The 116257-nt window shown below is 44.7% G+C and overlaps 1 protein-coding gene and 1 non-coding gene across 3 annotated transcripts; one reads left to right on the top strand and one right to left on the bottom strand.

The window, feature by feature from the left end:
* Nucleotides 1–14865: 14865 nt before the first annotated feature.
* STUM (stum, mechanosensory transduction mediator homolog) lies at nt 14866–73718 on the bottom strand. Of its 2 annotated transcripts, none has more exons than XM_049776624.1 (3): nt 73523–73718; nt 21936–22129; nt 14866–15156 (listed from the first exon to the last, which is right to left on the bottom strand). In XM_049776624.1, exons 1-2 carry the CDS (start codon nt 73716–73718, stop codon nt 21942–21944), a joined length of 384 nt encoding a protein of 127 aa, XP_049632581.1. In that variant the 3' UTR covers nt 14866–15156; nt 21936–21941. The 2 variants fall into 2 exon arrangements, with proteins under 2 accessions (XP_049632581.1, XP_049632580.1); XM_049776623.1 differs by having other exon boundaries at nt 14866–15161; nt 21950–22129.
* On the top strand, nt 67935–68044 carry LOC126015290 (U6 spliceosomal RNA). Its single transcript, XR_007498169.1, has one exon. It is a non-coding gene; the product is annotated as a U6 spliceosomal RNA (small nuclear RNA).
* Nucleotides 73719–116257: the final 42539 nt, after the last annotated feature.

Below are 116257 nucleotides of genomic sequence, written 5' to 3'. Positions count from 1 at the left end.
ACTTATAGTTAGTTCCTTGAACCCAGCCAGAAGTTACCCTAAGCACAAAGTCAGGAGTAAGTCCCAAGCACTGCCAGGGATGCTCCAGCCCACACATTTTTAAAATTTAAAAAAGCCTAATGACAGGTGCTGGAGAGATAGCACAGCAGTAGGGCCTTTGCCTTGCACATGGCCAACCTGGAACAGACCCGGGTTTGATTCCTGGCATCCCATATGAACCCCTGAGCCTGCCAGGAGTGATTTCTGAGCTCAGAGCCAGGAGTAACCCCTAAGCATAGCTGGATATGGCCAAAAAAATAAAAAAAAAAACACCTAATGTCTAATATGACAGAATAACAACAGTTGAGGGCCAGACTACGACTATTACAACATCAAAATCATCGTGAAGATGGGGTCAGGCTTTAATATTTTTGGTTTTGTTTTCGTTTTGGGGTCATACCTGGTAATGCTCTGGAGTTGCTCCTGGCTCTGCACTCAGGAATCACTCCTGGCAGTGCTGGGGGTGGGGATCATTCATGACGTGCCAGGAATTGAACCTGGGTTGGCTGCATACAAGGCAAATGCCCTACCTACTATAATATCACTCTAGTTCCCAATGAGTTTTGACAGTTTTAAGTTTGTTCAGGGTTCCAGTATAGAACCAACTTTGAGCACCTGGGTGGGTCTGGTGGAATCTGGAATTGCTAAAATCCCTTAGAGAAAATGTGGCTGTGAGGAAGGCCTCACCTGCAGAGCCTACTTGGTTTCCATTCTGTCTAGATCTCTGTAGGCAGGAAGGGATGTGGCAAGGACAGGCAGCAGATACCCTGCTTTTTCCTAATGTCCAGTCACTGCTGTGGCAGTGCATTGTGACTTACAGTCAACTTCATGAGACACCCACCTCTACACCCCTATACACAAACACACACACACACACACAAACACACACACACACACACACACACACTGACAACCAGAATATAGGTGATCAGGAGAAATGCAGGGAAGGTGAAAAGCAGAGCTGGTGCACATATACCGGAGGAGCCAGCTCAGCAGCTAGCTAAAGGGCTGATGGGGTGTGGCCTTAATTCTGAGGAGAACAATGGACACATGCATGGAAGTTAAGGAAAGTTGACTATGACTAGATTTACATGTCTTTAACAATTCCTTCTATTCTGGGGTTAAAGTACTTGTCTGGAACAAGACTGACCCTGGTTCTATTCTCAGCACCATCTATAACAGGGGTCTTAAAACACTTTAAACAGGGGACCAGTTCACTCTCCCTCAAACTGTTGGAGGGCTGGACTATAATTATAAAAAAATCATGAACAATAGTGGCCCGAAGCCTGGTAGTTTGAGGTCCCCTGACCAAAACTAAGAGGAGGCATCAAGAGACAGAGAGAAGGAGGGGAGTCAGAGAATGTGGCACAAATTTCATACATATGCAACTGCAGGCCTCAGATGAATTGGCTGCTAAGTGATAGGTCTAATAAATGCTTTTGGCTGGCTGCATGTGGCCTTTGGGCTGTAGTTTGAGGATCCCTGATATATAGTTTTCCAATTACTGCCTGAGCACTGAGCTAGGAGTAAGCCCTGAGCACTGCCCAAACCAGTAAACAAACAATAACCAAATAAACCAAAAAAACCAAGTCCTTCTATTCCAGTGAGGAATAAAATAAGTATTTGTTGGTTATTGGCAAAATTTATACAGAAGCTTGGGACCACTTAGCTGGAGACTGGAAAAAGGAATCAAACGCGGGCCTTGCTATGCAATGCATACATGCCCTCAACTCCATCCATCGAGCTATCACTCTAGCAACTCTGATGGCAGTTTGGATGAATGTGGGTCATCAAATCCACTCAAACCCAATCCTCCTTGCACTCAACTCTGAGTTTATGGTTCCATTAAAGAACTACTTGGCATTTTAAAAGCAATTTTCAGTCAATTCAGATACTTTTAAAACAAATACTTTTAGGAGCTACGGTGTGTTAGAGTGATAGAGCACTTACCCTTTATATATGAGGCCTGAGGTTCAATCCCCAGCACTGCAAACAATAAACAAGTGAATAAAAGCCAGTTTAAAAGCTTAAGTTTATTGTATCAAAATCTGCAAAAGCAAATGGACTGCCTGTGTCTGCTTGACTACTGGCTGGAAGTGAAACTGAAAAGTTCTCTGGGAAGGTGAGTTTTGAGCTGAAATGTCTTGACCTTTTCCCCCACATTGATCCAGACAAGTTTTCTGTGACAATGAGAGCATGAGAGCTGGAGAGACAGGGAAGAAGTCTGCTTTGTGTATAGAGGCTTGGCTTGGATCCTGAGCACTAGTATTATTTGGTTCCCTAAGCATCACCAAGAATGACCCGCACAGGAAGCTGAAAATAGCCTTAGAGAATCCTTTTAATTAATTTAAAGGAGAACTTGATCTTGATGCCCGTTGCATGCTCAGGCCAGAACCCTTCCTGGGAGATGCCTGGGAAATCTTCCCCAGCCTCTACCTTGCACCCGAGCAGCAGTGACACCACCATCTGCATGTCCACTTGCCCACCGTGGCACCCAATACTTACAGGACTTCTTAGTTTGCAAAATGTGTCTCACACGTTTCCAAAATGGCCTCAATAATGCTAACCCAATGCCCACCCCCACCCTCAGCCCCTTCCCCACTCCAGAACTCTAGATGCCCTCTGGCCACACTGAACATTGCCTCTTTAGTTTCAGAACAGAGCAATGGCACTAAGTGTAATATTCTAAAATTCCTAGGCATTTTGGAAACGCTGTTCAGCTGCTCGTTCATACATGCCACCCCTTCTCGAGGCGTGGCACAGTACCTTGGCTTTGTCTCCTTCCCATATCTATTCTCTCTCTCTCTCTCTCTCTCTCTCTCTCTCTCTCTCTCTCTCTCTCTCTCTCTCTCTCTCTCTCTCTCTCTCTCATTTCTTCCCATTCCCCCGCAGCTGCAGACCTCAGGAGATGAAGCACAAAAATAAAACACAACAGTTGTGTCTACCCACCCCTCCTTCCTTCTAGTTTGAATGCTTTGAGCTCAGGGACTATTGGCTCACACTGGTTTGAATGGCTAAGTAAGCAGTGGATATAAAAGTAGCCCCTATGTTAGGACAGGGAGACTTTGCTACAGAGTCTCTGGTGTAAGAGGGCAGGTGACAGGCGTGCTTTATATCCATTAGCAGCTCCAAACCTATCTCTCTATGCACTGAAGTCTGCCTGGAACAGAGCCAAGGTTTGCAAGTGGCAAATAAAAATATTATAGGAGTTGATGCTGTTTTGGGAAAGCTGAAACTCATTCAGCTGGGAAGCGACTTGGTATGCCATAGACTCTGAGGAGAATTTTAGCAAGGATGAAGGGCAGGACTCTGATCCAAGTTGAAGAATCAGAGGTCTCTTGGGCACCAGAATGCTAACTTGAGTTCCATCTTCATGAGGGTCAGAAAGAGGCTTAGTTATTGTCATAGTGATCACTTCTCTGCCCTAACTGCACTCTGTCCCCTTCTATGTGGCAAGCTTCCTACATGGACTGGCCTTCCTGGCCCTTGTCTCTATTGTCTTTGGGAATTATTATCATAATATATATATATATATATATATAATATAGCCCACAAATAAGTGCGATCATTTTATGTCTATACCTCTCTCTTTGATTCATTTCACTCAGCACAAATACTCTCCATGTCCATGCATATATAAACAAATTCATTCCTTAATTTTTCTAACAACTGTGTTAGATGTATCACAGTTTCTTTATTCACTCATCTGTTCTTGGACACTTGAGGTGTTTCTAGATTCTGGCTATGTGAATAGTGCTGCAATAAACATAGGCATGTAGAGGACTTCTCTGTATTGTGTTTTCGGGCCTCTGGTTTATATTCCCAGGAGTGGAATTGCTGGATCATATGGGACAAGGTGCTGAAAGGAGGTAAAGTGATATGTGTGATATTCCTCCAGTAACAATATTGCAAATCACAGTGCCTAAAAAGTAAAAAAAATGGATGGAGAGAGAGAGAGAGAGAGAGAGAGAGAGAGAGAGAGAGAGAGAGAGAGAGAGAGAGAGAGATCTGCTATACAATGCTGGCTGGAATGAGGGGATAAAGGGACTCTCATTCACTGCTAGTAGGTATGTTCAGACTGGTCCAGCTTCTTTGGAAAACAATATGGATACTCCTCCAAAATCTAGAAATTGACCTCCCATATGGGTCTCTAGAGAATATACCCTGGAAGGGGAGGGAGAGAGAGAGGGAGGGAGGGGAAGTGGGAGGGAAGGAGAAGAAAAATGTCTGCCATAGAGGTGGGAGGGCAGGGGAGAGGGTGGGAAGGCAGGAGGGAAACTAGGGACATTGGATGTGGGAAATGTGCACTGGTGAAGGGAATGGGTGTTGGACCTTGTATCACTGAAACTCAATAATGAGCAACTTTGTAATTGTGTGTGACATGGTGATTCAACTAAAAATTTATTTTATTTTAAAAAGAAAGAAAAATCTGCCATAGAGGCAGACGGGACAGAGAGGGAGAGGGCAGGAAGGAAACTGGGAACATTGGTAGCAGGAAATGTGCACTGTTGAAAGGATGGGTATTGGGACATTGTATGACTGAAATTCAATCATGAACAGCTTTGTAACTGTGCATGTCATGGTGATCCAATTAAAAATTTCATTGATTTAAAGAAAAGGAAAAAAGGTTTAGGCCCAGGCCCTGGGTTGCAGCTTTGACCTTTGACTCGTTAACTGGCCTCTAATCAACCAGTTGCCACATTGGCATGCCCTAGGTGCCTCCCTGGTGCTCCAAAGGCCACCCCACCCTCCTGGGCTGTCCCTACAGCCAATCAGAAAATGTGTGTGCACTTGCAGGCATCTTTTCTAGAGCCATGGACATAATAGTTCAGTGTTAGAGTACTCTTGGTGTGAGTCCTTAAATTCGGTCCACAGCGCAAAAAAAATTTTTTAATTAAAATCATTGTGCTAAAATGACCCCTGGGAAATCTGTAAAGCAAATATTTGTGTAGAATTCCTTACCAGTTGGAAAAGAAGGAACAAAGGATGGAGAGGTCGGTATCTGACAGAAGGGGAAGAAGGAGGAGGGAGGGAAAAAGAGAGGGAAAGAAAAAATGAAGGGAGGGAGGGAGAGTACAAGGGAGGGAGGAAGGGAGAAAGGAAAGAAGGAAGGAGGATGGAAGGAAGGAAAAAATTAAAGAAGAGAGAGAGGGAGGAAGGAAGGATGGAAGAAAGGAAAGAAGAAAAGAAAGGGAGGGATAGAGGAAGAAGGGTAGGGAGGAAGACAAAGGGAGGAAGGAAAAAGGGAGAGAGGGAGGGAGAGAGGAAAAAGGAAAGGAGAGAAAAGTAGGGAAGGAGGAAGGGAGGAAGGAATGGAGAAAAGAAAAAAGAAAAGAAAGGAGGAAGGGAGGATGGAAGAGAGGGAGGAAAGAAGGGAGGGAGAAAAAAGATTGGGAGAAAGGAAAGGAGGAAGGGAGGGAGGAAAAAAGAAAAGAAAAGAGGGAGGATGGAGGGTAGGGATAAAGAGGGAGGAAGGAAGGATGGGAGAAAGAAAAGAAAAGAAAGGGAGATGAGGAGGAAGGAAGGAGGGAAGGATGGGAGAAAGGAAAGAAGGAAGGAGGTTAAAAGGAAGGAAGGGAGGGAGAAAGAGTGGGAAGAAGGGAGGAAGGGTGGGAGAAAGGAAAGAAGAAAAGAAGAGAGGGAGGGAGGGAGAAAGGAAGGAAGAAAGGTAAGAAGGAAAGAAAGAAAATAAGAAAGGAGGGAAGAAGGAAGGATGGAAAGAAGGGATGGAGGGAGGAGGGGTGGAAGGGAGGAAGGAAGCGTGGGAGGGAGGGAGAGGGAAGAAGGGTGGGAGAAAGGAAAGAAAAGAAGGGAGGGAGGGAGAAAGGGTAAGGAGGAAATAAGGAAGGAAAAGGGAGGAAGAAGGAAGGGAGAGAGGGAAAAGAAAGAAGGAAAGAGGAGGATGGAAGGTAGGGATGGAGGAAGGAAGGGAAAAGGAAGAAAGGAAGGGAAGGAAGAAAGCAAGGAAGGAAGAAAGGGAAGGAAGGAAGGAAGGCAGGAAGGAAGGAAGGAAAGAAGGAAGGAAGAAGGAAGGACTTCAAGCTTCCATAGGGCTGCTCATGGGGCTGGTGGGTCCCTCAGAATTCCTTGGCTGAGCTAGGAAGCAGCTGCCCCTGGGCAGAGGGTACAGCACAAGTAGGAACAGTCTTGTTTCAGTATGGTGGATATGGCTCCTAAACTGGGTCTGGGGAGCTAAGAAGGATTGGGGAATGTGGAAGTCAGTGCCAGAGTCCTGGGGACACCACCCTTATGAGACAGGTCTCTTGAAGCAGTAGCCTGGAGCTCTTGGTAGTAAAATCCATTCATCTGCCCCCATCTCTGCTTCTTGGAATGATTCTGGACCTGCTACATTCTCATCATCCCCACTCTGAGCTCTGGAACTCCAGAGGTGGCGTCTTAGAACGAGATTATTTCCTCCACAGATGGCATTTCTTGTTTAAAAAAAATTTTTTTTGCCTTCTAGTCTTTTTTTTTTTTAACAGAGCTATTTTTGATGAAAATATAAATACCCACCACTGACTGGGGAGGCAGCTGTGGGCTCCTGCTCTGATCATGACCCCTCCCTTTCTCTCCCCAAAGCCAGCACCTCTGGGACATGAACTCATGTGGGATAGAGGCACAAATCTCGGGGCACTTCTGGCTCCAGATGTCATGGGGATATTAAGATACACCCATCCGGGGCCGGAGAGATAGCATGGAGGTAAGGCGTTAGCCTTTCATGCAGAAGGTCATCGGTTCGAATCCCAGCGTCCCATATAGTCCCCTGAGCCTACCAGGAGCAATTTCTGAGCATGAAGCCAGGAGTAAGCCCTGAGCGCTGCCAGGTGTGACCCAAAAAAAAAAACCAAAAAAAAAAAAAAAAAAGATACACCCATCCCCAGTTACACTGTGATGCCCAGAAGTAATTCAACTCCATAAGAATCCGTAACACTGGGCCCTGTATATGCTGCTACCCTTTAATCCTGAGTGCTATCCCATCTATCCCATTCACAAGACCTGCTGTTGTCTATGCTCTTGTCTGGATGCTGAGGGATTCCAGCTTCTCCTCTTACTAACTGCCAAGTGACAGGATTGGTGTCTGTTGCTGAGAGACTTCTCTGGACAAGTTGGACCATCCCTATTTTGACAGCCCTGGGGGTAGATAGGCAGATCAATTATTCTGTCCATCTGGCTCAGCAAATACTCCCCCGTCCCGTCTTCCTTGCCGGACAGCTGATCCTGTTGAGTCACCCCCAACTAGCATAGCCAGGTATTTACAAGGTGACCCCTGAGCCTTGCTTTGGGCCCCAGTGGTGCTGAGGGCCACACACATCAGGGTTAATCCATAACCTGCCCTTCTTACTGAGATTGACCCTTCACCCTCCTCCCACAAGCAGAAACTTCTTTCTGAGTCTGGGAAGAGGGGAATTCTAGAAAGTCCTTTCTTTGTGTTTGTCACATCATGGAGCACTGTGACCTCTAGAGTCACAGGGGAGTAGTTTTGCCAACTCAACCATCCTCCTTTCATTTGGAGGATGAGGTCTATAAAAGGCCCTTTTCAGGACCTTTTCTTCCTTTCAGGATAGACTGCCAAGTTCATCTCTCATCAAGCCTGCCCAGAAGCCATACAGAGACTAGGCAGCTCTATAGAAAGAATTATCCAGCCCTGAGTACCGGAAGTATATGGAAGATGTGATTCAGAAATGTGGCCAGATCACCATTGGAGTTTGTTGTTGTTGTTGTTTTGGTTTTTGGGTCACACCCAGAGGTGCTCAGAAGCTACTCCTGGCTCTGCACTCAGAAATCACTACTAGCAGGTATGGGGACCATATGGGATGCCAGAAATGAAACCGGGTTCATCTAGGGTTGGCCACATGCAAGACAAATGTTCTACTGCTATGCTATTGCTCTGGCCTCCAGTCACCATTGTTATCCAGAAATGCTATTGGAGTATCTAAAGTTGGCTCTGATATTGCCCTGGATATTGAGTCTTGGTTTTAGCAATCACTCAAGTCCATCTTAGATATATGTAAACCGGGACAAGACAGACTCAGGATAGCCCTTACTATGTCCTTACTGCCTCACCCGGGGGTGGGCTCTGTACTCAATAAAAACAGTTTTGGCAGGCAGCTTGCTGGAGATATGATATAGAAAACTGCCAGACTACATGTATTTCACCCTCAGCCTGGTCTGGATTATTTCATGTGCAACCCTAATTCAGACTTGTTCATCTGAGGTTGGAGATACAGTGAATGGAGTGATTTCACTTAGACACAGATGCCATTCCCGGGACATTAACTGTAGTTTCACCAAAAGGTGGTACTGGATTTGTTTACATAATCATCACAAGCTGTTTTTCTTGTTGTAGTTTTCTTGTTTGTTTTGGGGTCATACCTGGCAGCACTCAGAGGCTATTCCTGGCTCTAAGATCAAAGATTGCTCCTGGAAGTTTCAGGGGACCATCTGGAATGCTGGGGATTAAACCTGGGTCAGCCATATGCAAGAAAAACATCCTGCTTGCTGTGCTATTGCTCCGGCCCCTCTTGCTTTTGTTTTTGTATTTTAGGTTCCCATCTCCCCATCTCTCATAATACAGAACACGATTGTTTTGTTGTGTTTTTTTTTTAACAAAGGTTCATGTAATGATCACATCCTACTTTTGGGTGGGGGAAAGAGGGACATAAATTCTAATAATTATGGAATAAAATGCACTACTTGGGAGTTTATTCTTTAGGGTCTGAGGCAGTACTCAGGGTATTGGGACTTTTATTTCATAGATGTAAGAGGGTCAGAATGGCAGGTCTTCATAGTCCTGCACCACGATGGTAGTCCTCAAGGTCTGGGGCTGCTGGATGGCAATGTCAGAGGTGTGAATAGAAGGCTCAATTCTGAAATGTGTCATGCCACACTGCAGATGGTACCTGGTTCTAGACCCCAGACTGCAGCTCCTTGAGCATCCAGTGATGTGCTCTAAGAACTACCTGGTGGGCCTTTTGCCTAGGAGTTACCTGGCAACCACCTAATCCTGAGACAACCTTTTCCCTGAATGATTCTCCATTCTATCTTGTTTGATTACCTCTGCTTGTCAGATGCTTTGGAGTTCTGATATATTCACCTGTTATATTTATTTTCCTTCTTCTACAATTTAATGAGCTCTCTAGGTCTGTCTTCAACTGATGGTTAAACCTTAAGATAGCTGTACCATGGACCAGGTGTTGTAGTTTCTTACAAGGTAGCGTCACTTTAGTGAGTTCCTTAGGTAGCCATGCAGTGAGTGATGCAGTCTCCTAAACTCTCTTACCCAGCTTCTCACTGGCCAAGAATTGCCAGACACAAAGAACATGAAAATTTTCCCCATCATTCAGCCTGAAAACGTAGAGAAGGAAGTGGGAGGCGAGGGGACTAGTGCAAGGGATAGTACAGCAGATAAGGTGCCAGTTGTTGCCTATGGCCAGTCCAGTTCAATTCTCAGCATTATTTATGGTTACCCAAGCTCAACCAGTGGATGATCACTGAGTGCTACTAGGTATGGGGGTGGTGGTGGGGGGAAAGACAGAGACAGAGACACAGAGAGAGAGTGAGTGAGTGAGTGAGTGAGTGAGTGAGTGAGTGAGTGAGAAGTGAATTGGATGCTGTATAAGCTGTCAATTTAGTGTGCAGCAGCAGAAGGGTCCAATGACTAAAGATGTGGCCTTTTGGAGAATAATTATGAAAATCTTCTGGAAAAGGGGAAAATAGGGAGGGAGGCCCTAGAAAAAGACCAGGCCTGCTCAGGGGAAGGCAGCCTTCAATCCACGTAAAGTCATCACAAACACACTTCAGGGAGCCGGGGAGCCTGGAGCCAGCCACAAACTGTCCCACTCTGAAAATAAGAAAACTTGAGAAGCCACAAGAAAGCTCACAATAATATTTATTACATAGAAAAGAGGGAATGGAGAAAAGGTTTCCAGAGCTATATTTCCAGGATTTAAAACAAAAAACACAAACTTGGAATGCCAGAGAGATGCCATGCCTGATATGTAGAATCAGAGCGCATGTGTGTAGATATGTACAGGGGCATATATGGTCATACATGGTATGTCAATACATGTAAAGAACCACTGCTGAGTGACAGATTAAAGCTGGCAGAAGGCTGCACCCCTGCACTGGGGAGGTGTGCTGTGAAGACTAGAGCCACAGGTGTCTTAGGGATTGCATCCTGGGGCCTCTGGGGTGCCAAGGAAGTCCTTCCCTAGGTCCTATATTAAAAGTTTCTTCTGCTCTTGAAACCATGGGAGGCATCCAGTCACTGGAACATGATAGAAACAAAGCCTGGCCTGGATTGGAACCTGAGGGGGCTCCTGGAGGTGGGGCTGGGATGTGGAATGGGTAGAAATAAGCTAAAAATCCCTGGGAGATTAGAGAGTAAAGAACGATAGAAATATGCAGCCATATGCCACTGAAAGGAGACACGACCAACAGCCAACACTGGGTGCCACCACATAAGGCCCCTCTATACACTCATTCAGCAATGAAGCACTGGCCCCCGTGCTTTCACTTACATTGCCTTAAAAAAATTAATGATTAGGGCATTAGCATGGGGTACAACAGCTTGGATGGATACTAGCCCATGAAGAGGGTCCCAAATTTGAAAACACCCCACAGTTCCTGCTCAGCATGTCTGATGTGACCTTTCCCCTCACTGGTTCCTATCCTGGGTTAGGTGAAAATGTTGGGGGACATGTAAGAAGCCTGTGACAGCCAAACAGACCACACTGTCCTCGTCTTTGGGCAGTCATACCTCACCCCTCCTGCAGGCAGCCAAGCGCAGCTGGGTGGGGTGATGGCTGCTGAAGCAAGGGACATGGGAAGAAGCGACCCAAGCCCTGGGGACCTGGACTGTGGAAACTGCATCTGGGCCCCAGCAGTGGAGTGAGGGGGTCGGGTCAGAGTGCAGGAGCTCCAGTCAGGGCCCCTACTGGAAGGAGCCAGTGCACAAACATACCCTCACCCAGTAGGCCAGGCAATGAACACTCGCAGAGAGTGGCATGCAGATGATGTAGGGATGAGGGCAACATACTAGTCCATTAAGGATGCTAGGCAGGGACAATGGACGGGGAGTGGGATCCTACCCAGGCAGTTGTATTTTGGCAAAATCACAGAGGAGTGTGGGGTGGGGCTAAAGATTCTACCTGAAATATAAGTCAAGATATACCCAATACTGAGGACTTGGGACATTGGGAATGGGGACCTGGTCATCAACCTGGAACCTGTGACAAGACTACATAAGGTCAGGGAAGAAAACAGAGTCCAGTGTTTCTTCTTTAGAAAGCAAACCAGGGCCACTGGCGCTGAGAGCTGGAACTGCACCAGAGAAGATTCACTTCCTGCATTCCACCATGGCCTTAGGCTTCCTCCATTTCCTCTGAAGGAGATGAGAAATAATGGGACTTGGGGGGGGGTATTACATCTTCACCTGTCACCGGTGGGTTTATCCGCTTTCCACTAAAACTTGGGCAGAGTCTGGGCCAGAAATGGCCCCTCTATTATCTCAGCATTCCAAAGCTCCAAAATTCTTTTGCAGAGAATGTTCTGTACCCGAAGGTCCTTGGAGACCCTCAGAGAACCATCCCCTCCCATCTCTGCTCACCTGATGCCCCATGTCTGCTGGGAGGTCCTGATCACAGGCAGGACAGTGTATTGGAAGACAATAGCTGATTTGTTTCTCCCAGCTCATACCAGAGACCTTGGCCACCTAGTGCCTCTGCATGCTGGCTGAGTTCCTGGGAGGTGAAGAGGAGAAAGCTTTTCTCCCATGAGCCTGACGCTGAAGTCCAGGAAGCCATGATCAGATGGTACAGTCATGGCCTCTGGGAAGTCTCAGGGTCTTGGGAGGTCTCTGCCTCCAGTCTCTGTTGAAAATGTCCAAACAAGCCAGCAAAAAATGTCTGCTGAAGATTTGGCATCTTCCTAAAGCTTTCCCTTCCAGGCAGCAACCCAATACAGGAGCTTTCTTTGCAAGATCACTATCCCCATGAAAACAGCCAGTGTCCTTAGATCCCAATGAAGACCTGGTGGGGGATTGGGGGATGTGTGTTTATGGAGGAGCCAGATCCAGCACCAATGAAGGGACCACACTAACTCACTGGGATGGAAGCACCACGCTCAGTTCCACCTTTGCTTTTCTCTGCTCAAAGACCTGGGCCTTAGCCCCACTGCCCGACTACTGCCAGCTCCATATTTGGAGTCCCTCCAGGGAATCCAATACCTGGCTTGGTTCTATGCTCTTTCTTTTTGCTCAGCCCTCACCCCAGTTTTAAATGAGACCAAAGTTTTGGCCATGCCTGGGATGCAGTTGGATCAGAAAGACAAGGGTGAGAGATCATAGAGACTAGGGCTGGCCTGTGGGGTGGGAACCCTTCAGTCTGCAGCAGTCAACAAGCTCTTAGCCTGCTCCATGGAGACCCTCATGTTGCTATCTACAGAGTTGGCCCATCTAACGTCGGTCCTTGATTTTCAACCCCAGAGCAAAGATTCAGGTGACTGTCTCCACCATCACAGGGACAGCAGGCAGCTCATTCTTGTTGCATGGCCATGCTCTGGCCCAGAGAATCACCATCTGTATCTAAGGGTGCCTAAAAGTTCCAAAAGTACCTCCCTGGCCAAAGTCCCTCTGTACCTGTGATACCCATGATACCTATCCCTGAACCCCCAAAGCCACAGAATGGCCAGCAAAAATGGCAGAGGGAAGGCTGAACCAACAGTGTGGCCCTGGCTCTCTGGACCCATGGCTCTGCTGTGCCATGAGGCAAGCTCCAGTTCCATCCCCAAAGGACTATTTGTCAGCCAAGCACTTGCAGGTAGGAGCACCCGGATCTCAGCTGGCTTGCGTTTATTTGACAAATCTAGAGGACTCGGGCCACTGGCCCTGAGCAGTGCTGCCATGGTGACTTCCCTGTTTTGGAGCCTCTTCTGAGTTAGCTCCCTTCAGCACATTTGTGATTCCTCTGGTATCTTCCACCCACACTTCCCTGGCTGGGTAAAAAGGGGTTCCCCTCAGGCTCCTTCCTTGCTTTGGAGGGAGGTAGAAAACGGGGGATTATGTAAAGGGGATATGTTCTTCCAGGCAAACAAGCCCACCCAGGAGATCCATGGTGTCATCTGTCATTCAGGAAACTCTCTAGATTGTGTCACTAAACACTTTCCACTCCATTGGAGCCATCTCCAGTCCAAGCCAGAATAAGAAGATCCCTTCTCTAGAGGTCTTGGGGGTTCAGTTCCTAGCTGAGACCTGTCAGGCTGTCAGGGGAGCTAGGGAGTTGTTTGGGACTCAGAATACGGGGAGGGAGAGCTCGGCCACCTTGTACCCAAAGGAGCCTTTCTGCTCTGAGCTATCAGCTCAGGACCGATAGCATCTCGCTTCCTGAAAAAACCAAATCTGCCCCAAGTCTCAAAAGTGCAGAGGCTTCCAGAGGAAAGACTTCATAGAGCCTGGGTTGGGATCTGCAGAAAGGAGGCTAACACTCCAGATGTTCCCCAAATACAGCCCAGGTTAGAGTAAGGGTGTGAAGGAAAAAGGCCAGGAACAGAGAGCTGGATCTCTTTTCCAGGGTCTGGGGAGTGGCCATACGGGTTCACCTTCTCTCTAGGTGTCAGGGCCTTCCTTTTAAATAGGGTGATGAGGAACCCAGGGGACGGGACAGGCACTGCCCCAGGGGCATGGGGTCAAGAATGGAAACTGTAGCAGTGGCCCCCAATAGATGGTCTATTTTGAGGGTCCTCAAACACTTTATCCAATTAGAGGAAATGACACACAGGTGGGTCCCTTCTCCAACTCTGGCTGAATTCTGTGTAAGTCCCTGATAGATTGGAAAAGCCCCTTGGGAGGGCCTCACCCAGGATACTGAGGTCAGTGTGGTAGGAAATCCACACAGGGGCCAACTCCACATGCCAGAGCTTGTGTGTCAGAAGGGACATGAGCACAGACGGGTCACCTGTCACGATCACTTTGCTTCTCCTTCCTCTAACTGCACATGGATTTCAGTGGCCAGATCAGCTTTGCTGGTTCCATACTCTGCTTGGCAGCAATGATGTGTGCAGTGGCACTTGGTGGCTGCTTGGCAGAATCAGGAGGCTCCTTCGGTGGGGACTATTGTGGCAGCTGGCCGGAAGGAGCTTCTCATTGAGGTGTACACATAGATTTGTTTTGGCAGCTCACAAAGCCCAGGATCTCTCACCTGGAAACTTTTCTCCTGTGACAGGTATGGGGGTTAAATCTGACAGTTCGTATCCAGTGCATCCACACACTTCACTGCCTAATCCCTAATGTGTTCCAGGCTCCACTGAACTGACAGGAAATTCCTGCCCAATGTCTCCTATTTCTGAATTCACAACTTCAGAATTCAGAGACTCATTGATCCTGGATGTCCGAGCAAAGAACCAGCAAGCAGAGTCATGCTAAGTGTCATATGAAGAGTTGCCAGGCTACTAGGATAGAGGGCAGGATCCCTCACTTGGATTCAGTGCTTCCCAGCTCCCTTCCTGGGGAATCAAAGTTGAGAATACACAGGCCCATAGTTTCAGGGGTGAGGGGCTAGTTACTGTGAGGGAAGGTGGGAGAAGCAGGAGACACTGGTGGGGGGATCCAGCCTCAGGAGCTGAGGGCCCAGTAGACTTTCACCTAGACTGTGGAGGGTCCTCCTGCCTCCTGCCCATTGCTGAGCCCAAGAGGTTACTCTGACAGGACTGAGGACTCAGAGGATGTGTCTGCCCATTCTTGCTCTAGGCAAGCCTCTGATCACCCAGCTGGCAGATCCCATGTACCCATGCCAGGTGGGGACAATGGAAGATAGGACAAGTCCCCTAGCCTCTGGCAACATCCCTATTTGTACCCACCCACTTCCTAATGTTCTGGGTGCCTTGTCTATCTATAGAACTTTCTGGAGCCAGGAGAGGCTGGTAGACCTCAGAGCCAGCAGAGATATGCCGGCATCTTCCAAGAAATCATCTTTTTGTGCACTGCCCCAGCACTCCAATCTCAGGAAACAGCAGAAGAGAACATGTAAAGGTCCGGGTGCCTGCCGCAGCCTCCTGGGCCCCTCCCCTCAGACTTGGGCAGCTCCCACCGGCTCACAGCTGCTGTGGGATGCCTTGCTCCTTGTATCCTGTGAAGGAGAAGCAAAGAAATGATCAGATAGCTGTTTTCTGGAGGTGTCTCCAGAATAAAAGTATGCCTCTGCCAATCTCATTCATAACAATGTGGTTCTTTGATGGACTCAAAGGCAGAATGGAGAATTGCGGAGGGTTTAGAAAGAATGTGTGATATTAGGGATGGAAGAATATCAATGGACCCCGAGTCTCCACCTCTGAAACCACAGCACAAAGGGCCCCACAATCCTGGCCTGGCATGATATTAAAGTCAGAGCCTTGGGAGAGGTGCCAGACAGGTGTCTCTGCCCTGAGCATCCAGCACATCTAAATGGAAAGGAGTAAAGAAGGATGGGAAGATGGCCTAGAGAGGACATAACGGCACACACATAGCATCAGGAGTGAAGCCTCTCTTCTAAATTGAGACCATTAGGGAAATTTGACTACTGTGATACTAAGGAATTATTGCTGACTTGTTTAGGATAAAAAGATATTATATAAAGAAAATGGGTTGGAGAGCTAGGCTATCATATCGTGCTAGATATTTCTCCCAGCCCTAATCTCATACATCCTTTCTAAACCCTCCATTATTCTTCATTCATTCTTTGAGTCCATCAAAGATTGGCAAGGGTTACAATACCTGTACCTGGCATGCAGCCCACCTCGCACTACATGGTTCCTGATTACCACTGGATGTGACCCTGGAGCAGCCCAGTACCCCTGGGTGTTCCTGATGGCAGGACTTGAACAGAACAGCATCTTGAAGCTCAATCATCGAACTGTTGTTATGCTCGGCAGAGAGTATCCAGGAGAGCCCCTGGGTCCCCTGGCACCACTTTGGAACTCCTACCCAGAAGAAATAAATCAATTTTTAAAAAATAACCACCAGCTGCAATATTTACGGATGAAATGAAGAATCTGACCTTGGCTAAGCAGTTACACCCTAGTAACCGATAATAGCTCTGGAGAAGAATTGGATTTTTTCTCCATCAAATGTGCCATCAGTTTTTGATGCTCACGGTACAGTGCCGGGGCTGGAGAAGGCAGGCAAGGGATCCAGATGGAAGAAATAGTATTGGAGGTGCTGTGAGCTGTTCATTGTTGATACCGAAATGGGCATGTAGAGAAGGATGGCCGGACCTGGTTGAGCTAGCCCCCACCCTTTGTCTCTGCTTTCAACATTTTCCAGAAGAAACAGTTACATGCAAAAGCCTGTTGACCAACTAGGACAGTGGATGTTTGTGGGGACCTTGCATTGTGAAGCAGACTTACCTTGAGAAACTTGGCAGCGACACAGGAAAGGTGAGCATGAGGAAGAGAAGAAAAAGGAAAGCATGAGAACAGAAGCCCGAGGGATGGCAGAAATATAAAGAGGAGGGAGAGGGTGGAACTGGTGCTCAGGTGGACAATATCCAGTGTCCACTGTGGCCAGGCTTACTGGTGAGGATTGGGCTGCTCATGTGTCCATCAAGTTTTCCCTGCCTGGGGATCCATGCCAGAAGCTCTCCTGAGTGTCTGCTGCCCTCCAAGTTCAGCCAAGCCAAAACTTTCCCTCTCCCTACTCTTCTTTCACTGCCCATCCCCATCCCACCCCATCCTCCAGGTGATTCCTGGTGAGCCTGAGTGAGACAAAATACAGGACAGCTATTGTAATGATGGGAGAACACTGAGTTAACTGATACAGATGGGCACAAGCCCAGTTCTGCCTGAGCCATGCAGTTCACCTTCACAGGGACAAGATCCACAAGATCAAACCTAATGCCCAAAGATATACACAAGCCCAGGGACAGGAGCAGAGTTTATCTAGCATACACCTGCATACTGACCTGAGTTCCATGCTGAGAATAAGTGAGATTGTTGAGTCAAAAATGTTGTGATTGATTAGTAATGCCTACATGGACATAACCCTAGAGAGAGGCCACCATATGTTCAAGTAAATACAGACGCATGACTAAAATGGTTACAGCTGACTGCCATCATTAATACAAACACAGTAGTGTGCTTTAAGTTCCTGGTTTGAACTTCTACTTTTATTTCTGTGATTCTCCTATTAGGAGTTTGGAATGCTTAATTGACTTGGGGCCTGAGAGGTGGCGCTAGAGGTAAGGCATCTGCCTTGCTTGAGCTAGCCTAGGATCGTATCCCATATGGTCCTCCCAAGCCAGGAGCGATTTCTGAGCGCTTAGCCAGGAGTAACCCCTGAGCGTCAAAAAAAATCAAATAAACAAAAAATTCTCCTGTATCATCACTACAGAAAAGTTCCTTTGTATAGGAAAGAATTGAAGTAACCTAAGAAAAAGCATCCCTTATGCCACTACCTACTCAATAGGACAAGTCACATGTGGTTATTTTCTTCAAAGTACTCTTCCTGGGGCAGACTCCCTGAATTGTTGCTTGTAGTGACCTCATATTGCTTTCACAAAAATGCATGTACCCATCCTTTGAAGGTGAAAGGGTACATGGGAGCAACATATGTGGTTGCTTTTCAGTGTAACCCTCACCCATGTTCACTCTGGCTCAAGCTAGGGAAAGATAAATAACAATTCACTCATATGTGGTTCAGAAAGAAATAAAAGGACACAATAAGGACCAAATTTTGTCCCTAAGACAGTGTGTCTGTGGGATGGAGGACAGATTTGGACTTTAACATGGTTCATGCAGTGAGCATTGCTTATCAAGCACACCCGAATCATGCATTGTCTAAGGCAGTACTAGTTCCACAAGATAAATACCGCCTGGCCTCAGACAGCAACCCCACAACCAATGTGCAGCCCTCCAAGGAGCAGAGCCAGAGAGAAAGCCTGAAATGGGGCTAGCAAGGGACTAAGGTAGGATCAGGAGTTCTCTCACTTGCTTACAGTCTCCATGAAGGAATATGCTGCTTTGGGGATCACTCCCTGATGCTCTCCCTCATTGGCAGCCCCTGCCCTGCCAACTTCTCCTCATGAGGGCTGCAACCCATCTGGTAGCTCTGGTCATACCTGGCTGTCCTACTCATTTCTCTCCATCCCTTATTTATTCCCCCAAGAGTCCCCTCAGTCACACTCTGAATGCCTTGAAGTCCAATTGATCCTTTTCCTCCATGACTTTTGCTGTGGGAGGAACTGCTTCCGGCACTGTTTGCTCTGAGAAGTCTTGGTTTCTCGACTGCCTGAGGCTTTATCTGGTCTTGTGATCGAAGTGTGCCCTGAATTTTGGACTTTCAGGGGATCCTGAAATCAGGTGACTATAGAGCTGCTGGAGCATTTTAGGGTCCCATGAACCTAGGCCCCACTCATGACTCTGATGTCCTTACCTGGCAGTGCTCTCACCTCTGGACCAGACAACTATGGCTGAGAGGTAGTGTAGGGTATTGGAGGTTTTGAGAAGTTTGGGGAGTGGACAGCAGGTCCCCATCTCCAGGAGGTCTGACCCCTGTTGGTGAGGAACTTGGCAATGTGGTAGAGGGAGTGGTCAGGCACAGAGAATGTTAGGATTCTGGATGCTGGCTGGGACAACCTGAAATAGGTGGTGTCTCTCTCAGGATCTTGCTAGGTTATTTTAAACAAGTTAAACAGTTTTTGGTAAACTTGATTGGGTAACGGGAAGCCCTTTTACGAAAGTTTTGTGTCTAAGGCAGATTTGTGTCAAATGATTGCAAGACCTAGTATACTTGGAATCACTCAGTACGAAGAATAAGGAGCCTTGCTGGAAAGGGGGCAGGGAAATTCAAAAATTCTTAGAAACATACACTTTACTAAGAGAATCGTGAAGAACTTAAAAACCTGAACTGGCTGATGAGTCAGTAGTAAAGGCATTCAAATGATACTCCACAATCACTCAACAGGAGCCAGAGCAGATTGGTTGTTTGTCTTACATACAGTCAACCCAGGTTCACTTGTTCAATCCCTGACACCCCATTAGTCCTCTGAGTCCTGCCAGGAGTAATCCCTAAGTACAAAGCCAAAAGTAAGCCCTTACTTGCCCTCGGAGTATTAAAAACAAACAAACAAACAAAAAACAAAAAACTACCCCCAAACAAAAATAACCGAACAAAGAAAAACCTTCACTACTAAATTTTATGAAATAATTAAATGAGCAAAATGAAAAACCAATCAATTGGGGCTGAAAAAAACAGTAAAAAGGTTAAGGCACAAGTGTTCAACTGCTTTTTGATGTTGGAACCACATGATCTTCCCAAGCATCACCCTTGCCCTATTAGGTGACCTCCAAGACTCCCAAACATTCCAAACATTGCAACCTCAGTTCAATGCCCTTGCATTGAACCACCAGTCAAGTTGACTGAGAATTGCTGGGAAGAATCCACAGGGGTCCCCTACTATGCCCCATATCCCATCTATGGAATGGGAAAATTTTAAGATTGTTCTAATTCAAGGTTAAGGTTCAAAATAAAGAAAGAACTCAAAGACAATTCAATTTAAAGTTTTGTTTTGTTTTGTTTTGGGGCCACACCCAATGATGTTCAGTGGTTACTCTTGGCTCTGTATTCAGGAATTACTCCTTTCAGGGATCAGGGAACCATATGAGATGCTGGGGATAAAACTCGGGTCTGCAACATGCAAGGTAAATTTATCCACTGTACTATCTCTCTGTCCCTAAAGAAAAATTTTAAATGACTTAAGTATTTTATCACACATTTCTCCAAAATTATATTAAAAGCAATGAATGAATACATCTTTACCTGTTTAGTATCACTGGTTATTAGGCAACTGCAAATCACAACTGCAGTGACCTTTCACCCCCCCAACCTGTAGTAATAACCATCTTCAAAGGGATAGGAGAAAAACAAGGCTGGAAGGTTGGGAGAAGGAAACCTTAAGAAGGGTTAGTAGGCGTTAGAATTGGTACTGCCACTGTGGAAAACAGGATGGAGGAGACTCAAAAAGTTAAAAATAGATCTATCACAGGATCCAGCCATTCCAAAGTGAAGGAAAACACTAACTTGTTTTTGTGGAGGGAGGTAATACCCACACTGGGCAGTTCTCAGGGCTAACTTCCTGGCTCTGCACTTAGGGATCACTCCTTGTAGAGCTCAGGGGGATCATGCAGGGTTCCAGGGATTGAACCCAGGTAAACTTCTTGCAAGCCAGTGCCCCCTACTCACTGTGTTATCTCAGGGGATCATACAGGGCTCCAGAGATTGCTCACTATGCTATCACTCTGGTTCCAGGAAACACTTAATTAAAAAAAACTTATTTGTACCCATCCAGTTCACAGCACTATTCACAATAGTTAAGCCTTGGAAACAACCTTAGTACCCAGCATTGGGTGAAGGGATAAATAAGTTACGAGATACAGTAAAGTCAGAAAACTAGAGGCAGAACTCCAGCGTGACCCATTTTAGGAACTGGGCAAAGATAATAAGTCATAAATCATATAGTGACGACAAAAACAGAACAAGACAGCAAATCTTACCAGGCTGAAGAGGAACAGGGTCACAGAAACAATTATTACATGTCTACATGGAAACTGCAGCAAATTATATTACAACTGATTGTAATGTAATAACTGTATATGTTATACAATGTATAATCATGTATAATGCATAATCATTGTATATATTAAATGAAAAATTATTCATACCCATCTCCAAAACAACATAGCCTTTAACTAGCATATAAAATAACTTTTGTCCGCTGTACACAATACTAGCTCAATCATTCTAACAATAATAGCCAGGTCAAGTCCACAAGCAAAAATGAACTAGGGGAATCCTCCCTTTTAATTCTCCAACTGTCAATCTATTTCTTGGTCAGATTTCTGTAAATATATAAAGATATATATGTACATACATATACATAAATCAGATAATAAATAAAATAAGTTTGTTTCTTGAAATAAATCAGAGAGAGACAAACACTGTGTCATCTCATTTATATGTAAAACCTAATAGCAATGGGAAAACTCCTAGAAAAAGAGTTCACACTTGAGGTTAACAGGAAAGTGGGGGGATGAGAGACTGTGATTGGGAGGAAGTGGTGAAAGGTCAAGTCCTCCAGCTGTGTGCTCAGAATCTGGATGTGAGGTACAAACCTCCATGTATGGTGGTTCAGTAAATACCTGGATGTGGGGCATTGAACTTAAGTGTGGGCTCAATAGGCACCAGGGCAGAGGTTCCACGTGGGGACTCTGCTAACATGCTGTGAGGGATCCAGGAAAATCCTGAGAGCAGAAGTCACTAGGCACTCTCAGCATGAGCATTTTTTTTCTGTAGCTTTTAAACATTTTATTGTATCTGTATGAGAGAGAAGAGGGTGTCATTTCATAAATATGTAAACCAACCCCCAGGCTGTCTGCCTTACACTTACATGCTAATGCATGTCAGTTATGTCTCAGTAAAATATGATGAGGGGAGATTCTGTTTTCTTTTTCTAATAAACACAGTTGGAGGGTTTCTGGCAGGCAAATACTGGAAGCTGCACTGTAGAGAGATAGAGGCTGAGCTGACTTAGGGTGCACAGCCTCTCTCCCCAGCGGCCAGTTGCTTTGTCTCTGTGACCAAAGTTATGCTGGTGATGTGGCGCAGCTGAATAGGGCCACCTTCTGTCCCTCTCTATTCATCTCTCTCTGGCCTGTCTGCACACACAGGAGTAAGGAGGCAAGGATAGGAAAAGATCTCTCTAGTAGGGACCCCAATGAACCCTGAGTGGAGGAGAGGTAGGCCCAGCCATGTGGGTCTCTGTGCCGAGGCCCAGGCAGACATTATATGAACTTTATTATCAGGCCCCCAACCTTCCTACAGCCCTGACTCACCAGTACCACCCAGCCCTAAGCCTGCATGAAGGAGGCAGCAGCGACTACTCACTGGCGAGGATGACCATGTCCATGCCCCAGAAGATGCTCATGATCCAGCCCACCATGACGATGGCTGTGAGGATCTGGATGAGGGCAGCAGCGATGTTCAGCCAGAAGACACAGCACACATGCCTGTCAGGAAGGTCAGTGCGGGCCCCGCATAGCACAGTGAAGGCCGAGATGAAGGTCCCTGAGAGAGGTCAGTGAGGACAGTTATGTGAGCACATGGGAGACATTTGCAAGTTTGCACGACGATGCCAGCCCGAGGTACACAGCCCAAATCAGCACCTTCCAGTCCAGCCCCTTCTTGTCCATGTCTTGGCAAGTCCAGTGCACCACCTCGAAACAGGGCATGGAGCTGCCAAGGACCCAGGACCATGCAAGAGCCTTTAGGGAACACAGATACTCAGGGCCCTGCCGTGAAGGGGTGAGGAAAGGGCACCAATCTGTGTGACAGACTTCAGAGCAGGAGCCCATGGTGCTAGGATGACACAGAAGTCGCCCCTGACCTAAATTCAGGATCTGACCTTCCAGAACACACTCTGGTGCTGGGAAGTGGGGGCAGGAAGGACCTGAGGTCCCAAGTAGCTTCAAAATGGAAAGAGTGCAGGCAGAGGCAGATGTCCTGGAACCTTGCCCTGGGAAAAGTCCCTCACCAGGGGAGGAGCTAGAAGCCTGAGATTTATGTTGCAGCCCCAAGGCCTTGAGCAAAGCAGCGGATGTGAAGGATCCCACAGCCCCATGGGTAAGTAACATTGCTCCATTCCCCAATTCCTAGAGCATGACTCTTTCTGAGACAAAGCATGGTGCCTCACATTAACCCCATGTGATATCCTGAGCTGCATCTGCTCAGAGCTTAAAGCAACACCAATGTAATGTAGCAATTCTAGTGATCCGAAGTCTGACATGAACCGTCAGACCAATCCTTTCTGGAGGTAGGGGGACATTTAGTTTCTATGTATTTTCCAGCTTCTGGAGGCTGCCTGCTGTCTTTGGCTCTGGGGTCCTTCTGTTAGCATCAAATTCTGCAGTACAGTATCTTTTTTCCTGCCTGCCTTCTGTTTCCTGCCTTCTCCCCTCTCTAATTCCGTTCTTCTTTCTTCCTTTGCAATCCCTTGCAAATTCATTGGTCTACTAGAACACCCCAGACAGTCGTCTCTTCTTGGATCCTTAATCCCATTTGCAAAATCCTGTCTCATGTAAGGGAAGAGTTACAGGCATTCGGGGGCTGAGCATGAATATGAGGTGGGGCATTCTCTGCCCATCTCATGCCACCATCGTCTTCTTCCTGGGAAAACCAGAACTTGCTTTTTTGTTTGTTTGTTTGTTTGTTTGGGGTTTTGTGTTGTTGTTGGTTTTGGTGGTAGTAATTGTTTTTTGGTTTGTTTTTTGGGTTTTTGGTTTTAGTTTTTGGGTCACACCCAGCAGTGCTCAGGGGTTAGTCCTGACTCTGTCCTCAGAAATTACTCCCGGTGGACTATGGGGGATACTGGGCCAGCTATGTGCAGGGAAAAATCCCATACCCACTGTACTATCTCTCCTGCCCTGGGAACTTGTTTTTATTAGACTGAACCACACAAAATTGCCATCTTGGGGGGGAGGGGTACACCCAGTGGTGCTCAGGGGATCTCCTGAATCTGTGCTCAGAAATCGATCCTGGGGGGCCGGAGAGATAGCATGGAAGTAAGGCGTTTGCCTTTCATGCAGAAGGACGGTGGTTCAAATCCCAGCATCCCATTAAAAAAAAAAAAAAAAAAGAAATCGATCCTGGAAGGCTCGGGGGACCATATGGGATGCCGGGAATTGAATCTAGTTCTGTCCCAGGTCAGTCGCATGCAAGGCAAATGCCTTACTGCTATTCTATTAATTCGGCTCCCAAAATTGCCACTTTTAAAGAACTGATTATCATTCAAGTCTCAGATCAATATGGGAAGGGAAGTACACATGACAATGCTCAGGGGACCTTGTAGTGTTGGGGATTAAACCTGGGGCCCCTACATGCAAAGTAAGTACTCCAGCCCTTAGAGCTAGTGCCCACTGGGGGTGGCTGAGAAAGAAACCAGGAGAAACGAGAACAACATGACTGGCCCACCCTATATTCAAAACAGAAAACCTTTGTGCATATGAGGAAGGGAGACTTCTGGTCACTGTCCTCTATGGTAGATATCCATATGATTATCTAGGAAGGAGGCTCCCAAACTCATTTAGCCTTCTTTTGCTAGGAAAAAAAAGCACTTAGTGCCTTGGAAACCAGTGCTGTGCTCTAGGACCTGATGCCAATAGAGCACTGCAGTGAAGGGACTTTTAGGACCACATTGAGGATACTCAGGCAGCTGTGGGGTACTGGAGCTTTAACCCTTGTACCTCCTGTACAATCTCCCCTGCCAGATTCTACCCTTTTTGTTGTTAAAATTGCTCAGGTTTTACTCCTGGCTCTGTGCTTAGGGATCACTCCAGGTTGGATTCAGATCAGATGAGATGCCAGGAGACCATAGGGGATTAAATTCTGGTCAGTTGTGTGTGAAGCAAGCACACTCCCCACTGCATTCTCCCCAACTGTACCTTTTTGAAGTTAATAAAAAGTGCTCCCAGTTGCACCCAAGGCTAACCCCCACTTGTTCCAGGACCCCCAATAGGAACCACAGTTCTAGCATGTGGGTAGAATTATAAGCACCTTGTATGAACAATGCCTTGTACAATATGTGCATTCATTACCTACCAAGGTGTGAATTTGCATAAATTAATTGCTTTAATTTACTTAATCACTGTCACTTAGGATGAATAATTTCACTAATAAGGAAACCTTGTTCCCTTTGACCATACAAGGGAGAATATGCCAAAGATGGCAAAGACTAAGTGAGTGGAGTTATAATATACAACTGTTCATTTTAATGTATTCAGCAGGAAATTGTAAAAATGACTTCAACACATTTTCATATGCAGAGGTGCTAATTATTTTAAATGAGTTCTACTTGCCAGGAAAGAGTGCTGCCCCCACCTCCTGCAACACTCAGGTTTGAATCTCTTGTGTTGAGTGTCAACCGCATGCCCACGCTGGGTCCTGGGAATGCAGAGTTCAGGCTGAGGATGCGGGGGCTTGGCCAGCCCACTCCAGAAACTTGCACTCTAGTGGGGACACTGAGTCACAAAGGACTCAGTGATGAATTCAGATGGGTTGTCTCAGGAAGGATGATGATAGGGATAAAGCTAAGGAGAGTCTGGAAAGCTGAGGGGCAAGAGGCCAGGGGAAGAAAGAACGTACCCAAGACAACTCAGAAGTGCACAGATCGAGGCAGGGCAGAGAGGAAAATGAGAGTGGCTCAGAATTTGATTGATGTTGTCAGTGAGGGTGAGGGATATGACTGAGCAACAGAGTGCTAGCTTTGTACATGTGTGAGGCCCTGAGTTCAACCCCCAGCTCTGCAATAAAAGAATAAATATCATGAATTAAAAGGATATATTGGAAGGAGTCAAGGGTTGGTTAGAGGGGGCCCAGGCGGCCTTGTCATAGAGTCCAACTTCTAGACAACAGCAGCCACTGGGAAGAATGAGTTGGTTCACACCCAAGAAGAATATAGGGCAGAAAGGATGAGGTAGAAGGCCTGGAGGAAAAGTAGGCTATGAGGAGACAGTGAGGCAACTTTTCTAGTTGCCTGCAACCTCAACCTTCAACAGTGAAGTTGACAGCGAGGCAACCTTTCTAACTACCTACTATCAACAGGGGCATAGGATAGGCCTGTGTATCTGGGATCCTCGTTAAGATAAAGAGGATTGGAGGGTTATTAAGGTGGGAGCAATTCCCAGACTCAAATCCTCAAATTGAGCTTTATAGAAACACAGGTTCCATGGGCCAGAGAGAGCGCTCAATGCTTTGCACACAGAAGGCCCAGGTTCTGTCCCTGTTACCTCATGGTCACTCAATCACTGCTAGGAGGAACTCCTCAGCATCAATCCAGGAGCAGTCCAGGGCACCACCAGGATGTAGCCCAAGTACTTTCCCCAAACGGTCTATGAATAGTCTTCAACATTCCAAACAGCAAAAGAGACCCTAATAAGGCTATGTCAGTCAGTGGAGGACTAGGTTCTGAGATATTACATAAAAGCATCATCTCAGAGCAATAACACGGGGTCCTCTCCCACCACAAGTATTTCCTAAGAATATTTCATCCACCTTATCACTTAGAGACAGTGAAGGAAACTAATGTATTATGTCTCAAATGTAATAAATAGCATTGCTTTATAGACGAAAATTAGTAAAAGTTGGAGAGGTGGGACAAGTGTGCCCAAATGACAGATACCCTCAGTTACAGATGTTACCCCCACACCCAAGAACTCTCCCCTCTCTCCTGGCCCCAGGCCCCAGGCCAGCTCAGATACACCCCCTTCAGATCTCACTGGACTGCCTGAGACTTAAAGGTTGAGCAAGGGAAGTGTAGTACAAGGTTTCATAGGGAGCAGGAGCCCAGGGGGGACTCACAGGTAAAGGAAGGCCCTGACTGACCCCCAATAAGTTTGCTGTCCTTCTGAGGACAGAGAAAATAAGACTAAGTCCCTTGCTGTCACTGCGAGTGTCTCCATGCTGCTATCAAATAAGTGGTCCTATTGGAGGCCAGGGTGACTGAAGCCCATAATTAATTTTAATGGCTCTAGTATTATTAGATCAGCCACCTGGGGCTTGTTAGCAAGTCTCCTCTGTGCTCTGTCTCCCCTCCTGGCCTCTTAGGCTGGCTCAACAGGGCCAAACAGTAGGGGGCTGGAGGCTGAGAGGCAGGCTTGTGTCAGGCCAGGAGGACACAGGGATGCTGGAAGTTCTCGCCAGGATATTGATTCCATCCAATCAATTACATCTGATTGTTTCCAATGGAACATGGAATCTTGGTTTCCTTGGCTCTGAGTCCTAGCAAGGTTCGTGGCTTCGATGCCAGAGGATGGGCAGAGACAGGAGGGTGTGTTGTAACCAGGGCAGAGGAGCCCGGATGGTGCAGAGACCTTTAAAATTTAAGCTGTGTCCTCCTACCTCCCAGCAGCTGCACATGATATCAAGGGCAGCCCAGGTAGAAAGAGGGGCCAGGGCAATGCAGCCACATCTACTGGAGGTGACAAGATGACATGCCCACTGATTAAACCAAGCGGCGTGCACTCAAGGTCACAAGGACTTTTCAATCAGCCAGTGAGAGCCATGTGAGTGAATGAAAGATAGCTCTTCAGTTGCTGCTGAAGGTTCTGCATTAACCCATGTCAGCAGGGGTCCTTCAGTCACAGGGTCCCTTTGAATCGTGGCTGACCCTCATCCAATCACCAGAATCACAAATAGTTTATGAGTACTCTGCAGACTCAGCTCAGAGCTTGCTGAAGCCCAGTTGCTTGTTTCCTCCTTAGGAAAGAAAGTCTTGGGTTGGCCCCAATACCCACTTTTGCTCAGGTGTAGCCCTAAGTACCTCTTAGGCCCTAAGCCCTAAGCCCTACCACGTGTGGCCCAAAACCAGTAACAACAATAAAAAGCAAAAGTGACTGCTGGGGCCAACCCAATTCTGCATCACCAATGAGCCCTGAGGCTTGGCAAGAGACAATTCTTCAGATCTCTGTTTCTCTGCTGGGGACTGTCAGCAGCATTCTCACTGGGTAGTTATTGGGTTAGGATAAACAAGTACAAAGTGCAAGCTCAGTAAGACAGTTATGGGAGTACGGGGGCAGGGGTGGAGTGATGAGGAAAGTCTTCCTTAGGAGGCTTTCATAGAAGCAGGAAGTTGACACCTGGGAGTTGTGCATGAGGAACATGAACTGGAAGATCAGTGGAGTCTGCTTGCAGCCAAGAAAGCTGCTCTTCATTCTGCCTTTTAAAAATGTTTAAAAGCTGCCAAGTTCACTATGTCAGCCTCATGAAGTCGCAAACTCCATACTCATCCATCTGCCATAGTATCATGCAGCCAGTAAAAAACCATAATTATGATCCCGACCTAGAAAGTTGAGCAAAACTACAAAAATGGTATGAATACTGTTGAAGGGCTTAAAAATATTTATGTATGTGAGCAAGACTTGACTGAATTATGCAAAATGAAGGTTGTCTTGGCATAGCTGGATTGTATTTTATTTTTCCACCTTTTATTTTCCCACCTTCTTTCCTTCATTCATCATCTTCTTTGCCTTCTTTCTCTTTTCCTTTCTGATTATCTTTGTCTCACAAACAGTACTGCAGAGACTCAGAAACTATGACCAATAACATTAGGCCATTGGACTTGAGGGTTCATTGTTCCAGCGCTGAGATATGGCACTGCTCATGCCCAGCTATATAGAAGGGACATGTAGTTTCAGGAGCCAACACGAATGTGCTCCAGCCTTCCTTTGAGTTAGCTCTCTGCTCTCTTTCTCCCTCCCTCTCTCTCTCTCTCTCTCTCTCTTCCTCTCCCTTCCTTCTTATCTTTCTCCCTTCCTCTTTCTATTTATTTTCTGTCATTCCATTCTTTTTCTTTCTTCTTTCCCTCTTTCCTCCCTCCAACCCTCCTTTTATTTCTTTTTCTTTTTATAAATTTCTTTCTATTTATCCCTCCCTCCTTTTCTCCCTTCCTTCTTTCCTCCCTTCCTTCCTCAAAATAAAATTCTCTTTTTAATTAAAAAGTCCCAGTTGGGACCTGAGTGTTAGTATGGCAGGTAGAGCATTTGCCTTGCATGCTGCCTACGAGAGTTTGATCCTTGGCATCCCATATGGTTCCCCAATCTTACTGGGAGTAATTCCTGAGCAGAGTCAGGAAGAACCCCTGGACACTATTGGGTGTGGCCCCCAAACAACACACACACACACACACAAGTTCTTGGTTGGGACCGGGGAGATAGTACTATGGGTAAAGTGTTTGCCTTGCAGATAGCTGACCTGGGTTCAATACCTGGCATTCCATATGGTCCCCCAGCCCTGTCAGGAATGATTTCCTGAGTGCAGAGCCAGAAGTGATCCCTGAGCACTGCTGGGTGTGGAACCAAAACTAAACAAACAAACAAACAAAGTTGCTGGCACTTATCAGAATCCAACGATGCCACACTGTCCCCCAAACAGCATCCCCTATTGCAGTCAAATAAACTGGGGCACAGGTCTGCAGACCTTTATGCATAAATAAAGGAGGCCTTCACTCTACCTGAGCTCCATCCAGATCCCCCTACACTTTCTGGAATGGCCCTGGCATGCAACCCAGCCTGAAAGCAGGTAAGTACATGAAGAGGAGACCTCAGCCCAAAGAGGGACAGGAGGAGGACACCAGAGGCCTTGTTTGGAAGCCAGGGAACAAGAACGATTCAGATCCTGAGAGACCTTGGGGTGTCACTGTGGATTTATTTAGCGGTCACAAGACAGCAGCAGAAAAGAAGGTGACTTGGCTGAGCTGGTGGTTCCCAGGCCTCCGGGAACCTGGGAGGAAGGCGGGAAGGCGGAAAGAGGCCTTTGTGGGCCAAGCTCAGGTGCCACCTATCTGGGACCATACCTGCTCCATCCTGGAGCCTCACCTAGCTTCCTCTCTCCTTCCGGGTCTAGGGACCAAAACTTTCCCCAAGGGGGACATGGAGGGCTGGTCCTTTATCTTTCCTTACAGGGAGGGTTGATCCATTATATCTTTATTTGAAAAGTAACAACTCAAACAGGTAAAGGAAATTAAGGGATCTGTTTGGTTTGTTCACATGACAATAACCCTGAAAGGCTGGGCAGGCAGCAGGCAGGAGTGAGCTCTAGGAATCTAGACTGCGATTCCTGGATTTGCTCCCCACAAGCAGAATGAATGTGGTCGAATCCTTCTGTTTCTGAACCATAAAGTAAAATCAAGGTCAAGGTACTTGCCTGCGCATAGCTGATCAGGTTTGATCTCCAAGAACACTTATAGCCCCTGCGTACCACCAGGAGTGAAGCTGAGCATAGAGCAAGGAGTAAGCCCTGAGCACCTTGGAGTGTGGCCCCAAAGACTCTTCTGCTTCGGGAGTCAGTCTCCTAATCAAATCAACATGTCTTAGTGTATTTCCTCAATTGGATGGTAATGGTTATAATAAAACCCAGATCTGTGTAAGGTTGAATATAAGTTATGCATTGACAGTACCTGAAACATCCTGAGTTCTTCAAGGCTGTTTTGTTTATTAATAATATCAACAGTTTGATTCCCTGGTTCATTGGGGACTCACTGTCTGTTTTTGTCCTGTTTTCCAAGTATCATTATTATCAGATCAGTTTCTCTCATGGTGACAAAAATGATGGCAGCAGCTTCCTGTTTTGCCTTTATGTACCACTTATCTCAAGAAGATAGAAAATTTCTGTTCCAACATTACAGGCAAGAATCCTGTGACCATTAGCCTACCCATGAACCTATAATTACACTAAAGAAATAAAACCTTATTGGTTTAAACAACTAGACTCATCCTTGGAGTTAGAAGTGAGGTGTATTCACCCTAAAATGCCTTGGTTGCATGAAAGAGATGAGTTCTCTGGTGAAGTATGTGGTTTGCAGGGAAAGAAGAAAATTAAACGACACTGAATAAGTAATCAACAGAATTTACTAACAGGAAGAACCATTAAAAAAGAGAAAAGAGAAACTGAAATTGCTTTAAAACATGGTCCCAAATTTATTGACATTTGCTTTAAGAGCTTAATGGCCCTTATCCCCACTATCAATTCTTCCAAATACTCTGAGAATGATGAACAGAATCAACAAAAAATGACACAGAGCTAGCTTTTGGGATCAGGCCTTAACAAATTAAACATGTGGCTTTCTCTTGGTATCTGCTTTCTCCAACCCAGAAGCCATGCTGGCTGAAAGCTGGAGGAAGCACTTAGCGACACTCACTCAGGCTCCAACTGACAGGTATTCTGGGTGAGATCCCAGCTGGTTGCACATAACAGGTGAGTCAAGGTCTCTCCAGACATTTCCAGTTCTTGAGCCACCTGGCCTACATCTTTCTAGCTGAAGTCATGGGCACCCAGGCAAAAAGAAGAAAACAATTATCCCTACCCACATGTCCTTCTGTCTAAACTCCTGGCCCACATTATCAACAAGCATAGCAAATGGTTTTACCCAGCATCAATTGCAGGGGCACTTTGTAGGTCAGTGGTCCATACCTAAGAGCCAGTGATTGGGGCAGGGGGGAAACACCAAGGAAGCCAGTCTCTTTGCTTTGACCTTATAGCAATCACTTAGTATCTGCCTACAACCCTCCAGGGTCTTCTGCCTGGTCTTAGGCCTGGATGTCTATCCTGTCTCCTTCACCAAGCCATACACACACATGCCAAGGAGACAGCTAGGAGGTGTCAGGTTCATTAGTAAAACAACAAATAGAACAACACTGCAGGAAAGAATCACGGTGATCACATGATGCTTAATATGTTCCCATTAATGATATAGAATGACATGTAAGGAGCTGGCTGTCCCAGGAGCATACCCCTGAAAACACAGATATAGCAGGTCTATGGCATTTGCACAACTTTGAAATTACTTGAGGACACATTCCTCAGTAAGGACCCCTGTTATTAGGCCAGGCAGATTGTATCAGCAGAAGAGGCTGTACATACAACAGTACAGCAAGTAATGAATTTGCCTTCCATATGGCCAATCCAGGTTTGATCCCTGGCATCCCATATGGTTCCCAAGCCAGGAATGATCCCTGAGTATAGAGCCATAAGTAAGCCCTAAGCACTACAGGTATCACTCCCCCTTCCCCTACCAAAAAAAATGAGGCTGAGGTCCAGATAGTAAGCAGGTAGGATGCTTGCCTTGCATGGAGCTCACGCTGTTTCAAAACCTTGACATAGCCAATGATCCCACCCCACCAGGAGTGATCCCTGAGCAGAGAACCACAAGTAAGCCCACAACCACTGGATATGCCCCTTCCCCCCCCCCCCCACACACACACTCCAACAAAAATGAGACTGGGCCCTGATATAGTTCAGCAGTAGTGTGGTAGAACTCTGGCCTTGTATGTGTGAGGCCTTGAATTTAGTCACATAAAAAAGAAAGATGGCGGGCCGAAACAATAGCACAAGCGGTAGAGTGTTTGCCTTGCACACAGCTAACCCAGAAAGGACCTAGGTTTGATCCCAGGCGTCCCATATGGTGCCCCAAGCCAGGAGTGATTTCTGAGCACATAGCCAGGAGTAACCCCTGAGTATCACCTGGTGTAGCTCAAAAACAAAACAAAAGAAAAAATAAAAAAGAAAGATAGGGTTGCCGGGTCATCTACTCTGACCTACTCTAGAATGAGAGATCATCAGAGGGTCATTAGAGTGTAGCTAGTGTCACGGATTTGATCCATGGAAGCACCTCTCTTTGCTCTCTTTACTGAGTCACTAAGGGCCAACAGATTGGCAAAAAAGACGGGAGAGCATGGATTCAGGCAGGAGGTCTAGGGAGAGTTAGAGGAAGTGGCCAGAAAGGAGGAGCTGAGAGCCTTCCTAGAATAACAGGGTGAGACCCTGAGCATGATTCTTCCAGAGAGAGCTGAGGAGGGCTCAAAGAGCCAGACAGTGGTCTCTGAGTTGCAGACTCTCCCCCATTGCATTTTCAGGCTCCCTCTTCTCCTTGTCCACACTCCGCTTGTCTTACCTGCCTCTGCACAAGCTCTCTCTCAGTGCTCTGCCATCAATGCCCCACCTTCAGAGCCCAGAATCCTGGATCCTTGCAGCTCACACTAGGCCTGAGGGAGGGGCTGAGTACGATGTGTCTAATGACTGAATTCAGGACACTCACTCCTGTACCGTAATTCTGACAGCCCCCATGAAGGGTGATCCTGAGAAGTCACCTTGCGGATAGAGCACTCCTCTGCTGAGCAAGCCAGCTCTGGGCTCATCCGGCCCATAGCAACCATGCTGATCCTATTGCCAGGTCCCTTGGGTGCTCCTTCTTGTACTCTGGATGCATGTGATCATAGGACCCACCTCTCCACAGGGTTGGGGACAGTTGGGAAGCACTCAAAGATGCTGAGTTCCTGTTACCCTAGCACTAGCTCTGCCTTCTCCCCCCTGTAGGCCCCAAGTGCTTGCCTGGCTTCCCTCTGGACTTGTTGGTAAGAAGATCCCCAGAGAGCTCCCTTAGTAGCCAAGGCCCAGCGTGCTGTGTGTCCACTGAACAAGACACCTAAGCAGGTCTTTCTGCTGCTGTCCTATCCTTGTACATCCCTGGTGTGTCCTGGAGGACATGCCCTGATGCAGGGACACTCTAAACTTTTCAGTCCCTCCTCACTCCATTCCTGTGGTCATCATGAGGCAGGCAACTCACAGGAACCCACTAGCCTGTGCTGAGATAGTTCTTCATACCAAGAAGGGGGGGGGGGCCCTTCCTGATCTCCACAGGGGAGGGCTTAGCAAGGTCCTGACAGGAAATAAGTGGCAGCTCATCATCTGAACCCTGGGCAATGGGAATAAAGCCATATGGTAAAAGAAGTGGCCTCTTGGGGTTCCCGCCCTTCTTGGGCCTGTTCCATGGTGGCCCATAGCCACTGCCTGCCCCTAAGTGCTGCCCCTCCCCTCCTCCCCCTGCTCCCGGAGGGATTCCTTGCTGACGTGATATAGCCAGCACTTAGCAGAATTCAGTCCCCAAGGCAATGAGGCTGGGTCTAACTAGGTCTTCAGAAAATGAGCGGCCAGAGTGATTCTAGGGTTCCTGGTCATCCCATATGGTCCACTGAACCCATTAAAAGTGATCCCTGAGTGCAGAGCCAAAAGTAACCCCTGGACACTGCTAGGTGTGGCCCAGAAACAAAGCAAACAAAAAAGCATCCCAGCTTCTTGGGTGCCATGCTGTCTAGGAAGGAGCTTTTCAGCCCTTTTCAAGGTTTGCAAAAGATGAGAAGAAGGAGAGTCTAGAAAGAGGCAAAGAAATAACAAAAACCCTCAGACAAAGAGGGAGGACATGTGGAGAAGAAACTATGAGCAGCTCCTAATGGAGTACAGACCGAACTGAGCAAAACTCAGGGAGAAGTTCCCCTAAAGTCCCATCCACCCAGTGAAGTGCCAGAGACTTTACCATGTGCAGAGATTTAGCTCACAGACCCTGCTCAAAACACATGCATATTTCCTAAAATGCTGTCACTGCTCCTGCTCTCCATCTCAGGGTGCACCTTGGGGCTCCTCCCCCAGCCTGAGGACCCAGGCTAGGACTCAGATTCCTGGAGTTTGGTCCCCTTGACATAGTAAACTTGATGGCCTGTGTCTGCCACCTCACTCTGGCTCATTGAAGATGTAAATTTGGCCTACTTTTGTGGGGTCCTGAGTTCTGAACAAGGAAGAACACCATTTTTTTGTTTGTTTGTTTTTTGGTTTTGTTTTTGGTTTTGGTTTTTGGGCCACACCCTGCAGTGCTCAGGGGTTACACCTGGCTGTCTGCTCAGAAATAGCTCCTGGCAGGCACTGGGGACCATATGGGACACCGGGATTCGAACCAACCACCTTTGGTCCTGGATCGGCTGCTTGCAAGGCAAACGCCCGCTGTGCTATCTCTCTGGGCCCCAAGAACACCATTTTGTAAAAGCCATATGGTGCAAGTCACATGCTAGGTTTCCTCACCATGACAGGGAAGGATACAAGGGAGCAGTAGGAAAGTACCCCTAGATAACAGCCAATAACTATTTTGTTTGTTTATTTTTGGGCCACACCCGGCTGTGCTCAGAGGTTACTCCTGGCTTTGTGCTCAGAAATTGCTCCTGACAGGTACCATATAGGATGCCAGAAATTGAACCTAGGTCCGTCCTGGGTCAGACGCATGCAAGGCAAACGCCCTACCACTGTGCTATCTCTCCAACCCCAGCCAATCATTTTAAAGATCATCAAAAAGCTCGAACCTCCCTATATTCCTTCCCTATATAATCCTACTCATGACCTTGGGTGGGCTTCATCTCCTTCTAGAGAAGATCCCAACTGGTTAGTTTTGTGACTATTGTTGGTAGATGGATTAAAGTCTTGTTTAGCTTTAATACAATTGTGTGGTATCGTCCTTCAATTTCAGACCCTAACACTTTGCTGGAATAGTGTAAAAGTTTCTAAAGGACATGCTTCGGTCTCTGGTAGTCGACTCTGGAGAGATGCTGGGCTTGTCCTGAGTCCTTTGGCCTAAGGCTCCTTCAACTCATCCCTCAGTTCACCTGGTTAATGCTGAACTTGGATTCAGAGTCGTCCTCTGGAGGGAACAGTTCAAAGGCAGAGCACACAGGTGTGGCTTTCAGAAGATGAGGGTTCCATGGTCCTTGCTTGTTTTGGATGCACCTCCCTTCCCCAACCCTTTCGCTCCTAGGGAGACTGTGGTTCCAGTCTGTAGATCTGGATGCAACTCCACACCATCTCATGGAGAACAAGGAGGACAGCTAGGCAGGGAAAAGCATCAGCATTCCTTCAAGACACCCCACCCCCATCCCTGCTGAATTGCTGGATACATACACCTACCAAGGTCCCCAAACAAGAGGGTGGACATACAGTGTAAGTGGGGACATCCCCACCACATTGGATATGTTACATTATATCTGTATTGACAACCACTCTAGGCTCCTGTTATTATTGAGGCTTGTTCGTTGTTCCCAGCTTATCCATTTGAAGTGTCAGGTAGAGGCATAAGTCACTCAGACAATGTACATTAACACATTTTGGGCTAGAAGCAACATCAAGTCAACTCTCAGTACCTTATAGGGTGTGAAGTATTTATCATTGCCAATAACAGAAGGTCTTGAGTTTAACAAGTCAAAAAGTTGACTAATTTGGCTAAATAAGACATGCAACTGTGTTACTCAGGCACAAATCATTTCATCCCTCTAAACAGCCACTCAAGAGTTGCCTTCAGGCTGGCACCCAGAGGATTTCAGCAGTTTCCTAAATCAGAGGTGTGATAATAGGGAGACTAAACGTAGCCTTTGCCCAGTGATCTCTTCTAGGCCAGAGGAAATGTGTCTGTCTGGCAAACTGTTCCTTGTCTATTTTGGAACAGTCCCCCACAAGCAGGTTAGAGCTACAGAACAAATTTGTGGCCCTGGAGGGAAGGGGGCAGGGAACCAACCTCATAGCCCACCTCCATTACCTTTAGTGGGGAAAATGCCCCCTCTGCTCTCCCTCTGCCTACACCCTCCCAAGCAGCAAACCTGGAAGTCACTGTAATAAGGGGAGTTAGAGAGAATCTATAGTGTTTCTCAGAATTGTCATGTCATCTTCCTTTTTTTTTTTTTTTTTTTTTTTTGGTTTTTGGGCCACACCCGGCGGTGCTCAGGGGTTACTCCTGGCTGTCTGCTCAGAAATAGCTCCTGGCAGGCACTGGGGACCATATGGGACACCAGGATTCAAACCAATCACCTTTGGTCCTGGATCGGCTGCTTGCAAGGCAAATGCCGCTGTGCTATCTCTCCGGGCCTGTCATGTCATCTTCCAAACGCCCAATAAACCAGCAAACCAGCAGAGGCAAAGGGAGGGAAATAAGGATAGGAGGATGAATGGACAGGTGGTTGGAGGGAAAGGGTAGGTCAATGCAGGGATAGTGAGATGGAAGGATGGGTGAATGGATAGAAGTATGAAAGGATAGATGGAGAGATGAATGGATGAATGGATGATGGGATGAGAAATGAATGAGTAGAGAGAGAAATGGATGAGCAGAGTGATGAAGTAAATAGAGGGGTGGTGTGGGGTTTTTTTTGGTATAATGGATGGAAGAATGGACACTTTGATGGATGAGTAGAATGAGTGGTAGAAGGATAAATAATGTTGGCATCTGTATTCTCATCTAGTTAGAGTATCATATAATTCACAGGAGGCAGAATGGTGGCTGCCAGAGGTTGAGGTCGTGGGGGGGGTGTGTGAATGGGGAACTAGTGTTTAATGGGTACAAAACTTCAGTTAGGGATAAGCAAGCTCTGGAGATGGAGTGCTCTGACAGTTGTGCACTGTAAAGGTCCCTAAGGCCACTGAGCTGTCCACTTAAGATTAATTATGAGAGGAAATCTAAGTTGGAAGGAGAACACCCCAGTGTAACAGCAAACTCTCCCAGAGCCTTTATCATAATCTTCAAATCTCAGCTGGATTTTTTTTTTTTGGTTTTTGGTTTTGGGGTCACACCTAGCGGTGCTCAGGGGTTATTCCTGGCTCTGTGCTCAGAAATCGCCCCAGGCATGAAAGACCATATGGGTGCCGGAATTCGAACCACCATTGGTCCTGGGTCGCTGCTAGCAAGGCAAACACCCTACCTGCTACGCTAACTCTCCGACCCCCTCAGCTAGATTTTATCCGAGTTTCTAGAGTATAGGAAGAGTCCCATAATTCTTCCTGACCTGGTACCTAAGGAGGTACAATCAATAATGAGGTAGTGTTGGGTTCAAAACAAAGAACTTCCCTGGCTTCTTGCTCCTCCCTTATATCCCTCCTTTTTTTTTTTTTTTATTTTGGTTTTTGGATCATAGGGAGGAACCCGGCAGCGCTCAGGGGTTCCTCCTGGTTCTATGCTCAGAAATAGCTCCTGGCAGGCTCGGGGGACCATATGGGATGCTGGGATTCAAACAACTGTCCTTCTGCATGCAAGGCATATGATCTACCTCCATGCTATCTCTCTGGCCTAATTTCCCTCCATTTTTACAGTAAAAGGCATACCTAGAGGAAAATAGCTCAAGGTAAGTCTTTTGTCTGTACTCTCTACTCTGCCCCATGCAAATTGAGATTCTTAATAAAAGTCCTTGGGTTTTGGACAGGCAGATCAAGCATCAGGTTCAAAGCTCCCAGACCTCTCTCTTTTTTCTTGTAAGTTTGGCCTAGTTTGTTTCCCGTGGTGACTCTGTTCCAGACCCTTTTACCAGAAGTTGGATTGAGGTGTGTGGAACCCCACAAAGTATACCCCAAATCAGGAGACTCAGAGCTGGGAACCCTAAATCCTAGCATGCCCTGTCCACTCTCAGCCCCCAATATCCCTTCCACTGACTCTATCCTGAACCTCCCCATTTGTCACCTTTTTAATGAACCGCTCCTGAGTCTTAGAGGCAGGATGTTTATCCTTCTGTCAGCTATGAAACTGGTGGAGTAGGACTCAGGGTCCTTTTGCTGATCCCCTGATTGTAGGGCCAGGAGGGATTCACAGGAAGTTTCCCAGAAATTTTTATATGGAGGCACAACTGAAGCAGAGTATTTTCTTTCTTTCTATCAGGGAAATATTGGGGCAGGGCTGAGAGCTGGCAAGGGCAGGACTCTTGGCCATATGCCAGGGTGACCCAGGGAGTACTTTCCACTAGACATTGCCTATTAGGGCAAGAAGCTGCCTGCAGGTCTGGGTTTATGCCTCAGTCAGTCCTGTTGATATTTCAGCAGGGAAAGGCACACAGTTTCTGTACCAATGAGAACTTATATTTTTGCTTTTATTTTGTTTTGCTTGAGAGGGGGGAGCAGGCACACCTGGCAATACTCAAGAACTACTCCTGGCTCTGTGCTGGGGGGGGGTTTCATTCCCAGTAGTGTCTGGGGGCTCATGCTGTACTGGGGTCTAAACCTAGGCCTCCCTCCCTCTCTCCTCTTTCCCCCTCTCTCTCCTCCTCCCCTGAACCCTGGGACTGGCTCCTAAACTGACTGTGTCTCTCTTGTCTTGCATGCAATGGGTATGTTTGAGACTCACATAATATGAGGCTCACACCACATATCTCATACCTTGCCACCTCATATCCTATCTCATGCACACACCTCACACACTTCACACATCTCACACCTCAAGCCAAACCTTGCCTCTCACCTCTCACCAAATACCTCACACACCTCATGTGACACCTCACACTTAACACACCTCACACACACACACACACACACACACACACACACACACATCTTCCACACACCTCAAGCCATATCTCATGTGTCCCACCTCACACCGCACACCTTACACATGCTCAGAACTTGGGTGAGGAAACTTGGATTCTACTCCTAGCTTGGCTGCTGACTTAAGACCTAGGAGAGTCTTCTGGCCTTTGAGCCTTGGCTTCTGTCAAATGAGACCCTTGGGCTGCATGTTCCTTAAGAATCCTCCCAGCTGCCTGTGACACTACTAGGCCTGTGAGCCAGAGGATGTCCTCCCTGAAATAGCACATATGCACACAGCTTCCAAGCTCAATGATAGAGCGTCTCAGCATTTGCCAAGAGGTGGGCTAAGTGGTTGCAGGGGGATAAAAACCTGCCATCATAAAATATGTCTTTGACAAACATGGATTTTATCGAAGTGGCTCTGAGGGTAGGTGGAGATCAGCTTTGTAAAACACATAGATGTAGCCCAGTGGCAGAGCTCTTCTCTCACAACAAGAAGACCTAAATCCCTTCTATCTTTCCCCAATAAAAGATGGATTGGAAATTTTCACACTCTGTGTGTATGAGTGTGTATATGTGTGTATACATGCGTGGGTGGGTGTGTACATGTGTATGTGTGTATATATACAGAGGCTCATTTCTTTAGTAACTACTATAACAGGTCTTCCCCTTTCTCCCCCAACCTGTGTCTTAGCTAAAAATTCTTAAGCCAATGTATGAAAACTATATGGGGGAGTTTTTCTGGCTCTCTCCCATAGCTACAGGAAGTATCCATGTAATTATATTTCTCCTTACAGTTTTTTTTTTAAGCTGAATACTTTAGGGGCTAGAGTAATAGCACAGCGGTAAGGTGTTTGCCTTGCACACGCCCAACACAGGACAGACCATGGTTCGAATTCCAGCATCCCATATAGTTCCCTGACCCTACAAGGAGCGACTTCTGAGCACAGAGCCAGGAGTAACCCCTTAGTACAGCTGAGTGTGACCCCAACCTAAAAAAAAAAAAGCTGAATACTTTCTGTCTGCCAACAGTCCTCACACTAGCTGCCCAGGGCCATCTCCAGGAGGAAATGAACCCAGCCCAAGGTCATGAAATGGGTTATATAAGGAAGGGAGACAGGGAGGATGTAGCTTTCTGATAATCTTTAAAATGATTGGCTATTGTCTATGGGTACCTTCCTACTGCTCCTTTGTGTCCTTCCCTAATTGGCTACCTGATATGGCCTTGTCCTTTCTACATTTCTTTTTTGTTGTTGTTTGTTTTTGTTTATTTTTTGGGGGGCCACACCTGGCAGCACTCAGGGGTTACTCCTGGCTCTATGCTCAGAAATTGCCCCTGGCAGGCTCGGGGGACCATATGGGATGCTGGGATTTGAACCACTGTCCTCCTGCATGCAAGGCAAACGTGCTACTCCATGCTATCTCTCCGGCCCCAGATTCTTTAATCAATCTGCCTCATGTGTGTTATTCATCCAACCTCTAAAAAGCCCTGAGTGGTACAGGAGAATTTCTGCTGTACCCTTGTATCCTGACACAATGACCATGAAACAAGAGAATCGTAAGTGAAAATGTGGGAAACAACAGACCTAAAAGGGGAAAGAATTAGAAAACTTTATTTCTCATGGGAAAACATTCCCTTGTGCAGATATTGCAAGACTTGATACAACCACAACATTGTTAGTCAAATTAATCTTTTAGTAAAATATCTTTGTGCACCTCCAAAGATGAGTAATTGCTGTTCCTGGCCTTTATTGTATAAATATCATACTTTCCTTTCCATCTATAATCAGTTCCCATTTTTACCAGTTTTTTCTTGCAAACCCTACACAAAGCCTAGAAGCCTGTTATGTTTTTTGCCAAAATTACAGATGCCAAAACCCACCAAAACGAAGAATAATGAGGCGCCAGGCTGACTGACTGCCAAGATCAGTTGGAGCCAAGGAAATTCAAGATGGAGGACCAAGTGACCATTGAATGAAATCCAGCTTCACATTTGGCTGGGAGGAGTGGGGCTACATCTGGTGGTGTTTAGGGCTTAGTCCTGGCTCTGCACTCTGGGATCACTTCTGGCAGTATTAAACCATGTGGTGCTGGGATTGAACCTGAGTTGGCTGTGTGCAAAGCAAGTTCCTTATCTGCTATACTATCTCTCCATTCCCATTATTACACTTATATAATAAAAATTGTATATTCTTAAATCATGACCATCAACATCGTAATCAACATGGCAGCCTTGGAAACTACCAAATATGGTTAGAATCTGATACTTTGACCCCAAGAAGCCACCATCCCAAAACCTCCATCTTTTTCGAAATATTCTAAATATTCCATCTCTTATGAAATTTTCCCATGTCCTATCTATGTTACCCTGCACTCTGATTCTTTGTGTTTATATTACTTTTAGTAAACTGTCTGTCTAGGAAACTGTGCTCTTAGCTTTCTGAGTACAGCATGTTTATTCTCAAGTGTATATTATTCCTAAATAAAACTATTTTCTGTGTTATATTTCTCTGACCCACAGTTGAATTCTTTCCTGTGCTGGTCAAACACCTCAGGGCCCAGTGACTTTAGCCCTGACCAGGCTCTTCCTATAACACCCCAGGAAAATTCAGAGCTTTTTAGGTCACGGGCATCCTGCCCAGGAGCTGACTCGAGAACTCTGAGATGTGGGGTGCTCTCTTTGCTCCTTTCACTCCTCACAGGCCTGCCCTCTGCAGCTGCCACCTAGCATCACACATTCTCCCCCCTAATGTCCTTGAAGATCTGTGAAGAGGCATCTGCTCCTATTGCTGCCTGTGCAGGGCTCCCCTTCTTCCCATGACACCTGGGACACAAGACTCTTGATCTCTTCCACTTTGGGGGCATCTTTGAGGTTCCCTATTTCTGCAGATCAGCTTCAATGAAATTTCACTATAGACCCAAGTGCCTACTACATTTTAGGCACTGAATCCATCCTTACTAAAAGTTGCTCAAGGAATGTGATAGATATTAGGAAAAACAGCCTTCAAAAAAAAATTAAAACTCCTGCAAATCTCATGTCAAGATCAAATTTCATCTTCCCAAGGCAAAATTACATTTCCATGAGCTTGAACCATGGACTTCTGTGTTGTGAAAGCTCCCTGATGGGAGGTGGCAGTGCTGCCTTTGAGGAAATGGTCACAGCTTCCCACTGCAATCATCACATGCTCATTATAGGTTCATTATTGACTGTGCCATTTTCATAACACTCATGTGCTGCTAACACAGCTAACACAGGAACAGCAGAAAACACAAGTTAGATTCCCAACAGGCTGCAGGTTTGGGATGTGGTTCAGGTGACAGAGCATATGCCTGGCATGTTTGAGGTTCTAGATATGATCTCCAACATCACAAGGAACCTCTCAGCCCAGCATGCCAGGTATGACCCCTATTAAAATACAATAAAATATTCCAAAATAAACCATCTGTGTTTTAGATGGTTTATTTAGATTTATTTTAATAAATAAGCTTATTCATTTAATATTTAAGGGTTTGTTTAGATTGATTTATTTAAATTTGTAAATGTATTTTATAAAATATAATATAATGTTGACATAAATGTATTTATATAAACTTATTTAAATAAGCAAATTTAATTATTTAAATATTTTAAAATAAATCATCTGTATGTTAGATGGTTTACCCTCTCCATTAGGCATCTAGTCCCAGGCCTAATATCTCTGGCCTGGGACTAAAGAATTCCTTTATTTTTCCCAACCTCTCACCTAATTTTAGTCATTATTATCTAATTATGGGTGTGCACAAACCCACACAACAAAAACACAAACAGGTCCCCACTACGAATAGAATCATGCTGCAGGTGAGATTTCTCAAAACATCCTTGGCATTCATCAGCAATTCAACATCATGGCACTCATTAGCCCCCCTTGAGCATAAGGTCTTTTATCATGTATTAGTACAGAAACATGGTGTCTCTAAGTACAGGTTGTTTTCAATTGCTTTGATACCATTTTCAGTATCACTTACTTTCTTTGGGAATGTATGCAATAAGTGTGTTTTAAAATGCTTTTATAAAGGGGGAAGCAGAGAGATAGTGCGGTGAGTAGGGCACAGCCTTGCACATGGCTGACCCCGTTTGTTTCCTGGAACTTTATACTGTCCCCAGAGCACTGCTAAGAGCACAGAACCAGCAGTCTTTCTGAAGCATAACCAGGTATAGCCCAAAAGACAACAAATTTTTTTCTTGTTTGCTATTTTTAAGCCACAACCAGTGATGCTAACAGCTGACTCCTGTCTCTGTGCTCTGGGATGACTCCTGGTGGGGATTAGGAACCAGATGGGATGAGAGGATCAAACCAGGTCAAACATGCAAAAGGAAAGTGCCTTACATACTGTACTACTACTCCAGCCCCAAATAAAGATTTTGTTAATTAAAAAAAAAAGACAAACACAGCTACCAAGTTCGAACCAGGCCAGCCCCATGGACTCACTTCACTCTTTTGTTGAAAGATAAGGAAATCAAACCTTGAAAGATCATTGGTACACAGGCCATCCAGCAGATAGCTGGTCATCTCAGGAGAAGAGGGTGGGCCAAGCCACCACCCTGCTGAAGCCACACCTTCTGCATCCATCACCCAGAATTACCATTTTGCCTGTAACCCCACCTCACCACCCGTCTACAATTCTTTCAGAGACACCAATTTGACCAACCTTCAGGTATGAGGCATGTGGGCTAATATCACCAGGGTTTTTTGGAGCAAGTGTGGGCACTCTCCCCCAATATCTTCCTTCTTCCAATAAGTCTTGCAGTTGAAAACATGCCCCTAAAACAGGGGTCTCAAACTCGCAGCCTACCAGCCGTTTGCGGCCCTCCGTACAACATTTTGTGGCCCGAGGTGAGCCTTCAAATATCGCAGTATTCGCGATTATTCGCTTACCGAATAATCGCAATAAAAATCGCATTAGTAAGAAAACAATTGCATTAAACATTCGCATGCCCCGAGCAGTTGCGTTCAGGGTATGCAAATGTTTAATGCGATTTTTTGTGATTTTTTTTTCTTACTAATGCTATTTTTTGGGCGGGCCACACCCAATGACGCTCAGGGGTTATCCTGGTTCTATGCTCAGAAATCTCCCCTGGCAGGCTCAGGGGACCATATTTGGGAATCCGGGATTTGAACCACCGACATTCTGCATGCAGGCAAACACCCCACCTCCACGCTATCTCTCCGGCCCCATTATCTTTCTTCTTTTTATTTTTACTTTTTCTTTCCATTTGGGGGATTGGGTCACACCCGGCAGCACTCAGGGGTTACTCCTGGCTCTGCACTCAGAAATCGCTCCTGGCAGGCTCGGGGGACCATATGGGATGCCGGGATCTGAACTACCATCCTTCTGCATGCAAGGCAAATGCCCTACTTCCATGCTCTCTCTCCAGCCCCTCCATTCTTTTTTTTCTTTTTTTTTTTTTTTTTTTGGTTTTTCGGGCCACACCCATTTGATGCTCAGGGGTTACTCCTGGCTAAGCGCTCAGAAATGGCCCCTGGCTTGGGGGGACCATATGGGACGCCGGGGGATCGAACCACGGTCCTTCCTTGGCTAGTGCTTGCAAGGCTTACCTTACCTCTAGCGCCACCTCACTGGCCCCTCTCCATTCTTTTTTTAATTAAAAACTTTTCTCTTAAAAAAAAAAAAACTTTTCTCTTACTCATCTGGAAACAAATATATTATGGTCAACTATGTGAACTATGTGATGCATTTTCTTTAATTAAAGTAAAAAATAACAACCTTATTCCAAGAAGGGATCTAAGATTTTACCAATCTGCTAATGAGTCCCAATGGGTCAGGCTTCAAAATCTCTGAATTTGGGATTCTAGGGTCTCCTCAGGGGCTCAAACCTTCTGTTCCCACCCCCCAAATAAGCACCAGAACACTATTAGATTCCACTCCAGGCTCAGGAAAACAGGAAGAAGGAAGAGGATGCTTATGGGAGAAAAGAGAAGTTTAGCCAAAGGTAAAGGCTTGCCCTGGTGGCCATCTCCCTGGTGATGCTTTCGAGTCTAATTAATGGGAGTGAAGGACATCTCTTTAGCAAAGATACACAGTTTAGATTCTGAGTTCCACTTGTGGGAGACCCCATCTCTTCCAGCAATATGAGTTTGGATTTTCACACAGTGCTTGTGGGCATCAGTGCCTGTTCTGACACTACCCGCATGCTTGGGATGAGCCCTGTTGCTAAGAAACAAACCCCACTGTATCTTGGAACACACAGGCTCCACAAAAGCACATTCCTCCTCACTCAACTATTGTGGCTTTTTTTGGTTAACTCAGGTTTAACTACAGCTGCTTCAGAATTTTTAGTCTTAAGAGAAATCTGATCAAGTATCCGAACATAAGAACCTTTTATAAAAATGATGCGATGGCTTTGAACACATGGAAACCCCATCCTTTCCAGACCTGCCCACTGAATCCAGGCTGGGGGGTCATGAAAGAGGCTTCCTATAAAGTACCAGTGCAAATTAAAGATACAGAGGGGGCCTCGAATGCAAAGACACCTCAAGGGTCTAGGAGCAGGTGTCCCTGTGCTGGGGATTCTTTTAGGTTTTCTAGGAACCACATATCTGGCCATTTTTTGCAGACTAGCTCCAAGTGACAGGGGTCCAAATCTAACCAACTTCAGAGTCTCTCCTTGAAAGGTTCCAGTCCTGCCTGTTGCTTCTGTCAGAAACTGCAGATCAAGTTGGCACCTCATTCAATACTTCCCTGGTACTGCGACTAGTAGCTGTCATTCCTGCTTTCCTTCTCCTCTTCCCACTGGTTAGAGGCTGCTGAGTACCAAGGTATTTCCCCAAGAATGTTGTCAATGGGGTTCATTTGTTAAGAAAATGTAAGTTCGGGGGCCGGAGAGATAGCATGGAGGTAAGGCATTTGCCTTTCATGCAGAAGGACGGTGGTTCTAATCCCGGCATCCCATATGGTCCCCTGTGCCTGCCAGGGGCGATTTCTGAGCATAGAGCCAGGAGTAACCCCTGAGAGCTGCCGGGTGTGACCAAAAACAACAACAACAACAACAAAAAAGAAAACGTAAGTTCCCTGGACCCCTCACCCAATCTCACTAACACTCTAAATCCTACACTCCAGGGTGGAAGTTGGGGGTTCCCATCTAAGATGTTTCCTAGGGAATCCAGAGCTGTAGTACAGAGGGTAGGTCACTTGTCCTGCATAAAACTGACCCAGGTTTGATTCTTGGCATCCCATATGGTCCCCCAATACTGCCAGGAGTAATTTCTGAGTGCAGAACCAGGAGTAACTCCTGGGCATCACTAGGTATGGCCAAAAAAGACAAACACAGGGGCCAGAACGGTCTGTCTTGCCTCCGCTAGCCTAGGATGAACCATAGTTTGATACCCCGGTTTCCCCTATGGTCCTCCAAGCCAGGAGCAATTTCTGAGCACAGAGCCAGGAATAACCCCTGAGCATCATCAGGTGTGCCCAATATATATCATATATATTTAAAAAAAAAAAGACAAAAACATAAAAACAGAAGCTTCCTAGCAGCTGAAACCCTGATTAAAGCTCCAGTCAGTCAGATCTTCACTGGGTATCTTGCTCCCCAAAACTGAGCTCCTGCTATGAGCCAGGCACTGTGCTGCTTGGGGGAGCTAAGCTCCCTCCATCCACCCACAGTCTAGCAGTTTGCTCAGAGTTGGAATGAAGGACTGGCTTCTTCCCAATACAAACCCAAAGGATACCAATGTTGAATATTTATTATGGTTTTGTTTTGTACTGCTCTGGGCCACCCCTGGCAATTCTCAGACTCACCAGAGCATACCTAGGGGTGCTGAATGGCTGTGTGGTGTCAGTGAGGGATGCAAAGCCTCATTCCTTGAAGCCATGTGTCCTATCCCATGAGCCACAATGCCAGTCCAATAATATTCAATCGCAATAAAATAAAATAAAAGATGATTTTAAGAAATGGATAAAGGGGCCTAAAAATATAAACCAGTAAGTAAATCACTTGCTTTGCATGCTGGTGACGTAGACTGGATCAATGGCACTCCATATAGACCCACCAGGAATGATCCCCATGTGCAGAGCCTATTTCTGATCACCACTGGGTGTAACCCAAAAACAAAATTAAAAATGGGTAAAGGACTTGAACAAACACGTGTTCCGAAGAAGACATAGAAATAACACACAAGTACATGAAAAGAAGCTCAGCCTCACTCACCATTAAGAAAATGCAAATCACATCTCTATGAGAGATCATCTCACTCCTATGAAGAAGGTTGTTAGAAGATGGTTTGAGAGACAGTACAGCAGGAGAGCACTTGCCTGGCACCTGGCCAGCCTGGGTTCAATCCTTGCACCCCATATGATCCCCCGCCCCCAAACCACATTAGTAGTGATCCCTGAGTACAGAACAGGAATAAGCCCTGACCACTATCAAGTATGCTTCCATCGCTCCCAGCCTCACAAAAAGAACATAAGAAGTGAGGAACATTGATGGAAGTGGGGAAAGTGGGCTCAAACGCTGTTGGGAAATTCCACTGAAGATAGTGCTGTAAAAAGTCAAACAGAGGTGCCTCAAAAAAAAAAAAATTAAAGCTAAGACAGAGAGGTAGTATGAGGGATAAAGTTAACCTGCACATGGCCTATCCAAATTTGATTCCAAGCACCACATATTGTTCCCCAAGCACTGCCAGGAAGGATGCCTGAGCACAGAGCCAGAAATAAATACTGAACATAGCTGGAGGAGGTGCCAAACCCCCCCCCCAAGTTAAAAGAAAATGAAACTAGAACTTCCCTAGGACACAGCCTAGGCATGTGCTGATATCCTAGGCATATATCCAAAAGCAATAAATCACTATCAAGAAGAGTTATCAATATTTCCATGTCCTTTAGCTCATCACTCAGAAAATCCAAGACAGGAAAACAACCTACATATCCAGTAAATGAACGAATAAAGAACATTCAGCCTTGGAACAGAACATACTTCACTTGTGGAAAGCCTGAGTTCCATCCCCTGCACCTCATAGTCCTCTCAACACCAAAGAGTGCAATTCAGTCATTAAAATGGTAGAAATGTGGCCAGAAGAGCTAGTTAGAGGTAAAATATATGCCTAGTTTATCATGGACCCTGAGTGCAATTCCCATAATACACATTCCAGCACAGTATGGCTCTGGGGGGGGGTGTATCTCACAGAAGAGCAGAAGAAGAGCACAGAAGAGCAGGCAAAGCATTATCCAGAATAGCCCATGTCACCACCTTAGCATTACTGGGTGTGAAACCTATGAAAAGATAGTAAGACAAAAGGATCTTAGCATTTACAACAATAAGTATAACTCTTGAAAGCATAATGCTTTCAAAACTAAGCCCAACACACAAACTTTTCATTATCTTAAACATAAAATAATAAATAAGGGCCCGGAGAGATAGCACAGTGGTGTTTGCCTTGCAAGCAGCTGATCCAGGACCTAAGATGGTTGGTTCGAATCCCAGTGTCCCATATGGTCCCCCATGCCTGCCAGGAGCTATTTCTGAGCAGACAGCCAGGAGTAACCCCTGAGCACCGCCGGGTGTGGCCCAAAAACCAAATAAATAAATAATTAAAAACATCTTGAATTAATAACAGCAGAACAGACCAGACTGAAAGTACAGTTGGTAGGGCTCTTGCCTTGCACAAGGCTGACCCAGGTTTGATCTTTGTCATCTCATATGATTCTCCGAGCACTGCCAGGAGTCATCCCTGACTGAGTGCAGAACCAGGAGTAAGCACTGAGCACCAGTGGGTGTGGCTCCAAAAGATAACTAAATAAATAAGATAAATAAGTAAATAAGGTAACTAGAGAGTGTAGAATGGTTGGTTGAGAGGCTGGCGTATGAGAGGGGGTTCCATTAGAACTAATGAGGCAGTGGTCAGGAAAGGGGAGAATTTATCCCTACAATGTTCCAAAAGCTATAACCTGAGTGTAATACTCTGTAATCTTCAGGCAATATAATCTTCAAAGGAGCCTTAGTATTGGGAACTATATTACACTAATCTGCAAATGAAGACACTGAGACATAGAGAAGCTAAGTGACGTGAATGAAGTCACACAGTGCCCTAGTAGAATGATACCGAGAGGCAGCCCTTCCACAGAACAACAGTCATATGCCCAGATAAATGTCCCCAGAACTTGGGGCTATGCACACACACAAATGGTACTCTGGAGCCCTGGCTCCCCATCTCCCAGTGCCCTTCTACTTAGGAAGTCAGGGGACCCTTTATTTGGCATCCCTCTTCAGGGCAGATGGCAGGGATCTCTGTCTTGACTTCTCCAGAACACAATCAAGTGCCTCCCCTATGTAGTCTCTGCAAGAGCCAGCCCCGTCTTCCTGAGGCCAGGCCAACTCAGCATCTCAGAAGGCTGAGCTCCCACCCATATATGTCATGCCTTGACCTTAGCTCAGAACCAAAGTCAAGGTTGCTGCCTGTTTCTCCCACAGCAGGGCAGAAGAGCACAAGAAGAAAGGCCCCTGCCTAGTTCTGCAGACTTCTTGCTGCTCAAAACCCAGTCAAACCAGGAAAAGGCTCACACAAACACACGTGGTCACATGCAGCTCACACAGGCACATATGGGCACCTGGTCAAGGCTCACATGAGTGGGCACAGGTGGGGCAAGGCACATGTCTCTTGTGCACACATTCTTTGGGGGCAGCAGTTTGTTTTTCACAGAAGTAAATCTGTGCACAGGGTGCCGGCACCCCTCCTGGGCCAGCCCTGCTTGCATTTCCAGCACATAAATAATAACAGTCGACACAATGGCTTTCTAGTAATTCATAATCCTTATGAATCATAACTCTGTGATTCAGACCTCTCGGCTGTGCCCAGGTGCTCAGTGAGGCAGCACCTGGCATCACAGAGTGCTCAGCTCTCACACAGGAGCCCTCAGTAAGTAATCCCTCAAACACGCCCCATCTTTCAATCCTTTCCAAAACGTTTTCAGCTATTAGAAAAATTCCCTCTCTCATTTGTACCACTCCTCCCTCCACATCTTTATTTCATTCTCTAGGAGATGAAGCCTAATGATGTGGTACCTCTTCTTTAAGCCAAATAGCATCCATCATTGAGCAAAAGCTTGGTGCCACTGGGACCATCAACCTCCTCATCTAATTAAATTTGCTTTTCCTCAACTACTAGCACTTGAGATAACTATGAAACCATTTCTTATTTAATGTTTCATTGTTTTATGTTATCATGTTTTTTACTTCCTATCATCTTCTTGTACAGTTGCAAATGTTTGGTCTGTTAGTAGCTCTGTTTCTTAAATGGAAATATTTTTTAAGCCTTTGTTTAAGAGGGGGAAAAAATTCCTTGAGATCTTCATCACTCCTTGGGCAGCCTCAGCATATCTGTCCTCAAACGTTTCTGTAAAGCTAAGCTTAGGGGAGGCATCACAATTATTCTGCCTTGAATTATTCTGCCTTGTATGGGCCCACAGAGTAGCAGAACAAACTCTGTGACCTACCACCTCCGAGCAACCTGACCTCCTCCCCTGCTCCACTTCCCTGAAGAATCTCATGTTAACAGTATTGTTTAGAGATCTGGGTCTCTACCATAACCTGGATTCTTGGAATATTTGCAGCATTTGAGGGAAGCAGAAATAGGGTAGCTGCCAATTCACCACCTACTCCCCCCAACACTGCAGATCAACCTCAGCCTTCAATGTGCAAAAATCCCCACCAAAAAATCATGTTTATGGAAATTTTATCACTATGGCAACTGTAAAGGTCTCACAAGTATTTTTAAAATAGCAAATTAACAAAACCCACTTATAAAGATCTAAAAATCTGTTCCTTTATGGGCATTAATGAACATACAGATTCTAACAAATATGAAATGCGTTTTATGACATGATGGTCCAAAGTCAATAGAAATGAATGATAGTCCAAAGTCAGTAGAAACGGATTCTAATCCTGGATTTTTTGGGGACAGAGGGTCAAATCCAGAGAGGCAACTTCTAATCCAAGGTCACACTTTGAATTTATTTTAGAAAAATTACACCAAGATCTCTGGTGCAGAAAAATGTGGCTAAGAGACTTGAATTACTGAAAAAATGAATGTCTTACCTGCTATTTTCATATCACCAATATTATTACCTTCCCCACTCTGCAAGACGATTCCATTTTTAACTCATAGGTTTTAACAGTTGCATAAGCTTCTGCTGCTGTGATTTAGCCTGACTGCACCTCTATTATGAAACCTGCTTCTCAGATGTCTGCACACAAAATCGCACAGGATGGGGGGAAACACACACACCGATTCAGAAGTACCAACCCTTTTGCTTTTGAACAATATAATTGGTATGGCTATCAAAGGGGATGCTTTTAAGTAATGCATTCATTTTTTGGTGTCTTTTGTAAAGACTTAAAACATAATAGGCGTATTTGATGACTCTTCTCAAAACAAGGAATCACAGGTTTTTAAACAATTGAAAGAGTGGAGAATTTTTTTTTTTTGAGAGTTGAGGAATCAGAAACTAAACTATACAATCATTCTTTAGCTGATCAAAATCTCCAAAGACAGGGCCAGAGCAGTGGCATGAGCCATAAGATATCTGCCTTGGGTGCGCTAGCCTAGGACGGACTGCGGTTTGATCCCCCCCATCCCATATGGTCTCCATGCCAGGAGTGATTTCTGAGCGCATAGCCAGGAGTAACCACTGAGCATCACTGGTGTGGCCCAAAAACCAAAATAAAAAATTAAAAAAAAATCTCCAAAGAGGAAGGGGGAGCACAGGAAGGAGTCCAAAAGCAAAATGTGGGTCCTAAGGCTGGAGAGGACCCAGGACTGAGTTTTCAAGTGGTTTGACTTATCGTTAGAAAATTAAGCATGGGGCTGCCTGTTCCAAGTTCCAACAGTTACTATGTTCAGAAATGCTGATAAAGATGGGAAGGAAAAGGCAGGAAAGAGTTGGCTGAGTGAAAGAGGATGGCATGGGACCCAAGGCAGGGAGGGGTGCAGCAAAGCTCTTGCCTTCTATGAGAGGACAGTCCTGAGAGCACTGAGATGGCTCAGGGATGACATAAAAGACTCCTGAGACCCGGTCTGACCTTGCACCACACTAATCTCCTTACCCTATATGGTTCCTGATCCTGCTAAGGGTGATCTGTGAGTGGAGAGCCAGGGGAAAGCCCAGAGCACAGCAGGATGTGGCCCCAAAATAAAATCAAACAACCCCACCTTCCACCCCAGAGGGACTCCCAGGAGGATGCCAGACTGGGAACTGGGCAGAAAACAGGCAGCCCCATCGCCATCAAGCCTCGCTCCGACCTCTTCTCTGCAGCAACTTGGCTTCTTCAAGCTCGAGGGCCATTTAAAGCTAGCACCCCCGCTTCTCACACTGCAGGAAGCAATGGCTCTGTGTACTGGCTGTTCCAGAGCTTCCAGGAGACAGACTGTTAAAAACCAAGTTTTTCAAGAAAACTGAGAACAGGAAGGCTGAGAGAGTGATGGGGCAATGGTAGTCCCATTCTGGGGTCCTTGAAGCAAACCCTCTTGGTGCTACCCCCAGGCGAGTGAAGAAGGAAGGAAGCTGAAGATTGAACCAGGCCCAGGAAAGAATCTTTGGAAACAGGTCTGATCTGCTGGCCTGCAGTCTAAAGCTCACAGCTAGGGTGCAGCCAGCCCAGGCCTCAAAGAACAGGAAGAGGGAGAAGGGTTTCAATTTGGAGGAGTCCCACTTTGGGTAGCAGGCTGCAGGAAGAAAGACATGACTACCCGACCTCCAACTTCTCAGATGCTCTCCTCCACTCCTGTCCTAATGGGCCCTAAAAGACCCTTTGAGGCCTGTAGAGCACCCGAGGAGTGTAAAGTGGGGTGCAGAGAGACAGAGCAGGGGGTGGAAGCCTCTGCCGGCAAACCCAGACTCTCCTGCCTATCTCTGCTTTGTCAAGACTCTTTCCTTCAGAATAGGACAGTGGAGGACAGACAGGAGCACAAATTTCTGGGAACAGAGCCCCACTTCTCTGCCTAACTTAAAGGGGTACACACAGCCCTGAGGTATTTCTTAATTGTGTCCAGACATGCAACCCTGCTTCAGAGGGAGCAAAGAAGGGTTTGGACAGGGAGAACTATTGGTCAGGAATGTGCTTTGGAGACTAAGAAGAGAGGAGGAATTTGGGGTCTCTGTCAGCTCTGCTAGTCAGCTGGTCTACCTGGGATCCTGCAGCAAGCTCTGCCCTGGACCACACATGGGAAGGCACTCAAAGGAGGGTGTCTAAGAGACAAGGCACACCCACAGAAAAAAAACCCAAGTGAGATGGGTGGGTACAGCAGATCATCCAAAGGAATCATTTCTGGGTTTCATGCATCATCCGACCCACTACCGACTACCCACTCCCCATCATCCTACAGACTCCCCCATTCAGCGTTCATTGTCTCCAAGCTTCTATCAAGAAGCCAGTGTGTTTCCCCTCTTCCTGGAGTCTGGGGGTGGTGGGCGGGGAACCCCACACAGAATATGAAGTGATAATATGTAAACAGCATGGAGGGGGCTGCACAGTCTCATCCTCCCTTCCTTGGTGCTGCCTTTGAGCTGTGCTTTGGGGGATCTGCAGGCAAATCCAAGGTGCCCCAACCTGATTCTGGGGAGAAGCAGCTCCCAACTCTTCCAGAAAACTCAAAGGGAGATCTTGAATATCTTGTGACCCCAGCTGCCTTGGGCATAGAGAAGTTGGCAGGAAAAAGAAAGCACAGTGCTGCCACCCAGGAAAGGTCCCAGCCAAGCAGCTGTGTCTTGGCAGAGCCGTGGCATCTCTGTTTTGCTTCGCTTTCCCCCAAAACAATCCTCTAACCCTCTTCTCAGAATGCAGCAGGTTCAGTGCAGGGTGCAGATGCAGGAGGCTCAGGACCACTCTCTGACGGTTCCAAACCTGAGACCTGAGAGCTTCCCCTGCACCCTTCCCCCCACCTAGCCTGAGTCTCAGAACTTCAGCGATTTGAGCCTAACATGGCACTGTTTATTTCTTTTTCTCCTCTGAGTCAAACCACAGAGCAAATACTGCAAACATTCCACTGCTGTGACCCTCCAAGTCTCCAAGGCTTGCAAGAGGCTCTGCCTTCCCAGACAGGGGTGGCAGCTCCTTGGACACTGAGTTCTTTGAGCTTTATTGGTGATTCTTTTTCTTTTTTCTTTCTTTCTTTTTTTTTTTTAATCTGGGCACAGCACCCTCCACAAGTCTCAGAAACAAGCTTCTTATCCTAGCAGACGTTTTCCTTGTGGGGCTTGAGTGGCAGTAAGCCTGCTTTCTAGGGACAACGGTCCTGATGGTGGAGGGACCTCAATCATCATTCATCCTGATGTTTAAGCAAGATGTGTCACCTTGGCAAAGAGCTGGTGGGGGCCCATAGAGACTGCAGTCTGCAGTTGCTATTCTATTTTTTTCTTTCATTTTTTATTAATATATTTATTTAAGCACCATGATTACAAACATGTTTATAGGTGGGTTTCAGTCATAAAAAGTACATCCCCCCTTTACCAGTGCAACCTTCTCACTACCAATGCCCCCCCCCATCTCCCTCTTCCTCCAACCCCTGCCTGTCTTTGAGACAGGCATTGTCTCACTCACTCACCAATCTCTGTGGTAAGTTTCATGTCATGGGCTGGTCCTTTTCTCTTTCTATGGTTTTCAGGACACACCTAGCAGTACTTGCTCAGGGCTTACTCCTGGATTTGTGCTTAGGGACCTCTCACGGTGGTGCTAAAAGGAAGGCACAGGTTTCTGAGGACCAAACTCAGGCCAACTACTGCATGCAAAGCAAGCATCCTACCTGCTGGAGTATTTCTCTGGCCCACCCATGAATGATTCTTGAACTCCACAGTGAGATGTGAAATCTGGGCTTGACCTGGACCATCTCTAAGGACTGGGAGCTGCTCTAGTGCTGGCTGAAGTGTTCAAGATCCTGAGGGCCCCTGCTGTACACGCACTGTAGTGAATTCCACAGGTGCACTGGCCCAGCCTCCTGGGGACTGCACTGTGCTTAGACCCAAGCCTATGAAGTCTAAGCAGAAGAAAAGGCTCCACTTTCAAATGGCTGCCTTAAAACTTGTGTTCCAGAGGAAGGGAATTCAAAAGAAAGTCTTTTGGGGATCTGGACCCCGCAAGTCAATACCCCCATGTTCCACATTTTCTTTTGTAGCTTCCAAAGGTACCTGGCTTACATAAGAGCTAATAGATATGTGTGTGCATTTGCACAGTGCATGCATGCTCATGCACACACAAGGAGTTGAATAGAGGAGGGAGTCAGCCACACCCAGCAATACTCAAGGTTTGCTCCTGGCTCTGTGCTCACCAGAAATGTCTGGAAGTGCTTAGGGGACTACTTGTGATGTAGGGCATCAAATTGGGTTTGGCCAAATTCCCTATATCTCTAGCCCCTGTGTTATTTTATTTTATATTTAATTGTGGGCTATACCTGACTCAGGAATTACTCTTGGTGGTGCTCAAGGAACCATGTGGAATGCCAGAGATAGAACCTGGGTCAGTCAGGTATAAGGCACTTATCTACTGTACTACCACTCTGGCCCCATTGGGGGGTTATTTGTTTTGTTTTGGGGACATGCTTGGCAATTGTCAGGGATTACTCCTGACTGTACTCAGGAAATACTCCTGGCAATGTGGAATGCTGGTGATCAAACTACGGTCAGCTCTGTGCAAGGCAAGTGTCCTACCTGGTGTACTATCACTCCAGCCCTTTTTTTGTTTGTTTGTTCTTTAAGCCACACTGTTATGTTACTCCTAGCTCTGTGCTCAGAGATTATTCCTAGGGGACCATGGAATGATAGGGATCTAACCTGGATCAGCCACACGCAAGGCAAGAGTCCTCTCGACATAGTATGTCTCCAGCCCCTCTGGTCCCTATTTTAAAGTGATAAGAAAAAGCTGGTTTACTGAAGTACAGTAGTTTATATTCAGGTGCCACTGTTCTGAGTGTTTAAATTTTAGCTAAACAATCTTTACATTTTAACCTGCATTCCATAAGGTTGAAAGTTCCAAGAATAATAACAGAGAACTATTTATTCTTTCCCCAGATAACTAGGTTTAACACTTGTGCCTTGTTTTGGTCTCTTTCATTCTTCTGTTATTTTTTTCTGACCTGCTTGTGAAGAAAGCGCATCCCTGTAGCCTTCAACACTGCTGTGTGTCTTCAGAGAACAAAGTCGTGTGCTCTCAGTCACAGGACAGTCATCGTGACAGGCAATAATAGACTATGGAGACTGTATTTGATCTGTTCTGCTTTGCGTTTTGTTGATGGCTTCCTTCGCTGAACAAAAGCTTTGGAAGAAAGACATTGTCTCAAATCCACAGTTCATTTACCAGTTTTGTCTGTTGTCATAAGAATGTCCTTACTGGCATTCTCTTTTCCTCCTGCCCATGATCCAAGCCAAGATCATTCTGTGTTGGCTTCTAATCTCCTTTCATCTTTCTTGACTGAGACTTCTGAAGCTTGAGGACCAGGGGGTTGGAATCTGTCCTTCATTAGTACTTTCTGTTTCCTCATGAATAGCTCCAAGCTCTGCATCCTCCTCAGCTGGAATACCAAAAAAGGGACACTGTGTCCCTCTCGGGCTGTCACATCAGGAGGTCTCTCTGTCCCTCAGTGCGAAAGCTAATTTTGACAGCTGACTTGAGTTGCAACTCACATATCCTAGCATTTGCCTATTTAAGAATTCAGCAACATTTAGCATCTCAGAGCTGTGCACCCACCACCATCACCATTTCTCTCAGCCCTGAAGAAGCCCTTCGCATGAGCAACCACACACATGTCCTCAATGGCTACTGTCCTGCCTGCTCCACTCTGAACCATCCACACCACATCTGCGACCTGCTGCTTTCTGTCCCATGGTTTCCCTGTGCTGTACACGTCACGTAGATACCAGCTGTTCCCTCCTAGCATGACAGTTCAATGCCTGGGTGATGTTTGTGTTGATCATCTAGAGATGTCTTCTTTCTTCACTGTACAGTTTTTTTCTCTCATCACAAGTTCTATGCCGATGGAGAAACATTTTAAGTTCATATAAATATCCTGCTTTGCTTTTAGATCCTCACTAATTATGCCCAAAGTCATCGTTCTTCTTTTTCTAATTAATAATTTCTTAAATTGAATCATCATGAAATACATAGTTACATCATAGTTGTTCAATTGGGCCAGAGTGATAGCACAGCGGTTAAGGCACTTGTCTTGCATGCAGCCGACCAGGGTTCAATCCTTGACATCCTGTATGGTTCCCTGAGTCCTGAGCAAGAGCCAGGAGTAACTCCCGAGTACCATCAGGTGTGGCCCAAATACAAAATAAAGTTAATCTTGAGTTTCAGACATACAATGTTCAATACCCACCCTTTCACCAGTGCACATTTCCCTCCATATATGTCCCAGATTTCTCTCCTACCCTACCCACTGCCTGCCTCTTTGGCAGGCATCCCCCCCCTCTCTCTATATATCCTCTTTCTTGTCCTTTTTCTTTTTTTTTTTTTTTTTTTTGGTTTTTGGGCCACACCCGGCAGTGCTCAGGGGTTACTCCTGGCTATCTGCTCAGAAATAGCTCCTGGCAGGCACGGGGGACCATATGGGACACCGGGATTTGAACCAACCACCTTTGGTCCTGGATCGGCTGCTTGCAAGGCAAACACCGCTGTGCTATCTCTCCGGGCCCCTTGTCCTTTTTCTTGGGGGGGGGTCACAGGGGTTATTCCTGGCTCTGTGCTCAAAAGTCGCTCCTGGCAGGCTCGGGGGACCAAATGGGATGCCAGTATTTGAACCGGTCCATTCTATGTTGGCTGAATACAAGGCAAACACCTTACCTCTGTGCTATCACTCCGGCCTCCTTTCTTGTCCTTTTTATACCAGTTTAGACACTGTGGTTTGCAATATGGTTACTGAAGGGGTGTCATGTCATTTCATTTTACTTCTTTTCAGTATCTAGTTCTTGTTCAGAATGATAATTTTCGACTATTATTGTCATGGTGGTCTCTTCTCTGCTCTGCACTCCCTGAATCTTTGTGACAAAGTTTTCTACCCCACTACTCTTTTTTAAAACGAGTTTATTTTAATTCATTATTAAACTTGGGACCACACTCAGCAATGTTTAAGGCTTACTGCTAGCTCTGAGCACAGGGATCACTCCTGGCAGTGCTCAGAAGACCATATGTGATATCAGAGATTGAACCAAAGTCAGCTACATGCAAGGCAAACACCTTAGTCCTTGCACTATCTCTCTGGTCTCAGACTCATCATTCTTTAAAAGGTATTAGAAGATGCATCTTCTCACCTGCTTCCAGAGCTGCTGGTCAGTTATTAGCTGGCCAGCCTGCAAGGATGTGGAGAGGCCCAGTACTTCAGAGTAACATCCTGATGCTAACTGTCCCAATTAATCCACACAGAGCAAGCCCTCTCCAGCAAGGGGGAGCCAATTGCCCTTCTGTGCCCCATTTCATTCCCTGAGTGACCGCAACACCCAGTTCACCCTGATCCTTCCTGGGGCCCTGACAGCTCTTCCCTTGAATCCTTTTTGCACTGCCAGGTGACCTGTGCAAGGTTAGAGGAAAAAGGATCTACTCTGGATGTACTCTAAATTAGAAGTTCCTACACATATGCATATGGTTCTGTCTGTGCTGATTTTCAGTATCGGTGATTATCAGGGTCTCCTCTACTCAGCATTGCCTTCCCACTGAACTACATTCCTGGCCCAGTATTACTGTTGATTTGGGGTGAGGGGTGAGTAACCTGAAAATTCACTGCCAACTAGGTGGGCAAATCAACATCAGGGCCCAGGGATACCATGCTGCTAGAGCCCTGTGGTTCTGGGGATACTTGGGTCACTCCAGCAGTGGTGGGGTTTTTTCAGGGTTGGGCCTGGAAATACACAGAGAACCATGCAGTGCTAGGGATCACACTCGGATTGGCCACAAGAAAACAAGCACATTAACCCCTGTACTATCTTCCCAGGATCTCTGTGCTGACAGATGCTGAAATGGTGCCAAGTTCTGTGAGGGGCTGAAGCAACCACAGCAGAGCACCAACCTTCAAGGAGCTGTTTCTCATAAGAGATTGCAAGAGCCAGAATTAAAGGAGAGCAAGAAGGCAGAGAGATAGTACAGCTGGTAAGGCAGGTGCTTGCCTTGCATGTGGCCAACCTGGGTTAGATTTCTAACACAGCATATGGTCCTGAGTTTTCACCAGGAGTGATCTCTGAACACAGAGCCAGGAATAAACCCTGAGCACAACCAAGTGTGGCAAACAAAAAGAAAGGAGGGGGGAGAGAAAGAGTGGAGAGAGAGAGAGAGAGAGAGAGAGAGAGAGAGAGAGAGAGAGAGAGAAAATAAGAGAGAGAGAGAGTCGAGAGTCCATAGTTGCTTAGCCAGTTCTTGTAAGAGGTGCCTCCAGGGGCAGTCCCCTCAGACTTAAGAGGAGCAAAGTAAAAGGCCTAATAGGATCTTGAGAGAGAGAGAGAGAGAGAGAGAGAGAGAGAGAGAGAGAGAGAGAGAGAGAGAGAGAGAGAGGAGTTGAGAGTCCATAGTTGCATAGCCAGTTCTTGTAAGAGGTGCCTCCAGGGGCAATCACCTCAGACTTAAGAGGAGCAAAGTAAAAGGCTTAATAGGATCTTCTTTGGGGGGGGGGGCTCCCCAGTGGTTCTGTGAATCACTAACTATCCCTGGTAGAGGTCAGGAGGTCAAACATGGTGCCCAGAACATGTGCTCCAGCCCTTTGAGCAATCATCAACCAATCATCAACCCCTTTAGGAACTGCTCTGGTGGTAAAGAGGGGCTCCAGCAGAAGGAGGGCAGAAGGGTAACCAGCAGTTCAGCAACATCTCAGTTTGACTAAGGGAAAGAGCAGTGACGTCCCTCGATGCAAATTGCTCCATTTATGCAGAGAACTGTTGTAGTAGGAATAGGGAATGATCAGAGCTAAAAAGTACAGGCCGAATGTGCTTCCACTGTGAAAACAACCCTCGTGGGCTGGGAAGAGCTCAACAGTTCAAACCCATGGTGTGGCACAGGGTCTGGTGCAGGGTCTGGCACAGGAAGCCCAGCTTCAGTTCCCGAACCATAGGGTCCTCTATGCCACAGAGCACAGAGGCAGAAGTAGCTGTCAAGCACTACTGGGTGTGGTTCTCAAACCCGGAATCCTGCAGCCTGGGAACTCCTTTCTGCTGCATGGCCCGATACGACACTTCTCTCAACCAGTCTGAGCTCAGATGTGCCTGAGGGTGGGATGGCACCACCCCAGAACTGTCCTGTTTCCAACACTACCTCTGGCACCATACAGCTCTCTTTTCATTAAGAATATTTTTCTCCTTGGATAGAGGCTCTTTTTGGAAATAAAACAGAACATAAAATGTGACAGCCTGCCAAGCGCTGTTTATTCCAGATGCTTTCATCCTGCTGTGTCTCGTCCATCTGTAGCCACAATGCAAGCCTCACCTTCAAGATGTGCATTTCTGCAGGAGCACAGAAGCCTGGTGAGACTGCAGATAGGACAGGCCCCACACACTCTTCCATTGCATTAAGGATTGTGTGTAGGGCAAGGCTTCAAATGCCTAAGCAAGTGGTCATAGAGTGAGATGGGAACATGGGGCAGGAGGGGCAAAAAGGCTATGAGTGCACTAAAACCGCAAAAATAAAAGCTTCTGAGAGATTTCTGGGAGGATTTCTTTGGGGGGCAGGTGCACACCCTGCAGTGCTCGGGGCTCCTCTTGGATCATTGCTCAGCTCTTGCACTGCTTAAACATTTTTGTGGTGGTGGTGGTTTGTTTCTGTTTTGGGGTCATTCTCTGAAGTTCAGTGGCTACGCTCAATGCTGTGCTGGGATATGAAGTGGCAGGATCAAACCCAAGAAAGCATATGCTAAGCCTTTGAGCTCTCTAAACTTAGTTGCAGTTTGTTTTGAGGGCTCCACTTCCCACCTGCTTGGGATCAATGGAGTGCTGGGGTCAATCCCAAATATCCTACAATGTGAAATCCACACTTCAGCCCTTGGAGTAATCTCACCATTAAAAATAAATTTTATGGTATATAAACAATCTCATTAAAACCACAGAGGGGAGGGGCCAGAGAGGTGGCGCTAGAGGTAAGGTGTCTGCCTTGCAAGGAAGGACCGCGGTTCGATAACCCCCGGCGTCCCATACGGTCCCCCCACGCCAGGGGCAATATCTGAGTGCTTAGCCAGGAGTAACCCCTGAGCATCAAACAGGTGTGGCCCGAAAAACAAAAACAAAAACAAACCACAGAGGGGAAACAAAAGGCTGGATGGTGGAAAGCAGGTCCCAATGTGGGGTATCTGTTGGGTGACTAAGGGTCACGTGTTGTCCTGCTGCCTTTTCCCTATGATCCAGCTTGGTGCCCTTATGAACCGGATCACAGTAAGTCACCTACAAACTAGGCCCTGTGGCAATAGGACAGTTTCGGCTGCAGGTAAGAGCTATGGAGATGCCAAGCCCGGGAGACTTGGGCCACTGGCCTTGTAGAGGTTCTCCACTAACATAGTATTCTGGGCCTGGTTCACCTTCCCAAGCAAAAGATATCAAAGCCTATGGAATGTCACCTCCACCTGGGGATCCTGCCAATACCCACCTGCATTCCTGATCTGAGCATATGCTCAAGGGGCTGCCATGCTCACACTCACTTCTGGTGTGTTGATCACACATCTTGTGGCTATGGTGACCTCCAGGGCTACTACGCTCAGTGGTTTGGAGATCACACATTTGTTGTGGTGCCCAACCAGGGATCCCAAACATCAGCACCACTGGGAGCCTGTTCAGTGCATGTCGGTATTTCTGGGGATTGAGCTCCCTTTTCCCCCCATTTTTGGTTTTTGAGTCACACTTGGTGGTATTCAAGGTTACTCCTGGCTCTGTGCTCAAGGATCATTCTTAGTGGTGTTCGTATGTGGTGTGGGGGATGAAAACAGATTGGCAGCATGCAAGGCAAGCACCTTCCTCAATCTGCTTTCATGTCCTAGGGATCGAACTCTTGATCTCATATTTGCGAGGCTTTTAGCCACTGAACCAGCCCCACTCCTCTTGTTTTCTTTCTTTCAAGAAAAGTGACTACGCTTACCCCAGTTTATTTATTTTCTCTTTTTCAGGCAAAACCACGCAACTTGAACTAGCTAGTCCTGCCTCCAGTTAGAGGCGGAAATAAGGGAGGCATCAAGACCAAACAGGTGCAAGACTACTAAGTAGTAGGTTAGATACAGAGGGGACCACATATTCTAGCCGCCCTGGGGGTGAGGGAAGAGGAAATGGGAGGAAGGACAAAAACGGAGGTGTAGGGAGGACAATTTGGTGATGGGAATTCTCCCTGATTTTATGTAAATATGTACCTAAAATATTATTGTCAACAATATGTAAGCCACTATGATCAAAATAAAAATTATATTAAAAAAAAACTGGGAATATAAAAAAAAAAGAAAAGTGACTACGTTAGTGTAAAGTAAGATCTTTCTGAAGGTCTGAACCCCTCTGTTCTGCTGATTAGGAAAATATTTCTAATTATCTATTATCTCATCATTGCCTTAGGATTGCCCTAAGTAGTCTCAATAACAGGAGTTGGAGAAAACGTATCAAGCCTGGGCCACTGAGAACCAGCCCCTGATTTTCATTAAGCTCCCATATTTTAAGTAAAATAAAGATGTTTAAAAGAGAAAAAGATGTTCCCATACGAAAGATACACCTGTCCCCACAAACAGCTCCTCAGGCCATACCATATCCAGGTGATAGCAATGACCGCCTGAAGGAAAAAAGGGGAAGTTATCTACATCCTGTGAGATGGTACATTCAAACAGACCTGCGCCCCCAACCTCTAATGTTTATAGTAAAAGAGCCAGAGGTAAAGTTCATGGATCATGATATGTATGATCCCTATCCCCCCCCACACACACTAAGCACACACTTATATTCACCTATTGATGCTCCCAAGGCCTCTTTCCAAACAATAAGTCAACCTCTGAGATGAATCCCATGAGCAGGACCTGTATTTTTCTTAATATATTTATTTAAACACCATAATTACAAAATTGTTCATGGTTGAGTTTCAGTCATAGAATGTACACACACACCCCTTCATCAGTGCACTTTTCCCACCACTGATGTCCCCAGTTCCCCCTCACCACAACCTTCCCCTGACTACATTTAAGGTAGGTATTTTACCCTGCCCTCTTCTTTGTTGTCACTGGTTTACACTATTGCTGATGAAGAAGTTCAATGCATATCACTTTATTCCCTTTCAGCACTCAGTTCTTGTCCAGAGTGATCAGTTCCAACTATCATAGTCACAATGGATCAACCATTCACTATCCTAACTGCATTCACCACTCCTGTGTCAAGCTTCCTACCATGGACTGGTCCTCCTAATCCTCATCTCTATTATCTTTAGATATTAATACCATAATATTTTTCTTCTATCTCACAAATGAGATTATTCTATGTTTATCCCCTCCTCTGGCCGATTTCACTCAGCATGAATATATATATGTATATATATATATATATATAAAATATATAATATATATATATATATATATATATAATATACACACACACACACATACATACAGGGTCAGAGTGATAGCACAGCGGTAGAGCATTTGCCTTGCAAACAGCTGACCCAGGATGGACCTGGGTTCGATTCCCAGTGTCCCATATGGTCCCCCAAACCAGGAGCTGCTTCTAAGCACATAGCCAGGAGTAATCCTGAGCATCACCATGTGTGGCCAAAACCCCTCAAAAAATTCTCTATATACATCCATGTATAAGCAAATTTCATGATTTCATTTTTTAACAGTTATGTAGTATCTCCATAGATGTACCACAGTTTCTTTAGCCACTCATCTGTTCTCAGGCACTTGGGTTGTCTCCAGATCTGAGCAGGGCTTGTATTTGGGGGAGCATAACCACAACATCTCCGGGTATGGCAGATTATTCCCTGGAATAGCCAGTGTTCACCACCACCCAACTAACCCTTAGGTTGGTGCCCAGAGGAATCCCCAGCCCGAGAGTCACCAGGAACAGGAAGATTCTGCCCATGACTCTGCAGCAGATTCTCTTTGACTTTGTTATGTACAGAAAGGCCACTGATAATGGTCAAACAGGAATTATTATTTCCATTTTACAGAGAGGGAAACTGAGGCTCAGAGCAGTTCAGTCACCTGCTCTGGGTTCCCTGGGGCTGCAGAGGCAGAGGCAGCTGTGAAAACTCGGGACTTTTAGTCAACTGCAACCTTCTGCCCCTCCCCTTCCTGGAGGTTTTATGATTTCATAAATCTGACACAAAACTGAAAATATTTATGGCCCACCCTACTCTTTATTTAACTAGGTATTCATCTCTCCAGAGGTCAAGTTTGCCAGGAAAGCATCACTTTCAGCAGAGAGCTAGTTGGAGGACTCTGGCTGCCTTGGTTCCTTTTCCCATCCAAGCTCATACTATGCACATTTCTTCCAACTGGTTCCCCTTCCACTAGGCTGAGGAGCTGAGTCTTTTTTGACTTTATACTCAACTTAGCACAGATCTGGCCCCAGGAGGAAGAATAGCATGTCAGGGACAAGCTGCAGAGGCCCTTGGAGGTCAACAAGTGTGGTTCTAGTCAAGGCACATACTCCCTTGGAAGTGCCAGCTGCCTGAAATTCTCTGCCTCCTACACACATTGGGCTCCTTGAAAGAACTCAGAAAAATGCTCAGTACATCTTTGAATCTGATGCAGATACAATTCAATCACCTGCTTTCTAAGGGATACCATACAACATTCATTGAGTTGGTATTATTTGGTATTATAGGTGGCAATGGGGCCTCTGACCAATGATAACAGTAGGCACAGTGACATTTACACATGAGACACATGAGATATAACACATGGGGAATGTCAGGTCAGTGAGGTGTAGACACCCAGTTTTCAACATTGTCAAAACACTATCATGAAAAAAATCACTACCATGACTGCATCAGAGCACTGTAGTACTGTAAGAAGCTATATAAATACATACATATATACACCCTCCTGATTATAAAAACAATACATTTTCCTGTCTCATTTTAAAAAAAAATCTGAAAAGTACGAGAGAAATATAAAGAACAAAATCACCCATTAAGATTGGAATATACCTGTCTCCTTCCAGTGTTATCTATCCAGCCAGCCAACCATTTGTCTAGCTTGTATTTCTTTTTCTTTTAGTTTTTGGGTCACACCCGGTAACATTTAAGGGTTATTTCTGGCTCTGCACTCAAAATTACTCCTGGCAGGATCAGGGAACTATGTGGGATACCAAGGATCAAACCTTGGTCTTCCACACCTGGGTCTGAGTGTGCAAAGCAAATACCCTACCCGCTGTGCTATTGCTACAGCCTCTAGCTTGTATTTTTGTCATTGTTAAAGAGTTTTTGGTTCACCCCTGGGGGTAGTAAGGGGTTGCTTCCATCTCAGTGTCTCAGGGACCATGTAGTACTAGGGATCAAAATCTGTATCTCTGCATGTGCTTCTCAGCACATTATTTTAAGATACTATTCGTCATAAACGTAACACTAATTTAACCAAAAATAAAATATTAAAATGAGATGAGTACAAAAAATAATTTCTTCCAATCTCAATGCTAAATTACATTTCAAGTTCAGAATTGTGGGGAAAGGAGATGCATTAGAATCCAGTGAACAAAAAAATTAACTTGAGATCACAGTAACAGCACAATTTTCAACCAATTTCTTTTCTTTTACCCATAGAAATTCTGCCACCCACCAAACTATCTAGATTTATTTAAGGGTGTATAATAATCTAACAAAAGAATTTGGGGGGCTCTTTGAGGCCACACCCAGTGACAATCAGGGGCATCTGCCAACCTGGTGCTGGCAGAGCATGTGGTGCCAGGGACCAAATCCAAGGATCTTCCCCAGATCTCCTGAGTGCAAGGCATTTTCTCCAACCTATTGTGCTCTGGACAAGGAGAGCCATTGTTTATTTAATATTCTTCCCTTATTAACTTTTGGATTTATTTATAATTCCAATATTGTTAAGAATGCTTCATTTCACTATGCATCTAACTCCCTCAGGATGGAGTTTTTCCCTTTCCATTTCTTTGCCACTGGTATTGCTATGAAGATGAGGGGTTTTGAATATATGTAACTCTGATGCCCCAACACTTGTTTAGGGTGCTTGACAGGGATGATACACTTCCATTACAAGGGCTTTCATACATGTAATCCAGGGCTCTATGCTCATTTCATTGTGCATTTGTGCACATTCTGACTCGGTACAATTCTTTGGGATGCCTGTGACCCTCACATATGTGTTCAGCAGGGATCACATGCCTAGCCATGGTGCTGAAACATCTTTCACTGCAATGTTCACCAGAGGCTACACACTTGTGTTATGGTATTCCCACACACTTATGTGGCAGAAATCTATTTCTTTGGCCACCTGGAGAATCCAGACAGCAGAGCAACTGAAACTGCTCGAGCATGAGGGCAGCACTTGGGATAAAAACTCATGACATATGGGGGAGAGAGTGGTTGGCGCACATAGTAGGGCATCTGCCTTGCACACGCTAACTAGGTTGGACCGTGGTTCGATCCCCCGGTGTCCCATATGGTCCCCCAAGCCAGGAGCTATTTCTGAGCGCATAGCCAGGGGTAACCCCTGAGCATCACCAGGTATGGCCCAAAAAAACAAAAACATAAACAAAATAACTCATGACACCTTACACTTACAAGACAGTCCTTTTACCACTGAGCCATTCCCAGACCTCTCACTGTGTTCTAAAAGAAGTACTTTTGTTGCCACATATTATTTTGGTGGGGTACGTGGGGTGGAGGTGTTGGTTTTTGTTTTTTTTAATGGTTGCCACATTGAAGATGCCTCTAAGGGGCATCAACAGAGTGGAACAGACAACTTGAGAGTTCTTTGCCATCTCAGCAGATGGCGATGAAGACTTGAACCAGTGAGGCAGAGACTTGTGGGAAGTGGTGGTCAGAGACTGGACAGATTGAAAAGCAGAGCCAAGAATTTTTGTTGACAGATTGGGCGTAGGGCGTGACAAGAGGAGAAGTGAAGGATGAGTCCCAGTTTGCTAATGGAACGTGAGCTACTGGAACAAGGCCATTTGATCTGATCCATAAAGAGGAGAGAGAAGCTGGCTTAAGGAAATAGATCAGAAATTTGATTTTGGAGAAGTCTAAGATGTTTTAAAGTTTCTAAGGAGAAAATTTAGCACTGTGGAAAGAGCTTAAAGGGCTGGAACACAATTTTGCATGCAGAAAGCTCTGGTTCAATCTCCAGCACTACATGGTCCCTTAGTACTGTTACTAGAGAGCCCAAGAATGAAGGAATATCACTAGTTAGATCCAAAAACAAAACCAAGGCGAGAAATAGTTGGATATAAGACTATGGAGTTGAGGGGGGAAAAGTCTGATTGGAGATATCATTGGAAGGGAGTCATTTAAAAGAAAAATAAAATCACTTAAAGGTAGGGAGACTGCAGGAACTGAGTGTAGGTGGGAAAGAGATGGAGATGAAAGAGAGGATCAAGAGGAAGAATCAAGTGCCCTGGGAAACTTCCAAGCTTCAAGATCGGTGAGATGATCAAAGGAAATAGAGTGGGAAGGGTCTGTGAGGAGTGTGGGTGTTTCAGAGCCAGAGTTAGTCCATCAAACAAAAAAAGCTGAGCAATTGGGGTGATGCTCCTACGAAGTCAGAAAGAGAAAGAAGAGAGTGGACACTTGGATTCATCCACCTGATGGGTGAGTGGCAATCCCTGAAGTACAGCTCAAGTGGGAGGGAGAGGGACAAAATGATAGCTAGAGCTGGAGAAACAGTATAGCAAGTATGGCATTTGCCTTGAATGTGGCCAATCCAGGGTCAATTCCTAGTACCCATAAGGTCCCTTGAGACCCTCTAGAAGTGATCCCTGAGCAGAGTCCAAGACTAAGCCTGAGCACTGCAGTGTGCCTTCTTCCCAGCCCCCCAAAAAAAACAAAAAAAAAAACAAAAAAATACCAAGAGATAGTTCAAAGTGGTGAAGCACATGTATGAGATTCAGTTTTATCCCAGTATCACACAGACCCCTGAGCGGTGCTAGGTGTAGCACTGGATCCCAGCATTGCTAACACAAGCATCTGGACACCACCAATGGAATACTGAACCTTCAGGTCTGTACTACTGGCCAAAGTAATAACCATGCCTCCTTCCTGACCTCCCAGTCCCTGAGGGAAGGCTTCCATAAAAATATGCTGCACCTTCGGCATCACATATACTAAAATTGGAACAATACAGAGAAGATTAGCATGGCCCCCTGCGCAAGAATGACACGCAAATTCGTGAAGCATTCCATATTAAAAAATATATGCTGTACTTATAGGGTAGTGCTGTGCTCAAGAGAGAAGGAAAAGGCTGACAGTCTCTCCCAAGGCCTCCCTGAAGTGTCTGCTTAGACAAAGTAAAGGCCGCTCCATTCATATGGCTGACATTGAGCTTAGTGGGCAAGGAAGGAAACGTCCCTTCCCTTCTTAAACCAGGGCACAGCCACTGGGGATTGGGTGCCAGATATGATTTTCTCTTTCAAGGAAAACAGTGAGTGACTGGGACTGGTTTAATCTACCTCAGTATATTACTGGCCCATTTCTGAAGCTATGTTCTGTATTTTATACTGTCAAGGTAGACATCTCCAAATCCTCTGTTACAGCTGCTATTAAATAGTCTCCAGTGCTTTGCCTGTGGTTGATTTTAGAAGCTGAAAAGCTCTGAGCACGATCTATACTATATGACTAAGCGATATTCTTGGCTACAGAGTCAAAGAGCATCTAAGAATGCATATTGAACACTACTGATCCTATGGACACAAATATAACCTTCCACCACCTACAATCCAAATCAGGCCCCCACCATTTTTTTTTTTGGTGTTTTGGGCCACATTTGGTGACGCTCAGAGGTGTTCCTCCTGACTATGCACTCAGAAATCGCTTCTGGCCTTGGGGGACCACATATGGATGCCAGGGGATTGAACCTCGATCCGTCATAGGCTAGCGCTGGCAAGGCAGATACCTTACCACTCCGTGTTACCGCTCCATGTCACCGCTCCAGCCCCATGTACCACACAGACCTGAGAGCATTTTCATTGTGTCTCAGATTTGAGCTCTACCTTGCAGGTTGGAAAATATTACATTTTTCTTAAGTATATATCACTTCTCTTTGTTAAAAGAAACTTGTACCCTCTTGAGGGTCAGAGCGGTGGCACAAGTGGTAGGATGTTTGCTTTGCATGCGCTAACCTAGGACGGACCGTGGTTCTATCTCCCAGCATCCCATATGGTCCCCCAAGCCAGTAGCAATTTCTAAGCGCATAGCCAGGAGTAACTCCTGAGAGGCACCGGGTGTGCTCACCCAAAAAAAGAACACAAGAAACTTGTATCCTCTAAACCATATTGTCCATAAGTTGCTTGGAATCTTTTCATTATTCTTCTTAAAGACCTGATCTAATTAGATGGGTGGGGTTTTTTTCTTTTCTTTTTGATATTAAAATTTCTGCACAGGGGCCAGTGATAGCACAGCACGCAGGGTGTTTGCCTTACATGCAGGTGACCAGGGTTTGATCCCTGGCATTCTAGGAGTAATTGCTGAGTACAGGGCCAGGAGTAACCTGAGTGCCGATGGGTGTGGCTCCAAAACTTAACTCCCCCAAAATATATTTCTACAGTGTTTTGTCTTTAATGCAGTTACAAAAACAGTTACTACTGTTTATGCTTGCTTCATTTTTATTTTTTAATAACGAGTTTAATTTATTGCAATGACTCAGTATTACTCTTTACTATGTGAACTATCACCTCACACAAACATTTTTCCTGGAATCTCCCAGTCTCCCATTATTATAAGGTTATTCTTAGACTTGATAACTGATTTTATGTTGAATTATGCTGATGTTGCTTTTCCACCTATCCTAAATTAGATCTTTGTTTCCTGCATCTTCTTTTCTAGTTTACCCTCTTGTTTTGATGAACTACATCTTCCAATACCCTCCTTAAAAAAGAGAGTGTAGGGGGGCTAGAGTGACAGTATAGCAGCATTGGCAAGAGGAGGAGAAGGGGGTATAGGAAGGAGAGGAGGAGGAGGAGGTGGTGGAGGAGGAAGAGGAGAAGGAGAAGAAGAAGAGGAGGAGGAGGTGGAGGAGGAGGTAGAGGAGAAGGAGAAGAAGAGGAGGAGGAGGTGGAGGAGGAGGAAGAAGAGGAGAAGAGGAGGAGGAAGAGGAGAGGAGGAGGAAGAGGAGAGGAGGAGGAGGAGGAGAAGAAGAGGATGAGGAGGAAGAGGAGAAGAGGAGGAGGAAGAGGAGGAGGAGAAGAAAAAGAAGAGGAGGAGGAGGAGGAGAAGAAGAGGAGGAGGAGGAGAAGAAGAAGAGGAGGAGAAGGGGGAAGAGAGGAGAAGAGAAGGAGGAGAAAAGAGGAGCAGGTGGGGAAGAAAGAAGAGTAGACACAGGAGAAGGAAAATGAGTAGGATGTAAGCTCCCTTATTCCTTTCATCCTAGAAACCTGCCTAATTTACAGAGAAATCAAATACATGACTACTTCTTAGTCCAGGAGAATAATTCTAGTCAACATTCATAAATATGATATCAAGGAGGCACTTTAAATGGTTGTTGTATCCACAAAATTTACATTTACAAAGAACAAGAATGAACTCTTAAAACAGTAACAGAAGGTCAACAGAAAAGATGCCAAAAAAAGTAAAGGAAATAATTAATCATCAAGTCCCAGAGTCAAGAAAGAGACTCTGAACCTGCCTGTGATTCAGAAAAATAAAACTTGAGCTAATGTCAGAGTAGACAGTATATTAGGAAGAGAATAAATATTTATAAATTGTCAACTGTAATGTTTTGGTTCACATTAGTCTGAAGCAAAGTCCAGAGATATCTTTCTCCCTCCCACTTTCCATCACTGAGTTTTAATATTGTCATTTTACCAAGTCAATACAAATTATATGACTTAAATATTAATAAAATTATTCCATTTGACCAACTAGACAAGCTCTCTGGCCAGTGGAGACATGACAATAAACTTTCAGTGCCAGTATAATTATATTTGCTTTCCTTATTGGCATGTAAAGATACTGGCAATGGTCTTTGTTAGTAGAATCTTCCTGAATGGGATGGGATCATCTCTCTCAACCATCATCTACTTTCAAAATCTGTTTTTTGTGGAATAAGGAGGCTGAGTCATCCTAAATTGCTTCTTCTCAGATACTTCCCAGGTCAAGAAATACCCCTCTGATGTGTTGAGAGTGGCCTGCTAGCACTGTTGTTGATCATGAAGGAACGGAGAGTGATGAGGACTGGGCTTCTCTGCAGGCTGGCTAGACCTTCATTAGAGAAGGAGGACAAGTCTTCATTCAGCCCAGTGTTTGAGAATAAAGAGAATATTTGCAGGAAAGACCGTTTTCGGAAAAAAATAAAAGTGGCATTCTTTGGTCTGAGCAGTTCCCAGAGACAGAAGTGAAGTGCGGGAAGGCATTTGCTGAACCCACGTCCCACCCAGAAAGAATTACTATCTGCTAAAACCCTGTTCGTGCTACCATCACAGGGAGCACTTACAACTTTAAACAAAGTCTGGAGCCATTTGCCTTTTAATGATCTATGTTCATCTCATACATTGATTCATCCTCAAATCCCTGAACACCAAAGTGGTGCAGCAGAGCACGTGGAATGAATGAGTGATGACACTGAGAGAGGCTGTGTTTCATCACAAGGAGAAAGGGCATTCTTTCCCTGAAGATTAGAAACTACCAAGGATGACATCTCACTGGCCCTGCTATCCTATGTAATGCACAAAGGGCCAAGGGTCTGCACCCCCCCAAAAAACCCTATACAATGACAATTAGTAAAAAGGAAATTCAGAAAGCCTGGATTTCCTGGGGGGGGGGAAGCCAGGAGTAAGCTCATAGCACATATGGGTGAAGAAAGAAGGGAAGGAAGGAAGGAAAAAAGGAAGGAAGAGGAGGAAAGAAAGAGAGAAAGAGAGAGAAAAGAAAGGAAGGAGGAAAGAAAGAAAAAGAGAAGAAAGAAAGAAGAAAGAAAGAAAGAAAGAAAGAAAGAAAGAAAGAAAGAAAGAAAGAAAGAAAGAAAGAAAGAAAGAAAGAAAGAAAGAAAGAAAGAAAGAAAGAAAGAAAGAAAGAAAGAAAGAAAGAAAGAGGACAGAAAGAAAAACCCAAATCTTATAGGAATCTCATGTAACAAAAGGCAGGGGGCGGGGCCAGAAAGGAATCTAGTGATGTGAGACCCAAGAGCCCATGCAATAAGTTCTCAAGTGGCCAGAAAGCGTAGGACGGGGGGGGGGGCGGGGGTTGTGTGCACATCAGGGTCTTTCACCTGCAGCTAATAAAGTCAGGTGCTCAAAATCCCATCAAGAGCTTAGTGCATACTCTGCTGGCATTTAGGTCTGATACTCTTTGAAGAGGCCCCCTGCCTACCAGTGGAAGCCTTCTCCCCACCACCCCACCACCACCACCACCCCCAAAAAAAACCTAAACTAAAAGATGACATTCCTCCCCTTTTTTAAGAGACTGGAATGAAGGCTCATCCTGCTCCCGGATCTTCACATCCCCAGGGAGATGGAGTCTGTTTTGACTCCAGCAGGTGGGAACTGACACTCGAAAGAGAACATTTGCCTCCTCCAAAGTGGAACTGTGCTGGGAAGCCCAGCTGATGTCTCTGGGCTTGCTGGGGGCAGGGGGGGCAGGGTATGGAAGCCCATCTAAAGACACCTTCCTCCCTTTCTATTCAGTCACAGAAACAGCTCGGTTCTCTGGCTCTCCCCTGCCCTCCTAGCCTGCTGGCTGGGTGTGCCCTTGGCCAGCGAGCCAGGCAGTGGCAAAAGCGGGAATTGACCTGGAAAACCTCCCCCTCGCCCTCCTCTTGGGCACGCGGGTTGGGGAGCCACGGCTGGGGGCGGCTTTCTCCGCAGAGCCCCCCCCCCCAAGTTACATTCTGTACAGCCCCGCAGGGAACTGGGGGGTGGGTAGGGGACCCTCCTAGCTGGTAAGAGTAGCCGGGGCCCAGAAGGAGGACTGGGGGTGGGAGTGGGGCTGCAGAGAGTAGGGCCTTGCCCTGGAGCAGGAGGGTAGGAGAAACTTCCCATTCTCTGCCCCCCCCCCGCAACACCCCAACACTGAGTCGCATCTGTTTCTAAATTCGGGGCGCTGGTGCTGTCAGGAGTCCCAGAGACCCTTTACAGAAGGGGGTGGAGAGGATGGAGGGCGCTCCAGACCCACCCATGCACCCTCATCACATCACATCCCCCCTCCCGGACTTCCTCGGCGCCCACGGTGCAGAAAGAATCGCGGGCGCTAGGTGGGTGGGGGGGACTTCGGGGTGCTGGCCCGGGGAGCTAGGAGCGCCGAGAGGCTGCGGGGGCTGTCCTATAAGCGCTGTCCCCCCTTTTCTCCAGCTCCTGAGAGTTCCCAAAAAGCCAAAACAGAGGAACCTGGCAGCGCACGTGCCGCCCCTTGCAAGACTCCTGCAGCCCGGGGCAGAAGAAAGGGCGCGCGGCTGAAAGAACGGACCTGGTTTCGGGGCGCATCCAGGGTGGGGGAACCGCCCTTTCTCTCGACTGGGCTGGGCGGGGAACTGCAACCCGTCTAGGTGCAACATTCGGGGCCCATGGCTGGCAATTCGGGGGTCGGGCCACCCCAAGCATCGATCGGAGAGGGGCAAAGGCGGTCGGGTCCGAACGCACAGAGCGCCCACTCGGCGCGCTCCGGCCACCTGCCAGCGGGCGCTGCGAGCTCTCCCGCCCCACCCGTCCGTCCGGGGCTCCGGGGACCCCTTTTCTTACCCAGTCCCGGCACGAAAGTGTTGAGGAAGAGGCAGAGGACGGCCACGGGGAAGGGCATGTAGGGGATGGCGGCGCGCAGGGGTCCCTTCTTCTCGCGGACCTGCACCACTACCCCGCTGGACGAGGATGCGCCCCGGGGGTCCGCCGCCGTGCCCACTGCCGCCGCCGTCTCGGGGTCTTTGTGCGAAGGCTCCATGGCGCGGAGCGGCGCGGCGCAGCTCCCCGGCAGCCGGGCGGTGGTCCGGGGGCTCCGTGCACCGCGGGGCTCGCCCGGGACCCCGCACTCCCGCGTCCCCACGCGCCCGGCCTCTGCCGCGCGCTCCGCTGTCTTGCGCTCCGCAGCCCCGGCGGAGGGGCGGGGAGGGCAGCGTGACACGGCGACAGCGCTCGACGCGCCTCCCTGCGCTCTCCGCCCCCCTGGCCCCAAAAGCTCCCCGCACGAATCCCGGCCCGGGGGAGAGCACCGAGGAACGGGCGAGTTGGGGTCCCGCTGCTGGGACGGGTGGGCGCGCCCGCCGAGGGCCCGCCTCGAGGTTGCAAGCTCCTGGGCGTGCAGGGGGGCTCACATCGGCAGTGTTCAGGGGGTGATTCCTAGCTCTGAACTCAGGAATTACTCCTCACGGGGCCCTGGGGACCTTATGGGGTGTCAGGGATTGAACTCGCGTACAAGCTGAGCGCCCCACCCGCTGTACTAGAGCTCCAGCGTCCCATCCAGGTTGAGATCTTTGCTCGGCACGACGCGGTTCCTTCCTAGGGAGACTGAGGCCAAGAACCGGCGCCAGTTTCCTTGCCAGTGTTTAATCCATTTCGATTTAATGGAAGGTGCTGCAAGTCGGAAAAAGAAAAAAAAGGAAAAAAGAAGTCGTGCTGGGGTCGCTTTTAGAGCTAGAAGCTCTTCCAACAGGTCTCCTAGTTAAAATGGGAATCCTGTCTCCTCCGACCTCTCATTCCTTCCCCTGTCCCCACGCACTCCCAAACCCCACGCACACTCAGGACAGATAGGAGTCTGCAGCCAGAAAGGGGGGCGTGTTGGGAAGGATCCCCTCAATGGTCCAGGGGAAAACCCACACCTTTTGTGAGCTCGACGTGTTGGTTCAAAAGCCAGCGAGGACACAGCGCCGTCTGCTGCTGATCAGCTGCAAGCAGGACCCTCACCCAGACTCCCTGGGCCCTGTTGGATTTGGTTTTCTGAGTAATCTTCTCTTTCTCCCTTTCTCTTCTTCCAAAAGAAGTGAATGCAAGAAAGCAATCGCCTCTTAAGGTCAGCGAAGTTCAAAGCATCAGAATTACCCTTAGAGCAAATCTTTTGTAATAATTGGATGGATGTATATTCTTGCCCAGTAATCCTCTTTCTCCAGGAATAAGTGATTGAATGACCCTGAAACAGACACCCCTAACTCTCTTTCTCCCTCTCTCTTTCTCGATGCTAAAAGACCATGAGACCATTTTTTTTATGGATACATGAATAAAATAATGTTAAAAAGTGATGGCCAGCAGGGCATCAGGAGAATCATGTCCACATACACAAATCAGCTTAAGCAGGACAGTCAGATGTAAACGGGAAGGGAAGGAAGGCTTCTTTTCTCTATGAAACTACTAATTATCTGTTTAACTTAGAACCCACTTCCTGTTCTGGGCTCGAGTTACTGTGTAAGATTCAACTTAATACATATTTATTGAAGTCTTGATATGACTCAGATTTTGGGGAGACAGAAGAGAAACCCATTCCCTGCCTTGGCTGATCTAAAAGATGAATCAAAGGACTGAACAGTGGGAGAATTCCAGACAGTGACGACGCCTGAGCTGAGTGAAGCGGAGTGCTGGAGAAACAAGATCTCAATGTGAATCCAGGGAAGGTCTCTCAGGAAATGGTACTGGGAGATATGATCAACCATTGGAGCTAATAATGTGCACATTTATTTTATCCAAGCATGCTTGGCCAGGCATTAATCCTTTTCTATGCATTTGTGTTCAATTTATCCTGACCCTCACTCTTAGGAAGTTAGTTTTCAGGGTTTTCAGGGTTGCAAATGGGAATCTAAAGAGAGAAAATCCTTTGCACCCGGTCACCCACTCAAAAATAAAGAAGCCCACATTTGAATGCATGTAATCTACCCCCAGAATTCATCTATATAATTGCTATTCAGAGATCTAGAAAATAACCCATATTCTTTAACTATTCTTTCACAGCATATCTGAACCACTTAAGCACGTCTTAGCTGCTATTATTCTTGGGGGAAGAAAGGATTTCAGGGAAGGAAGTAGATTTGCATCACCCACTTTTCCAGATGATCTGCTTATTGTCTGGATGTCAGAAAAACATTTCAGCAGAACAATAGCATGCCCTAAGGTATGGACGTCTAGAAAAGGGTGTGTTGAGGGGAGTGTTTAATTTCAGGAACTGTGTAATGTAACTGGACTAGGGGTGTGTAGGCAGAGGGGATGGAAACCTTTTGAGGGAGGTCAAAGAATTTAGACTTTATCCTGATGATGCTGCAGAATCCATGGAAGACTTTAACCAGGACTGTAGCATGACTTCCAATTATTATTGCTATGAAATGAACTACCCCAAATTCAGTATCTTCACACTTCATCTTGTGATACTCATGAATTCTATGAGTCAGGGAACTGGGCAGAGCACAGCTGAGAGATACAGTCTCTCTTCCTTGTGCCCTTAAGTCAGGAGGCTTCACTGTGAAATTCAAGAAGTAGCAAATTACGTTCAAAATGATTCTAAACTCTGACTCCTGGGGTCATGAGACTTGCTCAGTTGGGACTGTTCACCACAGCACCTCCTACATGTGACCTCCTACTGGATTCAGGTGTTTTCACAAAGTGGTGGCCAGACTCTGAAGAGGAGATTCCTGAGGCAGGGGGTGGTGTGGTGGTGGTGGTGGTGGTGGTGGTGGGAAATCCAGACAATGAAAGTTGCAGACCTTTGGAAACTATAGGGACTCCCTGCCCAAACCTCCCAAGTCAGGTCACCGTCTTCTTTCAGATTGAAGTATACTTCAAATTGAAGTGCCTCAGAGTGGAGTAATGTCAGAGAAATTGGGTCCCAACCTTCACATGCTACCATAATATGATATGTATGAAGGGAGGACTTACTCAGGCAATGGTACTGAAGAGATAAGATTGGACTGGGGAGGAAAATTTAGGTCTCGGGGAGGGACATTTCCTGATCCGCAGGAATGGCTTGGAATGATGACAAGCACCCAAATAACTAAATGCCATGAGCAAAGAGGAAAAGTTGAATCTGAGAGGTCTGAGAACATCCAAGGTGAGGAAATTAAATAACCAAAATAGACAATAGCCTAGAAGGAAGTTAGCCAGTTTGATGCTGAGTAGGACAATTTGGGCTTCAGATTAGGAAACCATCAGCCTACAAGTAGTACTAAAAAGTAAAATTCAGGGGCTGGAGAGATAGCATGGAGGTAGGGTGTTTGCCTTGCATGCAGAAGGACGGTTGTTAGAATCCCAGCATCCCATATGGTGCCCGAGCCTGCCAGGAGCAATTTCTGAGCGTAGAGCCAGGAGTGACCCCTGAGCGGTGCCGGGTGTGACCCCAAACAAACAAACAAACAAACAAAAAGGTAAAATTCAATTCATTTTGTTCTCAAAAGAGAGCCAGCTATGAAAAATCATAGTTACGCCAGCCACAAACTGAAAGTTGGCAACCCTGGGAGGAGAGAGGGGAAAAGCCCCTACATATTGAAGCCAGGCCTGCTGTACCCATCACCCATCATTGCCACTTTGCCTAGGGCCTTGCTTCACCATTCCTCTACAATTCTTTGCAGAGAGAGACATCAATCTGAACAAAATCCAGGTATGCCAATATTTGGGCTAATATCACCAGGACGTTTTTGGAATGAGTGCAGGCACCCTCCCCTACCCTCTCATACTTCTGGAAGACCTGGCGCTGAAAAGCCTCAGTATCAATAATAGTGCTTTGAATTCCTGGACCACACTGCTGCATTTACAGCAGTGCATACACCTTCTTTTTGTTTAATACTGTCATCCCCATAGGAACACATCAGTTTAGATGCCAATGTGTAATTGAAGTCACTTAACGTTCAGAAACAAATGAAATAACAGAATGGTCAGCTAGGAACAAGAGCCTACACAACCTTCTGACAATGACTTAATTTACTTAATGATCTAACTGGAGATGAATAATTTTCACAAATCTGCTAGCAACTGTACTTTTTTTTCCTTTAGTTCTCTTCTTTATTTTTTTCTCTTTTTTAAAAAATAATTTTGCAGTCACTTATCTGGAAACAAGTGTATTGCAATAAATTATTTTAATTATGAAATACATGCTCTTTAAGTGAAGTAATTTAAAAAAAAGTAAAATTGTACAGGATTAAGGCACTAACCTTACAAGTAGTTGACTCTGGTTTGACCCCTGGAATCACATACCCTGTGCAGTGAGCCAGGAGAAAGCCCTAAGAACCACCGGGGGGGGGGGGGGGGGCAGAGAGATAGCATGGAGGTAAGGCGTTTGCCTTTCATGCAGGAGGTCATCGGTTCAAATACCGGCGCCCCATATGGTCCCCTGTGCCTGCCAGGAGCAATTTCTGAGCCTGGAGCCAGGAATAACCCCTGAGCACTGCCAGGTGTGACCCAAAAACCACAAAAAATAAATAAATAAATAAATAAATAAATAAATAAATAAATAAATAAATAAATAAATAAAAAGAACCACCAGGGGAACTGAATAAAAAAAATTAAATTCAGCTGAATAAATTTTAAAATCATTGAACTTTAGTCAATGCAGTTTAGAAATCAGGCCACATCTCATCCAGAGATAAAAAAGGAACACCATAGAGTCATACAAAACGAAGGATTTCCCTTGATAGAAAGGACCTAAGAAAGGGGGTATTGGTTCATCTAGATCACATTCCTGTAAGAGGAGCAGGTACCAACCACTAGTTACTAGTACTAACTAGTACCAATTAGCACAAAACAGAAAATTCCAGTACCTGGACTAAAATTGCATTCCTGGAAGAGCCAAAGCTGTCATTTAGATACTAACTTGTTATCTTGGTGAAGTAGGGTTTATTTATCACCAGGGATTCCCATTGGAGTTTGTGGCGTCCATTGAAATCCTAGTTAAATGTGGAGAAGATGAGCAGAGGGTTCAGGAGAGTCACTGGATGTGCTGCAACGGGGGGCAGAAAGGAAGGAGAAGGGAGGGGTTCTTTCCACAAAGACAGAAACTGTACCTTTGACTGTTAGAAAACAGGGACCAAAAGAGGAACCCTTAGGAGTGTCTCTTGAAAGTCCAAAGAGGAGAATGTATTTAGGAGGATATATTCAGCAGAACCAATGCCACCAAGAGTCAGGTAAAATCCCCAACATGTACATTAAATTTGGCAACTAGAAGGTTTAGTTCACTGAAGCCCCAGCTCAGAAGTTTCACCCACTTTGCCCATCTACAAAGAATTTGTCAACTAAAATTGTTCATAATATCCTCTTATTATATATTTTATTCTCTAGAAGGAGAACTTGAGCCATACCCAGTAATGTTCAGGGACTACTCCTAGCTCTATACTTGGAGTCATTCCCAGCAGTGCTTGGGGGCCTGTATAGTGCCAGGGACCAAACTGAGCATGTTCATAAACAAGGCAAGTGCCCTGACATCTCCTTGACCCTCATCTTTCATCTGCAATAATGGCCCTTCTTTCCATCCTGATGTATTTCATAGTTTCTCTTTTCATTATCCCTCTTACAATGAGTTCCTATCACATTTATTTCTCCATTGGGATCATGGTTGTTTTCGTGTGTTTGGGTCAATTTTATTTTTACTATTTTTTTTTTTTTTGCAAAATACAGACACCATGATTTACAAAACTATCAACATCAATGAGTTAGACATACAACATGACTTACCACACTACCAATCTCTACCACTGTCAATCCTTTCTTATCACCCCACCACCGCTTACAGGCAGATACTCAAGGTCTGTTTCATTGGCCAAATAATTTCCTTGCTACATTTTTTAAAATCTCACATGTGAATGTGATAATTTGATATTTATTCCTCTTATTCTAATACACTTTGCTCACTTTCCGTTCCATTCGCATGCAGCAAGCTGCAAAAGTTCAATGTGTCTTATCATGGCTGATGTTTAAAGGAGTTTCAGTGCTAAGCCATTATCGGTATAAAAAGGTTTTAAAATAAAAGTTTAAACTTTAAACACACCACACACACACACACACACACACACACACACACACACACACACACACACACATACCTGCCCATAGTCAGAAATAAGCACAATGGAAAAGGAGACCTGAGTTGATGACATCAGATAAATCTAGGCCAGGCTTGAGATGTGAGGATAAAATCTATTTCTTGACCTTATTCTGTCATCAGATGAACAAAGTCCTTCAGCTTTTCTCTTTTTGGAAAAGTTAAAAAAAAATTTTTTTTTTGCTGAAATCAGCTTCTAAAGAAAACAAGGAATTCACAAAACTAACAGGATAGATCCTTTGAGTAAGGACTGGAATTGATGGAGCATTGGCCAGAGAAAGACAACTTTCGTTAAAAAGTCTGTGTCTTGGAAGAGTTTCTTGTCTCTTTTTTCCACATGATAAGGACCTTTGTCTCATAAACAAAGAGAGTATGGAAGGAAAAAAATTTCCCCCAGTTCTGGATTTTCTGCAAGGAGAGTCCCAGCTTTTTCCAGACCATGTTGGACCACCTGCTTGCCACACTGGAAGCCACGTATGCAAGGAACTTGCCAGACTGGAGCTGCAGGGGAACAGGGAGGAACTGAGGATGTGATAGTTTGGGGTGTATCTATTGCAAGTCCTCAGAATTTTCTTTCCAGTTCATTATCACTTTCAGGTAGGCAACAGCTGATATTGTTGCTCAAGCGTTGGAGAAAAGAGGCCAAGATACAATACATCGGACTCTTTCCAAACCCAGGTTTGGTCCTAGTACTCCATAAGGTCCCCTGAGCACTTCCAAGAGTGATCTCTGAACACAGAGTCAAGAGTTAACCCTGATAGTTGTGTGGTGTGACCCCAAACAAACAAGCAAACAAAAAAGAGTTGGAGAAAAAGAGATAGCAGGAAGACATTTGGAGTATGTGAATTCTGCCCAGATGATTAAGGCACTAAACAATTGACTTGAAGTGAATCAATGGGGAATTGTCCTGGGAAGGCCTGACAGCTAAAATCCCTTTTAAAGTAGATTTAGTATAATTCCCAACAACACATACAGTCCCCTAGCACTGCTAGAATGATCCATGAGTGCAGAACCAGGAGCAAGCCTTGAGCACCATCAGGTGTGGCCCAAAAACCCAAAAATTTAAATAAAAAAAGTTGACTTAGTCCTCCTTTGAAGGAGACACACCCTAAGCACCAGAACAGTCCCTTCAGCCTGCCACTTCTCCTTGCCCAGGTGCTGTTTGAACCTCAAGCTAAGCTACTGCCTTGGGGTTCCAGCCTGCTGTGCTCTTTCCTCTCTGTCTGCTATCCCTATGGGTTTCAGACTAGCTTAGCCAGTCCCCAGTTGTGCATGCTGTCTTATAGTAATAAATCCTTCCATCCATTTACTTATTGATTCTGCTTCTCTAAATGAGTCCTAATTGATATTATGTGCTCACTTGATGCAGAAGCCAGAGACAAGCTCAAATTATATCCATTTGTCTTCTAATATTGTGCTCTCTTTCTCTCTCATTTCTTCTTCCCTTTGTGTATGACTTTATTCTTCAGATTGTTCTCCTCATGTGTTGAGGAACATAGTTTCTAAAAACTTCAGATGTTCCCCCAACCAAGCTCAACAGAAAGACTTCTTTCTCTCCCTCAGGGAAGTTCTTGATAACCAGTCTCTAGGATCAGTCACTGTTGCAGGTTATTATGGTCCAGAACTAAATCTGATCAGGCTTACAAGTACAGTTCTGTGACTATTGGCTTCCATTAAACTACAGTGAGTGGGCACAAATGCCCCAAGAGAAACTATCTTATAATCAGAACAGGGTTAGGCTAAATCAACCTAGTGGGCTTCTTGGGAAATAACCTTCATCACTGACCTGCATTATGTGTTTATACTTCTTTCCACCTTTTTCCTTCACAAATACCTCTCCAGGTTTTCTTTTCCACATGGAACTATTTAGAAGATAAAGTCCAGATAATATTGTAGGCAAGGTATTTTTCTTGTACACAACTGACCTGAGTTTAATCTTAGATACCCCATGTAGTCTCCCACCCTACCCCTAGCCCTGCTAGAAGTGATCCCTGAGCACAGAGCAGGAATAAGATTTGAATACCACTAGGTGTGTTCCCACAAAAATAAAAAAAAGTAAAGCCCAGCCTGTCTTTTTAACATGTCCATTTCTTTCCAGCTGTGGGAGCTTGGTGACAAGTCACATTTATGTACCTCCATGCATTTATTTAATGAGAATTTCCATACTCCCTCCCAAAGACCAAGAGTATAGACTAAGATTCTTTTTTTTTTTTCCTCCCACCCTTTTTTTTAGACTAATATTCTAAGTCAGAATAATTGCATCTCTGGTCTTTGGATCAGTTGGTTTCCCTGCATCCTCTTTGTATACAAACACTTGCTCTATTTCCTAATGTGAACTTGCCCTCTCACTGCCCCCAATTACAATGCCATCATGGGGTATGTTTGCAGAAGATCAGGAGAGGGGAAAAGCAATGTCTTTAGGGCCAAGGCCAGGGAAGTAAAGGCACAAACCTGCACTCTCCCTTCTTACCCTGGAGCAGGATGCTCTGCTGAATTCATTGTGAGCTTCTCTGCAAAAAAAAAAAAAAAAGGTTCACACCCCACATGAGTCTCCTTTCACTTAATCATGTGTACATGATGGCAACCTTGTCATGGGAAGGAGAAATGATCAGATTAAGCTGGCTGATCTGGAGAGCAGCTGTTGCAGGAGTGTTTGGAGAGCTGATGCTCACAGAAAGTCTATCTTCCCCAAAAAGGATGAAGGGTGACAGAAGCAAATCTATCCTGTGGGTAGATGACTTTGGGTACGGCCCCTCTCTGGGAGAATGGGGGTCTGGGAATCAAGCCAGCATCTGACACTTCTAGAACATGCTACTGCCTGCCCTGAATTATTGTTACAATGGGGTCAGAAAGACAATACAATGGAGGGCACTAGCTTTGCATGCGACTGAACCTAGTTGGATCCCTGGCACCCCATACAGTCCTTTGAGTCCTACCAGGAGTGATCCCTGAGCACCACTCGATGTGAGCCAAAATCAAATGAGAAATTTTTTACCACACTGAATTTAGATCTTAATGACTGGACAGAATTATGCTGAACTGAGTTCTGGCAAGGCCAATGAGGAAAGTGCTGTCCCTTTAAGAAGCCTACAACAAATGCTAGAGTTGGAGCTTTAGCTTGGCAAGTTCAACTTCTTGACCAGTTTTTTTTTTTTAAGTTGGTATTTTTTATAAGCTGCAACTGCAGACTACATTACCAAGAAAAACATGGAACACTGTTGAGAAACAGAACGGAGTAGTCAGCAAACAGGATAGTATGATCTACAGCTGAAATCGGAAGGATCATTATCTTTCTTATATACATTATCTCAAGAACCTAGATGCCAGGGCCAGAGAAAGAGTACAAGGGAAAGTTTTCTTGGACTGTGCCACATTACAATACAGTTCAATTGTGCATCAAAACAAGGAACTACAAAGAAGGCGGGAGTACACTTAGGGTAGAGAAATGCCCCGATGACAATGATTGTTGGAAATGATCACTCTGGGCAAGAGCTGGATACTGAAAGGAGGCAAAGTGGTATGCATGATAAGCAGTAACAATATTGCAAACCAATGTCTTTAATAAGGGAAAAAGAAAACTGAAGACAGACAGACACAGAGAGAGAGAGAAAGAGAGAGAGGAATATGTCTGCAATAGAGGCAGGCAGATATGAAGGCAGGTGGGAGGAAAACTGGGGACATTGGTGGCAGAAAATATGCACTGGTGAAGGGATGGTGTTGGACATTATATGACTGAAACTTAAACATGAACAACCTTGTAATGGTATGCCATGGTGATTCAATTTTAAATTTTATATTAAAAATGAGGCATCTTCAGAAGGGCTGAAGTTAAAGAGAGTGGTTTGTTTCTTTCTTTTATTAATGTAGGTCAGTAAAGTAACTTAATTCCCTCAAAGTCTCAAGATTGGCTATGCTCAGGTGGCATCCACAGAATTGGGGTGCCTGCTTCCTTTCATTTTGACACTGACATTCCTAGGGTATTTTCTTGTCTCTGGGGTTCATTTTAGTGTGGTAGAAAGAAGGGGATTGGAAAGTGCACACTACTCTTTTACAAGGCATCATGTACATAGGCCTATGTTGATCTTCTCTACCCACCTCCATTAGCCAGAATTTGAAACTTTTCTCGTCCAACTACGAGGAAGGCTGGCAACTTTATTCTGGCCAAAAATTTGAGAGGATGGAAAAGAAAAGTAGGTAAGGTGTTTGCCTTCCATGGGGCAGACTAGGATTCAATTCTTGGAATCCCATATAGTATACCCTGAACCTACCAGGAGTGTTTCCTGAGTGCAGAACAGTAGTCACTCCTAAGCACTTCCAGATCTGACCCCAAAGCAAAAACAAACAAAAAAGTTGGATGCCAGAGCAATAGTAAAGTGGGTAGGACACTTGCCTTGTGTATGGCTTACCCAGGGCTCAATCCGCATCATCATCTATGCTTCCCTGAGCCTTGCCAGGAGTGATTCTCAAAGCAGAGCCAGGAGTAAGAGCTGAGCACAGCCACATGTGGCTCATACACCCCACCCACCCAAATTAGAAGTTGGGCTATAGATGTATCTTGAGTGGTGAAACAAATGCCTTATAGTGACTGCACATGGGTTTGATTCCCTGGAACTACTGAAATGATGGGCTGTGGTCCCCAACCACCATAGAGCATGATCCCCAGCAAAAACAGAAATTCAGTGCAGGTGCATGGCAGTCTCATGAGAATCACACATAGCACTGGAGTTGGCATGCGAGGCCAATCTGTCTGTGACTGCTGGTCCTCTATTGAACTATTGAGTTCCTCCCTCTTCCTTTTGTCCCCCCTACACACATACACACACAGACACACAGACACACACACAGACACACACACAGACACACACACACACACACACACACACACACACACACACCACAGTAGCCTTGTCTATGTTTCGCACATGCTCAGTTTTCCTTGTTCACATTCCCCTTCACAGCTGCTAGTGGAGGAGATGTTCACCACACCCATATTATAGATGAAGACATTGTGCCTCCAAAACGTTAAATTAAATCATCAGCTGGACTAGGTTCATCTCTAAAGTTTTCTTTAAATTTTTAAATTTCTTTAAACTTTAAATTCCACTGTTTGTGCTTTTCAGAGAGGTTGTGATCAACCTGTAAATCAACTCCCCTAATTAAACCTGGTGGGGGTTAGGTTTGAGTTTCTCTATAATTCTCGTTAATGACCAGAGCAATAAACTAAATTGTTTTATTTATAACAAATAGACAGATTACTTCAAAAATAACCTCAAAACATCTCACCTCTTCTCTACCCTGCTCGGGTGGCCCGGCCTGACCATGGACTGGCATCCCACTACCCTTTTCCCTTCTCACCCCAAGGCTGAGGACATGGGAAGCCCAGGTCAGCCTTTGATAGTGCTCTTCCTTCCTCTTGCTCCTACCCCAGGCCTGGGATGATTCCTTCTTCTAGAGGATTCCAGATCTCTCCTTCAAGAGTTTCTATCCCTGACTCAGGCACGAAGTAGGAGGCGTAGATCATTCTGAAGGACTGTCACTCACTGATTTGGATTCTGCACCTTATCAAGGCTACTTCAGACAAAATCAGAGGTACTGCAAAATTCAGGAAATATGATGGCTGGAATCAAATGTGAGGACCCCCAAGAACAAGCGATCAAGTTACCAGACACTGAAAACCAATCTTCCTCTTCTGCTCTTTCTCCGAAGACCCAAGGGGATGGGCACAAGCCTTGGAGGGGCTGAGCCACTGCCCAATGCCTGCTGCCTTCTGTCTGGGGTCGCCTCCCCCCTTAAATTCCTCTTTCTGTGTCATACTCCCACATCCAAGCACGCAGCGGCTGGCACATCCTGGGTGTTTGGTCAAATGAATTGAAGTCGCCTACTCACTCAGGCAGCAATCAATCCCTGTAGCTTCCGGCAGTTTGGATGATTCCGTTGTCCCCGACCTCCCCCCTGTACCAATGTCTTCCCGGAAGCAGTGGGAGTCCTGGTGCTGATGACTCGCTAGTAGATGGGATAAGCAGGAGGAATCCATCAGAGAGAGTGAAGGAGAGAAAAGTAGGTAGAGTAGAGAGAACAACCGCCTTTTAGCTCAGGGGATGATCAGTCTAAGGTCCAAGAGTGCAGGCAAGTTCTGTGGCCCTAACCTTGGGATTCTGGCAGGAAAAAAAGGAATGTATAAGGAAACAAAGCTAAGAGGGCTCAAGCTGGGGCTCAGATATGGAGTACTTACCTTGCACATGAAACAGTACATTCTACACCTGACACTGCATAACTAACTAACAAGCAATAAACAAAAGAAGCAGCAACTAGTCCCCTACATAGACAGGTGCTGTGGGTGCTGGACAGCCTCAAATCATTACTGACAACTTGCAGCAGGCCCAGTACCACCTTCTCACTGACTTGCTCCAAGCCTGTCCATGAAGTCCTTGTGTGCTAACACTGGCCGGAGGTGTCCTGCAGCAACAACACCCTCACTCAGCAGCCCAGAGGGATGGCTGTCCCCTTTCTGCTCCCCCTTTCTGGGCCCCAGCCAGGGGGGCACAGCTGCACAGTCTCTCATTTCCTGCAATGACACACAGGGACACAAAGCTCTGTCATTCTGGCAGGCAACACAGGCTGGTCTCGCGTGGTGTTCGGATTCTGGGCGTAGGTGGTTTGTTTCACTTAGCACTTATGTCAGAGCTCCAGGGCTGGGGGAAGAGGATGACAGGAGCTGTGTGCTACAAACAGGTCCCCAGAGACCTGGACCCGAGCTCCTGCTGCACCCCACTCTCTTACAGTCCTGGAGACCCTCAGAGAGCCCTCGAGACTCCGCTCCAGAGAGGAGTGCTGGGCACCATTTCCAAGGACAGAAGGATTTGGGGCCTAGAAGAAATATTGCCCCTCTACTACTCTGCCATGTTGCCATACTGCTGTCTGTAACACTGCCACATGACCACAACATAACCCTGCTACTCTGTTTTATTCTCATACCACCACTCTGCCACTGTCCCACTGCTGAGGGGATTCTGGAGTCTGACCTTCCAGGAAGCACAACTCTGTGACCTGAGACTAAGGACTAGACTCCCAAAAACCTTGGTCCAGAGGAAGATCAGCCCTTCCCCCAATCAGGTGTCTTCAAGATGGGGGACCAGTCAATACCTAATGTAACTAGGGGGATCCCTAGCAAAGGACCTGATTAGGCCAAATCCAACTCTTGACTCACAAACCCTGCAATGGAATAACGTGTGTCATTTGACACTAACAAACCTGTGGTAGCTTGGGCTAGTGCTTCAAAACTCATGAATCATCGAAGATAATATCACTTCCTGGGTGGAAAGTGATTCCAACTATGTCCCATGATGTAAGGCAACTCTCCCAGGCCACGAGGTACTGGCTTAGGCTATAAGAATCATGTACCACATTCAAGAGACCTTGAATATGAGGCCTGAGACCCTATAATCCCTGACAGTCTGCAGTGAGGAAGGAGCATCTCTGAGGCACCAATCAGGCTGTGACCTCACCCTGAAAAGAGCAAATGTTCTAGAGTCTGAATCAGATACATTCAGAGAGGGATGCTGGGCTAATGGGTAAATTCCAGATTGTCCAGATCTGCCTCAGAATAGCACCTCCTCCCTACTGATGCCATTAGAGTGTAGTCACCCTAACATCCCTGGAGATCTCACATCAGCCTAAGTACACATGGGGCAACTTGTAGGTAAGAAAACATTTTCTACCTGAAAGACTGTTCCGCAATCTCCAACCCAACCCTCTTTCCTCCAAAAAGCCACACAAGTGAACTATCTGTAAAACAAATATTCTTGGCCTCTAAGGAGCTAAGAATAGACTCAGCTGAAGGGATGCTTTGGGATACTTAGCCCAACTCCCAATTCAAGCAAGAATTCCCTGTATAGCCCTGTCATGAAATAGTCCAATTCTCTTCAGATGCTTCCCATGACAAGCAACACTTCCTCACAAAGCCAGCAGTCCCATGTTAAAACTCCAGTCTCTTCCTGTAATAATCATCCACTGACTCTGCCTCTGGGCTCCAAGATAAATCTTGTCTAATGGAAGAAAAACAACTCACCTGCAGGCCACCCTTTGTTTGTGCCTGTCTCCCAAGAGGTCCCTTCCTAAGATGGTTATGCTCGTGGCCTGAAGACCCACACTTCCCAATGTCTCCTGCTTGTACACTGCACTTTCTCTTGTACATTCAGAATGGTCATGTGACTTTCTTTGACTAGTGGTCAAGGAAAAAGCAAAGAGGTGGCCTGAGAAACATTTGCTAATTAGAAACTTGCTGTCTTAGAAAATTCCCTCTTTGAGCTAGAGAAAGTACAAGAATTAAGGCATTTGTATTTTGTGTAGCAAAAACCAGTTCCATCCCCATCACTGCATGGTACCCTGAGAACCTCTGGGAGTGACTCCTGAGTACTTCCAGGTATGGCTACCAACCCATCCTCAAATAAAAGGAAAAAAAAAATTACTTCTGGGGGTCAGGTAATTTCAGTGATAGAGTGCATCTGAGGTCCTGGATTGCTCCCAGTACAGAAAAAGAAAGGAAGAGAGAGTAGAGAAATGGGAAGAGAAGAGGGCAGAGAAGGAAAGAGAAGGGCAGGTAGGGTAGCAGAAAGCAAAGGTAGGCCAGAGAGATAGTACAATGGGTAAGGTGCTTGGAGTGATCCCTGAGCTCAGAGCCAGGAGTGAGCCCTACTAAAATCAGGTGTGGCCCAAAAACTAAAAATAAAACATTTTTTAAAGAACCATTTATGTACCCATTATCTTGCCAGCAGAGAAATGGCACAGCTTGAAAAGAGCTTGATGCTGTTAAATCGTCCCATGTAAATTGATCTGAACTGAAACTGACTTGGTGTCCCTCTTAATGGGGGCAGATCTATTCCCCTTTGTGCTAAGGCATGGCAGTCCAACACCTTTCCAACATAAAAACCTGAACAATCCCACACCTGAACTGCCAAGCTGCCAAGCCATCAAATCATTCCAGCTCCATAGCACCTGGATAGTGTGGCTTCCAAATTTCACAGTACTGTCAGCCCAGTAGGATCACAGCAAATCTAATGGGAAAGTTGCATAGAAGATTACCAAGTTCAATGAGCAAAACAATAACACAAAAGGCTTAACTAGCACCAATCAGCCAAATAAATCAGGAGTTATATGTTATATGTGTTGGGTTACACCTTATTTTACCTAAAACAAAGTTCATCTCTAGTTTCTTAGTATCTGTTTGTTTACAACTTGGTTTCACCCAAACCAAAGATTGTCTTATCTGGTGGGACAGGCTCAGGATAGCTGCCCCACCATGGGTGGTCTCTATACTCAATAAAAAAGGAAGTTCTGGCAGGCAGCAGGAGCTCCATACTAGGTAGACAAAGACCAGACTATCTATGTTTCCTCCTCAGCCTGGTCTGGATTATTTTATGCGGAACTCCAATTCAGACTTGTTCACCTGGAGTTGAAAATATGGCACGTGAGGTGATTTTACACTTATGGAATGACGGACATCAAACCCAAGTCAGCCATATGCAAAGCAAATGCCTTACCTGTTGTACTATTACTCCAGCTCCAATACATTGTTAAGTGAAACCACTAAATTTTAAGATTTGCTTTTGTTTTTTTTTTAAAAAGATTTGCTTTTGTTCTGTGGTTCCAGAGATCAAAGTTAGGGCCTTACATGTTCAAGGCAAGCTCTCTAGCCCCGAGCCACATTCCCAGGTCCAACCCACTATATTTTGAATAAAGAAATTAGGCATTGATAGATTAATGACAACTACTTAGACTTTTTTTTTTTTTAGGAGCAAGTTGCTGAAAAAGTTTGGCTACGATTTCACTTATGGGCCCAGAGAGATAGTGTTTGCCTTGCAAGCAGCCGATCCAGGACCTAAGGTGGTTGGTTCAAATCCCGGTGTCCCATATGGTCCCTGTGCCTGCCAGGAGCTATTTCTGAGCAGACAGCCAGGAGTAACCCCTGAGCACTGCCGGGTGTGGCCCGAAAACCACACACACACACACACACACACACACACACACAAAGATTTCACTTGTAAGTATGTAGATAAATTAGCTTAGTGGGGAGGAAGTGAGAGAGAGTGGGGGGGGGGCAACATCTTTCCAGAGAATACTCAAAACTTGGTCCCTTAGAATTAAACTACAAGGAACCAGCCAGAGGTTGGGATGAGGTAAAGCCTTTATCTTGAGCAAGTCAGAGAGCCTGGCTGGCTGACAAACTCTGTTGAACAGCTTGACTTTCTGTGCAAAATGAAATTATGCTTCTGATCACATTCCTTGCCACATACAAATTACTTCTTATTTTATTACCCCACAAAACACAATCCAGACAGTCTTGAAGGCTGTTTTGGATATACCAGTTGTTCTCCAAAGCTGTGAAGGTACAAATCATATGCTATCCCCAGAGGTTTGAAAGGATGCTTTTTCTTCCAAAATGATGAGAACAAAAAGAGAGAGGTTTGGGAACATGTCTGTGGTAATGACTTAGAAGTGATAAAACAGAAAATTCAATTGGGAATGAGAGCAGCATCCTGAGTAAGGAAAATTCATGCGAAATGTGTAGGGCAAACATGGTTCCAGCCTTCTGGATGCATTGACTTTGTAAGTATAATTTAAGTAGCAACTCTCCTGTCTTCTTAGGTCTCACGAATTAAGGGAATAAATGACAGGGGAGCCAGCAGGTGCAATATGGTAAAAGAATGGGGGGGGGGGCAGTCTGAGCTAGGGAAGCACCTAGAAGGTTCTGGTTAAAAAACAAACAAACAAACAAACTCCAACTATGCTAAGAGCTAAAGAATCAAAAGAGAAATTGGACAAAAAGAAAAGCTACTGATTGGCAGTTGACTAACTTCTTTGTAATAATCACCCATCTCTTCTTCCTTACTTTCAGAATATACACTTAACTATATCCAGCTAGAAGAGTAAATTTTCTAGAGTTTTGATGCTAATAATAAATAATGTAATGAAAATGGAAATATATAAGGCTTCTAATGAAAGAAGTTGTGCCTCACCAAAGAGATGCACCATAATTGTCCTGTTTTCCACCCTAAAAGATAGCCACTTTTCCCCCCAATAACTTGAATCTATAAAGTAATTAGGAGTGGTAAAGCTGGGGCTGGAGGGATACTACAGCAAGGCAGACATATCCCTGACATATGATCCCCCAAGCATCATAGGAGTGATTCCTGAGTGCAGATCAGGAGCACTAAGCCCTGAGGACTAACGGGTGCGGCTCAAAAATAAAACAAACAGGGGGCCGGAGAGATCGCACAGCAGTAGGGCATTTGCCTTGCATGCAATTGATCCAGGAAGAATGGTGGTTCAAGAACCAGCATCCCATATGGTCTTCTGTGCCTGCCAGGAGCTATTTCTGAGCAAAGAGCCAGGAGTAACCACTGAGCACTGCCGGGTGTGACCCAAAAACAAAAAGCAAACAAACAAAAAATAATGAAGTCCAAAGTTACAGGGACATGAATTTCCAAATCAGGGGAGCTGGTTGGAGGTCTCCCCTCTGGCTTCTTTCATTCATAATAGCAACCAATACCTATCCTGCCAAATAAGCTGTAGGCAGTGACCTGGAGTTGTGGAGAGCAGGAGTCCAGAAGGAAATACCCGTTGCTGTCACTGATTTTGGATTTTAAAAGATCCATTCTCCCCTTCTCCTTTCCTACTCCGCCAGAGACTTAGGCCTGGCAAATGAAATGTCTTAAAACAAGGAATTGACCTCAGTGTTGGTCATAGGGGATGAGTCACAGATGGGAGATATGTTTTGTGCTTTTCTCATACTAAATGAAATCCAGCCAGAAATCCTTTTCATGGGTCTATCCCCTCCTACCTCCACCTCTGGAGAATAGGGCTGATAGGACCAGGCTCCATCAAAGGGCTCCTTTTGAGCTGCCCATTACCAGGCTGGCATGGGCCCTGAGCAACATTTTTTCTTTTACCTCCACCCAGGAGCAGAGCTGCCCTTGCTCATATAAGTGACTTCCTGCACCCTCCAGCCACACAGCAGAAGTCTGTAGCTCCCCAGTTTTGCTGGGAACATGGCTTGCTCTCTGACACTCTCAAACCCCCCCCCCTCCCCCAAATGCAGCTCTCTGTCTGTTCGGGGGAGAATTCTGCTCTTCTATGCTAGGATGAACCTTCCTGGTTCTTGACCCTAGTCTTTCCTCTACTCGGGGGAACTCAGCTCAAACCTGAATAAAACTCCCAATTCCAAAGCAATTTTTTTCTCTCTTCCCACCTTCATATGTCCCCTTTTTGCCATGGGGAAGAATGTTATAAAAGCTGACAGAAGAGTCCCCTTCTATCCCCCCAAATGTTTCAATAAAGATGCTTGTCTCAGCAGATAACTAGGAAGCAACCCAAGATGTCCAGATTGAAGTCAAAAGACTTGGAAACAGGGGACATGCTGTCCCGACCAGAGATATGACTTTATGCTGCAGTCAGCAGTGGAACCTTTGTAGATCAACACTAGCCAGTGCTTGAACTCAGTGAGTATATAGCGCTGCTTTTCCAAAATGATTATCTGTTAAGGATGCTGATAAAGACATTTTCTTTCCAACCAGACAAAAAATGATGAATGAAAAATGGAACATTTAGAAAGAAACAAGGATAAAGAGGAAGAAACCACCTGTCCTAAGTAAATTTAATCTAGGGTATTTCCATGGGCAGTCAGCAGAAAAATACTGAACATGGGCCTCCAGAAAAACCTGTTTGTGAAAAAGCACACACAGAAAAGAATGAAGAGTGTATGGTTTGGGAAAGAAGTACAAAGATTCCAGAAAGCGCAAAATCACTTATTCAGAGTCCCCAAACCAGATCTCTGCCCCATGCAGGGTGATGAAAACAAAACACTCTCTTCCTGGGTAGGAGTGACATGAGTGAGTTTGGCAGTTGGTAGTCTCTGGATAACCACACAGGGAGTCTTCAGAAAGAAATCTTCTACACTGCAGAAAACACTGGGGTAGAGGAGGAGCCAGGGTGCTGAGAGACCCAGCCAGGAAAGACAGAACAGGTAAGACAGAAGCAAAAGTCAGAATAAACAAGACAGAAAGTAAACTGGAAGATGAGAAGGAGCCAAGAAACTTCCCTTTTTAAGACATTTTTTAATAAAAGAAAAAAAATTCAGGTAAGACAGAAGCAAAAGTCAGAATAAACAAGACAGAAAGTAAACTGGAAGATGAGAAGGAGCCAAGAAACTTCCCTTTTTAAGACATTTTTTAATAAAAGAAAAAAATTCAAATATCTTGTCCTTTGAAGTTAAGAGGGGCCAGAGTGATAGTATAGCAAATAGGATTCTTGCTTTGCATGCTGCTGGCCCAGGTTCGATCACCTGGATCCCATATTGCTCCCACACAGTACCTTAAGTGATCCCAGAGCACTACTGGGTAATGACTAAAAGCGAATGGAAGGAAGGAAGGAAGGAAGGAAGGAAGGAAGGAAGGAAGGAAGGAAGGAAGGAAGGAAGGAAGGAAGGAAGGAAGGAAGGAAGGAAGGAAGGAGGGAGGGAGGGAGGGAGGGAGGGAGGGAGGAAGGGAGGAAGGAGAGAAGGAGGGAAGGAGAGAAAAGAAAGAAGAAAGAAAGAAAGAAGAAAGAAAGAAAGAAAGAAAGAAAGAAAGAAAGAAAGAAAGAAAGAAAGAAAGAAAGAAAGAAAGAAAAAAGAGAAAGAAAGAAAGAAAGAAAGAAAAGAAAGAGAAGAAAGAAAGAAAGAAAGAAAGAAAGAAAGAAAGAAAGAAAGAAAGAAGAAAGAAAGAAAGAAGAAAAAGAAAGAAAGAAAGAAAAGAAAGAAAGAAAAAGAAAGAAAGAAAGAAAGAAAGAAAGAAAGAAAGAAAGAAAGAAAGAAAGAAAGAAAGAAAGAAAGAAAGAAAGAAAAAGAAAGAAAGAAAGAAGAAAGAAAGAAAAAGAAAAGAAACAAAGAAAGAAGACTAAACATCTTTGTCTAGGAAAATTGTCACAGTTATTTACATTCTTAGGTGAACATTTTTTTAAATAAATTATCTTTATTTAAACACCGTGATTACAAATATAATTGTAGTTGTATGATTACAGTCATGTAAAGAACACCCCCCTTCACCAGTGCAGGATTCCCACCACCAATTTCCCAGATCTACCTACTCCCCACCCCACCCACACCTGTACTCGAGACAGGCTTTCTTTTTCCCTCATTCATTCACATTGTTATGATAGTTTTCAGTGTAGTTATTTCTCTAACTGCACTTATCACTCTATGTGGTGAGCTTCATGTCATGAGCCGCACCTACATGGGAAGATGGGGGGAAATAAGGGTTGGGACTGAGGCAGTAAAAGACTAGAAATGAGATTTGTAGGGCAGTATCAAGGTCACAATACAAGATGGATGTTATGGACATATAAAATATATGCATACAATACTATCAATAGGAAAACATTTAAGGAAGGGCAGATATCTGACTCGTACTCTTCACCCACCACTGACAGTGGTTAGAGCCTTCAGATCATAGAGACCACAGCAAAACAATGATCCCTTTAGAAAATACAAAAATACTATACTGTTTGTTGTATGTTAATTTTATATTTTAGTAATATTGCTAAGCTTTTCTGTGCATGTATATTAACAATTGCACCAGGCCAGAGAGCTGTTACAAGAGGTAAGGCACTTGCTTTGCATTTAATCAACTTGATCAGAAGTCCTACATGATCCTCCATACTGCATATGGCCCTCCAAGCATTACCAGAAGCCACTTCTAAGCACAGATTTCGGAATAGCCCCTGAACATTTCTGGCTGTGCCACCCCCTGGAAAAAAAAAATAATTGCACATCAGTTCTTTTGGGTTTCCTACATAGCAATCGTGTTTATTTATTTGGAGACTTGGGACCACACCTGGTGATGCTGAGAGGTTACTCCTGGCTCTGCACTCTGGAATCACTCTTAGCAGGCTTGGGGTAATCATAGGTAGTGCAAAGGATAAACCTGGGTCAGCCGTGTACAAGGTCCTACCTGCTATAGTCTCTCTCAGGTCCCTTATTTGTTCTATTCTTAATAGATACTTATCAAAAAAATCCTAATTTAGGAGGATATATGGACTGAAGTGTTTATTTAAGAAAAAGAGAGGTGAGGGCCCGGAGAGATAGCACAGCGGCGTTTGCGTTGCAAGCAGCCGATTCAGGACCAAAGGTGGTTGGTTCGAATCCCGGTGTCCCATATGGTCCCCCGTGCCTGCCAGGAGCTATTTCTGAGCAGACAGCCAGGAGTGACCCCTGAGCACTGCCGGGTGTGACCCAAAAACCAAAAAAAAAAAAAAAGAAAAAGAGAGGTGGAGCTAGAATGATAGTACAGAGGGTAAAGAACTTATCTTGCGCATTGCCAACCTGGGTTCAGTCCCCAGCAAGCCACATGGTCCCCCAAGTCTGCCAGGACTAATTTATGAGTGCAGAACCAGGAGTGGCCCCAAAACAAGAGAAAATAGTGAGGACACTGCCACAAGCACAGGCAAGAAGTGAAGGTTGTTCAGATTTATTCCTAATCTAGAAATAGTTTTAGCATGAATAATATTTAAATTTATCGTATATATATATATTTTTTTTTGGTTTTTCGGGCCACACCCGTTTGATGCTCAGGGGTTAGTCCTGGCTAAGCACTCAGAAATTGCCCCTGGCTTGGGGGGACCATATGGAATGCCGGGGGATAGAACCGCGGTCCTTCCTTGGCTAGCGCTTGCAAGGCAGACACCTTACCTCTAGCGCCACCTCGCAGGCCCCTTATCAGATAAATTTGATGTATCTATTGACATGATTAGATGGGTTTTCTTTTTACACTGTTAATATTACAAGCTAGTTATGGTTTTGTAGCATGAAGTCATCCCCAATGCCCAGAATAAACCCAACTTAAATATAGTTTTTAATTTATATACTTACTTTTAATCAAATTTTATTTATTTACAATACTATACAGTCTCAAATATAGCTTCTATCTCATGCACCTCTGTATTACCAGTGCTCTCTCTGGGACATCTCAAAACAACCCTGGTGCCCATCCTTTCCACCCTCTTCGTACCTGGCATAGGTGTGGTACCAAGGCACAAATCCATTCAGCCTGCAAGTCATATGCTCCCTGGCTGAGCTTTCACTGGCTATAAACTTGTTTTTAACAATTTGTGGCACCAAAGAAGGACACCTTCCAAACCCCCATCCCAAGTACTTTTAAAATAAATCACCTAATGACTTCTTGACTCTTCTTGTTGGTCAATGTCAATATTCATCCAATGTGGATGCTAAAATTTGTCTTTGAAGGATCTCAGTGAGTTTGTAAATACCAATCCTCTGGCATTGTGTCCTGTTGCATTTACTGCAGAACTGACAGAACACATTGGGCAGCTCTCCACTAGCTCGACAGCATGCATCCCATCTGGAGTGTCTCTCCAGCACCCTGAGAGATATGTGAGGTATAGGTTACACATAGCAGGGCAGGATACACAAAGAAGTGCTCAGGGATCATATGAGGTATTCAGATTCAAACCATTGTCCTAGCAAAAAGATGGTTCTGAACTGGGCAAAATTGCCATTGTTTTTATTTAGACAACTTTCTAGTGGAGCATGATTTATATTGTAAGGCTCAGTAGTCCAGATGCTGCTCCAACGCAGAGAAATGAAGAGACAGTCACTCAGGCAAAAGCTCAAGTGGGTTCTTTATTCTGGCCGGCCAGGGTTCAATGCTTGTTCAGAACCGAACAGAGACCAAGGACCACGTGGCTTTCTTTGTTCATCCTTATATACCATAAGAAGGGGAGGGGGGAGAGGGGGTAGGGATGACTCCCTTATAAGGTCATAACATTCACTTGAGACACTCTAAGGCAGGGGTCTCAAACTCGTGGCCTGCGGGCCGTTTGTGGCCCTCCATACAACATTTTGTGGCCCGCTGCCAGCCTTCAAATATCGCAGTATTCACGATTATTCCCTTACTGAATAATCGCAATAAAAATCTCATTAGTAAGAAAAAAATCGCATTAAACATTTGCATACCTTGAGCAGTTTCGTTGGGGTATGCAAATGTTTAATGTGATTTTTTGCAATTTTTTTCTTACTAATGCGATTTTTTATTGTGAATATTCGGTAAGCAAAATCCCTTATGCGGCCCCCAGGTAAATTGAGTTTGAGACCCCTGCTCTAAGGAAATACAGGCCCCTTATAAGGACATGACATCCGCTAAGGTAATACGAGTTCCTTATAAGGGCATGAGCTTAAGGTTAGTATAAACTTCCTCGTTAGGACAAAAATGGTTAGATACAAAAAAGCAGGTATAAGTGGGGCTGGTGTAACTAGTTGTTGACTTCCCTTTTCAATATGTCTCTGGCCCCAGTTCAATTCCAGACACAATAAATAAATAGATGGATGGATAAATAGATCGATCAATTGATTAGATAGATAGACAAATAGATGGATAGACAGATAGACAGAGAGGTAGGTAGGTAGATTAGATAGATGATAGATAGATGGTAGATAGATAATAGATAGATGATAGATAGATATAGATAGATAGATATAGATAGATAGATAGATAGATAGATAGATAGATAGATAGATAGATAGATAGATAGATAGGTAGGTAGGTAGGTAGGTAGGTAGGTAGGTAGGTAGGTAGGTAGGTAGGTAGGTAGGTAGATAGATAGATAGATAGATAGATAGATAGATAGATAGATAGATAGATAGATAGATAGATAGATAGATAGATGAATAATAAAAGAGACTTTCCGGATGTGCTTCAGAGCAGGCAACTCCACTGAGAATGAGGCAACACCTCCCAGGAATGGGCAGCATTTCTTAACTGACAGGACCAACTGTGAGCAGCTTCCAGTCCCCAGCAGCCCTGGCTTCATCAGCATGCCCTGCTCATTTCTCGGCATAGCCCAATCCCACCCCATTAGGCCCTGGCTCCAGGAAGCCTGAGGGCAGAGAGAGACCTGCTGTGAAGTTCAAAAGCAAGAGAAACCTAGCCCCACCCCCACCCCCAGCACAGCACCCCTGGATTTACTCTTTTCATCTTCAGGCTGCCAGGCCCCACCTGGGTCCCTCAGGCAAAGCCAGTAAGGACCCTGCTGTCAGTAGTCAAACCAGGCTCTGCATTTGGATTAAGAAACCCAACTTGCTCTCTCTAAGTCCTGGGAATTCTGGAGCTCCCAGGTCAGACAGTTCATAAAGACACCAATTACCTGAGAGTAAGGACTTGTACTTTTCCTCTCAGTCATTCTCTTTTCTCCTCTCTCGCATTCCCCACTGGAGGAAAAGAAAAAAAAAAGTAGGGGGAAGGAGGGAGGGTGGGAGGGAGGAAGGAAGGAAGGAAGGAAGGAAGGAAGGAAGGAAGGAAGGAAGGAAGGAAGGAAGGAAGGAAGGAAGGAAGGGAGGGAGGGAGGGAGGGAGGGAGGAAGGAAGGAAGGAAGGAAGGAAGGAAGGGAAGGAAGGAAGGAAGGAAGGAAGGAAGGAAGGAAGGAAGGAAGGAAGGAAGGAAGGGAGGGAGGGAGGGAGGGAGGGAGGGAGGGAGGAAGGAAGGAAGGAAGGAAGGAAGGAAGGAAGGAAGGAAGGAAGGAAGGAAGGAAGGAAGGAAGGAAGGAAGGAAGGGAGGGAGGGAGGGAGGAAGGAAGGAAGGAAGGAAGGAAGGAAGGAAGGAAGGAAGGAAGGAAGGAAGGAAGGAAGGAAGGAAGGAAGGAAGGAAGGAAGGAAGGAAGAAGGAAGGATGTCCCCAATCCAACACCCCTGACTATGACTGTATTTGAGGGCTGGGCCTTTAGAGAGATGACTGAATTAAAAGAGGCTGACATGGTGGTCCTGAATCCTTCTAAGAAGAGAAGATTGTCATTGGTGGGCAAGGTTGGAAAATGTATCGTGAGCTTAAAACACCAGCCTGGCAAACACAAGGTTGTATGTTCAAAGCCCAGTGCTGCCCCATGCTCTATGGTAATCAAGACAGCCCATTGTTGGAGACAGCCAGTGAGAAGGGCCCAGAATTGGTTAATGGTTTATGTAGTGCCCTGGGCAAGCATGAAGTCCTGGGCTTACTCCCCCAGTGTTGCCTAGATGTTGTGGTGGTTCTTCCCATCAATGAGGGAAAATGAGAAAGAAAAATAAGGTGGAAGAAAATGAGGGGAAAATTATATATATAGGGGCTGGAGAGATAGCATGGAGGTAGGGCATTGCCTTGCATGAAGAAGGACGGTGGTTCGAATCCCGGCATCTGATATGGTCCCCCAAGCCTGCCAGGAGCAATTTCTGAGCATAGAGCCAGGAGTAATCCCTGAGCGCTGCTGGGTGTTACCCCCCAAATAAATTATATATGTATATATATAATATATGTATCTTATGGTTTTGAGTCTTATACACTGGTCTTTAATTTACTTTGAACCTATTTTATGTTTGGGTTTAAGGAATAATCTAGTTTTAGTCTTTTACATGTGGCTGTCAGTTTTCCCACCACAATTTATTGAAGAGACGCTCCATTCTCCATAGATGATTTTGAATCCTTTGTCATAAATCAAATATTGACAAATATGTAGGTTTGTTTCTGGATGTTCATTTATATTACAGTTTTCATCTCTATTTTTTCCCCAGTTTATGCCCTTCAGTGTTCAGGGTTACTCCTGATGTGGTTCTTGGGGGCTTTCCCAAAAGTGCTCAAGAACCCAAACAGCACCAGCCAGGGATCAAACCTGGGCATCCAGCATGCAAACATGTGTGCTAACCCTTTGAGTTATCTCCTTGGTCTCCACACGTCTACTTTTATTTTGAAACTGTATATTTTAAATTACTATCACTTCATAGTATAATTTGAAATTATGGTGCCTCCATTTTTCTTTCTCAAGATTGCCATGACTATTCAAGGTCTTTATAAACTCCATATAGGGTCATATTTAAAATTTTTCTTTATGAATCCATATGTACCATTTTATATCTATTTCCTTAAAAAGTCACATTATAGAGGCCAGAGCAACAGCACAGTGGGTAGGGAGGGCGTTTATCTTGCACTCAGCTGACCCAGGTTCTATCCCTGGCATCCCACATGGTCCCCCAAGCCTGCCAGAGTAATTTCTGAACACAGACCCAGAAGTAACCCCAGAACGCTGCTGGATGTGGCCTAAAACCAAAAAAAAAAAAATTTAAAAAGTCACAAAAGAAGGGCCAGGATGTGACTTAGTGATGAAGCATGTGTGACAAAGCAAGTTCTAAGCTCATAACCACAAAATAAAATCAAGATATTGGAAATTTGATTGAGATCACATAAAATCTCTATATTGCTTTTAGTGAAATGGGAATTTTGGGCTATGACAATTGTTTTCATTATGTACATGAAACATCTTTTCATTTTAATATCTTTTTTAACAATGTTCTATAACAGTGTATATAATTTTTAGCTCCATTGTTCAATTTATTCATAGGTACTTAATTATTTTGGATGTTTTTATAAATGGAATTACTGTCTTAACATCATCACTATTTTCATAAAAGAGTGAAACATATATATATATATATATATATATATATATATATATATATATATTGGTTTTTGGGTCACACCCGGTAGCACTCCTGGGTTACTCCTGGCTCTATGCTCAGAAATTGTTCCTGGCAGTCTCGGGGTCCATATGGGATGTCGGGATTCGAACCACTGTCCTTCTGTATGCAAGGAAAAGCCCTATCTCCATGTTATCTCTCCGTCCCCAAGAATGAAACATATTTTTATGTTGATTTTATAACCAGTCACCTTGCTATATACATTGATTGTTTCCAATAGCTTTTTAATGGAATTTTAGGCTTTTCTATCAAATTACCATACTACAAATGATTATCTCATTTCCTTTCAAGTATAGTTTTCTTTTATTTCATGTTGTGTGTAATTGCTCCAGGTAGGACCTCAAATGATTAAAGAATTAAGAATACATTCCCATGAGATTCTCTTAATTTTTATTTAGTCACCATGAAATTACAGTTATTCTTATTTGATTTCAGGCATATGTTTCAAAATGGATCCCTTCACAAGTGTCTTCTTCCCTCCACTAATGCACCTACCCCTGTCTGCCTCTCACCCACCATTCTGCCACTTTTTTTTTCTTGGTGTTTTGGGCCACAGCCAGTGGTGCTCAAGGGTTACTTCTAGCTCTACATTCAGAAATTACTACTGGCAGGGCTTAGGGAACCATATGGAATGCCAGGGATCATACCACTTCTTTTTTAAAGTAAGATTCTGCACTATGGGTTACATAGGGTTTACACAACTCGGGTTTGATCCCCACCCAAAAACAAACAAACAAGAAAAGAGAAAGGCCTATGAATTATCTTACGGGGGTTTCCTTATACATAGTTCATTTTTTCATGGAAACTTGTAAGATTTTTAATGGACGGAGGGCCTATACTCCAGCTCCTACATGAAAGCTACTCAATGTCAAGGATAAAAGCTGTTTTTTTTTAATATATTTTTTATTTAAGTAACATGATCATAATTGGGTTACAGTCATAAACAGAACACCCCCCTTCACCAGTGTAACATTACCCCCTCCCCCCTTCCCATCCTCTGCCTGTATTCGAGACAGATATTCTACTACAGTTATTTGTTTTTAAGTTCAGTAAATTTTATTTTTCCTCCTTAAAGGATAAGAGTAAAAAAATATAGTAAAGGTGTGATAGTGGCAATCTCCATTGTTTTAATAGGTCCAGAAAAATGGGGAAAATGGAAAAAAATCCTTGACCTGATTACAAAAAGGCCTCACCCCAGAAGTTTATTGGCATAAGACCGACTCTGGGTTCCAGGCATACCAGTCTGTCTAGTCCAAGTCATTCTCCGTGGTCCCAGTGAAACTTTTTCTCACTTTAGCTATTATTGGTATCAGATTCTTATATTTAAAGACTCTGGATTCTGTGCATTTCTTTCATCGATGTCAGGCTAATGTGGAGCATCCTCTAGTTTCAGCATACCATTAAATGTGGAGCGATCTGCCCTGCATGCAGATTGTTGCTGAGTCGTCTGGGTGTTGGGAGCACTCTTTGGAGTAAGTCAATGCCAAAGCAGTGGTAGGTCTTCCCTTGCAGAGGCTTGGATCCTGGTAATGTTATAGACAATTGTGGTTGTTTCCATAGATGGTATCCATTGTTCAGGTGTGTGTGGGCAATGCCCATTCTTTTGAGGCCTAAGCCAAAACATTATGCCAATGTTCAGGGTAAAAGGCCTAATTACATTACCAAATAAGTGTTTCCATCTCTATTAGATAAGAACTTGTTTGCATATGTATTATTTTCCCATTTTAATGTGCTTATGCAATGCCACAAGATATTGTTGGTGCATCTGGGGGCCGACGAATAAAGTCCAACATTCCCCGTAACTTGGTTCAAACATAAAATCTATACTGAGATACTCTTCTACCAGTATTGCTTATAAAACAGATCTCAAAGGGGGAAATCAAACAATCAAATAACAAAGCCAATGGGCAAATTGTCACTATATGAAGATGTTCGAAAAGAGTTATAGATGTTAAGGGAATACATCTGAGATATACAAAGGAGATACACATGTCCCTTTTATGTTTTAGAAATAGTCAAGAGGGGGCCCGGAGAGATGGCACAGCGGCATTTGCCTTGCAAGCAGCCGATCCAGGACCAAAGGTGGTTGGTTTGAATCCCGGTATCCCATATGGTCCCCCGTGACTGCCAGGAGCTATTTCTGAGCAGACAGCCAGGAGTAACCCCTGAGCACCGCCGGGTGTGGCCCAAAAACAAAAACAAAAACAAACAAACAAACAAACAAAAAAGAAATAGTCAAGAGGGAGGGTGTTGTTTCCGAGACACCACTTTGGTCTGTGATTTGGACAAGCGAAGAGCAGATGGAGCCATGTCCTCCCCTTGTTGCCTGCTGAAGCTTCCGACTCCCCGAGAGGAGTTTGGGAAGCTGGGTTTTATGCATACAAAGCTTGCACCTCAATCCTTTGAGCTACCTCTCTGGTCCTTTTTTCACTACATTCAGTTTAACACTTTAATTATAGTATGTCCTGGGACGTATCTCTTTGACTTATTTTGTTTGAGACTGTTTCAGTCTCTTCTACTTGGAGTCTTAATTTCTTTCCAAAATTAGAATTTGTTTATTTCCTAGTTTGCTTGGTTGTTTGGTTGGCTGGTTTGAGGGGGCACACCCAACAGTCTTGGAGGCAAGGTGGCAATATGTGGAACTGGGGATGGGTCTCTCACAGTAAAGCATGCCCTGCTAGCCCTTTGAGCTATCTATCTTCTGGGCCCTTCTGCTATTATAGATTTTTGGTTTTGGATCTATATCCAGAGATGTACTGGGGTTACTTCTGATTCTGTGCTCAGAAATTAATCCTAGCAATCAATGCTCAGACTATATGGGATACAGGGAAGTAAACCTGAGTCAGATACATGCAAAGCAAGTACCCTATTCACTGTACTACACTCTGGCCCCACAGCTATTATATCTTTTTTAAATGTTTATTACAACATTATGATTAATCAAGTTGTTCATATTGCAGTTATATCAGGCAGTAAGTATTCAAATACCAATCCTATGACCAGTATGATCTTTCTTTGACCAGTGTCCTCAAATCCCACCAACCAACATAGACTGCCCCTTTTGCAGGCACAAATTTACTTCATATGGTTTGTTACAATACAAAGGCAAATGAGATTATCAAAATTTAGATCAACATGGGGACCATATGGGACGCCGGGATTTGAACCGATGACCTCCTGCCAGGAGCAATTTCTGAGCCTGGAGCCAGGAATAACCCCTGAGCACTGCCGGGTGTGACCCAAAAACCACACACAAAAAATATATATATATGTTAATCAGTGACTGGAGCAATATTATTGTGGGCAAGGCATTTGCTTTGCATGGGGCCAACCTGGGTTCTATCTTCAGCACCCCTTATAGTTCTAAGAAAATGCCAGAGATTTTAGCCTGTAGTCCGGTCCCACCTGAGAAGATTCGCTGCTCATATTATTTAGTTTCTAGTGCTTACTGTCTCTTGTCCTTCTGGGGTCCCTTTAGCACAGACATGTTCCTCTTGATGTAGAGCCATATAACTCTTTTATTTTTTAATTTTCTTTTCTATTTGCTGTTCTGTTTAGATGTTTTCACTGTTCTTTCTAACTCAATAACTCTATTGATTTTTCTTATTTATTGCTAAGCCCTTCTGTTATATTCTTAAGCTCAACTGATGTATTTTAAAAAGCCATGATTTCTGTGGGAGGCTTTTTTAATAGTTTCTCTGTCCTTGTTATAAATCTTTCACCGATTGTTTTTCTGATTTCATTTAATATTAGAACCACAATTTTAAGCTCTTCCTAAGGAAGTTACTAAGTTTGTTCACATTTCAAGCCTTTCCTCTGTTGTCTGGTTTGTTTCTCTGTTTTGTTGTGGTTGTTGGGTGTGAATGCTCTCATTTGTGGCAAATTCCTCTGTTTGCTTCTTTTGTTTAAGATCCTATGCTAATTGCTGTGTGTTGAATTGAGCTTTCATATCTCCTCAGCTGATGTGTAGATTTTAGCTAAGAATCCTGGGCTGCAGGCAATAAATCTCAGTTGTTTCTCCAGAATATCAACATGTCTTTGCTGTATATACTGACAGTTGGGGCAAAAGTGTTCTAGAACTAACACACAGGAGAAGCTGAGGCAGTAAAGAGTGAAGGGGTTCATCTGGGAGGGTAATAGAATTTTAAGTCCCCTAGGTAGCTGCTATACCTGGCTGAGGGGGTTGAGATCTGTCCTTCCTGTCCTCCAGATCTAAGTTTTTATTGGTTTTATTGAGGTCAGGTTGCATCCTCAATTGTAGTCATAGACAATATGAAGAAGGTGACTCTCACAATCTATTGGTTCCGTCAATTAAAAATAATTAAAATTATCAGACATATATATAGTATGTGTGTATCTTTCACAATCTGTGTTTTAGCCTCAATCTGCTGCTTCATTTTTTTAAAATTTGTATTGAGAGCTTTTATTTTAACTTCAGGTCATGTGCTTATAAGTGTTGATGCTTATGATTTTGATGTACAGTTACCAATGCATCACCACCACCAAAGTGACCAAGATCTTCCACTATTTTGGGGGTTTTGTTGTTGTTTGTATGTTTGTTTCTTTTCTGGAGGCTACCCTCAATGGTGTTCAGGGCTTACTCCTGTCTCTGTGCTTAGGGATCAAACCTGGCAGTGCTCAGGAGCCATATTCGGTTCCTGGCAGACTTGGAAAACCATCTGGGATAATGGGATGCCAAGGAGTGAATTTAGGTTAGCCAAGTACAAGGCAAATGCCCTGCACATTGTACTATCACTTCAGTTCCTACCTCTTCTTAATCCACTCTTTTCTCTCTAGGCCCTAACTTCTCAAATTGTGGGTCACACCCCTAACTAAAAGTGAAAATGTGAGAGGTCACAAAAAATTTGTCAACAGAATGGGCCAAAAAGATAGAACAGTGGGTAGGGCACTTGCCCTGCACACAACTAAACTGGGTTCAATCCTTGGCATGGTCCCCTGGGCCCACCAGGAGTGATTCTTGAGTGCAGAGTCAGGAATAACTCCTTAACATTGCCAGGTATGTCACACACACACACACACACACACTCTCTCTCTCTCTCTCTCTCTCTCTCTCTCTCTCTCTCTCTCTCTCTCTCTCTCTCTCTCTCTCTCTCTCTCTCACTCACTCACACTCACACTCACACACACACAACAACAGCAGAAGGTTTTAAATATACAAGACCCAAAATTAATTTAAAACCATTTACTTAATCACACCTTGGAGGGGCCAGAGCAATAGCACAGTGGACAGTGGTAGGGTATTTGTCTAGCACATGGCCAACCTGGGATGAACTCAGGTTCAATTCCCGGCATTCTACGTGGTCTCGAGCCTGCCAAGAGTGATTTCTGAGCACAGAGCCAGGAGTAACTCCTGAGCGCTGCCGGGTATGACCCAAAAACCTAAATAAATAAATGTTTAAAAAAAAATCACTCCTTGAAGTAATAAATCCCAGGTGTTTCTGACACTGATCACCTAAATTGTCAGATTTCTCGGACAAAAAAGGAATAGCAAGTGCAACATTTAAGAGACCCAGTTTCAGGCCAGTGGTTTTTTGCTTTCTGTGTAGTTAATAACTACTGTGATAAGGTCCCAGAGAGATGCTACTGGCTTTGCATATAGCTGACTTAGGTTCTATTCCTCAGTACCACATATGATCCTCCAAGCCCACCAGAAGTGATGCCTGAATGCAGAGCCTGAATTAAGCCCTGATAATCACCAGGTATGGCTCAACACCACCACTCTCCAAAAAAGAAAAGAAACACCACTGTGTTGAACAGAGGTTGTTAGCCTTTTCGCACTCAAGACTATGACTGGAGGTGGAAAGCTCTGAGCTTCACGCATGGGCAGAAGAAGCACTCTGCAGAACTCCAGCCAGATGCAGAGAAAAGTAGCATGAAGGAGGCCACTGAGAAGCTCTGTCGGTACCCAGCCAGCTCAATTGTCACCCTCCAAGCTCACATTTAGCTGCCTGCATTCCAGACAAGACTCAGATTGTCAGGGCCCACCATGACCTTAGGTACCCCAGAAGCAGGCTGGGGCTACCTCCTTTTTTATTTTTTTAACTGTCTAGTGTTTGCTCCCCAGTGTTTCCTATTTTCCAAAGGGAGGAAAGCATCTGCTTTTTGCATCTGACTGTGTGTGCCCACTTCTTATACTGTTCTCAGAGATCAATCAGTCTCCTAAGCAAGGTCCCAAATGGCAGCCTCACCAATCACATTGGCAGGCTGTGGCAGGCATTTTCCCACCCTGATATGTCTCTGGCTCCCTTAGCCTCTCCCCAGGAGGGGGCTGCTCCTCTGACCATCTGCTCCTTCTTAGGGTCTAGATTCTTTACTGTTTATTATTTCACTAAAAATGCAGGGGGGTAGGAGCAGAGCAGGTACAGGTAGGGTTTTTACCTTGCACACAGCAAACCTGAGTTTGATCCCTGACATCCCATTTGGTGCCCTTTTCCAAAAAGGAATAGTAAGTGGTGTTGTATTAAATAAATAAACGATGAGGCTCGATGGTGGAGGATACCATCCAGCCCACATGGCTCTGCAACCTCCATGCAGCCGGCGAGTTCCAGGCCCAGGTGAAAAGACTCACTCACACGCAGCTTCAGGAAGAATCATCTTATTCATGCCCTAGCCACCACAGTGTGTGGCCTAAGTCAACCTTTTAAGCATTCAGCTATATTTTGCTAGCCCTGCATCTTATCTCCTGTTAGCCATCTTCCCTTTGGGCTCCATGCGGCCCAAAGATCCAAAAGCCAGGAAGCCAAGCCGGGCCAAGAGAGAAACGGCAAAAGGGCAAAAGGGCCAAAAAGGCCGAATTCCCTTGGTCCCAGCCTTATCTACCTTTTTCCAAACCCCTCCCAGGAATGGGAGGGGCTTGCAGGTAAAGTTACACCTACTATCCGGTTCAGACCCCTCCCAGAAATGGGTGGGTCTTAGGGTACACCACATTTCCCCCTTTTTTATATATTTTCATGCGTCCAACGTAATAAAGTGAAAATTAATATACCAGCCCTTTTCAAAAACATATCATTTGCAAAATATACTTTACACCTGTAACCTAAAATTCTATTAATGCTTTTTTACCAAGCACTATTTCGGAACTTTCATGTTCCTATATTTTTAAACTATATTGGGGGAACTTCACTGTTCCTATATTTTTCCTATACACAAGTACTTCAGCATACATGCATACATACATTTTAAAAACAGGCTAAGTACATTAAAATACACAGTAAAACATTTTGCAATTGAAAATATTAACTCTGAAAGACAACAAAACACATTTAAATTATAAAGAAAATGACTTAAGACAAAGATGCAGGTGGTTAGAAATTAGATGTTTAAATGAGCTAAACTGAATGACTTCCCTTTTATTTTTATTTTTTAACTATTAAGTAAAACTTATTACATTACCAACTATGAGTAAAATATTACTACCCACTAATTTTGTACACCTAAAACCATAGTTCAGATGATTAATTTGTCCCACGTTGATCTCACCACGTGGCTTCTTTAAACTTTTAAAGTTCAGATGTTTTGTCCCACGCTGATCTTACCACGTGGCTTTTTTCCCGTAGTTCCAGGCTCCGCTGCCGGTTTGTGATCTGGAGCGAGGATTTCAGGTTTTTCGCTTTTCCGGGCAAAGCTGAGCCCAGCCAAGCCGATTCCAGCCGAGCCGAGCTGCTTGGAGCTTGCCGCTTGGAGCTTTTTGCCGCAGGGGCTTCACCGCTGCCTTTTTTTTCCCCTCTGGGAGCACTTTGGATGTTCAGAGTTCCAAGTGATTTAAACTAAAAGTTCAGTTCGAAATTTCCAAAGTCGAAATCCAAATTCAAGCCAAAGGTCATTTTCAGAAAATCAGTCCACTTTAAATACAGTCTTTTTTCTCCTCCGTTTCCAATTTAAGCTTTTAATAAGTTTTTGTAGAGGCCGAGGTTTTTGGTTTTTGTAACAAAGTTTTAGTTCTGGGCCTTGGCCAGAGGTGGTGCAAGCTTTCACCTCTTTTGTTTTAATGGCCTTTGAACCCCCAGATGGGGTGTCGGCCATTTTTAAAAATGGTTGCACGTGGCCCAGGGTTTTGGGCTCAGTGCACCCGACAAGAGCCAAAATTAAACTGAAAAGCAGAAATGTTACCATTGTTGCTGGTTTCTTGGGTCCAGGATTCAGGTCAAAGTTCGGAGCGCCAGATGACGCCCGGACAGGGACCTGAACCCTGGACCCTCAGATCTGTAAGTGAAATATTTCATTGGAAATTTCCTATGCTGACCATCAAATGGTTTCTGTGGTTAGTCATGTGGATTTTACCACCCTTAGTCTTACGCATTGGTGCTCTAGTATACAAGTGGATCATTCCATTTTGTTTAAAACTAATTGGTTTTGATCTAAGGACAATCACTGCAGTTGGATGGTTGTGGTCTATATTTCAAATGAAAAGTGTAGTGTCTCTAGCCATCATAGTTTGTGGAATTTCTGTGTTGACTAACGTTATTATTATGAGCATAGGTTATTTGCTGTTATTTCTATTTAGGAAATAGAAAGTGTAGAAATGGTGAGGCTAAAAACCAGTATAGATAATAAGGAAATTTATCTGACGAAAAACTCAGACCAAGGTGCAGGCTGACGAATCCAGCCCCACCATCAACAATATAGAAATTTTTGCTGGAAGAAAAACAACTCAGAATGTTAAGCCTGATTCTAGTGAATTGCTTGACAGTAGTGACTCAGATAATGATCTACCTCCAGTGCTAACTCCACGAAGTATGCCTCCTTCTAGTCACAAAATTGAATCGCAGAGCAGAGCAGATTCAAAAAATGAACCACATGCTCAGTCTCAGAGCTCTATTCAGAGTAATTTTGCTAATCAGGCCTTATCCCCTATAGACGGGGTAAATGTTTCTAACTATGTACCCTATCAGATGGAAGAATTAGATCGGTTTAAAAGATCATGTAAAGAAAATGGGCCAAAATCGCCATACAGTGTGGAGTTATTAAGACTTTGGAGTCATAACTCATCTTGGACTTTGTATGATTTTAAAAGAATCGCTGAAATATGCCTGTCATCTAAACAGCGAACTGAATGGGAAATGTACTATTCAGAAGGCGTAAAAGCTAAATTATATAGTCCGGATGGTATGAAAAAGCAAGTGGCAGGTGTTACTCTATCGTATGAATTATTGATGGCAGAAAATCAATTTGCAAATATTCAGACACAAGCAGCTTTACCTAAGGAAATCTTAAATTTAATCAGGGAGATTGCATTGTCAGCATGGGAAAAAATTGATTCTAACAGCATTGGTAGAGGAAACTTTTTAAAAATTACCCAAGGCCCTTATGAGTCATTTGCAGAGTTTGTAGGTAAGATTAAAGATGCTCTGAAGTTACAGGTGGAAGATGAGGAGATTAGAAACTTCCTAGTAAAATCTGTGGCCTATCATAATGCAAATTCAGCCTGTAGATTAGTATTGAATACATTAAATGAAAAGTCAGATCTGAATGATTACCTTTATGCCTGCCGGAATGTCTATGTGGAACCCCAACCCCCCCCCCCACTCAGACTCAGTACAAACCTTCCCAGTTACCAAGGGGAACAATGTCTTACTCCCTCGGGGACAGAACACTTTCCGGAAACCAGGTCTTTGCCCAAAATGCAAAAGGGGTCGCCACTGGGCGAAAGATTGCAGATCCAGAAACCTCATTAATAATAACCTAAGTAGAGGTTTCAACACAGTCCCCAGGAGGCAAATCGCCTGCTACCATTGTGGAAAACAGGGACATATCAAAAGAAATTGTCGTCTCCTTATAAATTCAGCTCCCCAAGAACACACATACAAGATGCAGGGAAACGCCCACAGGGCCTCCCCCCAGGCCCTTCCAAATCAGGGGCAAAGTTCACAGACAATAATCCTTCCAAGCCCAGCCCAAGAAAATTCATCACGATAAGGGAATTAATCCACTCTACTTCAGGGAGTGCCGGATTAGACATATTATGCCCAGAGGACATTACAATTTACCCAGGAGCATGCCCTTACATGTTAGAAACTGGCATTGTAGGCCCGCCACCCCCAGATACCATGGTTTGATTCTTGGCAGAAGTTCCCTCAACATAAAGGGTATATCAGTAATCACTGGTGTCATTGACTCAGATTCCATGGGAGAAATCATTGTAGTTATTACTGTACCAGTTACATGGACCTTTAAAAAAGGAGAAGCGATTGCCCAGATAGTAATAGTGCCTTATGTCAAATTTGGGACTTCAGATAAGACTAGAATTGGAGGTTTTGGAAGCACAGATCCGGGTGCTGCTCAAAACCCAATCGTGGCTCTGGTTACTAAATGTAAAGATGAACACCCAATGATAAAACTTCACTTGGAAGGCAAACCCTTTGATGGAATGATAGATACGGGTGCTCAGGTTACCGTAATTTCTGATAAAGAATGGCCAGAAAATTGGCCTCTTCAGGAAATCCCGTATTCCCTAGAAGGAATAGGAGGCCTGAGTTCCTGTCTGTTGAGTACGAGGACTATACTATTTTACGGCCCAGAAAATCAAAAAGCAATAATCAGACCTCACGTGGGCCCATTTTCACCATCCCTGTGGGGCCGTGACTACACAAACAGTGGAAAGCAGAATTCCACATCCCATTAGCTCCAGAAGAGTCCGAACCTTCTTTTGATTTAAAAACCCAAAATTTTTAGTGGGGGCCACTACCGTAAAAACACCAGCACCAATAAAAATAAAATGGAAATCTGATGAACCAATTTGGACAGGTCAGTGGCCCCTTAAAACTGATAAATTAAAGGTGCTGACAGAATTAGTGGAGGAACAGCTAAGTTTAGGACATATTGAACCATCTTTTTCTCATGGAATTCACCTATATTCACTATAAAAAAGAAATCCGGTAAATGGAGACTTTTGATGGATCTTAGAGCTATAATTTATCCATGATACCTATGGGCAAATTGCAGACTGGTTTACCATCACCTGTAGTTATTCCAAAGGAATGGCCACTAATTATAATTGATCTGAAAGACTGCTTCTACCATATTCCTATCCACCCAGATGATAAAAAACGTTTTGCATTCTCAGTTCCTTCTCTCAATAATACCCATCCCTGCAGACGTTTCCTATGGACTGTTCTCCCCCAAGGCATGCTGAATTCCCCAACCATGTGTCAGTTTTTTGTAGATAAGGTTTTGAGCCCTGCTCGTGAAAAATTTCCTCAAGCCATGATATTTCATTATACAGATGATATCTTGCTCACAATGAACAACGAAACAGATTTACAGGAATTATACTCTTATGTTACTGACTGTTTACAAACATCAGGACTGAAAATAGCTTTAGAAAAAATACAGATAATGCCACCGTATCAATATTTGGGTTTTATTTTGGACCGGACGTCTATACGTCCACAAAAATTTTCTATCAAAAAAGAAAACCTCAGAACGCTTAATGATTTTCAGAGACTTTTAGGTGACGTAAATTGGCTCCGCCCTGCACTAGGAATCCCAAATGCAGAGTTATCTAATCTGTTTAAAACGTTGGAGGGTGATCCTGCTTTAGATAGCCCGAGAAATTTAACAACAGCTGCCAAAAATGAATTGGACATCTTCTTGAGCAGATTACAAAAATCGTTTCTCTCAAGATTCATCCCAGGAGAAAAGGTATTACTGTTAATCTTCCCTACTATAGAAACCCCCACAGGGCCTTGATGCAACAGTCAGGACCTTTGGAATGGGTGTATTTACATAACAAACAACCTCGCTCAGTTGTCCCCTACTTACAACTGATTTCAGAGATTATTATCAAGGCAAGACTCAGATCTATATCTTTACTAGGTTTTGATCCAGATATAATAGTTTTGCCAGTACCAAAAAGGAAATTGAGTCAATATTGCCAATTAATGAATCTCTACAAAGGGCCCTCTCAGATTTCACAGGAGAAATATCCTCCCATTATCCAGCAGGAAAAATTTGGGACTTTTTAAAGAAAACTCAGTTTGTTATTTCTTCAATTGTTCGGGATTCCCCTATTCCCCAATGCCAAGGTTTTTTACATTGATGGATCCCAAAATGGAAAAGGAGGAATAACTGGAGACAACATTAATATGACCATAGATACCAAATATAAATCTGCACAGAAAGTTGAATTAGCAACGTTAATTTACCTATTAGAAAATGTATCTGAAGCCATGAATATAGTTTCTGATTCTTTGTATGTGGTAAATTTATGTCATGTGATAGCCACTGCATCCCTTAATGCTAATAACCCGATCATACAGGACTTACTTAAACAATTACAGCAGCTTCTTCAAAAACGAACTGAGCCCATCTTCATCACACATATTAGAGCCCACTCAGGTCTTCCAGGACCTATGGCTCAAGGAAATAAAACTGCTGACTTGCTAGCAATGCCTATATTTAAATCACCTATAGAGGAACATTCAGCCCTACACACAAATGCTCGCCGTTTACATGTGAATTACCAAATTCCATGGAGGCAAGCTAGAGAAATCGTAGAAAACTGCAACGTATGTGCACCGTTAACAAAAAAGACTCACATAGCAGGAGCAACACCCAAGAGGCTTACAGTCTAACGAACTTTGGCAAATGGATATAACTCAAACAGATTTATTTCCAAGGAAACCTTATCTTCATGTTGTGGTGGACACTTATTCTCGGTTTATGTGGGCAATTCCCATGTCTTCTCAAAAATCTAAGGCTGCTTGTAGTTTTCTTTTACAATGTTTCTCTGTGATGGGTATTCCATATTCTATAAAAAACTGATAATGGGCCAGCCTATGTTAGCAAAACTTTTGAATTTTTTTGTAAGGAATGGCAGATAAGACATCTCAGAGGAATTCCTTACAATTGTAGGGGACAGGCCATTGTAGAAAGGACTCACAGAACCTTAAAAACTCAATTGCAAAAAAATAGAAAAAGAGGTTTACCACCAACGGATTTGCTGTCTTCGACTCTTATCACACTAAATTACTTTAACTTACCCCAAGGGGAAAGCTACACTGCAGCGGAAAGACATTTTAAAGAAGATATTCAGAGACAAGAAACAACCCATAAACCTATTTGGATCAAGGAGGATGAAAAATGGATAGCTGGCTATCTTCTCCTAAGAGGAAGGGGTTATGCCTATGTTTCTATAAATGATGACCCTCCCAAAAAATTTTGGGGTTCCATTACGTCTTGTTAGAAATCGGGCTAGCACAAATGATCAGGTTCAGACTACAAACTCCCCTTCAGAGAAAAAAACAGAATACTTCAGACACTAACAGCAGTAATATTACTAAGGTCTCTGGGGCAGGGAACGATTTAGCTGTCACACACCATACAATGAGTGAGACTGATGGTAGTGATAAACCCTTACACTCCGAGATGCAAAAGGAAAGACAGGAACCTGTCTTAACTGGGCTCCAAAATATAGGAAACTCTTGCTACATGAACTCAATATTGCAATGCTTGTATAATATTTCAGACTTAACTCAGTATTTTTATAAAGATCATTATAAAAAGGATATTAACAAGAAAAATCCGATGGGGCATGAAGGTAAATTAGCCGAAGAATTTGGTCGGCTCATCAAAACCATGGGAAATGGATTTCATAGATATATTAACCCTGAAAGCTTCAAAGTAACAATTGGTTTACTTAATGACCAGTTTGCTGGACACAATCAGCAGGATCCTCACGAACTACTGATGTTCCTAATAGAGGGATTACATCAGGACTTGCTTACTGTAAATCTAATGACAGACAAAACTACCACATCTCATGGGAAATGAAAATTATGAACAATTTAGTCCAGAACAAACACCAAAAGGCTCATAAATCTATTATTTATGATCTCTTTCAAGGACAATTCAAATCTATACTCCAGTGTCTCACTTGCCACCAAAAGTCTGAGGTTTATGAGACATTTGTTCATTTGTCTTTGGCTGTTACATCTACAGATAAATGTACATTACAGGAATGCCTCTCTGAATTTTTTTAAAGAAGAAGAATTAAGAAATGACAACAAAGTTCTGTGCAACAGTTGCAAAAATAGAAGGGATTTTTCAAAGAAAACGTACTTATGGAAACTGCCACCAGTACTTATAATACACTTGAAACGTTTTGCTTTTGATGGCAAACAAATAAAAAAATTGCATACTTATGTAGATTTTCCTTTAGAAGACCTCAATTTAGAGGAATTCACTTCAGAGAATAAAAGCAAGATTAAGAAATACAACTTATCATCGGTGTCAAAACCATTATGGTAAAGTTCACTATGGACACTGTACTTCATACTGTAAAATTGCTGCAAAACAACACTGGATCAATTTTGATGACAAGAAGATCAAAAAAGTCCCTAATACATTGGTGAAATCCACAGCAGCATACATCCTGTTTTATACTTCTTAGAGATCTACAATGAACACCAGATAATCATTTTACTTCCTTATCAGTTGCTATTAATGCTCTAGGATTCTTTCCACAGGCATGATCAATGAATATAGATTGAAAATCATGAATCCCCAATGTGTTTCCTTGTAGGATGGATTTATGTCTTAATTTCATTATTGCTCTAGGTCTCAGTTAATCATGAAATTTTACAAATTAATTTAGTCAAGGTTCACCTGAAAGAGAAATTTCTCATCATATTAATGTTGTTTTTCTTTCTAGGTATACTCATTTAACGACTTTCACTCTTTTTATTTTAACATCATTGCTTTATTTCCCCAATTTAGGTTTTAAGACGCTTACATAATGATAATTTTAGGTGGACTTTCTTCACAGTGCTTCTTGCCTATGATTGATTATCATAAAGTTACTGTTATACAATAACTTTGTATATATACTGATATACACGTATAGTAGAGTTGTCCATGTTTGTATTATGCATGAAATTCTCTTTCAGATCTGCTAGGCAAAACCATAAAAAAAAAAAATTTTTTTTTTGTGAATTTGAAATGATTTATCTAAACAATTGCCGGCTATTACATTTTAAGGAGCTTTTAATTGATTCAGCTGAATTCTCTTTTGCTCTATTTTGGATCCTTTCCAACAAATATTTTTTAGTATGAGTGAGTGTTATGGCCATATTTTTTGTGAAGTCTGTGTATGTATGTCTTGTTTAGTGTCTGTCTGTTCTGCATATTTTGTATATAGTTTCCTTTTTCCTAACTTTATCTTCCCCAAATTAGTCTTCCTTATCCTTCCTTCTCTCTTCCTAGTCCTTAACATTTTAATTTTCAGGATTTCACATGTGCAACCCATCTCCTTCACCCACAACTACAAGCTTCCTGATCTCGGCGGGAAGAAGAAATCCATGACTGTTGGAGTTTTACATCCATATATGCTGCAAACTTGTTGGAAATGAAGCCACCTGGGATTTGTGTCACAATGTAACACCAGAGAAAAGATCCATGGACAAGACCCACAGTCTCTGGATCCCAGTTAAACTGTGCTATCTGAATTTCTGGTTTTCCATCCACATACAAAATGCTATTGTTGACCGTTTCTACAATGGCTACCCCAAGATTGCACCGATCCCAAAGGAAATACAGAAGCCCAACCAACTTATGATGTAATGATGTAACGCTTGGGGATGCCCCAACACATGGATGACTGTACTGGCCTTCCTTCTTCATTCAGCTTGATGTTATCTCCTGTACAAGGCTTCAACCGGCTTTTCCAGACCCATCAAGTGTCTTCTGCCGGTCTTTTTGGAGTTCCAGACCCCTCATATTTACAGATTGGTATTGAACTCTGTAGAAATTACATCTGTTGTTTTTCCTATAACTGTAATCCTTTGAAGTTATGTTTGGTACTACGCTTCTTTTGACTATCGTAATTAATGTTTTTCTATTTTAGTTTTTAATATTAGGAATCGATGTTGTATTACATTAAGGTTTTGCTTTCTTGACTTTAGGTTTGTGAGTT

This window comes from Suncus etruscus, chromosome 7 (assembly GCF_024139225.1).
Source record: "Suncus etruscus isolate mSunEtr1 chromosome 7, mSunEtr1.pri.cur, whole genome shotgun sequence".
NCBI lineage: Eukaryota > Metazoa > Chordata > Mammalia > Eulipotyphla > Soricidae > Suncus > Suncus etruscus.
The sequence above is the reverse complement of the archived record's forward strand: the minus strand, read 5'-3'. Positions and strand labels throughout refer to the sequence as shown.

Bases quoted from the DNA above. Each gene is read 5' to 3' on its own strand.
- STUM (XM_049776623.1), bottom strand. From the start codon at position 73,718: ATGGAGCCTTCGCACAAAGACCCCGAGACGGCGGCGGCAGTGGGCACG. The intron at 22,130-73,522 runs GTAAGAAAAGGG...GACCTCTCTCAG, and splicing joins CACTTTCGTGCCGGGACTGG to GGACCTTCATCTCGGCCTTC. The intron at 15,162-21,949 runs GTGAGTAGTCGC...TCTCCTTCACAG, and splicing joins GGACATGGTCATCCTCGCCA to GATACAAGGAGCAAGGCATC.